Source organism: Brassica napus, chromosome C3 (assembly GCF_020379485.1).
Source record: "Brassica napus cultivar Da-Ae chromosome C3, Da-Ae, whole genome shotgun sequence".
Taxonomy (NCBI): Eukaryota; Viridiplantae; Streptophyta; class Magnoliopsida; order Brassicales; family Brassicaceae; genus Brassica; species Brassica napus.
In genome coordinates, this window is record NC_063446.1 from 8876424 (window position 1) to 9011648 (window position 135225).

Consider the following 135225-nt stretch of genomic DNA (forward strand, 5'->3'; position numbering starts at 1 on the left):
ATTCTTTGTAAGAAGTGTTTAATGTGTCCTTTCTCGTAAGGAGGAGCTCCTTATTTATAGAAAGATATGTCTAGGGTTTTCTAGCCAAATGGGCCTAGTACATTGTCTAATGGGCCTTGAAGGAGGACGTAAATCTACCCCGAACAATTGATATGGGACATTTGTTTTCGAGGAGGTGACTGTTTATTTGGGACACATTTGCTCGTCTTCTTTTTATGTACATGCGTTTGAGATTAAAGTCAATGAGATGTTGTGTTTGGCAAGTAAAACCACTTTGGTTTAAAGGACCCAAGTCACCCAACTGTTGGTTTTTCTCATGTAGAATCCACCAAAGGCTACACCAAATTTTATAGATTCATATACATGCCGGCCGCATTTATAAAATCCATTTATCTTATCATCATTTTTTCTATTTGAACTGAAAAGACTCTTGCCTTGTCGACATTCGGATGTAAAACAATATGGGTTCGGAGGTAAAACAAGATGGACTATATGAGTGAAGACTATTTTTTTTATAAAAAACAATCATTCAAACAAAAGTGTTTCTTCATACAAAAACAAACATTTCAGTGAGAGACATACACCAACCCGTTAATTGAATGAACACAACAGTTGGGGTTTGTTTTGCAATTTTAATAACTTGAGGGTTTAGTTGACATATTCCCGAACAAAAGGGACTGGAACCCGAAATATTGTTTTTCATTTTGTTCAACCCTAAAGCGAGAAAGAAAGAAAGAAAAGACCTTTGTTGCTGCACGGTGGAAGAGTTGGGAGATCTGCAGACATGGCGGACGAAGCAACCCGAACTGTAATTACCTCTCTCTAGAAAGATCTACTTAGATGAGGTCGATTTATTTGGCGATTAATAGTGTAATTTATTAACAGGCTTTTCTAGAGATTCAAGCAAGCATGATCGATCTCACCGGGAAGCTGAAGCAGGTACATATCAATCATCTTCCTTCTTTTATTTATTTATTTGATATTACAAATGTTTGTTCGTTTGAGACAAATGTACAATGCTGGATTTTAGCTAGTTCTTGAATTATGTACGAGTTTGGGAATCGCCTCTTTATATATTTCATTTCATAATTAAAAAGCTTTGTTTGTTTATAACAGCGGTTTGAATTGGATTCATATGGTAATCAAAACTGATATCTATATGTGAATGTGTATATTACGGCTCTTTTAGGTGCAGACTCAGATGCGAAACAAAGAGGGAGACAGAAAACGTGCTTACTTAACCTTGGAGGAGCTACGACCATTGCCTGAAGATACAAACACTTACAAGTCTATAGGTTAATTTGATTCACCACCCCTTCTCTCTGGTTTCATAAGGGAAAGTAGCTTTTTTTCATTTTCGTCTAACTTGTTGTGTTCTGTTTTTTGTTTTTGTTTTTTCAGGAAGAACGTGAGTGGTTTAACTTAATACTCATCCTTCCAACATAGGCTATTGGGAGAAGAAGGCTGATTTAATATAGTTTTGTTGCTTCATTACATGGTTGAACAGGTTTCTTCTAGAGCCCAAGAGTGTACTAGAGGCTGAACAAGAGCAGAAGTTCAAGGATAGCGAAGCTACAATTGCTTCTCTTCAGGTATTAAAATATAAATCTTGTATTTTTCTTGGAGGATTTAAAAGATTCTGATAAGTTGTTGTAAGAGTAAGCATTGAAATGATTGATTAATGTCAGACATCCAAGGAGAACTTGGAGAAGAAGATTGCAGAAGTGGAGAACAGCTTGAAGGAGCTGTTGCAGCAAGAACCTGGCATTGCTCGACAGATTATGTCCATGTCTATGTAACTTCTTTTTCTGTATTTTCCTCAACCCTTGAACAAATGGTACCCACAAATCTGAGTTTGGCTCTGCTTTTATCGGAGAGGATGGATCTATTTCAAGTTTTCTTTATCAGATCAGAGTATTCTAAACTCTCTCTCGTATTGATATTGCAAATGAACTGAGGTGCGTATGCCAGGATGACATAACATTGTGAAGTTAAATATAACCAATACAATTTGTTAGTATACAAATCTTATGGTGTGAGGAGTAAGATGTTAGAATTATGTTTATCACTTTCATGATTCAGCCATAACATACTTCATGTATGAATTTGCATAACCGTATAGTCCGTGTTCAAAGAGCAAATTTTAAACATGCATTCAAATGTAGAAATGGTAATAACCCGAGTAATGTTTTTTTTTTGAATAAACTTAAGCTCACAAATAACAAGCATTTGGAACAATGAAATACACATGAAACCCCAACAAATACATTCATTCATGTACACACTGATTTTAACATTATCTTTTCAAAGAAGTCATGGATCAGAACTTTCTGGGCATCTATCTAAGTACTCACCCTCGGGCTTCTCAACAAAACTTACGATTGATTGACGTAGAGAACGGGTACAAGTCCAGCCATCTTCCCGTCTCTCCCAGGCCGCTTCTTCTTTACCTGTCAGTTTATAAGTTGATCCCAGTTAGGCTTAGTTATTTTTCTTCTTTAAAAAGCTCTAATCCTAGCAAAGACTCGAGCGTTTGTCTTTCTAAACTTACGTAAAACCAGCCATCAACTTCATATTCTATCTCCAATTCCTCTTCTGCCGTCAAGTTTAGCTAAAACACAAACCCAAATGTGTTCAAAAGTTGTTTTTCAGGAACAAGATTACCATATAGACAAGAAAAAATGGATAAAATTGAACAAGGAAGAAGGAAGCTTCGTCTGAATCACATCCATATTCTTAATTTGTTTAACTGCTCCTTTTCAGAACATACTAAAGAATGAAGAAAAACGCAAAAGTTTACCTCATCGTCTCCTCCTGCGGTGAAGTCATAGAGCGCTGTTCCAAATCTTGTACCAGTAGATTTCCTTGGTTCTTCATCATCTGATTCGTAACTTCTAGAACCAGACCCTGCTGCCATTGGGTTCTCAAACGATTCACGACTTTGGGGCTCAGAATATGAGTAAGGCGGAGGAGGCTCTTCTCTAATCTGAAAAGGAGGAAAATGAAGAATAAGGAATCATCAGGTCATGTCAGCGCCACATAAATACATACAAACACAGAAAAAGAATATCAGCTTACCGGGGAACCGTAGCCTTCATATGTTGACTGGTATTTGCTTCCACCCGATTTTCCCTATTTGAGTTTGCGTTTTCATATAAGTTAAAATTAGCTGAGTGTTGGATTGCATCCCATACAGGCACAGATCATTCAAAAGTTCTTATGATGATTCATATATGTAGTTCAAGCTTCTTTTTTATGCTAAACCTATGAACATGCCTTTACCTTTTAAATATGTCCTTTTGTTATAAGTTTTCATTGTAACTCAGACTTAGGAGCTTAAAGACATAATAACTCATCTGAATGATTATATTCTAGCACTATAGCATGTATAACAGCATGAAACTCTATAGCCGATAATTTTCAAAAATAGTATACTAGGGAACAAGGAAGAGTTTGGATGTAGCCTACCGTTGTTTGTGAGGAAGAGGAAGGCTTTGAACTGAACAATGATGGGTAATTCATTCCACCAAAATGAGAGGATATAGAGCTTTCCACTGATCCAGTAGAATCTGGAGACGATGAACCTGACCTCACATCATCTTCCTGTAAATGCAAATGAAAGTATTTATTTAGCATCTCTAAAACTAAGAAATAGTTTATTTCAGTCAACTCGAAGAACGCCTTAAAGATTAATAAAGCTAGTTTATACCTCCTGGTCGTTAGTTTCTAAAAGAGTCTTAGCCCACATGTCATCATAGCCAACTGAAGGTCTAGAGAAGACATTCTCCTCATCAACGTCTGGTGCATCTGTTCCACCTCCAGCAATGAAATCATTGACCTGAAAAGTATTATACAGGTACGAGATTCATTTGGAGACGTAGAAACATAGGTACCATCTATAATGTAATCATGTATGAATGAATACTGAGATAAAGATGGCAACTGACCCTGCTCATAGCTGGGGCGTTGTTTCCGAGTAGACCATCATCACCAAGGTTTGCAGCCCAAGCATTCACCAGATCATCATCCAGACCACTGGAGTTAGACGCAGCAGGGGCAGGCTGAGTGGACTCATATATTAAGTCAGAAATACCAGTAGCAACAACAGTTGGATCGGTTGACCCAGAAGATGCTGTGATATTGTGCTTTGTGCGGTATGTGTCAATGAGCTTTGCACTTCATAGGTTAGGTGTGAAAAAAAAACAAAAGAACATATCAGTGTCTTCATATAGAACGGCAATAGAGACAGAAATGCACCTAATCACATAAACAAAACCAGGGAAAGTGGACACAAGCATTACAGGGGACACAAGCATGTAATGCATACAAGAAAGGTCCACATCAAGATCACCAAACATGAAATTTAAGAATCTGATTTTCTGTTAATTAATAGAGTATATACTTTGATATGGTTCTTGAATTTTGTCAGAATCTGTGAAAAAATGATGCTTCCTTCTTCTTTTATGTCAGGATTGAGGTTATGTTAAACTAGATATACATATGACATAAAAAGCTAACGCAAGAAGTCTATCGGAAACAATACTAAGGGTTTAGTATCCTAAGTAAGTATGATGCACTAGAATGAGTTAACCTTATTAACAAAATGGGTTCAGAACTCAGAATGTACCTTATCGGACCCAGGGGTAAATACTTGGCTCTTGGAATATAGCAAAACAAGGAAACAAAATCTAGCAGCCTCTCGTGTGTTTCGTAGAGCTTTTTCAGCTCCTCGTCCTTCCATTCTTTGTTTGCATTATCGTGATTGCGTATTTCCCTTGTCAAGAAAAATATCATATGTCAACAATAAAATCATATACAGGTTACATACATGCATGAATTACAGGGGAAAAAAGGTCAGGTTTCTTCCTTACTTGATTAATTCGTCTTGTCCTTGATACATTTCATCAAGAACTTTTAACATCGGAGTTATTAGGACCCCAAGTCCTGTACCACTAACTCCTTGGTCTTCCCCATTACTCAGGTGCATTTCAGAAAGTTGAGACTGTACACCACCCTCAGCCAAAGTGTTCAAAAACTCGTATATCTGCAGCCTGAAAGGTTCACCAGATCTAATGGCTATCGTCGTAAGAGCTTGAATTGCAACAATTCGTACCTGTTTATCCCCAGAACATAAACACTTAGGCAGGAAATCCTACAAGTAATACTCATATAGTTTAACAAAATATAGTGGTATACCTCCCAGCTACCACTGAAGGCACACCTCTGGAGGCGAGTTAATGCACCAGCTAGAGTAGGATTGCGAGAACTGGCAGCAGCAACCATTTTATCTGCATCCAACATCATAAGTGCAGTGCCTGGTGGAGTTGCCGATTCCCATGCATATTCTGAAGCGGCGTAATTTGCATTTTCTCCAAGGAACCATACCTGCCACAGTATTCGTTCTAAGTTAGTCTGTTGGAAACCTTACCAAATGCATGTAAACCCTTCTGAGGAATGCTTACAGCGGCTTGCACCAATTTCTGCAGCGCCAGAGCCGACTTTGGATCTGATGCAGAGACCCTATCAATTGATGTCAATCCTGACATGGATCCCGGCTGTGGAGGTGGCAGGTCGAGTACTATCGTCACTGCTTCCAGAGCTGTGTGTTTCCCATCAGGACCAGCTCCAACAAGACATGTCTAGAAGTTGATCAATTAGTAAATCATGTAATACACTACTTGAGATAACATAAATTGTCTAACACGCTGAAATTTTGAAACAGGAAGATCATAGTTTACAACAAACAGATTAAGTAAATTAAAATAACTTTAAGATGCCGTTAGCGAGAAGAGAATACCTTCCAGAGCAGTTGTAAGACATCAGCGTCAATTTTCCCTGGAACTTTGGTAGCAAAAATTCTGGCAATTTCGAGAAGAATAACAGCCATATCTGGAGTTGCCTGTGAAACACAAATAAATAAAGTTAACTAGAGAAAAAAACCGTTCACATTTGACTCTTCAACGAATTTGTTTAAGTTTGCTTCAGTTTCACAGATGAAATCTGTCATAAGTTCCTAGGTGTAGGAATTTTTCTGCCAATCCCTCTTGTTAAAAAACTAATAAATTCAAGATTCCCAACAAAAAACAATCTACTTAAATTATTGACAAGAAAATAAAGCTACTAAAACTTCTAAGCTGTATAGCATAATCCAATTACAGCTTGTCACACTTTTCCAAGTGAATATAGTACAGAAGGACAAAAGTGCTAACTACTAGTACATCATAAATGTTCTAATAGGATTCCAGGTCTAATCTTCAACAGAGAATAACAATTTTCCAAGTCTCCATTGCAAAAGAAGAAGATATCGTACTTACCTTAAAACGGGCATGCAAAGTAAGCAAAACATCATTAACTAGAGATGCAGGCCAGGCAGGATCGGAAAGCTCCGAGGCAATAATTGACTTCAATTCATCCAACGATTCATGCGGACTTTGCATCCATATCAATGCTTTGACAACCATTCCCCGGACATACACGCACTCACATGCTACTGTTGTTCGAACCACCTCCATTAATGAAGCCAGTAAACTTGCGATTGTCTCATTGCGACCAGGCCCTGCGGAAATAGATGATGTTCTCCGTATTCCTGCAATAGTCCAACAATTAAAATGACTAAAATAAGGGTATAACAACAGAGGATAAAAGGTAAATACAAAGTGATACAGGACATGTTACAACTCAAAAGATGATAAGAAACCCTCCATATTCATATAAGTAAATGAAAATCAAGGCGATAGGAAGAACATGTTCCTTTGTTTAGCTCTAAAAAGAAGGCTGGTAAACCACCATATCATTTTATTACAGTACTGAATACACTAACATTTCTAGTTTCGTGAAGATTCGAGGTAGAACAAAACAGTCAGATAATAATATTGATGTACCATCAGAGCTTAGATGCAATGACTTAACTTACATTTTTAGTTAGTGACTTTGAACAGTATTGAACCAATTGAATTCAACAAAATTCTAAAAATGACGAAAGCTTGCATGAACTTTGACACTCCATGTAAATTTAGAAAGATATTTGTGCATCTGTTACGCATCTAACTAAACAAGTCTACCAACTAATAGAAGCAGTGGTTTCAGACTTTAAAGGAAGGCTCTATCACTACGATCTAACTTAGGGTAACTGGGATTTACTGTGGTTACTCACAACTTTGTCTCTTTAGTCTCTAACTACATAGTGTCTGAGAGAGTTGGGGAAGGGTTTATATAGAGATATTGGTGGTTTGTAAGAGGAAGTGGGAGGAGCTCCACTATCACAATCTTCAGGGCTTTGTAGTTTCAGTTCTACCAGCTATAAAAATAGTTTTCCGTAATTCTGTTTGTGACAAAAACATGATTTTACTTCATGTGAATTTCTGTTTGTAAGAAAGATTGATAATGTACCTTCTGGGTGAGAACTGTCATTTGTTTCAGCATCATCCAGAGCGTCAGAAAATGCATTTACATGAACTGATTCATCAATGTCCTCTAGTCCCATAGCAAACGCTGCAGCCCTGCTCTTTCCCATTTCTTGCACAACCCTTGCTGCTGCATGAAGTACAGGTCTTGAGAAACTGCGAAATGAGCTCTCTAACCTGAAAGGACAGGATCAATTGGTGAAGTTCTTTGACAGAAAACAGAATCATTACAATTTAAAGCAACATTCTAGCGAAGAAAGGGAATCCATAAGATCTACAATTCTAAATAGAGTCTTCCATCGAGCTAGGCTACCTTCTCATTACAAGCTTAATAAGGGGCTGTGGGCGCTTGGCTTTATTAGATTTATCCTTGGATGTCGCTTCAGGCAGCTTCAGGATCTCCCTGGTCAAGCGGTACCACCCACTAGCACGCTCATCCATCCTAAATGATGAAGTAAATTTTGGTCATTCAAGACCAAGAAAGAATGAATCAACAGAAAGCAAAGTCATAGAACCCATGCCTTTCGGTGTTATCGTATTTTCCCAGAATGCACAAAATTGCCTCATAGCATACCCTTTCGCTTGGATCTAGGAGGAGCTGATAGAGAATTGAGTTGAACTGGGCTCTAATATCAGGCCTCTCTGTGGGAAATTGGAAAGGAAACTACCAACTTGTAAATAACAGCTAACGAGGACATGCAGTAGTGAGAGAAAGAGCTTGATAGGCTTACCATCTAACGCTCGAGCTCTGGATATACCGTGACACAACCTAGCCAGGGCAACCCTAGCAAGCACATCATGCAAATGTAGGATATCTTGCAAGGCCCCTAATTTGGTGCATCCAAGAAAGGTATATCAACTAACCCAAATTTGTAACCTTCTTGAATGATTATATAAAGAGGAGTTGGCTTGTCATTAATATCGAGATACATCTCATAAGAAAATAAATTCGTAGAATGCATTAAGAACTCGTGTTCCAGAGACTTCTTTATAATCAAACAAGCAAACATAAAATCAACCATAAACAAATGAATGTTAAGAGACTAGGCCTGTAAATCATACCTGCGGGAGACGCAAGCTTTTCTGCAGCAAAGATCAAGAGACATGTCAAATTTTGAATGACAAACATGCGTCTACACAGATATAGAATGGCAAAAAAATTAAAATTGAAGGCTGAATTAGCTGAATAAATTATATACCTAATGTCATTGCAACTGTATAGGGGTCTCTTGCTGCTAATTCAGCTAGTATTTCCAGCGAATGCCTCACCGCAACAGGATCAGCAAATGAAACACTGCAAATAGTGTGGATACCAGGCTAAGTTTTCAATCCATGCATAACTAAAAAAAACAGTTGCTTCTGTGAAGATTTGAAAAACCACCTAAACTATAATATTTCAATAGTCTTATCACTTCAATAGAAGGTAGAAGAACAGAAAAAAGTCTTACCCCTGGGCTGCACGGTGCAGAAAAACTGGATTTCCTGGATCAAGAGGAAGTCTTCTTAGTGCACTCATAGCAGCATATTGCAAGTTACTCCGAATGATCGACTAGCAAAAAAGGAGACAGAACGCTCAAGTTAATGAAAAAGAAAACTATGAAATGCAGGAAATATGACTTATTAGAACCCTTAAGCCTTTTACTGGAGGAACCTAAGAGTTGAGAAAGATACCTCCTTATCACCCCCTTTTGTCCCAAAGACGCCTTTCTTTCGTTTATGCGGAACGTCAGCAACCTGAAAGCGACATGAAATATAATCAGTGCTTCTGCATGGAACTGGGAAGTAATCCTTAAACTGAACCACTTGACAGATAAGAAAAACAATAAGAATGCAACTAAGCCAGACTCACGGAATATAAGCAAAGCATCTTGTTAAACAATAGAGAGCATTAGTAGTAGGACAAACCTTATCAAGCAAGCCAAATACGATCTCATACAATTTTGACAAAAGCTCAGAATTTTCTGACGGTGAATATGTCAGAGCTTTTAAAGCTTGCAGTCGTCGAGCATGAACTGAGAACAACAAATGCAAACGTTAGAAAATCATCTCCAGTTACATCACAGAAGGAAAGTTGCAAGGGAATGCTACAAGTGCTGTCATTATTTCTAATCGTCTCCATCAAAAGAAGATTATAAGGCTACACGGATATTCATTAAGAAGGATTAACAAGCAATACCATTATAAGATAACTCAGATTAGGAGAGTCCTCTCGGTTCTAGTAAAAACAACATTTCAACCCTAAGGCAGAATTTTATACATATACAAGAAAACACTAAGCTTGAAACCAAACCAACGGCTAAGTGAAACTCACATTCAACTTCAGAATTAGAAGCTTCCGATGTTAGCTGATTCACTATCCGAGGTACAACATCAGCTCTTGTGACTCCTCCACCAGCATCAATATCTGCTAGAGCATCCCAGTTAGGAGTGGGGATACCACCCCCTGGACTCAGGCCCGTGTCGGACAAAATTCTAGCTAAGTAATAATAGACATAGCGTAGCACATTCCGGTCTTCACATTGCTGATTAAGCTGTATCAATCACAAGAAGAAAAGAATGCTAAAACCCTGATGTTTCTATTAGATAGATAAGTTTTCAAAACCAAACCATTAAAGATTCATGTAACATTAATGTGTAAAAAGAAGTCCAACCGAATGAATCATTTTTAGATGCTCCATTACAAAGTTAAAAAACAAATGATACCAGCATCAACCGCTACATACCATAAGAAGAGATGGGGCCAGAGAAGGATCAACGGAGTTGTAGACAGCAAGCTTAGGGAACACGTGATTCACTAATTGTTTCTGGGAGCTTTTCTATTCACTCGAACGAAAAGAAGAAACATTCAGATACAATTTTCACCAGAAGAAGAGGAGTGTTTAGAAGACAGAGCAAAAGCTGAAACCTGATCCAAGGTGGCAGCTAACTCGTGAATGCTCCTTGCAAGTTGTGTATATGAAACTGGCTGTGAAAGTCATTTCCAACATACAAAACCGTGTTAAATTACATCCAAGATAGAAGTAGATCTTATTCCTCAAGCTATTCGCAGTTCTATTCCTCCTATTAACAGTGTTCAAATCTATACTCACAATCAAATATGATAACAATTCCCACAGTTTTACGCACACTGAACAATACAATCCAACAATTGGCACACAATGTTCAATGAAAAGATATCGAAACGAGAGAGAGAAAGAGAAGCAGCAGCACCTTCTTTCTCTGTCTCTGCCTTTGAGGCATGATATTGGCCTTAACAGGATTCAGCGCAGCTTTGGCAACAGAGATAGTATCGCTCTGGATCTGCATCAACGTCGCTCTCTTCGATTTCTTCTCTCCCAGCGTCGTCTTCGTCGACATTGGCTGGTGCATACTCGAAGCTGCCGATGCGGCAGCGGGAGACGGCGTGGAAGATGAGGACGAAGAAGAGGTAGATTGTGCAGGAACAGGGGTTGGATCCGCCGAGATCAGATCCATCAGCGTCTTCCCAGACGATTCCTGTAAAGAAAAAAAGAAGAAGAAATGGAATTGAGGTGATTTGGATTCGAATCTTGGAACGGTGAAGCTTAGAAGAGATACGGTTGAGATCCGGCGATGCTTACCGCCATAGCTAGTGACGGATCAGTGACGGGCGATGGAGAGAGATCGTGTGATGTGCGAACAATACTTCCCACCAGTTTCCTCCCTGCGACGATCTTCGAGCTGAGGGCGGAAGCGAAAATAATAAATAAATGTTGGGACTATTTTGTAATTTACAGTTTAAAATCGAAACGTCGTCGTTTGGTGTAACACTGGTTTGAAACTCGGTAACGTTTGTGGGCCCTAATATCTCTCGTGGACTAGATTTGGGCCTAAACCATGCTTTATTAATTCCTTTTTCTTAGCATGGCTCGAGAATACATTGGTATGTTGATCTCAACCGTTGAAGACGATATCATATCTTGACGGTCACGATCAACTGTCTACGCTAAGCGGGGATGCACTGGATTGTGCCCCGATATTTGAAATTCAAAAAGTTAGAAAAGGAAGGCCCAATTTAAGAATTAGGGGGAAGAGCTTAGTGGTCCCGGTAACGCCTAATCTCTCTTGTCATCATCATCTTCGACCTTTTACATCTTCCAACGGCTATATTCCTCTCCTCTCTCTCACTCCGATCTAGGTTTTCAAATTGTTTCTCTGTTTCGAAAATTAATACGCCAGTCGAAGAGTTTATCAAATCGATCTTCTTCCAATTGATCAGTTCTTGAAAGTATCCGATAAATCCCCGGTTTCCAGGCAAGTATTTGAGAACCCTTACTTCCCAATCTTTCATCCATTAAATTTGAATTTTTGTCAAACTCGATTCGGAATCCCAATGCTTATTTCTTCAATTAGCTTATAGAGATGTCTTTTACGATAGCGAAATTTTCTCAGTTTTATTTTTGGAAATGACATAATTAGGGTTTCCTTTTTCAATCTCTGAGCAGGAGAAGAAGAAGCATTTCGAAATGGCAAGTGTGAAAAAAGATCCGATGCTTCAAGTAGAGTCAACATGTGGATCTCTCCTTTACGAACTTCAGGTGGGTGATTTGATTAAAAAGTCTCTGTCTTTCATATCGTAACTTCTTTTTTTTTTTTGGTTATCTGAAGTTGGTATGATTTGTTTACTTCAAATCAGATTATTTGGGATGAAGTTGGAGAAACTGAGACTGATAGAGATAAGATGTTGCTTGAGCTTGAACGTGAGTGCCTGGAAGTCTACAGAAGAAAAGTTGACCAAGCTAATCGTTGTAGAGCTCAGTTAAGACAAGCTATTGCTGATGCTCAAGCACAACTAGCTGCCATCTGTTCCGCACTGGGGGAGCGTCCTGTGCATATGAGACAGGTGAGTGTGTGACTAGGATAGAAAGTTGTTGATTTTATTGAAGAAGCTTACTCCATGTTAACCTTCTTTATGTATGTCTTAAGTCTGATCAAAGCGTTGGGAGCTTGAAACAAGAGCTTGGGACGATTCTTCCTGAACTTGAAGAGATGCAGAAGAGGCAAACCGAGAGAAGAAGCCAGTTCATGGTTGTCCTTGAAGAGATAGAGAGTATCACTAATGATATCAAAGGTCAAGGAGAACATGCTCAATCGAAACCACTCGTCGATGAGACTGACTTGTCTATGAGAAAGCTTGAAGAGTTACACTGCCATCTGCAAGCACTTCAGAAGGAGAAGGTGAAATTTCAGTTGAACTTTGCCTCCTTTTTTTGGTTATCTGTTTATTTACTCTTTGTGGTGCTGTTTCCCTCAGAGTGATCGAGTTGAGACGATTCGGAAGCACCTGTGTACTCTATATTCTCACTGTTCAGTACTTGGAATGGACTTCAACGAGGTTGTTAACAAAGTTAATTCCACATTAACTGATCCAGAGGGACCAAGAAGTTTAAGTGATCATACGATTAAGAACTTGGATGCTGCAGTTCAAAAGCTGAGGAAGGTTAAGATACAGAGAATGCAGAAGGTAAATGACATAGTTACATTGCGACTTATGTTGGATTTTTTTCTTTGTTCTTGTTGCTCATAGTTGCTTATTCAATTGATTAAAGCTTCAAGATCTAGCAACAACCATGTTGGAGCTCTGGAATTTGATGGATACTCCCATAGAAGAGCAGCAAGAGTATCAGCATATCACCTGCAACATAGCTGCATCAGAGCATGAAATAACTCAAGCCAATAGTCTCTCTGAAGACTTCATTAAATACGTAAGCTGTGGTGAACTTTTCATGGTTACATTTGTTCTATGACCAAGCTAAGTTATTGTAAGCTTTTTGATGTGCATGTCTAAGCCTTAACATTACTTCCGTTGCCGTATCCAGGTTGAAGCAGAGGTTGCCCGATTGGACGAGGTAAAGGCAAGCAAAATGAAAGAACTTGTTCTGAAGAAAAGATCAGAGCTAGAAGACATATGTAGGAAAACCCACATGTTACCTGTGTCAGACAGTGCTATAGATCAGACTATTGTGGCCATAGAATCTGGTATTGTGGATGCCACATTGGTCCTTGAGCATCTTGAGCAACACATTTCTAAGATCAAAGAGGAAGCTTTAAGCAGAAAGGAGATACTTGAAAAGGTTGAGAAGTGGTTATCTGCTTGCGATGAAGAAAGTTGGCTTGAAGAATACAACAGGGTTAGAGTCCGAATCACAGAAACCTTTGTAATGTCACAAAGCTCGTTATACTTTCTGATACTTCAGTTTTTTTTTTCACTCTACAGGATGATAACCGTTACAATGCTGGACGAGGAGCTCATCTTACTCTCAAGCGGGCTGAGAAAGCTCGTAATCTTGTTAACAAACTTCCAGGTAAGTTACTCTTTGTTAACAAATATATAACAAATGCTTATGCTCTGAAAAGATTGTGAGAGTAGTATCTTTTTATGTTCATTCATTCAGGAATGGTTGAAGCACTAGCCTCGAAGACTATAGTTTGGGAACAAGAGAAGGGAATTGAATTTCTCTATGATGGTGTATGACTTCTCGATAAAATCTCTATTGGTTTTAAGGCACTTTGGTCTATTATATCATCGCTGACCATTCTTAATCCTCTTTTTCCGTGTGTAGATTCGTCTACTCTCCATGCTCGAGGAGTATAACTTACTCAGGCAGGAAAGAGAAGAAGAACACCGTCGCCAACGGGTAAGTACTTTCTCTTATTCCCATCAGAAACTTTTTGGCCAGTGTAATCTTCCTAATGTAACTCTATGTGATGTTACTGTTTTCTACATGTTAAAAGGATCATAAGAAACTCCAAGGACAGCTCATAGCAGAACAAGAGGCGCTTTACGGGTCAAAACCGAGCCCATCAAAACCTCTTGGTGGTAAAAAGGCTCCAAGAATGTCAACCGGTGGTGCAGCAACCAACCGAAGACTCTCCTTAGGAGCAGGGATGCATCAGACTCCTAAGCCTAACAAGAAAGCAGATCAGCGCCAGATTGATGGAGCTTTATCAACTGGTAACTAATATAGAATCATTGGGTTGAGTAGTTTCTCTTAATTGCATTGATGAATGAAATATTTTATTCTCCTGCAGGAAGAAGAGGGCTTGATGTTGCTGGACTTCCCTCAAGGAAACAGTCAATGAATCCATGCGAACAGCTGCAATCTCCACTAGTGCGCAAACCATTCTCACCCCTTCCTACCACGGTGGTTGCATCAAAGGCTAACATAGCAACGCCGCAGCAACTTCTTCCAACCCCGAAAAGCAACGCAGTGAATGAGATATCGGCATTTGCAACTCCCGTCAAGGACAACAACAGTGTAAGGAACTTGGAAGAAGAGAAGTTGATGATGATGCAAACACCAAAGAATGTAGCAGCGATGATTCCTATCCCATCTACACCAGCAACAATCTCTGTCCCGATGCAAACTGCAGCGACACCATTCAACAATGCAAGATTGCTTCCAGAAAAGGTTGAAGTTGTTGAGTACTCCTTTGAGGAACGAAGACTCGCTTTCATGCTACAGTCCGAGTCTTTGATCCACGTCTGATTTTCATTCTGTCTTTATTTTTTGTGTAAAACTCAAATTGATTGTTCTTTGGTTTGTTAAAAAGGTCAATTATATGATTGGCTTTTTCTTTAAGCAACCGTTTTCACATGTGTAAGGTTTCTTGGAGACTAACAAGAAAAGTTGTTTCTCAGTCCAAAGAATAGACACAAAGTGATAACTGAACAAAGCTCTGAGTCTGATGGATCTTCTTCATTTGTGGTCTAAGGCTGCTCTCTGGACACTTTACAGGAGAATAAAACTCAAAAATGTTGAGTTTTAGATGTAAAATCTAGAAGAAAACGCTCCAAAAATAGCGCAAGAAGTGATTAGCAGAGATAAGTCCTTTTATTCTATTTTATAGATGGATCAAAGAACTGTCAAGTTTGATGAGAAGCAACTCATCAAGAGATTGATTTGTCTCTATAGACCCAATTGCAAATCCAGAAGTATAGATGACATTGAGTTAGCTGATTCAAGAGGTTTTATAGCCTCGGCCAGAAGCTTGGACTATCAAGCAGAGTATGTATGAGCACCGAAAGAGACAGGGAGGTAGTGAAGAGATATATGTTCTCTTTGATTCCCAAACTATAATTAACTTGATAATACAAAGGTGAAGAGAACACTGAGTTTTCTAATATTCTAGCTATATGAAATATGTTTGATTATATTTAGATTTGCAAATCAAGTGGCAGATCTGATAACTAAACGTTTTTCTCTACACGAACTTGAATTCTTTTTGTCTCAGATTAATAAGTTTGATGAAAAAAAAAAAACTTTTCAAATTCATTTTAACCATTTGTCAAAGTATGTGCTTGATTTCTGTACCCTAAAAGCTGAAATGCATCATTATATTTTGGAACCATACCACGCAGGACAGGAGTCACATTGACTCACGTACCACACCTAATGGCAAGGACAAGAGCTGCAAGAACAGAGATATCGTAGCTGACAATTGGATTGGTTATAGTCAAAGTGGGTAGACTGGAAAAAGAAATTATCCCTCCGTTTCACAATATATATATGATGTTTTAACTCATTATATATATATTAAAAAATCTATTTAAAAAAAAAAAAATTTTACAGATATAATTTAAAAATTATTTAACCAATTAAAAAAATAACTGCAAAATCTAATTAGTTACACAATTTTCAATAAAATTAAAAATAATATAAATATATCAAAACTTTATCTATTTTGAAACAACAAACATTTTCTAAAACATCAACTATTATGAAACAGAATGAGCACATATTATAAAATGGCATATGACTCGAAACCAAGAAAAGACTCAAATCTTTTTCTTTCTCTATTTTAATACTATTCAAATCTCAAAAACCAAGTCCAACTGTATATAATTAAAAATTGCCCCCCTACTCATTATATTAAATTAATTTAGCTTTAGCTGTATCCCAAATTCCAAGACTGTTAAAGAGTGGCGTGTAACTCTTTTTGAAAATTTTCTAATTAACCCCATTATTACAATTGTTTTTGAATTTACACTTTTCTTTTCTTTTCTTTTCTTGTCTCTCTCTCTCTCTCTCATTTTTTCTCCCATTTTTAATTTATAATATCAAAATGTAATAATGTAATAAAATATCCGCTCATCTTATTTATTTATTTTTATTATTTATCTTCCCATTTTCTTTCTCAAAACCCTAATTTCTCACATCTGTAAAAGAAATTTCTCCATAAACTTAACCCACCCCATAGAAAAAAGGAGACAAAAAAAAATACCAATTTCATTTGTGCAGGTAATTAAGAATGTTTTAGAAGAAATTCAAGTGAAATTAAGGTTCTGCCATGGAAGCTCTGATCTTCCTCTTCACTTAATTTGAACTTCCATCTTTTGCTTTTGTTTTCTTTTTGCTCTTGTGAATCTTACGTTCTCTGGATCTCTTTTTCTATTGTCTGTACTTTAAAAGTCTTTTTTGTCTCAGAAGCTCGTACCTGTCGTGGTCAGCAAGATTCAAGTGTCTTACTTCTTCTCCTTTTATCTCTCCCTCCTTACAGAATCTTCAGATGGAGGAGAGAGGAGGAACCAGCAACATCATAACCAGTTTTGGTCTGAAACAACACGTAGCTCCTCCTCCTCCTAGTGGTGGTGGTGTCTACCAAATGGACCCACCACGGTCCGGAAACCCTAACCCTTTTCCGGCGGGACTACCCAACACCACCGCCGCCGCATCTGCATCCGCCGTGGCGGCTAAAGCTACTGAGAATGCTGCTCCTCCTTTCAGCTTAACAATGCCGGTGGAGAATTCTTCTGCTGAGCTGGCGAAGAAGAAGAGAGGGAGACCGAGAAAGTATAACCCCGACGGCTCACTGGCCGTGACTCTTTCTCCGATGCCACTCTCCTCCTCCGTTCCTTTGTCGACGGGGTTTGCTTCTCAGAAACGAGGAAGAGGGCGTGGGAGAGGAAGAGGACGAGGTCGAGGACGCGTGGAGCAGCCTCCCAACAACAACAACAACAGTTGGGTCAAGAATCCTCAAATGTTCGAATTCCAAAACAGTTCTCCTGGTAATATCTATATATCTCATTTCTATTCTGTTAAATGAATCTTTGTAGTACACTTTAGAATCAATACGCTGCGTTTAATGGATCTTATGCCTTCACTGTGATTAAGATGTAGTAGTAGTAGTAGAACTTAATCTAGTTGCTTAAGGGTTTTAACTGTTTGGTTAGATTTCGAATTCATACCTTAATTGTTATTCTTGATTTGTTTTGTAGTTGTAGGAACTGCAGCAGATGTTGTTACTAGTGCAAGTTTTACGCCTTATGTGCTCACAGTAAATGCCGGCGAGGTATGTATTATGATTTTTTACTGAATGTTTGTTAGGAAAAATATAAATTTTCCGACCTTAATATGAAAATATTATCACTGTGATGTTGATTCACTAAGATTTGTGAATCTTTTTTTTATTTTATTCTGGTTACAATGGGTTGATACTAGGATGTGACGATGAAGATAATGACTTTTTCTCAACAAGAAGGCTCTCGTGCTATCTGCATTCTTTCCGCAAACGGTCCCATTTCAAATGTTACACTTCGTCAATCTACCACTTCTGGTGGTACTCTCACTTATGAGGTCTGCTCTCTCTTTTTCTCTCTTTTAGATTCATTTTAAATATTTTTTCTTTTTTAAACTAAATTATAACAATTTGTGTTGGATCAGGGACATTTTGAGATTCTTTCTTTGACGGGTTCGTTTATACCAAGCGAGAGTGGAGGAACCCGAAGCAGAGCTGGAGGGATGAGTGTGTCTCTCGCTGGACCTGATGGTCGTGTCTTTGGTGGTGGTCTCGCTGGTCTCTTTATAGCCGCTGGTCCTGTTCAGGTAAACTTATAGAACATGAGGGACTCTTGATCCTTCTAATGGACTATATTTTTAAAGCATTTTCTGTTTATTTCAGGTAATGGTAGGGACTTTTGTTGCGGGGGGTCAAGAGGAATCGCAGCAACAGCAGCAGATGAAGAAACAAAGAGGAGAAAGGCTCGGGATTCCGACTACAACACAAGCTTCTAACATCTCATTCGGTGGTGGCTCGGCGGAAGATCCAAAGGCTAGATACAACGGGCTCAACAAGCCTGTTGTTATTCAGCCACCACCCGTGTCCGCACCACCTATGTCGTTTTCGCATGAGCCGAGCACTAACGCAGCCCAAGGGTACTACAGAAACAACACGGCTGACCATATAAGGGATCTCTTCTCTTCTCTCCCAGGAGAGGATGACGAAGAAGATGAGGAGAACTTAGAAGGTGAAGATGGTGAAGAGTTTGGAGTCCATACTGAATCTGACACCGAGGTTCCAAGTTGATGGTTATTGAGTGAGTGAATCCGAACAACATCGATCGTGATCTTGAGGTCTTTAGAGTCTAATGGGTTTTTATTTTTCTTGAAGATTTTAGTTGTCTTATTTAAACAGAGATATCTCTCACTAAAGAGTTAGGGTTTATTAGAGGATATGTAATATCTTTAGGGTTCTTTTGACTTGGTTACCCCAAGTGGTGGTTGTAGAATTGCGAAACTTATGTGTGCTCTCTGTCATTCAGTTCACTCTTTAATGACTTTCATTTTGACAATCAGGTGACTTTTATTAGTTTGTCTTAAAGAATCATGTCTGCATTATAACTAACTGATTTATAAACATGTATTTTTCTCATTTGAGTTTATAATTTGGGTGAACAAAATAAAGTTTATAGTTTGGTGAACGAGCAAAATTCGAGACTCAAGGCACTAAAGAACCCATTAATGTAAAGAGTGGATAGGCGATTAGTTCAGCCGAACCGAACTAATAACTGAAATGATTTTGAAATGTTGTTTGTCAGTTAGCCTTAATAACCGAACCAGAATCAAAACCAAAAATCTCTTTTGCTAAAATATGCATGTATACTCTAGACTTGTGATCTATATATCCAAAATAAGTTAAGAGGTGCACTCATATTTGTTTTGCTAAACAAGTGAATAAATATATTTTGTATGTTGCTTTACCAAAAGTTGATTAAGCTCAAATATGTATAGTTTAGACAATGATGAGTCGGATTAATTTACAGAAGTATCAATTTTCAAGTAAACAATTGTAAAGTTGGATACTGTCTTTAGTTGTCAAGCGTTTTAATATGATCTGTATAAATCAATCTGGTCTAGGAAATCATATCTTATTTTTCGGATTGATTCATCTGTTAACTTTGCTTCTTTTTTATTGACATTTGATGAAGTAGAAAGATGCTTTTTCCCTTCTCTATCTAACAAACCTTAATATAAATTGCAGTTTCCGCCAACCAAACTAAACTACATCAGTCCAAATTTATTGCGACTCATAGATAATGCTTTTTTTTTATTTTTCTAATCCATTTTTTTTGTTGTATGTATGAGCCTAAGCATAGTCTGATTTTATTTTATTGGATAACACTATGGCTGCACTTTGTTCACTCAAATCCTTTTTGAATCGGATCAGGAAATATATGATATGCTTTCTGCCTTGATTCTATGTGTTGGCATCAACGTCATTTTGCCTTTCTCCTTTAAAACTTTGTTCTATAGCAAAATATTTCTTTACACAATTTCAAATTTAAACCCGATAGTTTACCCCAAAAAAACTGATATGCTTTAATCTAGTTTCGATAGATAAAAATTTAATTAATTTGAATTTCTTACATCAAACACGTATATTATTGTTGATTTGGTTCAACTAAGCAACCTTCATGAATTTGTCAACTTGATAATAGCCCTTTTCATATCTTTTATTCGGGCTGTGAATAACTATTTGGTACTCAGCATGTATCTACTATTTGCTCCATACTCGGTTTGAAAAAGTAAGCATCTGCTATTGTTAAATCAGATAACAAATATTTACAAGTACAAATCAAACATTAACTCTCATTATTTTTGTAATTACTTAATCCGTTTACTTAGTACTTATTATGATATAAATAAATATACTTAATATTTAAATAGATGTTGCGAACATTTATGTCTTTATAAACAAAACTCTAAATGTTGACATTTGTGTTTCCATAAACAAAACTCAACAGAAATTTGTAATTAAAATTGAAATTACATTGAATTTTTATTAAAATATTAAAGTCTAATAAACTATTTTCAACCTGAAATCTATTTTATTACAAGAAAATTAGTTTTAAGCATTTTGAATTCAAATAATTAAGTATTTTCTACTTGAATAATAAAATCGGCCAAGTAGCGGAACAAGTAACTTGAAAAAAATCAAAATTTAGACAAATACTTGATATATAAATTACTCATTTTAAATGGATCAAATGTAAATAACAAGTTTAACTATTTGAACAAGCCAAATATCTAATATCCTAAAATTAGCGGGTCCTTGCCTTGTGTCCAACTCTATCATTAATATCATAATCCATAGCAAGTTTTTAGCTTTGCATGTAGTGGGGATTGTAACTTTCTTTTAATTTTGTTACATCGCAAATTTTTAATATTAACAATCATAAATTATAACTTGAAATTTCTTCAATTTAAAACCTTTTTGTGAAAAAAATATTAAAAATATATTATTGTTTTACATATTTTTATTAGTTAACAATGAGACATTATTATTTTTAAATTTAATTATTGGTTTTAAATTATTGAAACATGTTACTTACAAAAAAATACACATAAATTTTAAATTTTGAAATATCAGGAGTATGATGTGGTTTGGATACAGAATTTAGCTAGTTTGAGTTTTTTTAAAAGAAGAGAATTACAGTTATGAATTCACTTAGTCACTCTAATTTTTTGACTTGTTGCTTCCCATTCATAGGTTTTTTATAGAGCATTTGGTAATTACAAAACAAAACTCTGATTAGTATAAGAGATAATCTCTGTTGGTGTTCTCTGATTTCCATTGAGTATTAACTTTACGAATAAATTCTTCAACTCGTCTTCGAAGCACACACTCCACTTCCAAGCTCTCATTCTCTACTTCCAAGCTCTGTTTCTTCCTCATTCTCCCTCTTTTGTCCTTCTCTGAACAGTCTGAACCGGTTTTCAACCCAGAAGATATTAAATTCAAACCGGATTTGGAAGTCAACGATTGATCAGAACCGGCAGGTTTGGAGGAGAGAAGAACCGACTTAGATATCACTCCCGGTTCTTGTAAACCGGTATTTAGCGGGAGAGTAGACTCAGAGATCAGCTCGGATTTCTCAAAACCGGGTTTAGAAGAGAGAACCGATTCTGATACTAACACGGGTTTGGAAGAAAGAACTGATTCAGGTATCGACACGGGTTTCTTTAAACCGGGCTTTGAATTGAGAGTCGTCGACTCATATAACAACATGGATTTGGAAGAGAGAACCGATTCAGGTATGAACATGGGTTCCTTCGAACCGGAATTTGATTTATCTTCCGAACCGGGTTTAGAATTTCCCAAGAGGATTAAGATGATGATCAAGTTACAGAAGAGGAACATGAATAAAGAATTAGAAGTGGTTTTGTTGACGAACTCCAAGGTAGAATCTATCATCTTTGCAGTGAGAGAGAGAGAGAGTGGAGAGAGGAGAGAGAGAAAAGAAGAAGAAAAGTTGTTGTTTGTGCGAAAGAGATGGCTTTGAGAGACATTTAAATAGAAGACGATACTTCTTAGACAAGTAGAAGTTGACAACGACTGCTGAATAAAGTAGTTGAAACTTTAGTTGCATAAATGACTAATTTAAACAAGTGAACTATTACCAAAGAAGAAACTCCTTGCCAGCTAAGTTGATAACTAAGAGAATGATCTCTGGGGTTCTTAGGGTGAGATTCTTATCGGAATATAAAAATCCGTCTATTAACTTTTAACTAAAAAAGCTAAAAAACAGTTCTTAAATAAGAGTTTTAAGAGCCGGTTCTTAACTTTTTTTAGTTAAAAGTTAAGAGACAGATTCTTATATTCTGGTAAGAACCCCACTCTAAGAACCCCCAATAATCATGCTCTAAGAGCAACTCCATCTAGAGCAACTTCATCGGTTGAAATCTATTTTGAAGTTCTTAACAGTTTAATCTAAATATTTCTAATATAGCTAAATTAAACAATAAAACTTTAATAAACTTAACCAATAACTAAAAGACAAGTGGCTGTGAAGGGTTAATACCGGTTCTTAAATCATCTATTTTAGAACCTGTTTTTTCCTTCTCTCTTCTTTTTCTTAATTTTTTCATTATTTTAAAGAGTAAAGAACCCCTCTTCAATTCTGCGATGGACATGGTCTAATACTCTCTCTGTTTCATTATAAATGTCGTTTTAGGTTTCGACACACGGATTAAAGAAACAATTAATTTTGTACATTTCCTATAAAAAACACTATTATCTATACACCTAACCATATTTTAACCAACAGAAAAATAAATTTTGCATAAAATTAATAAATTTTGCATTGAAAATCGATAACAACATTTATTTTGTAATAAAACTATACGTAAAGGAGCGAGTAAGTCTTCCTAAGCCCCAAGTCTTTTAAGACACATGGGTCTTTGTTAACTCAAGTCAAATCAATACTCGTGCTACGTTTGTCAATAATGAAACTTGGACACCCAAACCTTTCGAGAAGGACAGAGGGTTTCTATATTAAAAACATGATTGTGTGGATCATATTCCTTTACGTGGAAGTCTCCTTGGTGCTTCCCATCAGTGATTAACCCAGTTTTCTGATTGACTTTGTTGTATATCTTCTTAAACTCGATCCAACTTCTCATGGATTGTTATTTAATTCAATCTTCAACAAACGTTACATCCCTCCCTTCCACTAAAGTTTGAATTTGGAAATTTGGAACAATGGGTTATTGTTCTTTCCATGGTGGTTGTTGTTATAATTGTCTCCATTATTAGCCATATGATAAAACCTGCATAAGAATGTTAGTCGTAAAAACCTCACTACTTAAATGTTTCACCCAATTGACTTCAATCATCTAATGTTCTCACACATTTTTGTCCTTTTTTCTTGTAGATCACTATAGGTATCCAAAGAAAGAAACCCTAGTCCTAAACCGAGTATAGATCTATTCTTCAAAGAACAAATTGTATTCACAGTTTATAAGCTCTCTTTATGCATCACCGTTTTTAAGAAATCAGAATATTACAATAAGAGCTCAAAGTACTTTGGGTTATTATTTATATCACTAATACAACTATCACCAATAAAACCATAAACAATAAAAGGAAGCAACATCCAAATAAACTCAACACACACCCAAGTGCTAAAATGTAATTTAAACCATAATAAAAATAGCAAAACCAGCAAACCCAACTCACAATCCCAAGTGAATCTCTCTTTAGACTCCGTCGCTGACACGAGCACTGGACGCCTCCATCAAACCGTTACGAATCTGGTCGCTGATATCCCTCACGTGTCCCGGACCGTGAGGCAGAAACACGGTTGTGTTCTTAGACGAGCTTCCAAGGTCTCTCATGGTGTCAAAGTACTGTGTGATCATGATCAAGTCCATGATATCTTTGGACGAAGTGCCTTCTACTTTGCTAGAGAAGTTCATTATGTTCTCCCTCAACCCGTCTGTGATTGCTTGCCTCTGTCTAGCAACACCCACACCGCCTAAGTACTTGGCTTCCGCCTCTGCTTCGGCTCTTTTCACTTGGAGAATCTTCTCAGCTTCTCCTTTGTAAACACTAGCGAGCTGTAGCCTTTGTGCTGCATTAAAATAATTTGGTTTTGAGACACAAATGAGAAATAGAACCATCACCATTAAAAGTGTAAAATTTAACATAAAAATATAAAACATTATATGCTTCAATTTGTAAGAATCTTATAACCATGAAGAGCATGAGACACTAATAATTCCCCAGTAATAGATCACGAAGTTTACCTGCATTGATTTCGTTCATGGCCTTACGTACAGAAGGATCAGGGATGATGTCAACCATAAGGATGTGCTCAATGCTGTATCCATAAGCCCCCATCACCTGAAGAAACAATTACAATCATGATCCATAAACATAACAGAACTTGCCATTACTAGTTCCTGAAAGCACACTAATTACATAGCCTGCGATAATATTATAAGTTCTCATTGCAATCCAAAACACATCTACACATGATAACAGTTAACAAGAATCGGTACTCTAAAGAAGACGAGAAGCATGTTATTATATATATACCTTCTCGAGTTCTTCAAGAACAGACTTAGCTACTTCTCCCTTTTGTTCAAAAAGAGCGTCCAGCGTCATCATCGGAACCAAAGCTCTAACCACTATGATATGGAAACAAACATACAAACCAAGAATCAAATAAAGATCACAAAGAGTTTAAAAACAACATCAAGAGAGAAAGCTACCATCAAAAACGTAAGCTTGGATCTGCTCTCTAGGGTTCTGAAGCTCGTAAAACGCATCATCAGCGTTAGTTTTCACCACACGATACTGAATCGAGCAAATCAGCTGCACAAACACATTATCCTGCAAAACCAAAACAGATTAACCTAATTCATTCCAAGATCTCCTTTGCGAGGATCGCAGTGGGGGAGGATATCGAAATTTCGAACCTTGGTTTTGGTCTCGATTTTGACCTCGAGAGAGTTGATCCTGGTGGAGAGGACTCCGGCGAGCCACTGACCCGCGAGAGGGTTGAAGAAGTGGCAACCAGGCTCGGCTATGTGCTCGAATCGACCCCAGCGTTCAACCACACCAACGCTCGCTTGATCTATGCAACCTCCGATGATGCAATTCGTATTCCCCATTTTGATCGATGAGAAGAAGAAGCAGCTCAGGTTTTCAACCTTTTAGACCGATTCTCGTGTGTTTATTATACGATTCGCTTTTTTTTATTTATTTATTTATTTATTATATCGTGTCCGTTCTTGCTACGGAGGATCTACGTTGTTTTGCGGCTGTTCGATCAAGCGGTTTAAGAAATAATGGACGGCTACGATCGCTGACCGGTTTATTAGCCATAATAATGTCCACGTCACCATTATTGAAGATATTTTGATGTCTGATTGATCCAATCCTAATGGGAAATCAAAAAAAGATTATTCAATCCTTTTTGATGAGTCGGCAAAAAAGACAAACTCCTTTTGACCATGAAATAGTAGTATAATTTTACTTTTCTATTGAGATGCGAGATTACGATATAAAAGCACCATTTTCCATCAATTTCTCATGTTGAGTTTCTAAGGATTATTATTTATAACAATAATAATAACTTTCTTTTTTGTAATCAACTTTTAATCTTCAGAAAATTGTTATATTAGACCTAGAAAAATTCAAGCTCCAAATCCATACCCTACGAATAACGGATTGCATTTCCCTAACCCTACGAATGAATTAAAGTTATACCTCATTTGTCTAAAATCTAAATAGTGTGGTACGGGCTCAATGCTTTAGCAAAACAAAACTAGAAAATTAAACGTTTTAACAATAACAAATTCAAAAGGATAACATATAGGAAAAAAAGTACCAAGTCTGAACCTTGTAAAACAAAAAAGAGAGAAGTCGATGGAATTCAAAGACAAGATTGTAAATTAAAGCGCATGAATCTAAGAATCAGCGATGGTGACCTCGACCTCAACACCAGGCTCAATGGTGATGGAAGTGATCTGCTTCACAACATCAGGAGAGCTGAAGAGATCGATCACACGCTTGTGTACACGGAGCTCAAACCTGTCCCACGTGTTGGTTCCTACAATTCACAAAACAAAAAAAACTTAGACAAACATGTAGGTTCTTCCTTTTACTATCTTAAGTTCTGCATTTCTAGTTGATAATAAACTCAAAGCAAAGTAGGTTCTGAATCACATAGACAATCTACCTAACATATACACAACAAGATGTGAAATTCCTCAAAAAAAAGAGAAGGGAGATTTGATTACTGACCTTCACCACAAGGAGCTTTCCTTGTGGTAATCTTGAGAACTTTAGTTGGCATCCTCACTGGTCCTTTCACTCTCAGTCTCTTGTCTTTAGCTCCACGGACCAAGTCAGTGCACACTAACCATCAAAAACACAACACATCCTTAAGTAAACGACCAGCCATTTCAGGTTTCAGTGTAATACTAAAGACTAAACCCAAGTTCCAGTACGCTATATATACATATTGCGGATAAACCCATTAAAAGATCTAAAGTAAAGAACCAAACTTGAAGGCTAAATCAAGAAAATGAATCTCACCCTTCTCAAGGTTTTTGACGTTCTTTGAGGAGAGAGTGATTCTGATCTTGTGAATCTGCTCTTGTGGCTCCTCAAATCCAGTCTTTCCTTGCTTCATTGGTGGTGGGTAAGCCATAGCTTTCTACTACCTTTCTTTTCAAGTTCCTTAAGCTAAACATCATACATCCAAAACAAAACAAGATTATTGTATATCAATTCGAAACCATAATATATATAGGAAACTAAGCTTAAGAAACCATTTCTAGAGAACAGTTCGAATTCAAAACGAGCATACAGAGATTAAGACTGTATAGATCCTTAAATGAGGTTTTACCAGAGAACAAAGAAGATAGGAGCCGCTGAGTTGATGAAGAAACTGGGCGACGAATTTTGTAGGAGACGGGTGATGTTAGCTTATAAAGTAAGAGACACGGAAGCTAAACTAGGTTTTTCTTTTGCTACATCTTAATGGGCTTTTAGATTTTACCTGAGCCCATATTTAGTCCAGTGCATATTCTCTGTGGTTTTTGTTGGACAATAATGTTTGATTTAGATACTCAGTCCCTGTCATAAATTATATTAGTATTTAATTAGATACATTTCTATAAAAAAGTAAAAATCTGTATCAATATTTGTTAAAGATTAAAACAAAATTTTTAATTTTAACTTTTAGAAGAGTTATCACGAATTTTAACTTTTAAATAATCAATTGAAATGTTAATATAATTTGTATTTATATTTTAAAATATCTGATTTAAGTTTGCATATATCATTTGTTTCAGTGTGTGAGATCAGCATGCTCTGGGTGGTAGGACAAACATTATTGCAGTCTTTAGTTTGGTCATTAAGAGGAGGGAGTCCACAAAAACACTAGAATCGAGGGAAAAAATCTCTAACTAAGAGACATTTTGATTTGGTCCCTGTACTGTTCGCGGACCCCACTGAAATGTGATGGCCCGCGATTGGTTCGTTTTTAATTTTTTTTTTTTTTAAATCGGATAAAAAAAATTTTAAGGACCAATTATTAACGACTCGCGGATAATGTTGGCCTTAGGGGCAGGTGGTTGCAAAAATGTTGAGGGGATGCGCTTCATTTTACAATAGGTTGATTTTTAGTGTATCCAAAATGGTTTAGTCAACGTAATATGATGATTAAAATGAACAACTTTTGAAAACTAAATGTTAAAATGATAAATAAAATTCAATGTTTTTAGCTTTGCTAAGTTGAGAGTTTTCTCTAAGACCGGATCTGTTTGTAAAACGACTGGGCAAGCCTCTGGGTGTTTAGCCCGTTTTCACAGTTTCTTCTGATATCAGTTAACGTAACTATACGATATTCAGGTTCTATTATCGTATCAGTTAACGTAACTATACGATGATAGATGATAAACAGGTTCTATGTTTATGGCACAAGACATTACAGAGCTCGACTCTGATTTTTGTTTAGGATAAAATGATAATAGAACCTGAATATATCTTCCAACATATTTTTATTTTTACATAACCATCTCTTGCATGCATATACAAGGACAAAGATCAGATCAATACACAAACTCTTCTGACTAGAGTATATCCACTCCACTTGCAAACACACTTACCCTAAACCATTAAACACCAACCTCTCACAATCACAGGCTACCACAAAATATCCATAGGTACAAATCACTTTTGATCCTTGAGTTTCTCATTTTGTAAGTACTTAAGAACTCCATATGCAGTTGTTCCAGCCACAAATAATCCAACCGAAGGAGTAAACACCGGATACACATACTTCACAAACAACTTATCCAACTCTTCTGGAAGGAAGCCTGCAGAAACGTGATATAAAAACAAAGAACGCCAAGAGATGTTATAAAACGATTTAAAACTTATATAAATTGAAAACAAAATACTAATCAATTATTATGATTTAGATATTTCGTAAATATTTATACTCATGTATAAGCCACTGAAGAATCACATAGTTACAACTATATTTACAGGGAAACACAACACCATCTCATAGAGTGATAAGACAAAAAACTAAGACAAACAAACATAAGCTTGTCGAATTCAGACCAAACTTCACTCTTATATGATTTTACCCCTAATGATTTGATTGTTCTTGCCTAACATTTCTATACCAATCTAACCAAAACAAGACTGATGCATTCTTCAAGAGGTACCTGAAGCAGCAAGAAGAAGCCCTTGGACGAGGATAACGCCACCAAGGCCAAGCCAAGCAAGAAGAAAAGCATTCTCGTTCCGTCTCAGCTCCTCCGCCTTGGCCGCACCTTCTTCGCTGATGAACACCGGTTTCTCCACGGGAGAGCGCCTGATCACCTCTTTCTTCCCTTTCCCTTTCTTAGCCGGAGAAGATGAAGGAGCCGGCGACCCGAATCCAACCCCGGAGGAGCTCGGTTTCCTGGGTTGTGACGGATCCTCTGTCGTCTCGGTTTCGATTTGTGAATTCTGACATTTGATTGAGAATCTAGGGTTTATGCTCGTGACGAGATGGTGAAGATGATAGGGTCTCGCGGAGAAGGAACACGAAGTGTGGATTTGTAGCGCCATTTTCTTTTGTCAGTTGATTTGTTTTGTGGTCGGATAGTTGAGGAGGAGGATATTGTTTTTCAGCCTAACTCCAACACGGCGTCGTGTTGTCATAAACCAGTTCAAAGTCACAATGCGCGCCGTTTCTTCAAGACTACATTTCGTTTTCGTTTCACGAGGAAACACTACACGTCATTTGAGGCTTTGCATAAATGTGTGATGGTGGTTCAGTTCAGTTCTTCGGATTTTACTCGATTTTGAATAGGCCTCTCCGGTCTGTTCTTTTTTTAGTTTCTACTGGATGTTGAACATGCTAGGATTTTTCTGGTGTGACTTCGTAGGCCATCTTCGAGTTTTATATATTCTGATCAGGTTTGGTTAATAATATTTCATATTTAAGTATATTTTATAACTCTATGTAAGATTCATTTTCAGTCACCTAACAATACTCCATTCATATTCTATTCATGTATTTTTTTTATGAGTTAGAACAAAATAACTATAAAAATTGAATGTTCGAAATACTTATTTAGGTTTTGAATATTTATTTCTGATGTACTAATTTGGATTTTTGGGTCTTAAGAAATTTGTTTGTTGTTTTTTAGTTTTTTGGGTATGGTTAGGTACTTAGGTTCAAGTTCCGATAATATCCAACATCCGAAATACAGACGTACATGATCGTTCAAATATTTTAGAGCTCAAATCAATATCAAGTATTAATTCATTTTTTTTTTTGTGTTTTATTTTGGTTCGATTCTCAATTTCACTTATATATGCCGAGTATTGAATTGGTAAACTCAAAAGGAAACAAATAATCAATAAAACAAAACCCAAAAGGTATAGCATTTCCAAACCAAATAAAAAATTCTCTTGGTTCAGGTTTTGTTCGTTTGGTTCGGACCGATTTAGCCGAATTGAATTTTACTAGAAACACACTCGTTATGAGCTGAAGTCAAAAAGTTCTTTTGTTTTGTTACAAAACATACTTTTCCACCTTCTATCACAGTGTCAGCTCATTTAAAAGGCATGTGGTTGCAGGGACTATGCCTTCACCATGAACACTAATGATCTCTTTCCCCGCAAGATCCTTGAGAAGCTCCCCTGGATCTTTAGCTCCTCCATGTTTGAAGAACTTCTCTCTCAGCAGCGTCCCCGTGCTCAACGAAAGCGGATCCTCTTCGCATACTGATTGCCATATGGTCGACGCAAAGCACTTGGCGTATATGTAACTATAGTACCCTGCACACATAGGACACAAACGTTACAGGAAATAGAAAAGAACACTTGGAATGATGCATTTTATTTTATGTTAGAGAGAGAGAGAGAGAGACCTGCTCCGTAGTTCAGTAAGTGACTGAATCGTATATGCCAATGTGTTCCTTCTACATGGTTCCAGCTAGTGTGTTCCCGTTTCAGTTCAGCCACGAGTTTACTCACGTCTCTTGGTGTCGCTGGTTGTTCTCCGAATAGCATTTGGTCGATCAACGCATAAAACACCTACCAGAAAAATCAAAATTGATGTTGATACTAAGCGAAACGGTTTTTCTAGAAAGATTTTACAAAAAATCAGTCTAGGAGTTAAAAAATCGGTCTATGCACCCACCTAATCAATAATCCTATATAAAGCATCTAATTACTGCCTAACGATTTCTTGAACATTGATATACATATTTGAGAGTTGAACCGAATATAATCAGACCTGGCGTTGCATTTCGGTTGCTGCAAACATGTTCCTGGCACCTTGTAATGACTTCACCAACTTCTCGGGGATAGTCTCACCGGTTGAGTGATGCCGAGCAAACCTCTTCAGGAGGCGATAGTCCCATGCGTAGTACCTGAGGTAAGACATTCATTAGAAGGTTTTTTTGACAACACAAGAGAATTATATAGTTGAGAGTTATTATACTCACTCAAATAAATTTGAAGGCATTTCTGCCAAGTCAAGAGCCACCCGAGTACCGGAAAAGTGTTGGTAATCCTGCAAAACATCCAGAACATGCAGAGAGCAAATCAGGAAAGAAAGATCGTAATTAGCTTTCTTGTACTGATGAGTTTTTGTGCAGCACCGTTCGTGAGAGCAGAGAATGCAGAGCATGTCCGAACTCGTGGAACAAAACTTCAACTTCAGAGTGATTAAGCTTCACCACTGAAGAATCACTAGCTCGAGAAAAATTGCAAACCAGAGCCAAAACCTGCAATAGAATCAGATCAGCGCGCTAGAGTGTAAGAATATGGTTTAAAAAATGAAATTTGATCAAAGCTACATACAGGAAGTTGGTATTCTGTATCAGAGATCTTGCGTCCTCCTTTGATTGCGAAGCTAGCACAGCCAGGGTACTTGCCTTTTCTTGAATACAAGTCAAGGTATAGATACCCTAGATCACCCTGAAGTAGACAACAATTGACAAGATTTGTAACAAGATGTATGTAAGGATTGTCTTAGTTGTGTAAACAACATACCTCGTCTGGGTGATGAAGAGACATTTTAATCACATCTGGGTGCCAGGATTCGCCTGGAGCCAGAGGAACGGTATGGAATGTTGCACCGAATAATGATTCAACAAGCACTTTTAGGCCTTCAATACACTGAGGCAGAGGAAAATATGATGCTACAACCTGTAAAAGAGTATTCCACACAGCATGATAAGAGACTGCAGCACACTAGAGGGAAATCAAATAGGAGAAACAACTTACAGATGTGTCCACATCATTGACAGAGGATTTCATCATTGAAGTATAATAAGTTTCATCCCATGGCTCTAGTTCTGCTGATTTATCACCACATTTCTCTCTTTTAAAGTCTCTAATGGCAATAAACTCCTACGGGGAGATTGGAACATTATTATTAGAACCTTTAGTTTCCACAACAAGAGCATTTTGTGTGAAGGTCAGGTCAGCTTACTTGGTCCGCCTTTGGTTTGACTGTCCTGCTCAGTTCTTGTAGGAACGATGTCACAACCTTTGGCGATTTTGCTAAGTTTGGCTCCACCATGAAGTCAGCGTAAGAATTACACCCCATCATCTGACATCAACCACCAAAAACATAAAGTTAACAATAAGTAAAATATAGCCACAGATAAAAATAAGCAACTAACCTGGGCAAGCTCATGGCGTGAAGCAATAAGCTTCTCAAGAACACCGTGATTCGCCTGAGGAACAGAGTTCCCTTCAACATACACCATTTTCCTAACCTGGAAAAAATAAATAAAAAAAAAGTATTAAAAATGACATTTCCCTTTTTTTACCCACTTGTATTATTAGTTAAGGTTAAAGTAGTAGAAACCTCTTCGTCTGATGTCCATTGCAAAATGGAAGAAAGGGTTCGTTGATCAGTAGGTATCCGAAATCCCTTCTGTTTCGAAGCGTGAGCTGCTCTTTTAGACCCTCTTAGACCCCCTGAACTGAATCTGTAGACAGGGGTGAGAAGATGATGCAGGTGTCGAGGGATGCGTGACACTGGAAATATATCAACGTGTCCTGGATCATCAGCAATGTTTTCGCTGAACCTGAATATATAGATCATTAAGGATGTTAGTACTACTAACAGCACAAAGAATCGATAAATGTGTAATCATGGCGGGTACTCACTCGCTGCATAGCTGAAAAATGTTGGTTGTTAAGTTATTCACTTTTTCTAGCTTCTCTGCGAAAGGAATATAATAAATTACAAAAAAGACACATCATAAAAGGGTTAAAAAAATCACGGTAATGTAGATAACACAAACCAGGGTCAAGATGAATGCCACCCCGTTCAAAGTCCATACGGAGGTGATGAGCTGTCCTACTTGCTTCTTCTGTAAGCAGATTGGAATCTTGCTCTGCTTTTCTCACCGCAGCATACAGAGTGTGATTTGTGTTAAGTTGCTGTAAAATCAAAAGAAAAAGCCACATGAAAAAAGTAAAGCTATTTTTAAGAATAAAATTGCAGAGATTTTCAGACAGCCTACATACTCATGTCTTAACAAGAACAATGGTAAAAAAAAAAAAAAAGGAAAGTTCAGTCATGTCTTAATAAGAAGAATGGTCAATGAGCAAAATCATTGGTCACCTCACATGTAGATAGTCATTCATATCAATTGCTGCTTTATGAGCTGCCTCAACAAATTCCCTATAAGATGGGAGGAAAGTAAACCGTTTTAATCAATAGAACATAACCAAACCAAGCATTGAGAAATAGAGAGAATAAAAAGACCTGTCAGGATGGGTTTGTCTACAGAGTTCAGCAGAGTCAACAACACAGCAAACCTACAGAGATTCAGAAGACATCAATCACTACAAGAAACAAAAGAGCTTATAAACAAGAAACCTACCGTGTCTGAAATCTCATCCATGGCTTTAATAATCTCTGGGGAAGAAGGCATTCCTGATATGTAGCTCACTAACTCCCCAGACCTGAGAAGAAAGAAGATTTCTTCAATAACCAAAATAACATAACAACACTGTCTCTAGTGACATAAAAATCAAACCTTTCAATGGCATCAGCGACGAAACGTTGAAATCCTTTGGCTGTTTTAAGATGGTCGAAGCCGTAGAGACCCGTGGCTTCTCCACTGCTGAAGTGCCGGATCAACCATGAGTTCGAGTTGATATGCGGCCGGAATCGTGACGTCAGCTTCCACATTCTCTTGCTACTTTGTGTGCGGCTTGTGACGGAGGAGGAGGGACTTCAAGGTTTTGCCGTAGGGGACAGAAGCTCTGTGTTATTGTGAAATACGTGTTGTTTTATAGATATGAAAACGGCAGGGTGTTTAGAGTTCATACCACAATGAGAGAGACCCCCGGTTCGAGGAAGATATTTGGCCCCAGTTTTATTTGATAATTTTATATATTAAAACAGAAGTAACAACATTGATTCATGCGTAATTTTTTTAAAAAATGGATCTTATTCGTAAAAAGTCATGTTACATTTAATATATAATCTTATCATTTAAATTTTGGGCTTACCAAAATTTTTTATTAGGTATCAATAATTAGATTTAAACAATAGATGATTCATTGGATTTATAGATAGTATAAATTAAATAGATATAATTTAATATTGTAATACTATACCTCTATATGCTAAATATTTAAATATTTGTCGATGTTAACTTTTAAAATTATAATGATTTTTTTTAAATAACAAAAATCATAATATCTAACAATGATTAATCTTTACTACCTTAAACCAAGGAAAACAATATTTCAAAAATATTTTATTTTAGAAATATTTGCTATTATATATTTGAAAAGTCTATTTTGAGTTAAAGTAATATCCACTTATCAAAAAAAAAAATTGTATTCATTTTATTATTTTTATCTGTTTTTTTATAAGCCCTATCGGCTAATCTGGTCAGCCCCATAAATAACACATTTAATGCTACAGAGTGGACTAGTCCGAAAGCGTACTATACTGCTTCACCCGATTTTGGAATACCCACCAACTAATTCCAGGAGGTGGACCGATCATCTGTTACGGTCTACAATGTAAACCACTTAGGCTGAAACCCAAGCTCAGACCGGCCAAATATCGATAATTTAGTTCCGAAGGAAAATCGAATCCATAACTGACGTGGGTACACACTAAACCCTAAAAAATTACCATTAGACTACCACCACTTGGTTTTATTTTTATATGTTGATAAAACCACATTTGTAATATTCTCTACCCTTAGTCCATTACTAAACAAAGGAAAACGTTGTTGATATGTCTAACCTACACTACTAGAGTCGTGGTAATATTTCAGACAAACATTTGTTTTTTTTTTTGACGAAAGGCTTAGACAAACATTTGTTGATATGTTTTGTATTTATTTTGTCAAATTATAAGAATAATAAGTAATAATAATTAAAAAGAATGATCCGGCATTTGTATTTCTATCAGCATCTGCATCGCGGTCTCTGCGCGTCTCTAAAGGGGGGACCCACGATTTTGGAATAAACCGTATACAAAGTGTGCACAATAAGAAATGTATGATGTGTGTTTTTTGCACTGTTCGCGAGTCCCACCCACACGTGGCGGTCCGCGATTGGTGCGTTTTTTCTTTTTTAAATCAGAAAAAAGAAAGGAAAAAAAAAAACTTTAGCGATGCAGATGCTCTCAGTATATTAAAAGGCCATCCCAAAAATTAATAGTGATAGAAACGTTCACGTAATAAGAAAACAGCCGTCGAGCTATAACAATATTGACGCAAATGTAGATCTCACTCATGAGTCATGGACCTTGCAATATAAATTTTGTTTGCTTTAATGTTAATACCACCACAATACATCTTTAGCATTTTACTCTAAATTACATTCAATTCCTTAGCTAGGATAAGATGATGCACAAAATCTCTTATCTTCTACGTTTACGATTACCATTTCTACTCTGTCTCCATCTTCTTATCACTGTATCCGGCATTGACCAGTGGTGCTACAAAACTCCTCACCCTGATCCATGCAAACGCTACTTTATAAACCGTAACGGTTTTCGACCTCCCACACAATTATCCGATTTTCGAGTAATGCTTGTTGAAGCAGCCATGCATCGGGCGATATCTGCTCGGAACGAGCTGGCTAGTTCCAGCCTTAACTGTACTGATGGCCAGAAACAAGCCGTTTTAGCCGACTGCATCGACCTCTACGGAGACACTATCATGCAGTTGAACCGGACGCTAAAGTGCATGTCCCCAAAAGCTAGTTCCGGAAAACAGTACTGCACCGACTTCGATGCTCAGACGTGGCTGAGCACCGCACTTACAAACACCGAGACCTGCCGACACGGCACAACAGATTTCAACGTCTCAGATTTCATCACACCTATCGTTTCAAAGACCGAAATATCCAATCTCATGAGCAACAGCTTAACCGTCAACGGAGCCCTCTTGACCACCGCCACGGCTGATCGGAAGGGTTTTCCGACGTGGGTTTCCGGGAAAGAGAGAAGACTTCTACAGTTGCATTCTGAGAGTGATGTCCGAGCTAACCTCGTAGTGGCTAAAGACGGATCGGGACACGTCACGACGGTGCAAGCGGCTATTGACGTGGCGGGAAGGAGAAAGGTGACGTCAGGGAGGTTCGTTATACACGTGAAGGGAGGAGTATATGAAGAAAACATAAACGTGCGTCGCAATAACGATAACATTATGTTGGTCGGAGATGGGATAGGATCTACGATTATCACCGGTGGTCGTAGTGTCAAAGATGGTTACACCACTTACAATTCCGCCACTGCCGGTAAATAATTTAATTCTCCTAAATTTTATTTTATTTTATTTTATTTATTAATGCATGGATGGATCAAACAAAATTATAGTATTTTTCAATATAACAAATTTCTATTATGTCAGTAATAAAAAATTCGAAAATTTCCGTACGTGTTGGATTTTCAAGGTAAATCATACATTGGGATAGGTATCAATGATTAGCACTAGCTAAAAAAAAATTAGAAATAAAAACGTAACGGTTATCTTTTATTTCCCGCAAAAGAAGTAAGCGTTACCATTTGAAAATTTATTTCATTTTTTCCCTCGCTATGTAACAACTGGCTCCATTGCATGTGATCCAGGTATCGAGGGACTTCACTTCATAGCCAAAGGCCTAACATTCCGGAACACGGCGGGTCCAGCCAAGGGCCAGGCAGTGGCACTCCGGTCATCCTCGGACCTCTCAATCTTCTACCAATGCTCAATTGAAGGATACCAAGACACATTGTTGGTCCATTCCCAACGCCAGTTTTACCGCGACTGCTACATTTACGGAACCGTAGATTTCATATTTGGAAACGCGGCCGCAGTCTTCCAAAACTGTCTCATCCTCCCACGCCGCCCGCTCAAGGGTCAAGCCAATGTAATAACCGCGCAAGCTCGTGCACATCCGTTTCAGAACACTGGAATTTCCATCCATAACTCAACTATCCTACCGGCTCCTGATCTAATACCGGTGATGAGTATCGTTAAGACGTACATGGGGAGGCCGTGGATGAAGTACTCGCGCACCGTGGTTCTCCAGACGTATTTGGATAGTGTTGTGAGTCCGTTAGGTTGGTCGCCGTGGCTTAAAGGTTCGGATTTCGGTTTAGACACATTGTTCTACGCTGAGTATAATAATACCGGACCAGCTTCGTCCACGAGCGGGCGTGTTCGTTGGAAAGGGTTTCATGTGTTGAATAGAGCTTCCGATGCATCTGCTTTCACTGTTGGAAGCTTCATCGCCGGTACCGCATGGCTCCCAGGCACCGGCATACCCTTCAATTCTGGACTCTAAGGCTACCTATGGTTTGTTTTCTTTGTTATCGTGCTTAAAGCTACAATGATATAAAAATTCTACGACTCTTGAATATTGAAATAAAGTTATAACTATGGATAATGTAGAAGACCCATAAAAATATTTAGTTACAATGCTTGAGACATAAACCAACCCCCACGAACTAAAGTTGTTTTGAACCATGAGAAGCAAAAGATCTGAGAACAGAACCAATTAATGAAATCAAAGAAGAAGAAATAAGAGAGTCCTACAGTTCGTGTTATACGACCTAACCAGTGGGAGATCAGAAAGAGACTCAGCAAGGTGAGGCGAGCAGAACCATAATGAAGCTGAAAATTAGAATCAAATTTCCAATTAGCATTGATGATGCAGAGCTATGGACTTGTTGCCTGCACAAAGTCACAAAAGAAAAATGTCTCAAAATTTTCACACATCATCATCTAAAGGAGATATGAGAGGAAGTAGAGATCAGTGAAGTATCTAATGCTCACTTCTGCAAGCTCCTGAGAGCACCACAGTAAAGAACGTTTTTGGGTTGACCCATTTCTGTTTTACCGTTCTCCTCAGGGTTTATGATTCGGATGTATGTTTCTTGACCAAGATACCATCTGTCAAGATTCTCAACTCGGATATTCCAAACTCCAGCATTATCGAGTGACATCAGTACAGCAGTCCATGCTCCTGGGTAAACCTGAAGCAAACATCAAAACAAAAACAAAGTAAACAACAAAATGGTGTGTACAAAAGAGGCAGATTGTGATTGTAAATGTGAATCAACCTCTATCGTGCTTCGTGATATTGCATCCCAGTTGTTATAAGAACCTTTTCTGTCTTCAGTCCAGTTACCAAAATCCATTCTACAACACATGTCAGAGAAATTAAAAAAAACTGATAGAACAATGTGCAAATTATAAGAAAGGCATGATGATTATCTTACGCAACGACGTAGAAAGAGTATCCATCAATATGGAAGCTCTGGACTTTGGTGTCATTGTTCTGGAATATAATTTGAACAAAGCTCCTGTACGTTGCGTTGATGATAGAGCTTCCCAAACGAGGAGGTCTTCTGTCAACAGGTCTAGATGGGAAATCCATCTTATAAACTCCTTTGACACTATGCTTATCCGCAAGCCTCATGGGCGTACTTGGATTCAGAAACGAAACTCCATTAAGCGTAGCACGAAGCGACCCATTGATTATGGTCGGAGCCATGGTTCTAAAAATGTACGTGCCTGTGATATTTATCTGCCCGTAGTGATATGATCCCTGAGGATTCGGACGAGCTCCACTCGAAGATGTGTTTTGCCTGCACACATGACAAAAAAAAAAGAATCAGGATTTACACTTATACACACTCGCTTGAGAGAGTTTTGATAGACATTACTTTATGGCCCTCTGTTGGTTCATTACAGTCCAAGGGTGAGAAACATCAGTTGAAGGAACCGGAAGAGGACCAGAAGCAGGACCTTTGGAGTTCGAATAACGGAGAATGCCAACACCTGTGACTCTTTGCCACACCGTTTCGTCCACGAATCTAGCACTCGCTACAATGTAGTAGTCGCTCGAGGCGTTTTGGTCCATGGTGACCAAGAAAGAGTAAGACTGTCCCACATGGATATCAAAATCAGTGAAGTTTGTTTGTGAGGTGTAGCGACCCTCGGTTTCGACTAAGAGCAGCTTGTGGCTCTGAATCCTCAAGTTCAAGCTTGTGGAGATGCCAACATTGTGAACACGGATCCTGTACGTTTTCCCTGGATCAACATTGACAGTTTCGTATCGAATCCCATCAGGTACACTGCTGTTGTACTTGTAAGGACCTTTCCCATTGATGAGGACTCCATCAGGCATCTCTAGCTCTTTACCAGAGTCAAGTACACTCCTTAACACCTAATAAAGCAACAAACTTTTCACCGTTACAACTTATATAACACCAATTATAGACAGGAACCAAGCAAGTAGTACACTTACGGTGTGGTTCTGAGTATACCAATCACCAATCATGAAGGTGATCTCGCCATCAGGCTTAGCGAACGGGAGAGGAATACGATCCTGGTTATCGATTACGATGGGACCAAAACCACCTGAAGCTTTTTGGAAGTTGAGGGAAGGGAAGTAGAAGAAACTACCGATCTGATCTTTGACTTGGAAGCTGTAAGTGAAGTTCCATTGCGGAGGGATGGGACAGTTCGTGCCGAGAACACCGTCTTGCCACGAGTTACGCCGCATCTCAATCCCATTCCTTTATTCAAACAAATCACACAAAATGTCAGTAAAAATCACAAACAGAGAACAAATAAAAAAAGAAAAAAAAAAAAAGATGAGTCACCAAGTGAGTAGAAGAGGCTCATCTAAACGATTGAACACGTTAACTTCGACGTTATAGTTTGTTGTGGCAGTTACAACGGGGCCAGGGAATATTCCGTTGACTGCTATAACCTGCAACAAAACAGAATCGATCAAAACACTAAGATCCCTACGGAGCAAGTAACGATACACGAGCTTGTGAATCACTACGTGTTTAAAAAAGAGGATCGGATTAGATCGAGACGAAAAACCTGCTGAGGAACGCCGAGAGGAGAGGCAGTGAGGTAAGAGAGTTCGTAAACGTAGGAGATGGCAGGATCCTCGGCGAGAGAGAGTCCGAAGAGAAGAGCCAAAGCGAAGATGGAAAACCGCGGCGGCGACATTGTATATACTGCTTCTCCTTCCTAAGGACGAGTCAAGGATCGAAGAGGAAGGAAGGAAGGAGAGTGTAAAGCGTGAGTGAGTGTGTGGAGGTTTTCGAAACTTCTTCTCTGACAAAGAGGTGGAGAAAATGGAAGGTTTTTTATCTGTATTTATTTATTTGTTTGTTTGTTTAATTTACTGGTTTACCGAGTTAACCGGTTCTTTTTTAAAAAAAATTGTAGTTACTCGGATGCTGATTTATCGTTTTTCAAATTTTAAATTGATCCGTGACTATTATTTATGTAAGTGCTTGTGAATTGGAGTACTTTTACCTACCATGTTTTGTAAATTGCTGTCATTTGAGTAAGCTTCCATTTCTATAACCATTAATTCGTTTTTTTTTTGGTATATTACGTGTTCGAATGAATATTTGATGATGAATGTTTGTATATAGCACTATTTCTTTACTACATATCTGGATATTTTATAAATCTTGGTTTTGGAATTGTAAGAGGATCCTACTTATTAAAACTCACAACGCACATATAGCATTTCCCCGTTTGATGTAATTCATTTTTCAAAAACTCTGTTTTTGTTGTTAAAGCTAACAATTTACAACCAAAACATAACAAATAAAGCATTTTAGTTGACATTTGAAAATGTAATAGCTACTTCCTCGATTTGAATGTTTTTAGATGATATGATATACAATTTAAAAATCTATTTTTAAAATACTTTTGTATTTTAATCTATTTTATTAGATAATAATGAGAAATTGTAAATGTCAAAAAAAAGTTTATAAAATTACAATTAGTTTAAAGGTACTAAAAATAGTTGGCTATGATAAAAAAAAATATTCATAAATTCTGTAATTTTAAAGAATAAAGAAAAATTGATCTTTCTTTTTGTCAATGCCTAAATCTTTTTAAAATATCCATGAAACCTTCACTACTAGCAGCAACCAGTATTATTATTAAAATTTAAACTAATAATATTTTCTTCAACTACACGAGTACTGTGTTAGAGCAATTCCAACGGATACAATGAGAAAAAAATAGAGATAATTCATGCTGGAAAGTAATAGCACCCTTAACCCTAGCACCCCATTAACCCTAGCACCCTTAATTTTGTTTTTTTGATTTTTTGTCTGATTAAAAAAAATTAAAATTAAAAACAAATCAATCACGGGCCGTCACGTGTCAGTGAGGCCCGCAAAACAGTGGAAAACTCGACGCTTAATCTGACGTTTTTTGCACCTCTTCTTTTTCTCTTATGGTGGGACCCACCACTTAGCACTCCATTAAGGGTCTCCGTTAAAGATGCTTCTTACTGTTCCTATCGAGGACATGCTCATTGGGGCGGGGGAGGGGGGAACAAGCGGTCCCCGGAGCCAAGTCCGCATCCCCATATAATAATAATTAAGAGATCCATTTTTTTTATAAATCATAAAAAAATATAAATATAATAATAAATAAAATTGAATGGGTCTAAAATTATTTGATATGTATATAGTTTTATTTCTATTTCAAAATACACAAAATATTATTGATTAAATTTTAATAATATTTTAAACATATCTGTATATAAATTTTAGACAGTAAATTTATTTTTTGCCCTAGGATCCAGCAATGTTGAGCCGGTCCTGTTCCTATCCCATTTTAGGCCACCATTGTCGCGGATGGTTAGTGGGTTTCTAATGGCGTGGGCCCCACAAAAAAGTAAGAATCGGTTACAGAAGTAATGAAATAAAGACCGATTTTAGAGTGTTTCTTGCACTGTTTGCAGATCCCACTAACACGTGGCGGTTCGCGAATGATTCAATTTGATTTGATTTTTTTTAGACAAAAAAAAATTTTAAAAAATTTCCTAAGAAACCGTGTCACGAAACTCAGCGATAGTTATACTCTTACTAGACAAGTAAGATATTTTTCTCTCTTTATGGCTAATTAATTTGTCGATCACTTGATCTCGAGTTCCATTATTTAATTTTATCATATACTCCTATGACGTAACTTTTTGCCTTGTTCCACGTCAAGTGAAGTGGGAATTATGTGGGTCGGTGGGTGAATAATATATGGTTTAGCAAATGTAACGTAAACAGAAAACGTCTACGTATGCCGATCTTAGCATTGCCGCATGTGAAGATGTAAGATGTCTGCTCTGAAGTAGTCGCTGACGTAGTTACTGAAGCAGACGTCGGGTTAAGTGGTGAAGACCATGTGGAGTCAAGATGCTGAGCTGGAGTCGTGTAGACTTGGAGATCAAAGAAGTATCTTGGAGATATGGAAAGAGTAATAAACTTGAGGAGCAAGTTTATGACTTAAAGAAAGAGGAATAAGTGCATTCCAAGAAAAAGAAAGTTGCACTTATTGTTATGGAAGATGTCCATGCATGTTGCATTGGAGACTAGGGTTTCGGGAACATGGAGAATAACTATAAGATAGCTATGGGGTCGTCTGTATAGAGACAGAGACACGAAGGCTGATCTTATAGAGGGAGAGAGAAGCTCTTGGAGGTGTTCTTGGGTCGTGTTGAAGCAGTGGCTGAAGTACTTGACGGAGAAGAGACATAAGCGGGTAGCTTAGGAATCTTTCAGTAGCGTGTGTTAGGGTGTTAACACTAGATGTGTAAAAGCTGAATAAGCAAGTCTTGTAAAGATTGTTTAAAGGAGATTCTAATAAAAGCATTGGTGTTTGCTTGTGTATTTGTCTCTTGATTTATCTTCTGCACTACCTTATTGTGTTTGCATCTTGCACTTACAAGTGGTATCAGAGCAGGGCACCTAAGTTACCGGTGTTATCCTGAAGGTGAAGATGGACACGATTATTTATGTGCAGAAGGCGGTCGTGTTGAATGCGGACCAGTATGGTCATTGGAAGGCTCGCATGAAGCAGATGATTCGAGGAATCAATGAAGATGTGTGGACAGCTGTGGAGATTAGTTGGGAGGAGCCTACCATAGTCACAGAAGGTGAGAAGAAGCCTAAACCAAAAGAGGATTGGTCAGAGGCAGAAAGCAATGCATCAAAATTTAATGCAAAGGCGTTGTCGGTGATTTTTGGAGCTGTTGAAGCAGAGCAGTTTCAGCTTATTCATGGGAGTACTATGGCTAAAAAGGCGTGGGAGATCCTGCTGAATTCGTTTGAAGGAGATGAGAGTGTCAAGAGGACACGTCTAGATCATCTTGGGTCGCAGTTTGAGAATCTCAGGTGGTCTGATAATGATTCTGTGACGAGCTTTAGTGCCAAACTCAGTGGAATGGCGCATGAAGCATTTGTACTTGGGAAGAAGTACAAGGAGAAGAAGCTGGTAAAGAAGTTACTACGTTTTCTTCCAACAAAATTTGAAGCTCACAAGGTGGTCTTGCAGATGACTACAAACACGGATGAGCTCAAGCTTGACAAACTTGTGGGTACACTAAAGGCACAAGAGATGGAGAAAGACAGTAGTTCAGTCTCTACGTCAGGTGGTGCATCAAGGAGTATAGCTCTTGCTGCTGACAAAGATGGAGATAAATCTCCGAATGTTGAAGATGCCATGGGGATGTTGGCTAGGAATCTGAGTAAGATGATGAATTCCTCTGGTGGGTGGAATCAGTATGGTCGCTAGGGAGGTGATCGTGGCAATAACAGAAGAAGAGAACGTCTTAGATGCTATGAGTGTGAAGGTGTTGGTTATATAAGGGCTGACTGTCCTGTAGCACAACAGAGAGAACTTAAGTGTTCTGAGTGCAGAGGTGTTGGACACACACGGCGTGAATGTCCAAACTCAAAGAAGGAGAAAGGAGTTCCATTGCAGTCGTCTGATGATTCAGAGTCTGAAGAAGATGGAAAGGTGATAAAGAACCTTGTTGCATTTGGTGCACGCAAGGAGGGATCTATTAAGTCCTCTGATTCAGATCTCAGCACAGATGATGAGGAGTATCATGTGCTGCTTAACAAGTGGTTGAGGGTTAAGGATCAGAATCTGATGTTGGAGGATATGGCTCAGAAGCAGAACGAGTTGCTTGAAGAACTTCGTGAAGAACTTGCGGCTGTGAATGAGAAGAATGAGTCTCTTGAGCAGGAAAATAGCAAGCTGAGGAAAGTTGCTATTGGTGAACAAGAGAGAGCAAGGATGCTGGAACATGATTTGGCTTACAATCACAAACAGATCAGGATGCTCAACAGTAGATCCAAGGAGTTGGATAAGATACTCTCGATGGGTCAACCAGCCAAGGCGAATTGGGGACTGGGATATCGAGGAGCTGAGAGTACTAAGGAAGTACAACAGAAGGGGCTATCACATTTCGTGCATGGGAGCACATCAAAAAGTGGAGCCAAAGGAGCTTGTCAGGAAGTACGTCGAGACGTACGACAGGGAGTAAGGCATGAAGTTCTACAGCGCGCAGCTGTGAGTAACAAGCCGAATGTAGTACATTAGTGCAACAACATGAAGGTCAGACAGGAGGTTCTGAAGCATGGTTGTGCAACTGGTACAAGGAAGGAGACTGATCGGTGCATCAGCAACTGTGTCAGGCCAAGAAAAAATCAACATCGGATGTGCTGTTGGTTCTGTGGGAAGGTTGAACACAAGAAGGTGGAGTGTTTTGCTCGTGAAAAGAGCAGCAACATGGCCAAGAAGGTGAACAAGACGTTCACTAAGCCCAGGAGGGTTGAAGAGGTGTCCTTAGCCAAGAGTGGCTTACTTGATGAGATCAAGGATAAGACATCAGAAGATGGATGCAGCTCTGGTAGGAGTGATCTTGAGGTTGATCAAGAAGCATCAAGTTTAGAGCCAGGACACGAGGTTGTTTATGGCACAAAGGGGAAGGAGATCGAAGTGCGTCAAGAAGTGGTGCGAGATGATCTTCAGGGGTGTGATTGTGAAATCACTCCAAGACAATAGCAACGAGTGCAGAGGGCACTCGGTGCGGATGGGGAAGGGCTCATGGTCAAGGAGACGACACATGAAGGTAGCCAGGTCCTCAACATAAGTGGGTCGAGAGGTAGCTCGATAGGTGCGTCAGATCGTGATGCAGTACTTGTTATTCCGTTGCAGCAGGAGCTGTGTCATGATTATACATGAAGAAACAGACGGTAGGTCTGTAAAGCTTGACATCTAAGCATCTGTTTTAGCTTAGTATGCAATCAAGCAGGGGGAAAATGGTGATATTCTGGTACAGAGGATGCATATCTCATGGGGGAGAAAAGCATGGTGTGGTGCACATTTCGTGGGGGAGAAAAGCACATTTGGTATGAAAGTTTCTAGGTGAGGAACGTGGTTGCTGAACCAGAAGAGTGTTGTGCTTGATCGGCACACAAAGCTAAAAGGGGGAGATTGAAGATGTAAGATGTCTGCCCTGAAGTAGTCGCTGACGTAGTTGCTGAAGCAGACGTCGGGTTAAGTGGTGAAGACCATGTGGAGTCAAGATGCTGAGCTGGAGTCGTGTAGACTTGGAGAGCAAGGGAGTATCTTGGAGATATGGAAAGAGGAATAAACTTGAGGAGCAAGTTTATGACTTAAAGAAAGAGGAATAAATGCATTCCAAGAAAAGGAAAGTTGCATTTATTGTTATGGAAGATGTCCATATATGTTGCCTTGGAGACTAGGGTTTCAGGAACATGGAGAATAACTATAAGATAGCTATGGGGTCGTCTGTATAGAGACGAAGACACGGAGGCTGATCTTTTAGAGAGAGAGAGAAGCTCTTGGAGGTGTTCTTGGGTCGTGCTGAAGCAGTGGCTGAAGTACTTGACGGAGAAGAGACATAAGCGGGTAGCTTAGGAATCTTTCAGTAGCGTGTGTTAGGGTGTTAACACTAGACATGTAAAAGCTGAATAAGCAAGTCTTGTAAAGATTGTTTAAAGGAGATTTTAATAAAAGCATTGGTGTTTGCTTGTGTATTTGTCTCTTGATTTATCTTCTGCATTACCTTATTGTGTTTGCATCTTGCACTTACAGTATGGTTCAGGCTGATTATGTAGTCTGAACGTTCATGTTTTCTTGTAGTGCTAGTTTATGGTATTGTATATTTTTTGGTACAAATGTTAAAAGCATGCCCTGGATTATGTTGTTTTGCTTTTCTTAAGTTGTATCTTAATTATGTTTAAGAACTAAGACATCTGTGTAACTGTGTTGTGGATGGAGCAAATCATCAAGTTCCAATGCACTCCAATTATACTTCGCAACGAATGCATGCTAACATTAGGCTTTGTGACTCTTCAATCTTCATCATATAATAACATTGTTTTCTAATTATGGGTGGTATGGCGGGTTTGGAAAAGGTTCTAATTAAGCATGCCGGATCCAAACCTATCAGATTTATATTTACTTGTTTGTATTATAAGTCGACGTGGGTATATAATTCCCACTACAAACAATTGGGTATGTCTGGTACCGGTTGACTGGGAGTAGTCAGTTGGATTTTGGTTTGCTGGATCCTATATTATCAAGAAAAAAAATTACGAATGAAACAAACTCACAGTTACAACTCTTTTTTTTTGAACGGCACTCGTAGTTATTTACAAGTTAGAACATGATTATTGGGGGTTCTTAGGGTGTTTTTAGCGGAATATAATATATTTAAGAATCGGTTCTTAGTTTTTTTAGTTAAAAGTTAAGAGACGGATTCTTATATTCCGCTAAGAACCACACCCTAAAAACCCCCAATAATCACGCTCTTACAACTCTAAATATCACATTTTGTTATATTTAAATGAAATATGAATTACATAACATAAAAAGTGATTTATTTTCAGAATTCAAGTCTCTTTATTTATTTTCCAATCGCAAACGTCAAGTTTATATTCAATAAAGATATAAACTACATATATACATGTAAATATATATATATATATATATATATATACATACACATGTGTTTGTAGATATGAAAGTTAATAAAACAGGTGTATTATGTATGTATACAGATCATGTACTACTTAAACATGATATTTTAAGAAATTAATTTTGTATGTATATTTTATTTACTAAAAATATTATTGTAAAATAAAGTAAAAAGTATTTATCATTTTCCATAGATGAAACAAATAAATTTATATGTATTAATCATTAATCATTCCTAACTATTGTATTTCATTTCCCATCATATTTTATATAAAAACTGGCTATTAAATAATTTATATAATCATAAAGTCTATATTTATATTTGCATAATGTTATTAGCTAATTTAAAATTTTAAAACAGATATAAATAATTTAAAACTAAAAAGCGTAAAATACGATTCATTTGGCATTTAAATATTAATATATTTAGCTGTTTAGAATAACAATTTTTGTTTATTGTGAATATTTAAAACATGACATTATGTGTGACTTTGTGAATCAGCTTGACTTTATGTATCAGTTTATCTTCTTTTTTTGTGAACTTATGTTTATGATCACAAGGTTTTTAAAAAAAACTTATGTGATCACACATACTAGCTTTAATTTGAAGTACTTAAATTTCTGTATAATTTTTTTTTTTTTAAATCTGTTGATTGCAAATAATTAAATATGTTTTTATACCTGACCTTAGCATAAAATTGTGATTATGTTTTAATTGATAGTAACTTTTCGTTAATTGTTTAGCAATTGACATTTTTCAATCAGAATTTTTCACAGTCGACTATAAGTAAAGACTATTTTCCGAGCGAAAATTTACCAAATAGAGATGCTTGGAGAATCAAACCTATTTTCCCGCTGTACGATGGTAAACAATGAAACTCTTCAAATGTATAATGTTTTTCTTATGTGCGATGCAGGTAGAATATAAATTTTAAAGTTTTTGGGCAAAATTGTTTTGTCGGTATAGTACTGTATCTAATGCCATAGTTAGTTTTCTCCTTAGTTAATTAATGGGAAAACAAAAAGGTGGCCCAATGTAATTGGAAATGTGATGGGGATAGTTCTGATGTTTGCTGCTGGATACGCGTGTCCGTCTGCTACGCACTCTATTTAATTGGACGGTATTCAAATTTAATTCGCACAGTACGAACCGCTAATAGTTGATAAATTATTGATTTATTGTGAGAAACCAAAATAAATATAGAAAAATCCGTTCTGATAGTAGTTTTTAAGTTTTTGTCACAAAAATAGTTTTCAATTAAAAAAATAACAAAAATAAATTTTATTAAAAGGTAAAAATGTATTTTTACTTAAAAGTAGTTCTCAATTAAAAAAAAGACCAAATTATTGAAGTATTTTTACCGTATGATTAACTAATCTAAACTTATGATTTACAGTTAAGGGGGGCGAAGTTTTGGGTAGTTTCTGACGTACTAACGTATATATGCGTATAAATTTTTTGATAATGAAACAAATTCTTCTCGTTAGTCGACAAAACTAGAAGGAATGAAATGCATTAAATGCAAATCCAACTAATAACAGTAACATATTCTAGTTAGTAGTTAGTCATCCTATTTTCCCATCTAAATTCCCTATATAAACCCATCATCATTTTCTCACATCCAACATCATAACACAAGCTTAGAATCATAAAACCAACTAAGTCTCCTTATTTTCTTATCACAAGACAAAAGAGAAAAGCAAAAGACAATGGCTTCGGCTCTGAGTTTTTTCACATGCCTTGTTTTGACTGTGTGCATAGTTGCATCAGTAGATGCAGCAATCTCATGTGGCACAGTGACTAGTAACTTGGCTCCATGTGCCGTCTATCTAATGAAAGGCGGGCCGGTGCCAGCTCCATGCTGCGCCGGAGTTTCAAAATTGAACAGTATGGCTAAAACCACACCGGACCGCCAACAAGCATGTAAATGCCTAAAGACCGCTGCAAAGAACGTCAATCCAAGTCTAGCCTCTAGCCTTCCTGGAAAGTGCGGTGTTAGCATTCCCTATCCCATCTCCATGAGCACTAACTGCGACACGTAAGCTTCTTTTTTTGGTTAAGTGAAATTTCACATACCTTTTTGTGGTTAATTACGCGATCTAGATAAAAGACCATGATTTACTTCTTTTAATGATCTAAATTTACTGTCTTGGTCGTTTGTATTGTTGCAGCGTCAAGTGAAATGGGAACTCATATATCATCGTGAGGATGAACAGTATGGTCTAGCATAAATAAAAGAGTGTCTATCTACACTGACCTCAGCATGTCCTAGTTTGTCTTGTTTTTATTTTGCAGTCGAAAGTTTGTCATATTACTTTGTAATCTTTTGCTTTATATTGTGTCTTAATGATGTTTAAGATATGATAATATTATCCTATTAATCATCGTCTCTTTATATATTTTCTCCGATATTAATCATATATATATAGTGAATGGGAGAGTACTATAACCACCGATTATAGAGCCATATAAATATATTTATTAAGAGCTTAGATTTTGGTATCTTTAAAAAATTTAGATTGGTACCAAATTTAAAACCAAATTAGAAATACCAAGAAGAAATACTATATATGGTTTCTCCCATCCAATTATAAACTTTTAGATGACAAGGGTTAAATATAGTTTTTGTTATACTAAGTAGTCCAATATTACTAACAATCGAGATTGAATTATGTATCAAAAGAAATTTTCATACACGACGATTTCAAGTTTCAACTACACATTTTTCGTACAACTAGGATGCTACTTCCTTATCTTAATCTGAAACAGCTTTTGAGTCTTCTTATTGCAACGATATCTCCGCAATGATGTGTGTCCAACATAGAAACAAAATAAACAAGATTCTGAAGTCACGGTTTACATATAAGTCGATCCATCTTGTGCTTCATCTGGTACCGATTGCTTGCTCGAATCTCTCTTTTGTAACTATCTGATTCTAGCGGATTGCTATTGGTCTAGACGTAGGATCCTGCAACTCCAGATAAAATCACATGCCACATTGACCATGAACAACAAAAATGCAGTCTATTTGTTAAGATGTCAATTACTCAACCATTTGATATGAACGTTGATAACTCAATAACTCGAGATCAGCCACTTAAGTGTGAAAAATTACATTCATTTGTAGTTAATTATTATGTTCTTAGTATTTCTGTCTACTAGAAAACTAGATTGTACTCTCAAGTATGTAAGTCCTAAGAAGAAGACATTCAGAAACTTTCGGAAAACTTTTTCGAATCTTATTTATTTAATTACTAGTATCTCTTTGATCTCAACTTGTTACTTCAGATGTTTTTCCTCTGTTAAGATGGTCTGTTATGGTAGAAACTCTGGCTGTGCAGCCTGTGCTATAAAGACTCATCTGCTCCTCACTGAGTTTTAGCACTTTTGTTACATCTCAGGTGCCTTGTATTTGATTTTTTTCACTAGTTGGATAGCGGCAAGCTGGTTTCTAGAACATAATTACCTCTGCATAAAGGGTTAAAACATATTTTCCAGTTATTGGAGCATTTCCGATATAAAACTACATTTTTTCTTTCAAAATGGAGTAAAAAGAATATGGAGTAAAAATGCTTCAATTTTATTCTATTTCTTACTTCATAATGGAGTAATAAACAGACAAAAAATAGATTACTCTATTTATGAAGTAAATTTCATTATGGAATGAAGTATGAAGTTGAGTTTGGAGCATCTTTTACGCTATATTCTATTTTTACTTTATTTTAGGATAAAAACTAGAGTTGGATTGCACATGCCCTTAAGCGGTAAAATATGTAACCTCTCATGATTTTATTTTAGATAACAAAAGTATCATTCAGCTCTTCACTAAGAGCTACTCTTCTGTGGTATTTATTTTCACTGGAACTGATATAATTTATCACATAACATATGTTTCACACACATTCTGTAAATTTGACTATTCTCTAACACATTTTTCTATCATTTCCTACACCAAAAGTTTCCCAAAATCACTTTTCTATCTTCTTCATTCCGTTTTATTTATATGATCGTGGGTCCTAACTTTTATGATTTTCTGGATTTTGTTTTTTGTCGTCTTAACATTCAGGGTCACCCTTAATCTTTCCAATATTTTCTTTAAACATTTACTAAATTTTCTCCATGCTCAAAAATTTTATTTAGCAAAAAGGAGGGTTGCAAGGACATTAATCCTTGAAGTGGCATTAGAGAAAATATAACACAGCCACACTAGTAACATATTGATGCATAAAACTCTTCAAGGTTATATAATTTTTTGGGGAAAATCGCGTTAAAAACCCTTAAGCTGGCAACCACTTACACTTTAAACCCTAAGAACATTTCACAAGCACTTTAAACCTCTAAAGTGACACTTTTATAAAAAAAAACCTTCAATTTGGCTTACTTATACATCAAGTCAAAACGGTAAGCGATTCTGTTCAAAATCGATGATGTGTCGGGTCTATTTTTTTTGAATTTTTTTAAATTTATTTTATCAGTAAAATAAATATAAAAAATAAAATATAAAATTCATAAAAAATCAAAACAAATCATAAAATCACTAAAAATAAAAAAAATCAATAAAATTCATAAAAATCAAAAATTTCACAAAATGTATTTTAAAATATTTTATTAATAAAATAAATATAAAAATACATAAAATATAAAAATTTCAAAAAATTCAAAACAAATCATTCACGAGAATTATTTGAAGATAATGAATTTTCTAATCTGAATTAGAGTAATCATAACGAGAGACCGACTGCAATTTGGATATTTTTTAATCTGTTATGTTATGTGTGTGTTGGTTGGATTTGGGAAACTTCATGATTGTTAAAGGGAAGAATGGATACTAATGATAGCTTCAGGGTAGCCAGTTTATAACACTCAATGCACATTATTCCTTAGTCGCTTTTATAAAACTTTATTCTTGATTTTTGTGAATTTTTATGATTTTTTTTTATATTTTCTGTATTTTATACTTATTTTATTAATTTAAAGTATTTTTTTGGGAATATTTAGATTTTTTGTGAATTTTATTGATTTTATGATTTGTTGTGAATTTTTTTTGTATTTTTTATGAATTTTATATTTTATGTATTTTTATATTTATTTTATTAATAAAATAATTTAAATTTTTTTGGTGAATATTTTGATTTGTAAATTTTTAGTGACTTTTATGATTTGTTTTGATTTTTTATGATTTTTTATAATTTTTTATTTTTTAATTTATTTTACTTATAAAATATTAAAAAAAAAATCGACGCATTATCGATTTTGAACAATACCGGCTAACATTTTGATTTGATGTACAAGTAAACTAGATTGAAAATTTCTTTCGATAAAAGTGTTACTTTCAAGATTTAAAGTATTTATGAATTATTCTAAAGATTTAAAATGTAAGTGGGTGTCACTTTGAAGATTTTTTTAAGCGATTTTCTCTATTTTTTGTGCGTGATGCAGTAAGTTTTATTATTTGAAGTTTCATAGTTGGGCAAAACTTTTTTGTCGGTATAGTACTGTATCTAATGACCATAGTTAGGTTTTTCCTTAGATAATTAATGGGAAAACAAAAAGGTGGTCCAACGAAATTGAAGAATGTGATGGGGCTAGTTGGGAGAGTTCTGATGTTTGCTGTTGGATACGCGTGTCCTTCTGCTACACACTCCATTTAATTGGACGGTATTAAAATTTAATTGGCACTGTACCTCTAATAGTTGATAAACTATTGATTATGCGCGAAACCAAAATAAATATTTTTTTTGACTAATGTAATGGGCGAACCAAAATAAATATTCTTTAAGCGATATCATTACCGCTATACAGAGGGAAAATAAAAACATACGATTACCAAGTACGATTACCAAGTCGTGTAATGTCTTCTTTTTTGCAACTGGCTTTCAATTCTTGAATATCGCTCAAACCTAATATCTAAAACAACCAAAAGTGTAGTAAACTAATAAATTCACAAAAGTATAATATTAGATATTTGCGTAGTCTCTGACAGACTAACGTATATGTACATAAAAATTGTGACAGTGAAACAAATTCTTCTCGTTAGTAGACAAAACTAGAAGGAATGAAATGCATTAAATGCAAATCCAACTAATAACAGTCTAACATATTCTAAGTTAGTAGTTAGTCATCCTATTTTCCCATCTAAATTCCCTATATAAACCCATCATCATTTTCTCACATCCAACATCATAACACAAGCTTATAATCACAAAAGCAACTAAGTCTCCTTATTTTCTTATCATCACAAAGAAAAAGAGAAAAGCAAAAGACAATGGCTTCGGCTCTGAGTTTTTTCACATGCCTTGTTTTGACTGTGTGCATAGTTGCATCAGTAGATGCAGCAATCTCATGTGGCACAGTGACAAGTAACTTGGCTCCATGTGCCAGCTATCTAACGAAAGGCGGGCCGGTGCCAGCTCCATGCTGCGCCGGAGTTTCAAAATTGAACAGTATGGCTAAAACCACACCGGACCGCCAACAAGCATGTAAATGCCTAAAGACCGCTGCAAAGAACGTCAATCCAAGTCTAGCCTCTAGCCTTCCTGGAAAGTGCGGTGTTAGCATTCCCTATCCCATCTCCATGAGCACTAACTGCGACACGTAAGCTTCTTTTTTTTGGTTAAGTGAAATTTCACATACCTTTTTGTGGTTAATTACGCGATCTAGATAAAGACCATGATTTACTTCTTTTAATGATCTAAAATTTACTGTCTTGGTCATTTGTATTGTTGCAGCGTCAAGTGAAGTGGGAACTCATATATCATCGTGAGGATGAACAGTATGGTCTAGCATAAATAAAAGAGGGTCTATCTACACTGACCTCAGCATGTCCTAGTTTGTCTTGTTTTTATTTTGTAGTCGAAAGTTTGTCATGTTACTTTGTAATCATTTGCTTTATATATATTGTATCTTAATTATGTTTAAGATATGATAATATTATCTTATTAATCATCTTCTCTTCATATATTTTCTTCAATATTCATCATATGTAGTGAATGAGAGTACTATATATATATATATATATATTAATTAATTAAGATCTTAGATTTTGGTGTCTTTATAAAATTTAGATTGGTACCAAATTTAAAACCAAACAATGTTTAGAAATACCAAGAAAAAATGCTGAATGGTTTCTCCCATCCAATTATAAACTTTAAGATGACAAGGGCTTAGATATCACCGTCATAATCATATAACGACAACTTACAACATTGTTTTCGTTGAATCTAAGTACAATATTACTAACAATCGAGATTGAATTATGAATCAAAAGATTCTGAAGTCACGGTTTACATATAAGTCGATCCATCTTGTGCTTCATCTGGTACCTATTGCTTACTCGAATCTCTCTTTTTGTGACTATCTGATTCTAGCGGATTGCTATTGGTCTATACACAGGATCCTGCAACTCCAGGTAAAATCATATGCCAAATTGATCATGAACAATAAAAATGCAGTCTATTTGTTAATATATTTACTCAACCATTTGATATCATCGTTAATATAACTCAATAACTCGAGATCACTTAAGTGTGAAGATTTACATTCATTTGTAGTTAACTATTTATGTTCTTAGTATTTCAGTCTACTAGAAAACTAGATTGTACTCTCAAGTATGTAAGAGTGTAAGTCCTAAGAAGAACATTCAGAAACTTTCAGAAATTTTGTTCTGATCGTATTTATTTATTTTCTAGTATCTCTTTGATCTCAACTTGTTACTTCAGATGTTTTTCCTCTGTTAAGATGGCTCTGTTATGGTGGAAACTCTGGCTGTGCTATAAAGACTGTTCCTAACTGAGTTTTAAGCTGTAAAGCATGTCGCCTCTTATGATTTCAGATAACAAAGTATCATTCAGCTCTTCACTAAGAGCTTACTCGTCTATGGTATTTACATTCGCTTGAATTGATATAATTTATCACATTACATATGTTTCACACACATTCTGTAAATTTAACTAATCTCTAAATTCACACACATTTTTCTCTCCTCCTACACCAAAAGTTCCCCAAAATCACTTTTCTATCTTCTTCATTTCTTTTTATTTGTATGATCGTGGGTCCCAACTTATATGATTTTCTGGATTTTGTTTTTTTTTTAACATTCAAGGCCTCCCTTAATTTTTCCAGTATGTTCTTTAAGCATTTACTCGATTTTCTCCAGGCTCAAAAAGTTTATATCGCAAAAAGGTGGGCTGCAAGGACATTAATCCTTGAAGTGACATTAGAGAAAATATAAGAGCACTTGCGATGGTCATCCCCACATTGGGATCCTTGGTAATTGTTTAATATATTTTTTTTTGTTTTTTTTTTGTTTGAACAGTGAAGGATTCGAGTCCAAAAAGCTCGTCCAATGGTGATCCCGAAGACGGAGTCCTTAACAATAAAATATTATTTTTTTTTTAAAAAAAATTGAAATTGAAAATTTATTAATTGCATAATTAAAATAAAAGGTACAAGGATTCAATTTAAAGATACAAGGATTAAAAGATACAAGGATTAAAAGATACAAGGTTTAAATATAAAGATACTAATTATTAATCTTCATCGCCAAATTTATTCCAAATGTTTTCAATCAAATCATTCTTCAATCGTTCATGAGTTTACCTATCACGAAGATCATTTCGGTTGGGAAATATATTATTGAGAATTGTCGGGATTTCGTTTAGTGTAGGGTTTGCGTTTAGGACCTCTGAAGTTCTGGAAGATTCTCCTTCTTCAAATTCTGAAATATCGTACCGCATTGAATAACCATCTCGTTCATCTTCAACTATCATATTGTGTAGTATGATACATGCTCTCATTATCTTCCTTATCTTCTCTTTGGCCATTGTACGAACCGGGTTTTTCACAATCGTAAACCGAGCTTGCAATACTCCAAAAGCCCGCTCGACATCTTTTCGGACTGATTCTTGAACTTAAGCAAATAACTGTTGTTTAGGACTTTGAGGGAGTGTGATAGTTTGGATAAATGTTGACCATTTTGGATATATACCATCTGTGAGGTAATATGCCAACTTATACATGTGGTTGTTGACCATGTACCTCACCCTGGGAGCTCGACCTTCTAAAAGGTCATCAAACAGAGGAGATCGATCGAGGACATTAAGATCATTTAAGGTACCTGGAAGAACAAAAAATGCGTGCCAAATCCAAAGATCTTGTGAAGCTATGGCCTCTAGGACAATAGTCGGTTTTCCGTGGCCACGGGCGTACTGTCATTTCCAAGCGGTTGGACAATTTTTCCACTCCCAGTGCATACAGTCAATGCTCCCGACCATCCCAGGAAACCCTCGTTTCTCTCCCATATCGAGTAGTCGTTGAAGATCCTCTGCTGTGGGTCGTCGCAGATACTCATCTCCGAATAACTGTATTATCCCATCAGTGAAATGATGTAAACAAGAAAGTGCAGTGCTCTCACCAAGTCGGAGATATTCGTCAACTGTGTCAGCCGAATTTCCATAAGCAAGTAGACGAATTGCTGCCGTACATTTTTGTAGTGCAGTAAGACCCCACCTCCCCGTTGCATCTTTTCTTTGCTGAAAGAATGAAGAGAATTGTTCAAGGCCATCAAAAATACGCATGAATAATCCCTTATTAATGCGGAATCGGCGTCTGAAAGTTTGTATCGAATATATCGAATGGTCGTCGTTGAAGTAGTCATTGCTTAGCTGGTGCTGTCCTCCTTCGCGGTGTCGTTCAGTATAACTACGGGTCCTTTGCGGTATGGGTTCGGCCTCCACTATATCGTCATAAATTTCGTCAATGAAATCTTCGATAATATCACCCAATCTCTCCTCGATTTCATCATTTTCATCAGATGAAGATGACGACATTGCTTATCCTGCTGGATAAATAATAATTTGCTTAGAAGGTTTCTTATATTTTTCAATCTCTTCTATTTTTTTTCTTATAAGTTAAAAATATTTAGATTTCTTCTACTTTTAAATCTTTTCTATTTTTTTTTCTTCTACTTTTAAATATTTAGATTTGTTCTACTTTTAAATCTCTTCTATTTTTTTTTCCTTATAAGTTAAAAATATAATAATTTCTTCTAAGTTTGAAAAATCTCTTCTATTTAGTGAATATGATATTTTTTTTTTATCTATTCAATTGGAGTTTGTTATAACTTTTAAAAAACCAGCGTTTACTAGCAACTTTTAAAACTAAACTTTACTAAATGGTTATGATGAAACAAAAACAAAATGAGCAAGCGAAACCTGATTATGGTTATGGTACAGAGAAGCAAGTTGATGAGATGGATACAAAGGATTGAGAGAAGCAAGTAGCAGACAAATATTACAATGGTTTTCGTTCCAAGGTTTTGATGATAAGGTTTTTGATGTTGAGGAGAAAGAGATACATATCCGAGTACTTATACTACAAGAAGGGAAAACCCATGACTTATGAGCAGGAGCTACATGCCAAAATGCTCTCAGTACTCTAAATCCACCCGTGACAACTCCGCATTAGCTAAGGAACTCCTATCCTCCCGTGACTACCTGCAACAACACGTTTAAAAAATGGTTAGTTTAGCTGTAACAACTAAGCAAGTACACACATCAAAGAACACACAGTACACATCATAACATTTCAGACATAAGCTTCATTTTTAGTGTTGTTTCGATCTCAGACAATGGCTCTTTCTTGGCCAGCAAGCGATCAAGGAGTTTATTTCTAGACAGTTTTTCCTTAAGTTCCAAAACGCCTTGTAGCTTAGACAACTCCTCATCTCGACCACTCTTCTTCTTCTTACTGGCACCTTTCGCAGCCTTTACCCCGACTGGTCTATCCTCATCTTCTCCAACAACATTTTCTTCTGGTCCATCAAGATCCACCACTGGCCTCCGCTTTTCCTTTCCACCATCCTTAGCCATATAAGTGGAGGCCCATTTCTGCTCATGCCTGAGATCTCTCCAGCAGTGATCGAGTGTGAACTTGGTATCGTACTTGGTGAAGAATATGACGTAAGCAGCTTTGATCACATCATCATCATTTTGGCCGCTTCTCTGCTCCCTCAGCGCCTGGTTGTAGCAACCAGTGAATCTGGATACTTCATGATTGATCCTAGACCACCTCTGCTTACAAGAAGTAACCTCTCGCGGTACTTCCCCAACGAGCTGAGGGCTGGCGTTGTAGTAGTCTACAATACGCTTCCAGAAAGCAACAACTCTCTGCTCGTTGCCTACGAGAGGGTCCTTACTGGTGTTAAGCCAAACACCAATAAGGATCCTATCCTCTTTGGGTGAATATTTCCTTCTATCTGCAAAGGTCTTAACAGACTCCTCAGGGACTTGCCTACGAGACTGACTAGGGACTTGCCTACGAGACTGACCAGGGACTTGACTAGGACACTCAGGAGGGATTTGGCTAGGACACTCAGGAGGGATTTCGCTAGGAGAATCATCAGGAGCTTGAGATCCGAGCCAAAAAGGCTCGGGTGATTCAAGATCTACTGGCATTTGACTGTACAGAAGGTGTCTATAACCCGACATGGCTGTAAAAATGCTCTGTGTTACTCAAGTAGTTACACAGGGCCTTAAGTAATACATGTTCCAATTTATTATACAATAAAAGCCTATCAAATCTGAGCAGTTAGGAAGATAGGAAGCAAACTAAAAGCAATAAACAAAAATTAGTAGCATTTATTAATACAGTCCTAGTTTTTTATCTACCTACAAAAACCATTCAATTAATCTACAATACTATTTGAATTTTTTTTTTACGGAATATACATTGTCAAGTGATAGAAAAGAAAAGCAGAGTACCTTTACTTTTTTGGCCATTGGACAGGTGATAGAACACTCCCCATTGAAGCCTTTGAAGCTACTCCTTCAAACAAGTAACATTAGGCAGTCAAATGTTTTAATACAAACGCATAAACTGAAAATGAAATCCAAATAAGTCGAGAACTTAACATGTAGAACCAAGATTACCAAACCTATGACCACTAGCAGGCACACTATTAGCTTAACTTGTGCGGTATCCTTTCCTGCGTCGTACACAGTCTTCTCTAGCAGCAGCAGCTTCTGCTCTCTCTCTGCAACTGCTTCCTTAAGCCGTCTCATCTCCGTCTGAAAGTCCCTCATCTCCTCCATGACCGCGTCATCCCACCACGTCTGGAAAAAATGCACAATTTTCAAATCCCTAAATCGATCGAGACCCAAAAGGGTTTTCAAATCCCTAAATCGACCGAGACCCAAAAGGGTTTTCAAACTCTATTGAATATAAAAAATCCCCAAATCGCAGATTTTTTTCGAACCCTAATTTTGATACGAAACGATCCCAACTCTATTGAATATAAATGGAAACAATCTAGTTCGATTAATATAGAAGAAAACGCTTCTACTTACCTTGAGTATCAGACGGAGTTGAATCGCGAAGGTGGGATCCGACAATCGCCCTAGAGAGTTGAGAGGTTTTTTTTTCTTTGCTTTCATCGAAATGAAGAATTTTTTCTCGCCAATACCAAACACAATCGCGCCTCCGTCCAACCTCTTTCCGCCACGTCGCCCATGGACCAGGTCCGTCAAGATGCTATTTACGGATCAATCCGTCAAATGGGCTGGATTTATATTAATTAAAAAATCCAAAAAGTACAACGGACCGGGCTTACGGATTCGTTGTCATCCCCCGTTGCAAGTGCTCTAACACAGCCACACTAGTAAGTAGTAACAAACCAAATTGCACAAGTAAAAATACACTTTAAAATAAAGATAGAAAATCTTGAGTTTTTGTCACCTCTTATTTGCGAAATTTTGCCAATGCATACAAAATATAAATATTAAGATGAAAACTTCAAAGAAAGGGACTTATCGGTAAAGAATCGAGCATGAACCTTTCCTTCTAAGATTGCTATGGCCTCGGTAGATTTGATGCAAATGGGTGTCTTGTATTGAGTTGAAGAAGCACGTTGACTGATGAAAAACTCCATGAGAGAATCAAAAGTTCCTTGTTGCACCACTCTTATCACTACAAGAAAAATGAGTTTTAATAACAGACCGAAATAGCGTTTTTTACGATTGTGCTATAGTTGACATGCCCGTTAGTTTTAGATAGCGTTTGTATATTTGGAAACGCTATGATAGAGTGGTATATTTGGAAACGCTATGATAACATATGGTTTTATATGTATCACTTGGGTTTTGATAGCAAAACATAATTAAAAACGCTATGTTTGGTTTTTAAATCTTTAAACCCTAAAACAAGTTTTTAAACCCTAAACTCTAAATACAAATTTTAAACTCTATTTTAACATCAAATCTTAAATTTAACTTCAAATGTTAGATATAAACTCAAAAATTAATCATTTCCAAAAGTTTATCTCAAATCTTAAAATCAATATCCCAAACCTTTAATTTTTAAACCATATACTCATACATTTATTCTAAACTCAAAATTTTAGATATAAAGTAATTAAAAAAAATATCAACACTAAATAAAAATTCAAAAATTATTTCTTTTTCAAAAATTAATATTAAATCAATACTCTAAACCTTTAATCCTCAAACCCTATACTCAAACCTTTATTCCAAACTCAAACTTTAAATCTAAAATCTAAAGACAAACTTTTCAAACCCTATACTCAAACATTTAAACCTTTAAACTAATTTCATTTACTTTTACTCTTTCACTTTAAACCTTTTACTTTAAACCTTTAAACTAATTTCATATTACAGTTTAAAATTTTTGGACTTGGACTAATGGTTATATACGAACCACACGATCTTCTTTTGGATCTAAAGTTAGGGATCCACTAACCGTTTTCTGATTGGTCAGTGTGGGGTGACAAAGATTGCTACTTTCAGCCTTTGATAAATGTTGATCCAACGGCCACAGTTAATTAATCAATTTTTCTAATTTATTTCTGCCTCAGATTTTTTTTCTTTTCTTTCTATTTTGTTCTTCTTCCCTACGCCATCAACATATCTCTTCTTCTTTTCTGTATCTCTGCACACATTTCTTTCTTATTCTCTAAACCACCACCACCACCGTCTCTTCTTATTCCTCTTGTTCGAATGGCGGTGGACTCCGAAGAAGGAAGGATGAGAAGACAACATGGTCGAGATCTGGAAATCCAAGTGTAGGAGAGCTTGCTCAAGAAGTGTCGTGAAGGTCTTCAATCCACACAGAAACTTCAATACGTTGCTTTTCCATTGCTTCTGCTTCATCGATCCAGAAACAGGTAGAAATCAATATAGATCTGAAATCGATTTCTAGGGTTTAGAACTGATTAAATCGTTTTATTTTTTCTTTATTAGTTGGAGAGCTTGCTGTCTATAGTTGGTGGAGTATGGTCAGTGAATAGAAAATCTTGAAGCTTGAGACAAAGGTGCGCGGAGAGGATAGATAAGCCGGAGACAAACTTGACGGTGGTGTATGGGACGAGCTTGGCAGTGCTGAGCCGAAGACGAGCTCGACGACAGTGAGTGGGAAGAGCCATGGTGATTCCGTCGTCATCTCCAACGTCGAAGGAAAGAAGAGAGAGACGCGAGGGCTTGGTTGTCACAGCAAATGGTGGTTGACGGCGGCGGAGCTAAGAAGCTTGAAAGCGGCGTGGTTTTGTTATTATGTTTAGTTAGCAAATATGTTTAGGTCTAAGCTTGGTTTAGGTCTAAGCTTGGTTTAGTTTTGGTTTATTTTTTTATATGTAAACCGTTTTTAGTTTATGAATAATTCAATTTAAAATATTTAAAATATTTTTTTCTGTTTTTTTTTTAATTTTTCAATAATGTAATAATAACAATAAAAACACGCTATTAAAGAATATTTAATTGCATACAAAAAAGCGCTATCGTATCGGAAGAAAAGATAGTAGAGCATAAAACCGCTATGTAATGTCCTTTACCTATTATGACGGGCGATGATACAGCGCTTCAAAAACCGCTATAGTATCGTTATATAGCGTTATTCGTCCGCTATTAAAACTCATTTTTCTTGTAGTGTATCTCTAGAGCTCCAATTGATCCGTTTTTCCTATATTCTTTGTAAAAATTACCCAGTGATTCCTAGAGGTAGACATCCTAGAGGTGCCTGGTCTGTTACAAGAGGTAGACATCCCATCTTACTCCTGCTGCGCGCATGTCTATCCGAGATGCCTGCTGATCTGAACTCTTCTCTACCAGACATTTACTTATGGCGTAATATCCCTAACACGCCTTCTACTGTCTTCTTATCATCTATGACTTGGAATACCCTCCATCCAACTACTCCGGCTGTTGATTGGTATTCATCGGTTTGGTTCCAAAGTAACATTCCAAAACATTCTTTTATCACTTGGGTAGCTGCTCGTGATAGAATGCCAACCCGTGATAAGCTGAGAAGGTGGGGAATTCAGGTCTCTTCTGTTTGCCCCCTGTGTGATTCTGCTGATGAAAGTCGGGAGCATCTATTTTTCACGTGCATGTTTTCACTGAATTTCTGGAACAGTGTTTGCTACAGCCCCGCACTCACCTCCCAGTACATTTGAATACTGCCTTATATGGTTCAGGTCTGTTTCTGGCGATGCAAAGCTCAAAATTATTTTTAAGATAATTTTTCAGGCAGTGGTATACCTCCTTTGGAAAGAGAGAAACTCAAGAATCCATAATTCTGTCTCTAGGTCTGTTAATTCTTTACTGAAAGAGCTGCATTTAATCCTAAGAGCAAAACTTCTTGGTATGGACAGAAAAAATTATCTTCTTCGGCCTACCACTCAATCCATCTCTACAGACAGCGTTACATATCTTCAACATTGGTTCCGATATTTCCAACCGTAGGTCGTTCAACTCCTTTTGATGCTGCGAATGGGTTTCATTTAGCTTCTTTACCAGCTATGTGCTGCTGTCTTTGTTTAAGTTTTTCATCTTTTACTTGTACCAACTTTTTGAAACAATGTCTCCTTTGGGGAGATGGGAGAAGAGAGAAAGATGAATAAAAGTATTAAAAAAAAAAAAAATTATCCAGTGATTCCTCCACGACGTAACAACATTATACTAAAACCTTATCATCAATTTCAGCTATGTCATTGCTATATTTGCCTTTGAGTTCCCAGTAAAGAACATAGTGTCCTGGAGTGGTAGAAATATCAGCATAGCCTGTGAAGTCCATCAACATCAAATCTGATGATTCAAGAACCATCTTTCCATGTGTCACCGCATTTAAAAGAACTTGATCCGTAGTTATCTCCATATGAACACTTAGAACCAAATTTCCTCTACGGGAAAATCTAAACTGGGGTGCACTGTTGTAAAATCCAGTCACTTGTACAATATCACCCATCTTATATCAGGTGTAGGCCTAGCAAAAAAATACCAATCCATTAGCTGAAAATAAAATGTAAAATTATTTGTCAAGTAAACGTGTAACTCACTAGAGTGATTTGTGATGGCACCCAAGCTTGACATCCACAAGATCAACAATTTTGACTTCATCACCAACATCAACAAGCAAGAACTCAAAATATGAAAAGTGGGGCATAAACGTGTATGACACATCTTGCGGTTTGCATAGAGGATTCATATTAATCCCAAACATTGTTTCCGAAGAAACATAACTCGACGAAATCAAAGGCAGCTTGTTAGAGTAAAACTCCAACGTTGGGATGTGTTGAGCCATTTGACCAGTCATGAATTTGGTTTTAGGCCAAAGTCTTTGAATTATACCTTCCCATGACTTTTGGTCGCATTCATTTTCTATGAGATCAGCCAATTCAGGATTAGGTTCTAATCAAAACACACCGAATTCCGACGGATCTTCCGACGGACACCAAGGTCGTCGGACATTTGCGACGGAATACTGACAAATTTCCGACCAAATCCCAAAAAATTAAGTCGTCGGAATTCCGTCGGCCATTTCCGACGGAATTCCGACGACATACGGTTCGTCGGAATTTTCCGACGACTTTTCGACGACATTCCGATAAAAAATGTAACCGTTGTAGTCGTCGGAAGTTCGTCGGTATATTCCGACGAAATTCCGACGACATTCCGATTAATAGCAAAGTCGTCGGAATTCCATCGGTATATTCCGACGGAATTCCGACGAACCATGTGACCGTTGCCGACAAATACATATGACCGTTGTATAGCCGTTTGGGATTGGACAATTCCGACGGAATTCCGACAGACTTCTTTACATCCGTCGGAATTCCGTCGGAAAGTCGTCGGAGGTCCGTAAGCAATTTCCTATAAATACAACCCCTCCTCATTCAACTCATTCACACTTCATTCTCTCTTCATTCTCTTTAGTCATAACAATTCCGTGAAAATCATGTCTTCAGAAGTTTATTATCGTTCGTGGATGGATAAACCTCATTTGGATCCGAACACCAATTTGCTTACGGAAGAATACGTTCAAGGGATTGGAGAATTCATGAGGCTTGTTCAACAGCAACCGGATGCAAAAAGTGGTATGTTAAGATGTCCCTGCTCTTCTTGCAATAATAATAAGGTTATAAAAGAATTTGATGTTTGGACTCATTTGTATATGAAAGGGTTTTCACGTAATTATAAAGTTTGGTACCTTCATGGGGAAACTGGTTATGAATATGGTAGTACTAGCGAACCTCAGCCTGTTAGTGAACCTCAGCCTGATATTAGGTTAGAAGAATCTAGAACGGATATAGATTATGGTGTAGGTACTGAGCAGATGGTACATGATCATTATAGAGGGGAAGAACCAAACCCCGAGTCTAGGAGATTTTTTGACATGTTGGATGCAGGAAAACAACCTTTGTATCAAAATTGTAGAGATGGTCATTCAGTCTTATCATCTGCAACTAGATTAATGGGTATTAAGACAGACTATAATTTGGCTGAAGAATGTATGGATGCGATTACTGATTTTGTCAAAGGTATTCTACCTGAGGATAACCTTGCACCGGGTTCATACTACGAGGTTCAGAAACTTGTTGCAGGTCTTCAACTACCGTATGAAGTGATAGATGTATGTATTGACAACTGCATGATCTACTGGAGAGCGGATGAGACACGGAATGTATGCAAATTTTGTGGGAAACCTCGTTATCAGGAGACGAGGGGAAGAGTTCCGATCCCATTCAAAAGAATGTGGTATTTGCCTTTGACGGAAAGATTGAAGAGGTTGTATCAGTGTGAGCGCACAGCAAAAGCAATGAGATGGCATGCAGAGCATTCCACAAATGGTGAGATTAGACATCCTTCAGATGCAAAGGCTTGGAAACATTTCCAGTCAACATATCCAGAATTTGCGGAAGAGAGAAGAAATGTTTATCTTGGATTATCTACTGATGGTTTCAGCCCATTTGGAAAGCATGGAAGGCAGTATTCTCTATGGCCAGTTATTGTGACACCGTACAACTTACGGCCGAGCTTGTGCATGCGACGAGAGTTTTTGTTTCTCTCAATTCTAGTCCCCGGGCCAGATCATCCTAAAAGATCACTAGATGTGTTTCTTCAACCACTAATATATGAGTTGCAACAACTATGGGCGCATGGTTTTGAGACATACGATGTTTCGCGCAAAGAAAACTTTCAGATGCGGGCAGTACTTATGTGGACAATAAGTGACTTTCCAGCATATGGTATGTTATCTGGATGGACAACACATGGGAAGCTATCATGTCCATATTGTCAAGATGACACAGATGCTTTCCAACTAAAGAACGGAAGGAAAACGTGTTGGTTTGACTGTCACAGACGATTTCTACCACCTGATCATCCATACCGCAGGAGTAAGACTTCGTTTACGAAGAACAAGCAGGTGTTTGATGGTCCACCTGAGGAAGTTAGTGGGAAAGATTTGTTGAAGCAGTTTAGGTATTTTGATGCAGAAAGGACGCCAGATGTAGGTGGACATGAAAACATTCGAGTCAATGCGGTTGGAGAGCTACATAACTGGCACAAAAAGAGTATTTTCTGGGATCTACCATATTGGGAGAGTCATCTATTGCGGCATAATTTAGATGTCATGCATATTGAGAAGAACTTCTTCGATAATCTGATGAACACAGTCCTTAACATCCAAGGTAAAACGAAGGATAATTTGAAGTCAAGGTTGGATTTAGTCGATATTTGTGATCGTTCTGAACTTCACGTTGATGAGAACGGTACGGCCCCTTTTCCCATTTATCGGCTAGATGGTGCTAGAAAAGAAGAGTTCTTTGATTGGATTACAGAGAAAGTGAAATTTCCTGACGGATATGCATCAAATTTGGGGAACTGCGTTGATAGAAGCGAAGGAAAGTTTACTGGCTTGAAGAGTCATGATTGTCATGTAATTATGCAGCGCCTCCTTCCGTTTGCCTTTTCAGCATTATTGCCACGTAATGTTCATGAAGCAATTGCAGGGATTAGTGTTTTTTCCGTGACTTATGCAGCAGAGTATTGACTGAAGAGGGTATTAATAATTTGAAGACAAACGCACCAGTCAGCATGTGCAACCTTGAGAAGATATTTCCTCCATCATTCTTTGATGTAATGGAACATCTTGCTATTCATCTCGCAAGAGAATTGGAACTTGGTGGTCCTGTGCAGTACAGATGGATGTATATTTTTGAGCGTTATATGCATCATCTGAAGAAGATGGTCAAAAATCAAAGCAGGGTGGAAGGATCTATAGTGGCACAGGTGATCAATGAAGAAACTGCAATCTTTGCTGAAAATTATTTTCCACCAGAAGTGCAAACAAAACACCGAAGACCTGCTCGGCATGATGATAGAGGGGAGAGAGCAACATATCATGTTACTGTCCCAAGCATGTTCAAGGAAATAGGACGACTTAGTGGAAAATTCACGAAGCGGAGACTTACGGACACTGAGAACGCTCATTTGCAAACATATTTGCTCACCAACTGTGAAGATGTTCTACAATATGAGAGGTAAAAATATTTATTCATTTATTGTTAGATTAATATTCAATAAATTTATTTCATATTGATAATATTTTTGTATATAGTGTATATATGGCGGAGTTGCGTATGACTCACAGGCATGCAACAGAAGATGAGCTTCGACAACTTAGAGATAACGGATTTGCTGCGTGGCTTCGTAGTTATGTGAGTCATATATCCTATTACCCTATGCAAATGATTAGTTTAAATTTAATATATATAAACTAATTAATTTTGCAATCATATATGTTTTTTTTTATAGGTGAATGATGGTTTGGCCAGAGGTCTTGTGTTCGATGATTGGGTACGCGAATTTGTGCAGGGACCAAACTATGTGGTCAAATCATATCCTAAATTTTGTACGCGAGGATATGCATTCACAAGGAAAGGTCATTCTAAGACAACATATGATGCTGGTGTTTCATCTTCTTCTGGTGACGATGTCTACTACGGCAACATAAAAGAAATATTGGAAATCCAATTTCCTGGAATGGTTGGATTGCGTTGTGTAGTATTCTATTGTGATTGGTATGACACCACCCCAGATAGAGGAGTGAAGATTGATGCGTTTGGTGTTACATCAGTTCATTCGCGGCGGAAACTTCAATATTATGATCCCTTCATTCTTGGTTCGCAAGCTGATCAGGTATGTCAATATATTCATAATTTTTTACCAATATAATTAATTAATGTTATATATTGAACTAATACTTTGTATAATTGATATGTATAGGTGTGCTACATCAGTTACCCTCGGGTGACGTACAGAGACGATCCATGGGTTACTGTAACGCAAATCAACCCAAGAGGACGAGTGGATGGAACTTCTGATGATGATGAACCATTGCAACCAGAGTCTACCAGCAACGCCCAGGCAGTTGAAGATTTGGAAAATGTTCAACTCGTTGAGAATTTGACTGTGTTTGGACATGATGCTGTCGTACATTCAGAGCCGGAAGCCGAGGTTGGGGAGTTTGATGAAGATTCAGAAGATTCTGATTAGTTTTTTTTTTTTTTTTTTTTTTAATGGTCCGTCGGAAATCCCTCGCAATATACCGACGACATAGCGACGACAACGGGTTTCATTGAAAATTGGAAAGGTCGTCGGTATTTTGTCGGAAAATACCGACGACATTCCGACGAACTCGACAAGTTCGTCGGAATGTCGTCGGTATTTTCCGACGAAATACCGACGACATGTTTTTCTATAAAGTTTCAATCATAAAAATCTATAAATTTAGATGCCAAAACTATGAAAATAACACATAATAAGTGTTTAGTATAGTATTAGATCGCAACCGTTCAAATATAACAACTCATTAAAATATTTATGTATGCATATCATTGTTTTCATAACATCTCATCTTAACATTATGTACTTATACAATCATATTTATATAAGCTTACACTACAAAAAATATTGTTGTGTAAAATCGTGTTATAAAACATTTTTATTGTTAAATCTTTATGCAAATACTATATATATTATCAAAGGTTTGGATTTTGCATTTAGAAACTTGAAAAGAACACCCTAAACACTAAGTCGTCGGAATTCCGTCGGAAAATACCGACGGAATGTGTCCGTCGGAAAATACTGACGGACACGTTCCGTCGGAATTTCAATTAGCCCGGGAGAACCAAACCGCTTGAAAATTTTCGCGAATCGGCATTTGGTATATTTTAAATATACCGACGGAATACCGACGAACCCGTGTCCGTCGGAATCCGCGGAAATAAAAACCCTTCTCCTTTCTTCTTCGTTATCTCCGCGGCCTCTCCCTCTCTCAAAATCCTCTCCGGCGATTTCGGCGATTCCGGCGACTCTCCGGCGATTCCGGCCTCTCTTCACCGGCGAATCCTCTCCTCACCCTCCTATCTCTTCCCCAAACCCCAAATCATGTAAGAATCATCCCAAACCTTTTTTTTTTCAATTGTTTAGGGTTTTGGAAGTTGATCTCGGATTTTAGGTTGTTTGATTGAACATTTTAGGATTGAATGGATAGTTTAGGATATATAAGTTAGGATTGTTGTTTTAGTTTTTTTTGGAACATTTTTTGATTTTTAAAAACGTTTTTTGATTTTTTAAAACGTTTTTTTTTTTTTAAAAACGTTTTTTGATTTTTAAAAACGTTTTTTGATTTTTAAAAACGTTTTTTTTTTTAAAAACGTTTTTTGATTTTTAAAAACGTTTTTTGATTTTTAAAAACGTTTTTTGATTTTTAAAAACGTTTTTTTTGAAAAAAATATAAATATTTTTTTTTTTTTTTTTATAAATTTTAACATTTTTTTTATATTTATAAATTTTTTATAATTTATACATATATATATATGTAAATCATGTATAGTAAATTTTAAAATTTTTAATATTTTTTTTTAAGTTTCCACTAATAAATATTTAACAACATTTTTTTTAAAAATATAAATATTTAACAACATTTTCTTCATTTATAAATTTTTAACAACATTTTTCTATATTTATAAATTTTTTATAATTTTGAATACATATATATATATATATATAAAAAGGTTTAATAGTTTTTTTTAAAACGTTTATAAAACCTTTTGTAAATATATAAATGAAAATATGTTTGATGGGTTAATTTTTTTTTTTAGGGCCGAGGATGAAGCCCGCCCCGCAGCCCGTCTTCGACGTAGTTCGGTGAGCGGTTCCCGTGCATCGGTATCGTCTCATGACTCGGTTCCCGCATATATTCCCGCTCCAGCTCCCTCTGCCCCTCACGCTGCCCCTCACGCTGCTGCTCAACAGGATCCGGGGGTCATGCCGGTTCATCTATTGGTTCAACAACCAGGTCGAGAGCATCTCCCGTTTCTCCAACCCAACCCACGACGAGGCCATAGCACTTGGTTAGTATTTTTTTTTATTTGTACCGTTATATTTTTTGCTTTAATTAACTTGCTAACTTGTATTTTTTTTTAAAGGTTCACCAAGTCGAAAAATGGCATTAGCCGGAGCATCAACCAGATGATGTACTCCATGCTCCGTTTTGGATATCCAAAGTGGAGTGTGATCCCTTCCGACGAACGAGAGTTGTGGTTTCGTCAGTTTGCGGTATAGTAACCCTTCATTTTTTTTAAGTTTTTACATTTTTTTACATATATTTACTTATTAAATTGTGTTTGTTTTGTAGCAAGAGTTCAACTGGCACTCCGATCTTACGGAAACAGTCCGTAAGAAATTCAACGAAAAGGCCATGGACTCTTACACAAAGCAGATAAACGCGTGGAAGACAGTTTGGCAGAAGAACAAGAAGCCACGGTTCATCAACGGGGGGGTGTGGGAGCAGTTGATAGCTCATTGGGAGAGGGAAGACACTGCAGAGACGTCTTCTAGGAACTCCAGGAACCGGAAGAGCGATCGTGGCGGGAAAGGTATGTATGTGCACAACCTCGGCGCTTGCTCCATGTCTACTAAGGAGGATGAACTTGTAAGTTTTTTATTATTATTTATCTTTATATTTTTTAAATAAATATTTTATATATTTTTTGGCTAATAATGGCGGTTTTTTTAGATCGAAGCAAATGACGGTAATCCCGTTGATCGTCTCCAACTCATTAAGGTGGCTCACACTAACAAGACGACGGGTCAAATTCAGGACCCCGTGATCAGAGGTGTAGTTGATTTGGTGGAAGCTGAGATAGTTTCTCAATCTCAGCCTCTCTCTGATGACGGCGACTCCACGGGAGCTTCAACCAACCTGTCTCTATTGCAAATAAATGAGATGGTTGAAAAGGTAATTTTTTTTATTAATATTTTTTTTTTATAATGTCGATTACTTACTTGTCCATATTTACTTACTTTAAATATTTTTGTAGGCGGTTCCTAAAAGGAAAGGAGGCCGTTTAGTTGGGTTGGCCCGTCGTGCTTCTTCGTATCCGGCATCTTCTTCGCAAGCTCCGTATGCCGATCCCATGATTCTCGAGGAGCTACATGACAAAGATGAACGGATTGGGGCATTGGAGGAGCAGAACACCACTATCCTTTCGGAGAATGCCACTATCCGTTCGGAGAATGCCACTATCCTTGCTGAGTTGGCATCCCAGAAGAAGTTCAACACCGAGATTATGCAGAAGCTAGATCGTTTGATGTCTTCGAGTTCTTCTTAGTTTATTTCGGCTTTATAAAACTTTCGGAATGTTTTTTTTTCTATTTCGGTTTGTATGAATTTTAAACTTTATGAATGTTTTTTTCCTATTTCGGTTTTTATGAATTTAAATTTTATAATATTATTAGTTTTAAATTTCCAATTTTTTAAATTTATTAATATCAAAAAATATATAAAAATGCAAAATTAATTTGTAAAAAAAAAAGGGTATATACCGACGGACAACGGTCGTCGGAATATACCGACGGACATATATCCGTCGGAATTTACCGACAAACCATTTCCGTCGGAATATACCGACGAACGTGGTTCGTCGGAATATACCGACGAACGTGGTTCGTCGGTATATTCCGACGACCGTTGTCCGTCGGTAAATTCCGACGCCTACAGTTCGTCGGAATAAACCGAGGAACCACGTTCGTCGGAATTGTAGTTTTCCGATGAACTCCGGTCTCTGTAGCCGCATCGTAATATCGTCGGAAGTTCGTCGGAATGACGTTTCTTGGTATTCGTCAGAAAGTCGTCGGAATTTCTGACGAAATTCCGACGAACGTTTTTATTCCGACGAAACGATACCGACGGACGGGTTCGTCGGAATTTCGTCGGAATAGACCGATTCCGACGAATTACCGACGATTTCGGCCATCAGAATCCCCCTGTTTTCTTGTAGTGAATGTAGCGCAAGCTAACGCAAGAAACCAATTGATTCTGAGAATGCCTAGGATTCGAGCCTTCTTGAGATCGTTGAGAGTCGAAGCTCTATCCGAGAACAAGGTCAGAGTTTATAAAAGCTCTTAAAATTAATTCAATGTAAAAGTCGTACCTTACAAAGCCAAGGTATCAACATATATATAGCAAAGCTAAACACTAAAACTATGACGGTTTAAGGAATAACACCAATCCTTATCGTCAAAATAAAAGGAAATAAAAAGCCTTAACACTTATCTAAACTTAAAAGAAAACCAAAGCCAACGTAGTATAGGAAGTGTGCTACATCAGGTCCCCCGGGGTAAGAAAAGATTCGTCCCTGAATCTGCAGTATCATCACTCGAAACAAAGGGAACCAGATGCTTGACGTTGAAGACATCTGAGCACCGAATATGCGCTGGTAACAGAATTTGATATGCATTTGCGTTGATCTTCTCCACGACCTCTAAAGGGCCAATTTTGCGAGCCTTGAGCTTGTTATACTCGTGAACGGGAAAGCGTTCCTTTGTTAAAACCGCCCACACCTTATCACCGACTTTAAATTGAACATCCCGCCGATGCCTATCGGCCATTTCTTTATATTTTGCTGAAGCAAGGCGTAAGTAATCATGTACCTGTTGATGGATATGGGAAACATTTGCCACAAACTCTACGGCTTCGCCATGATCCCTTGTTGCATCCGGAAGAACCCCTAAGTCCAAAGGACCGCGAGGCACAATGCCATACACAATGCGAAAAGGACTGAATGCCGTGCTACGATTGACTGCATGGTTATGGGCAAACTCGGCCTGACATAAGATACTCTCCCATGACCAAATGTTACTGCCCACCAAGCACCGCAACATGTCACCCAATGATCTGTTAGTGACCACCGTCTGACCATCCGACTGAGGATGATAAGCTGAACTCATATCTAAACTTGTTCGCAACAACTTCCACAGCGTTCGCCAGAAGTGACTCAAAAATCTTGAGTCCCTATCGGACACAATAGACAGTGGTAGCCCATGGAGGCGGTAGATCTCGCGAAAGAACAGCTAAGCCACCGTGACTGCATCTGTTGTCTTTTTACAAGGAACAAAGTGTGCCATTTTTGAAAAACGGTCCACTACAACAAAAATTGAATCGAATCCTCGCTGTGTCCGTGGAAGACCAAGGACAAAGTCCATACTAATGTCTGTCCAGGGCTGTGTTGGAACCGGTAATGGCATGTATAAACCACCATTAGTAGCATGACCTTTCGAAGTTTGACACACCACACATCTTTCCACAAACCTAGCAACGTCGCGCCGCATAGAAGGCCAAAAATATGAATCCATAACTAGCTTGATCGTGCGATCACGACCCACATGGCCCTCGTTATGAAGCTCGCGAATAATATGCAATCGCCAACTGCCGTCTGGAACACACAACTTACTGTCACGAAAAAGAAAACTATCTTGAAGACAGTAATCTGTACGCGCATGAGATTGCACCTCCGACCAGATACGACCAAAGAAAGAATCCGTCATATACGCATCAGCAAAAGAAGCTACGCCAGGAACCGAAACGTGAAAGGTAGCGAGGAGAGTATTCCTGCGGCTAAGAGCGTCAGCGACTTTATTTGTCTTACCGGATTGATGACGTATAACGAACGTGAATTGTTGAAGATAAGCAATCCAAGAAGCATGACGTGCCGAAATCTTTGACTGGTTATCCAAATGCTTCAACTCGTCGTGGTCAGTAAAGAGAATAAACTCTTGGTGAAAGAGGTAATGGCGCCAATGACGAATGGCTTGAACAATAGCATAGAACTCGACATCATAAGTACTGTATCGAGCTCGAGCACCCGCAATTTTCTCACTGTAAAAGGCCACCGGCCGACCTTGTTGACTGAGAACTGCCCCAATACCGGTTTTGCACGCGTCACAGTAGAGTTTGAACACGGTGGAAAAGTCAGGAAGGGCCAAGATCGGGGCTGTTATCAACTTGTCTTTTATCGTGCGGAAAGCTACGTCTGCGTCCTCTGTCCAATTGAATCGTGTACCCCTCATACAATCAGTTAACGGAGCTGTTAAGGCGCTGAAATTGCGCACAAAGCGGCGGTAGAAGGATGCCAACCCGTGGAAACTGCGCACATCAGTGATTGTTTTCGGAACCGGCCACGTTTTAATGGCTTCAATTTTGCTCGGATCGACTTTCAATCCTTGCGATGAAATAATATAGCCTAAGAAGAGTACTTGCGCTGTGCCGAAAACACACTTCTTCCGTGCACCGAACAACTGTTGTTGGCGGAGGACTGTAAGCATGGTGTGAAGGTCTCGAAGATGAGAGTCTAAGTCGGCACTAAATATTAAGATGTCGTCAAAGTAGACAACAACACACTTGCCAATGAATGGTCTGAGAGCTTGATTCATAATGCGCATAAACGTGCTCGGAACATTTGAAAGACCGAACGGCATGACTAGCCACTCAAATAATCCTTCTCGCGTTTTGAAAGCTGTTTTCCATTCATCACCAGGTCGAATGCGTATTTGATGATAACCGCTTTTGAGATCCAATTTAGAGAAAATTTATGCTTTACCGATTTGGTCTAGGAGATTGTCTAACCGTGGAATCGGAAAACGGTATCTGACCGTGATTTTGTTGATCGCTCTGCTGTCTACGCACATACGCCAAGATCCATCCTTCTTAGGAATCAATAGAGCTGGAACTGCTGCTGGACTAAGGCTTTCACGAATGTGTCCCTTCGCCAAAAGGTCCTCGACTTGTCTACGCAACTCATCATGTTCTTGAGGATTCATACGGTAATGTGGTCTATTGGGAAGAGTTGCATTCGGCATAAGGTCTATATGGTGTTGTATGTCTCGTAAAGGAGGTAACTCGGTTGGGAGGTCTGCTAGAAAGACATCTGCAAACGTTTCTAGTAATGGTAAGAATTCTTAAGGTGTGTCCGAATGAGAAGGTGTTGTGATTGGTGAAGCAACCAGCGCCCAAACCTCTGTTGATTCTCGAACCTGAGCTTCAAACTCGGCTTTTGGAAGCATGAGTAATGTTGCTCCCGGTTTTGTAGTTGATGTGGTCGCCGTTGATGATGAGGATTCGTCAGAAGTTTGATGTTCCGGAGAGGGTAGCAAAGTGACTGTGCGACCTTTGAACTCAAAGCTGTACGTGTTTGATTTACCACGATGCGTTGAGTCCTTGTCGAATTGCCAAGAACGTCCGAGAAGAAGATGACAAGCGTCCATAGGAACCACATCACAGCACACTGTGTCGAGATAGGACCCGATGGAAAAAGATACCTCAGCTTGGCGAGACACTGTGATCTCGATCCCTTTATTATGCCAAGCGAGCTTGTAGGGAGAAGGGTGAGCAATGGTTTTGAGGTCGAGTTTCTTTACTGCCAATGCCGAAAGTACATTTGTGCAGCTCCCGGAATCAATAATGAGTTTGCATATTTTTCCATTAATGGTGCATGTAGAACGGAATAACGTTGATCGCAACCATGACTCTTGTGTTGAGCGTGGTAAGAGGCAGTTACGCCGCAGGACCAACGTATGAGCGCCTGTGTCACCGGCTATGAGTTCGATTTCTGGTTCTTGTTGCGAGTCGGAATCATACTCATCATATTTTGGTTCATCCTCAAGATTAATATCTTGATTCAAGAGACCACGACGATTCTGATTGGGACATGCTGTTTGTCTATGACCGGTTTCTCCACATGTGAAACAACGGAGAGCCCCTGTTCGAGCAGGTCGAGATTGAGCAATTGTCTCTGTATTTGTTGCTGGTGCTCCCGCTGATCGAGATGAAGATGATCGTGGTTGGGTGGCATCAGTTGCTGTCGTTGAGTCACTGGATTGAGACCCGTTACGCGCTCTGTTAGTTCCTGAATTCCAGGAGGAGCGGAATTGTAGCTCCATGGCCAAGGCACGCTGGTGAGCTTCTGAGACTGTGGTGGGGTTGAATTGTTGCAACGCGGTTTGAATCTGAAAGCGTAGACCACCTATGAAACGGGAGACCAGCTGTTCCTCCGTTTCCGCGAGTGTTGTTCGAGCTACCATAAGAAAAAATCTGTTGCATATTCGTCTACTGAACGAGATCCTTGACGGAGAGTTTGAAGTTTATTATAGAGGGTGCGCTCGTAGTTGTACGGTAAGAATGCCCGGCGCATATGTTTCTTGAGTCGCTCCCATGTATCTATGCGTGGTTTACCCGCACGATGTCTTGATTCTTTAATCTGTTGCCACCATGCCATGGCTCTATTTTTAAAGCGTGAGGCGATTAAAGGGACACATTGATCTCCCGGAACGCGTTTATATTCTAAGATTTCTTCAATAGAACTTAACCATTCCAAGAATTCTTCGGTGTTAAGATTGCCATTTAATTCAGGAATCTCCACGCGAAATCCCATATCCCAACGTCTTTCTTCCGGCTGATGTTCTCGTCGGTTGAGTTGATGCTCAGCTGGAGCGACATTACAAACTTGGTTTCAGATATTGCGTGGTTCTTCATTGGCGAACAGATTTTTGGCTAAATCTTCGTCTGTGTCGTTTTCTTCGCGAGGTTGGTTAGCTGCATTGTCTTGTGGTTGTTGTTGACGTTGAATAACCGTTGTAAGGGCTGTTTCAACAGCATGGAGAAGAGTCTCACGTAGAGTGGTTGTGAAATTTTCGAGAGTCGCACGGAGCTCCTCCTGCTGTTCTTCTGGTGTTTGTTTTCGTGGTGGCATGATGATAATGAAGAGGTATGATGAGTGTGCGGAAGTAGAAAAGATCGAAGGTTTCGATTTAAGAAATCAAAAACCGAAAGTCTCTGATACCAACTAATGTAGCGCATGCTACAGATAACGCAAGAAACCAATTGATTCTGAGAATGCCTAGGATTCGAGCCTTCTTGAGATCGTTGAGAGTCGAAGCTCTATCCGAGAACAAGGTCAGAGTTTATAAAAGCTCTTAAAATTAATTCAATGTAAAAGTCGTACCTTACAAAGCCAAGGTATCAACATATATATAGCAAAGCTAAACACTAAAACTATGACGGTTTAAGGAATAACACCAATCCTTATCGTCAAAATAAAAGGAAATAAAAAGCCTTAACACTTATCTAAACTTAAAAGAAAACCAAAGCCAACGTAGTATAGGAAGTGTGCTACATAAGGTTCTCCAAGGATCCTGGAAACAGAACCCCTACAGCTATCAGTGATCCACTCGCTAAGATGGCCATAACGAATATTAGTGCAAATTTCTTTCCAATGTTTTTCATGAAAAGTAATAACACGGACCAATGTAGAAACAAAGTCTGTACCAACCTTCACAACCTCGTCTCTTTGAACTATACCACACAGAAGATGACAGTACAAACTCTATTTGCTGTCTGAACACAATATGACTTCATCAGGACTTGTGAATGACCAATGCCAATACTGTGGTCGGTTCTTGAAGTAATCACTCTTGAAGAAGAGCGTCGTCGCAGCTGAAACTGGCAGCCCAGAGGGAGTTGTAGTGTGCTCTGGAACACAAACGTTAAACACCATTCCCTTTCCATGCTCAAGACCATCAACATGCCTATGAAACCAATAGAGACTTTGATACACAATTGTATTAGTAAAACAAAATATACACTTTTTAAATCATTACTTGCTTATAACGAGTGAGCGGTAACAATAGATAAAGTTCAAGTTTTCCAAGTATTTCTTGTTACATGGAAACATCTTCCGTTTTCCTCCAGAAGTAACTACAATAACAAACATTTTAGAGCATTAATTTCGATCAAATAGTAATCAATAAGGGAAAAAGAAACTAAGAAGAGACTTAAAGTGTATACCTTAGTGAGAATCCGGTAATAGGTTTGCCAGAAATTACATCAAAGGGCTCTCCATTTGCGACAAGATCGATGAAAAGCTTCACATCGTCGTAGGTCGTCACCGGAACATTCTTTTTAAAAAGCTCTTTATCAGAACTCTTATGGAGAAAAGGCCTAAGATACTGAGTGTTAGCACTAAGTGTGAGTATCTCCTTTAATACATCGTCTTGTATTTGTTTCACATTGGACGTCAAGTCTTCCAAAACCTTCTCGTCTAATTTGTCGCTGAGATCAGCCCACATACTCATATTTAATTCTCTTAGTTCTCCTGAAATCAAAGAACTCATTATACAGCAAATTGGCAATAGATATAAAATTATTTTGTACGTACAAGACTACAAGTTGATAGTTAGTTAAACCCTCAGCATAATAGGGTCATTCCATGAATATGTCATATTGCTATATTGTCTGTCAGTAAAAAAACAAAAACAAACCTTAGCGTTTTCCGCAATTGGAAACTCGATAACTCTAATCTTATTCACGTCAATGGCATCATGCAAACATGGCATGTCCTTCTTATATATTGACTATTAACTTATTTAAAAATATTTCTTTGTTTTAAATATTGAATTTTTCAAAACTTAATTTACACATACCTTCCCTGGTTTTCACGTCAGAGAAGATAAAAGCTATGTATATTCAAATGTTAATATTACAAACCCCATATAAATGTATGTAAAACACAACTCACAAGCGGATAGTTTGTGAGCATGTTCAATGTTTAATACTCCCTCCGTTTTTTTTAATATAAGTCGTTTTATAATCGTGCGTATAGATTAAGAAATCATTAATTTTTTATATTTTCTAAAGAAAAACATCATTAATTATTTATCTAACCACAAATTAACCAATAAAAAATAGAAGATATATTAATTATCATTGGTCATATAACAGTAAGTGTTAATAAATTTTACATAGAAAATCGAAAACGTCGTATAATTTAGAACATAAAAATTTCTCTAAAACGACTTATATTAAAAAATAGAGGGAGTAAAATATTTCATGTTGTACATTAAAAAAGTCTCCAGCGGGAATAACGATTTTCTTTGTTTGACGAGATTATAAAGAAATTAATGAGATTTTAGGAAAACGTGTGAAACGATTCGGAAAATGTGGTGAGCTAACACAAGATGCTATATGTTTGTACGCGGATAAAACGATGATGTGTGAGAGAGTGAGATAAATAATCGTACGAATCTTAGTTAAATTTTCTTACTATTTTAGCTAATTAATCAAGTCCCCATGCAGCTGCTACCTATGAGCAATGACCTTTCTTCACGTAAGGCGCAAGTCTGAACAAATGCACGCTTCTCCCTTCAACTCACACTCCACACATGTAGAAAATTTCGTTAACCCTTGAAAATCGGATCTACACCTCGTTAATCCGGATTATTACACTTAAACAATTTAGTTATATACTTTCTAATGTTATCACCTAGCTAGATTTAACTAAATGGTAGTCAAATTCTCAGAATTATATACAGTCTAATGAACTATTTATTGCACAAGTTGCAATTTTATAATTGCTCTTCATACCAAAGAATGTCTAGTAAAAGTTGCAAGTGACTTTTATATATGCATATATGAATACATATACATATTTGTTTTTTGTTTGGTTTTTGATGAAAATATTATATTGTAATGCACGAACAAATAAAATAAAAATTGAAAGTGCGACTTTTTGAATCATACAGTATCATTTGGAAGATTATAGTAGATTAAACTTACACTGTAGCTAAGTCTGAAGTAACAAATAAGCCAAATAGAGTAAAAAGTGAGAAAAGCTAACTCATTATACCCATATTTTTTTTTTCACTATACCCATATAATTTTCCCACACTACATCACAATTCCTCGACTTCATTTAACAGTCATGTAGTCTACATGATGTAGACTAATAGACAATGGCCCCGTTTTTTTTGCAAACGCTGGCGACCAGCGGCAACTGAAAATTACACCTTTATCATCGGAAATGCAGCGCCTGTGGAACAACACAAATTTACTTTTTTTCAGTCGCAGCGGCAAGAAGCAATAACCAAACCCGACGCTGGAAATATCAGCGATAACAGCGTCTCCTTTTTCAGTCACTGCCGCAAGCTAAGATAATTAAATTTACTTTTGAAATCGTTCAACTTGTCAAAGTGTTATTTTTTGCCACTACCGCTAGTGGCAGCGGCTGTGAAAAGAACAGGACCAATATATCTAAATTTAACTACCCAGCGATATCTATATATTTTAAAATTGTACAATCAAACAAATTGAATTTTGACCATAACAGTTATAATTTACTGGTTGGATACTATTGTTGTTGCATCACCAGTCAAATTCAAATTTGAACATGCATAATGCAGATTTATATACAGATCAGATCTTGTAAAACATATCAAATCGAGAACTTGTCACTCACTAATTAATTATTCTATATTTCAACAGAGACGGCTACTTTTCCAAACTGGTTAAACTCACACACTTAATTATTCTGATATTTCAAGAGAGCCTGGTAGCCTGCTACTTTTCCAACGACAGTTGCTTCTTATCGTCACCTACCATCCGGGACTATCACGTTAATCAAGAATTAGAAATTTGACCAAAAAGATTATGAATTATATTTGTCAATCTCTTTGATTTTTTAATGGTTTTTTGACGTTTTAATAAGTACCAATTGAGGAAAACCATAATTACCAAAAAAAATTTGGGAGAAAATGATGTGAGGTTCTATGGTTTGAAAGACGTATCGCCAGTTCATATCCCGACTTCAGTATGTTTTTGGGAACATCAATTTCAGAGTCTCAAGTGAAGCATCTCAATTTCTATCACTCGTATTGTTGTAGTAGTCTTCGTTTATCGTCTAGCCGTCCGGTTGTAACCGTTTTAACTTTTTTGGGCTTTTAAGTTTAATATAAGAGTTTTGTGACAAAACAAAGCTTTACATGATAGTTTTGTGAAGAAGAATGAGAGTATTATAAGATTGGGTGTAAAATGTCCAGAAGAACGTTTTTTTTGTCCATAAGAAGTTGGCCGGAAGGGGGCCATGTCCTATTTATGGATGATATTTCTTCCTTGGTTGGATATCGGGTCATGAGGGCATTATTTGTATCTACTATCGGTTATCTGAGTTGATCTATTACAAAGCACTCGAATGTTTTCCACCTATACCACTTTTGGCATTTGAAATATGTCTTTGTGCTCAGACTGTTGTGAGTCCGCGGTGGCAATGGGTTTAATGCCCAAATATTTTTGAAAAGTTCTCCAACTCCTTCTTGACAAACTATAGCTTTCCTGGCTAAAATATTTGATTGTTTCCTATGTGCAGAAATGGTAGAGATTAACATAGATTTCCAGCCTCTAGTAGTGTATATGAAATTTTGAAGCTTGAGGTTATCAATGTTGGCATTGAAGATGGTTGATATTGGCATTGTCTCTTTCAAAGACCAGATTAGTATACCCTAGTGACCAGCACGCCTAATAACCCACAACCAAACCGAGAGTTCCGCCTTTTTGGTCGTGTGTCGTCCATCAAATTTACACATTCCACCATCTAGAAATGTAGCATTACTGGTTGGCTCGATCCACCTCATTCTTGAGTATCTACCACTTTGATGTGTGATGCATCATAACTATATTTAAGTTACCTTCATTAGGCTAGATCCATTTATCAAGATCCAAGCAATATAATAATTTTGTTGTGTCAATCTTGTTTGTTATTCCAATTTTTTTTGTTGGATTTGGATTGTTTTGTTTCTTGACATGATATATAATAAAATGTTAGATCGTAATTGTTGGACTTAGTTAAACTATTCTTGCGTTTGGCTATTTATGACTTTTTAGGATTGTGTTATTTCATATTCGATATCTTTTAAAAAAGAAAACAAAATATTGTCAAATTATATTATCTTTTTAAAATTAAAAGGTAAAAAGAAATAAATAAAAAAATAGTAGTAATTACAAAAAAAATATTTTTAACGTCGTCAACAAAACATTAAACCTTAAATCCTAATCCCTAAACCCCAAATCCTAAACCCTAAACCCTTGGGTAAACCTTAAACGCTTGGATAAATCCTAAACTCTAAATAAAAACAAACCCTAAAACTCTAAACCCTAAACCCTAAACTCTACCCAAGGGTTTAGGATTTATCCAAGGATTTAGGTTTACCCAAGGATTTAGGGTTTAGGGATTAGGATTTAGGGTTTAGTGTTTTTGCTGACGATGTTAAAAAGATTTTTTTTAATTCTTTTTTCTGTAACTGCTATTTGTTTTTTTACTTTTTTATTTTAAAAACATAATATAACTTGAAAATATTTTGTTTCCTTTTTTAAAAGATATCGATTTGAAATAATGAAATTCTATTGGCTGGTGAACCTAGAGGTTCACCCTAGGGGGTGAACCCAAGAATAACTCTATATTATTGGCCATATATTCATGTAATGTTATATTTCCTAATGTGAATAAAGGGAATATACATGTAGTTAATAATTCTTTCTTCGACAAGAGATAGCTAGGTTTGGCGGTCTTGTATATATACACTTTGTATTGGAAAGATGAACAATAAGAAAGATCGTTATCTAAACGTACATGGTATCAGAGCGGACCCAATACCCTGATCCATTAATCCGGCCCGGACAGTGGCCCAGTCATCCCATTAGCTGATGGCCCATAGAAGGCTCACTTCCGCCGAGATCACTAGAAAATAAAGCATGATTTCGGAGAGAGTATGATGGATTCTGCGAGATTAATTGTTATACACACCATTATCTCGAGGGAGGGTATTGGAGAGAAAATTCCACATCGGAAATATGAAAGGAACTTGAGTAATATATAAGGGACTTGAGCCAATCCACTAATTACCAATTGGTTTTAAGTTGGAAGCCTAGAAAACTTATCATGGTGTAAAACTAGGTCTCAATGATTTAGAGAAGCCTTTCTTGTTTTCAATAAACGTGCTTTACAATGTATATATATAAACTCGACAACAAGAGAATAGGAAATATACTAAACCGACTTGGAATATATCCTAACTAGATATGGTATATCGTATATTCGCATATATTCCTAATACTCTCCCTCAAGTTGGAGTGTGAAGTCTCTTAACACCCAACTTGGACAGTAACACTTCAAATTGTGGTTTACCAAGAGGTTTAGTCAAGATGTCAGCGAGCTGATCCTTAGTACGAACATGCTTAGTGGCGATCAAACCAGCAAGGACCGCATCTCGAACACTATGACAGTCTCGTTCTATGTGTTTTGTTCTTTCATGAAACACTGGATTGGCTGCAATATATATAGCCGCTTGATTGTCACAAAAGAACGAGCCAGGTTTGGGTACTGGAATACCGAGGTCCTTAACTAAAGGAACGATCCATTTCATCTCACGAGTAGCTTTTGCCATTGCCTTGTATTCGGCTTCAGCTGACGAGTGAGCAACGGTATCTTGTTTCTTGGTCTTCCACGTAACTGGAGAATCACCAAGAAGGACTACAAATGAGCTCAAGGATCGACGACTAACAAGGCAGGAACTCCAGTCCGCGTCGCAGTATATGGAAAGATCAAGATTTTCATCGGAGCTCATGAATATTCCTTGATCGAGAGAGCCTTTGAGATATCGAACAACGCAATGCAGCCTCCAAATGTCCTTCACGAGGTGACTTCATAAACTGAGATAGAAGATGAATAGGGTAACAGAGTTCAGGGCGAGTCATGGAAAGATAGACAAGACGACCCACAAGGCGACGATAAAGCTCTGATACCATGATAAGTTTTCTAGGCTTCCAACTTAAAACCAATTGGCAATTAGTGGATTGGCTCAAGTCCCTTATATATTACTCATGTTCCTTTCACATTTCCGATGTGGGATATTCTCTCCAATATATATCATCCATGTTGTGGACAATCATGATAAATATAATCTGAATACTGGAAACAAAACTGATAAAGAAATTGTAAATGGACCAATATTGGTTGGACATTGAATGGACCAGATCGTCAAATTTGTGACGTAGCTAAATAGATGAGTCTCTTTTGGGAAACTTACTGAAAATAGATAGATTTTTGTCAGCTTTGAAAACATGAACCTATACTTCAAAGAACATATTCCACATTGGAAACATATTAAGAAAATTGTTAAGAACCGAACCTATTTACTATCTCACATACAAAAAAAATTATAAAGTTGAAAAAACAAAAGAGAGAGGTTTCAGTTATGGCGTGGAGGCCGAGTGGACGGCTTCGGGTAATCTGCAAATAAGAGCGGCGGCCGGTGATGGCGGTTCTTCTTTACGCCAGGCACAAACCGAGATACTCTAACCGGTTCTTTAGATGTCAAACCGGGGACAACATTTTGATCCTAAACCACAGGAATACATAAAGAAGCCGTTTAGAGAAGGTGAAAGACACATTCCGCTAATTCGAAGAAAGTAATATTTAAAGCTGATGTAAATCACGAACCTTGTCAAGTGAAAACCGAGAACCTGTGATGTGAACGTTGTCGAGGTGACGAGAATCAGAGAGATGCAAGAGCAGAAACAAGAGAAGGACTGAAACAGCATGAACTGAGCTCATTGTGTCACAAAAAAAAAACGGTCAAAACACTCACAAGGCTTAACGATTATTCAACGCATAAGGACTCTTAGTAAGTAGTACTCACTATATAATATGTGAAAAGTTCACACATAAATATTTGAAAATTCCAAACCAAGAAAAAACACAGAATAAAGAAAGGGTTTTTTTTTTAGTTTATCAATCCAGATGAACGTGCTGGAAAAGCTCATGGGAAAATCCAAAGGTGAGTCAAAGAGGAGAGAATAAAAACAAAAGGAAAAGGACATTTAAACCTCGGTGTAAAACGAGTGATTTACTGCTTCTTGTCTCTCCACCCATCTCATCTTGACCAATCTCCAAAACTTACCGACCACCACGGTTAAGCTAGTCTCTAATTGTATTATTATATAGGTCCTATTATATAATACTATGTGAATGACTTAAAGTACTTTGTGAATGCATTACTTTAATTACCTAAATGGTTTTTGTCTGCTTCGAGAATGGTTTGGAGGTTGACGATGATTACTGTCTGCCTCTTTAACGGATTTAAGTACTACCACTTTATTTGACACAATCCACAAGACATTTTGTCTTCAAAAAGTCCTCTTGAATTGCCCAAATCATGCATGTTTCTAAACAAATAATACATGTTAGTTACAAAGTTTAAGAGCTTCAAGAACCAAGAATCCAACATCTGGACCAAGAATGTTCCCTGACAATGTCTTTCCTCTGCTCCAAGAAGCCATGAAACCTGCAAACTCAAGCTAATCAAACTGGAACAGAGTAGACAGAGAGGACCCATCTTTAAGGAAACAAACAGCTGAGTATTTGGTTACACCACAGAAGATTTATTCGGAACAAAGACAATACATTCTGTAGTAAATTTATTTTTTATTTATAATAAAATTACACGGTCTTTGACAAGTGGAGGTAGCATCAGTCCAAAAGTGCATTCACATAACTGGTTACTACCTCTAGAGCATATCATCAGACTGCAACATGATATTTTACAAAAAATAGGATATCATATATGTGTTAACAAGTAAATAACAAATGAGAAATTTCATGTTTACCACTTTCATTGCACCATTATTCATCTTTACCATCACTAAAGGTTCACACAAAATCCATCGGTTCTTGATGAAAACTCTGCTTCACAGATATATGCAAATGATTTCTTTTCCCTTAGATGCAGAAAACTAACTAAATAACTTACCAATTTAACCAGAAATGACGCATGTTCATCAAAGTAAACAGATATACTGACTCCATCAAATATTTAGCTGGAAAATTAATTCATCAGGTACATGTAGAGGGACTTCCCTGACCGTCTCGGCCATGGATTATATACTTGCCATGTTTTTTGGTGAGAGACGGTTCTCAAAAGTAGTCTCACCTGTTCTTCCACCACCACTAGAAGGAACATTTGTAGACGAATTTGATGATTTCTAAGGCGGCCAAAGACCCCAATTAAGAAGCACCATCATCATCTGAATCCACCACAGTCCAACGGATCTGGAGCCTGCAACATCAGCAACCTTATCTGACCATGTTTGCCAGTTGCAACCAGCTTGGATCCGGTCCTGAAGTCCTAAATGGCATGAGAAAAGGTGAACTCCATGATTAAGCATGGTTGCAAATATGGGCAACAGTAACAATTAGTCTTAAATCACGTACCTTCAAGGTCTCAACAGCTACGCTGCATGACTCAAAAGGTAACAAGTACAAAGAGGTACCAGTTTTATTGTACATCATTAGGGAAAATTTTATCTTTTAGACCATCTCCAACGAAACTCTATTTTTTCCTCTATAATTTACACCAAATAGAGTAACTTTATAATAGTGTAACTTTTGCTCCAATGGTGTTATTCTATAATAGAGTTACTCTATTATAGAGTGAAATATAGAGGAGTGTCACTTTTTTCACTTCAAATATAGAGTAAAATATGACATTCCTCTATATAGAGTAACATCATTGGAGAATTAGTCTATTCTAGTATAAATTATAGAGGAAAAAATAGAGTCTCATTGGAAATGCCCTTAAAATTGCTAATGATTTTATTACTCCAAACATCCAGAGACGAACAAGAAGATCAGTGTTCAATCACTACAACAGAACATGTGACTCCAGAGGTCTAGATCAAAGATATTCATATGTTTTCCCTTAATTGAACTGCAGTCTAATGAAGAAGACCAGTCTTCAATTACTACAACAGAACATGTGACTCCAGAGGTCTAGATCAAAGATATTCATATGTTTTTTCTTAATTGAACTGCAGTCTAATAAAACATACGAGAACTCTTGACACAAAATCTTCACTGCTTAATATAATATAATAAGGGAGTGAGAAACAAGTTGAGTCAGTTGAGATCAAGGAGAGTGAAAGGGATGGAGGATACATTACAAGTATGGTTTGACACAAGAAGGTGATAGTATTAAGGAGTATCTTCGGTATATAAACTAGAGTAAAGGATACACTTTTGATGTATAAAGATCTTTTTCTATGAATGAAAATTTAACATTCATTCAAAAAAAATATATATAATAGTGCTAACATATGCGCTCTCTTAACATACTAAAGCTCATGCTTTGTACTAGAACATAAATTTACACAGCTTTCACTCTCAAGTCTTCTTTTTTTGTTGCCTCCTTTGATATACAAAGGTGCGTCATGGTGAATGGTTGATAAATTGATATCCTGGGAATGAAGTTTCAGCAGCGAACTTGATACAGTAATTTGAATGCACAACATAGTATCCATGAAGAAGACGAGATTTTAAGTAACGTATATGGTTGCTGTAAAAACGATTTTAAACATGAATACGAATTTCACACATTATAAAAAAAAAAGGAGAGGCAACAAGTCGTTTTACTGAAAAAAAACACGTTCACAAACTCTTAATCAACTTGGATGTGGCGAACATTGTAACGCTCATCCTCTTTCAACTTGGGAACAACCACTTTCAACACGCCGTTCTTCATCTCCGCCTTTATCTCATCCGTCTTGTATACTTTCTCAGGTAATCCTATCCTGCTCGAAAACTTCCGTCCATCGTCTTCATCCCCTTCCTCTGTTTTCCCTTCGCCTTTGATCACAAGTGTGTTTTGTTCAAGAGCCAGCTTCACATCCTCTCTAGTCTCTGCTCAGCCCCGGCATATCGATCCTCAGGTGCAACCCGTCGTCTTTCTCTTTCACGTCCCATCCACGTCTCGCTCCTGATGATGCCAGCAGAGGGCTTTCGCCGATCTGATCCATGAAATTAAGCACCTGGCTCAAGCTCCTCGTTGGTGTAAACATGTCTGCCACATGAATCAAAACCATAATCAGATCGATCGATTCAACAGCTTCTCCACGAACGAATCGTGGATGAGAGAGGAGCTACCTGAGAAGAAATCGCCACCGCGGGGAGAAACTGTCCGGTTAGGGCGATGGTTCCTATTATCTCCCTCTTCGTAGCTCCTAGCTGCGTTGGTATTGAAGAGGCGCAAAGAAGCCGCCGGACGAACGGAGCGAGGGACGACGGAGGAAGAGATAAGCCTCCTGAGTGCTAGAGACGTTGATGACGCCATTTGTGTAAAAGATCAAAGAGAGAGAGAGAGAGCCACGAAACTCGATCAGATATTTTCGTTTGAGCGAAGAGAAAAGCTGTTGAAGAGACGATTAATATAGATAGCAAGGAGAAGAAGCTACTGCCTACTGGAGATGATGGTTGTTAACTACTGCTTAAGGATATGGTTCTAGAAGTACGTGGTTGCCAAGTAAAAAAAAAAAGAAAAAAACGCGACGATATTTTCTGCACGGCCCATAAGATATGGGCCCAGATCTGGGTATTAAGGGTTTCCTCCGATTCGGTCTTGTGCAGATTGAAGATTTGGACCGATCGTAAACCGATATTCAAGTCGGTTTAGATTGATTTGGTTCACTTTCTGCCCATAACAACGGCAGACGACGCCCCCCCCCCCCCTTTAGCCAAGCTCCTCGTGGCGAACGAAACCCTAATCATCACTCCTTGTGCACTTTTCCTCCTCTCTCGAATTCGATTCGGAAGCTCCTTGATTCGCTCTCTGGATTCGATTCGATTCGATTCGTAATCCGCCATGGATGCTCAACGAGCTCTGTTGGACGAACTTATGGGCGCAGGTGAGTTGTTTTTTTCGAATAGCAATCAATCTAGTAGATTTTGTGTTTGAATCAGCCAATTAAGAATACGAATTTTGCAGCTCGTAATCTGACGGACGAAGAGAGAAGAGGATTCAAGGAGATTAAGTGGGATGACAGAGAGGTCTGCGCTTTCTACATGGTTCGATTTTGTCCTCATGACCTCTTCGTCAACACCAAAAGCGATCTTGGTGCGTGCTCGAGGATTCATGATCCCAAGCTCAAAGAGAGGTGAGACTCGATTCAGAATCTCCACTGTGTTGATTTGATTTCATGACTTTTCCGAATCTGAATCGTTTCTTGTTAGATTGGAATCTCAATAAGGCTTAAGATTTTTTGTTTTTTTTGGCTTTGGTTATCTCAGCTTTGAGAACTCTCCAAGGCATGATTCCTATGTTCCTAAGTTCGAGGCTGAGCTTGTTCAGTTTTGCGAGAAGCTGGTGCGTAATGCTTGCCACTCTCTTAGTACTTTTATTGATTATTATTGGTTTCTTCTATACTCTATTAAAGATTTGGAATTTGGTTACAGGTGAATGATCTTGACAGGAAGGTAAGGCGTGGACAAGAACGCCTTGCCCAAGAGCTTGAACCTCCTCCTCCACCTTCTCTATCTGGAGAGAAAGCTGAGCAGCTCGCTGTTTTGGAGGAGAAGATTAAGAACCTTCTCGAACAAGTGGAAGCACTTGGTGAAGAAGGCAAAGTCGATGAAGCTGAAGCCCTGATGAGGAAGGTACTAATTCTTTATAGAAGCTTAAAATATGAGTTTCCAAGTTTGTGACTATCATAATGAAAAACTTGTAAGATGGTGTGAGCTACTCCACCTGACTGTTCTGAAACCTTTACTATGTTCATGAAATCTTTTGAGTTGAGGGCTCTTATCTTTTGGCAACTCTTGTAGGTGGAAGGGCTTAATACTGAGAAGGCAATGTTGATACAGCGACCAAATGACAAGGTACTAGCGATGGTACAAGAGAAGAAGATGGCACTGTGTGATGTTTGTGGTTCATTCCTTGTCTCTAATGATGCTGTAGAAAGGACTCAGTCTCATGTCACTGGGAAGCAGCATGTTGGCTATGGCATGGTCCGGGATTTTCTTGCTGAACAGAAGGTAAGCCTCTGAATGAATATTTGAATCTTTCGCTTCATGTAAATTTGCTAATGCTTTTTTTTTTTAAATGCAGGCTGCTAAAGATAAAGGAAGGGAAGAAGACAGGCTAGTCAGAGGGAAAGAAACAGATGATAAGAGGAAACCCAGGGAGAGGGAAAGCGAGAGTAGGAGGAGTGGTTCTAGGGAAAGAGAAAGACACCGTGATCATCGGGATAGAGACAGAGATGTGGACAGACACAGAGACCGTGGTAGAGATCATAGAAAGCCTTATGACAGGAGATCCAGGAGTGGGAGAGACGGTCGTGACCGAAGCAGGTCACGCTCTCCCCGTGGAAGGTCTGGTCACAGAAGGGTGTCGAGAAGTCCGGTTCGCCAGTACTAGTTTGAGAGACAACGTGTTGTCTCTTATGTCTTGGGGCCTGGAACTTTGCAAACTCATGAGGTAGAACTTGCGACTTTCTACTAAGTTTCATTGGCATGTGTGTTTTCTTTTTTAGAACTTGTTAAAATTTGAAGGATGAAAATTGTCTTTCTACCCGTTCAGACAGCTATTGTAAGAGTTTAAGACCTTTACCCAACCTCCATCAGTTATTTGTTAAGAGGTCAAAAGCGTTGAGGTAGGTAAAACTGTTTTAGCCTTTTACTTTTTTTCATTGTATTTCTCGACATTAGAGATCCTATAGATTCCTTTTATTCTGCCTTGTTGTTGATTCTAATTCAAAGACTACAGAATCTAGTGGGCTCGAATGACAGATGCTATATTGAGGTAACATTTATACAAAACAGAAGTCATATTTATTAGAGGTTGGGTTCAGTAATTCTGTTTATTCTTCGAGTTCTCTGTCTACACATTTTGTGCTAGAGCAATGTCATAAAACGAGGAAGATCTGCATATGTGTGAAGCATTGTTTGATGATACCCTCATGGAGCATATTGATGGTCGTGGCTATACCACATTCTCCGCTATTATATCAACCTTTTAGTCATTTTTCATCAAATTATTTCATTGGTCAGGATGGTAGACTCGTCGTGACTTTTATGGTCGCTTGGAAGGTCACAAGGATAACAACTTTTAACATTTGCAGAGTCATCGATGAGAGGTTCAAAACATTTGGACAACCAGATGTTTGTGGACATTATTCGTCATGCAACTATGTTCGGGGTTAGTTAGACTTCCTGGATTTTCAAAGCAAGACACAAGTCAAATTCATAGATGGCGAAAAAATAGATCTAATTAGCTGTTGTTTTGGTTCTCCTTTCTGGAATCAGTCCACTATTATATGTTTTAGTTTGAAGTGTATCTCGTTTCTTCTTTGTTTAAAGAGGTAAAATAAATAGACCTTCAATACCTTTATCGGGTCCGCTGGACAACTATAACAGTTATAATGGGATGATGACCCAAATAAAACCCCTATATGCCCATAATAATATACCAATATCTTTATCCATCAAACTACTTGGCATATCTTGGACGCACATGCCAACCCGCAGGGTAACTTGACCTTTACTACTATTTGCTCGGTTTAAAGCTCGCTACATCGAAATGCAAAATATTTTTTGTTCTGTTTTTGGAACATAAAAAGGGTTTGATCAAAAAGGGGGAACAGAAAAAGGGTACGGTTCTGCATTTCGATGTAGCGAGCTTCTTACCGAATTCAGATGAAATAGTTAAAACTTAAAAGCCTTGCTGATAAGACCGACCATATGCATATTTTTGTGGTTCTTTTGTTAGAATGTCTCCAATTTCTCATAAGAGCTTTCTCTACAAATCGGAACTAACAACCATAACATACATCTTGTAGACTCTATCTTTTTTATTTCCCAAATTAAAATGAAAAGTCAAAAATAATCTTTGAAATTTGATACTATGAACGAGAATAGTTTTATTATTATACATAACAACAGAACGTTGCAATACACAAGTGTTTTGAACATTGACTACACATATTTGTTACCGCAGGTAGATTTTACAACAGGGTAATAACGCACCACGAAGAAGATAACTAAAGAGTTTTGTCTGCAAGAATTTTCAGGGCAATAAGATACATCACCTCTTCTTGAAGAATTTGCCGCCTCTCTTTCCAATTCCAGCAGCTTCGAGCTTGGACGAGAGATGAGACCTTGTGTCTGGTCTCCACGTCAGTTCTATGAGAAGTGAGAACAAAGACGAAAGTGCCGGTGAAATCTCGCAGTCTTTTATATTCTTACATGACACCACTCTCATGCTCTCGAGCTCTTCCCAGTGCAAAATGACCGACTCTAAACCGCCTGTTGTTAGGACTGAACATCCTTCCAACGACAAAAACCTCACCTTCCTGCAAGCAAAAAAAAAAAAAGAATGATCAAAGGCCAAAGTAAAACTAGCAGAAAAGTTCATATCATTGCAAGTGAGATATGATACCTGAAAGCTTTAGCCAAGCTGAAAGAATCATCATCCAACCCCCAGCAATCCTGAATATAAACCCTTTTCACTCCATCACACACCTTAAACAAGGCTCTCAACCCTTCTTTATCATTCAAACAAGACCTCACGAGCTCCAAACTCTCCAACGCCGGACAAGACCTAAGCATCTTCTCCGGCCCAGGACTAGAATCAATCTTTCTACAAGACAACACTCTCAGCCTCTTCAAACTCTCGAAATACGAAAGCGCAGCTATCCACCCACCATCATCCATCCTATGATCACAAATCGTAAGCTCTTCAAGCACTTCACAGCACTGCCCTATCGCTTTAATCCCATCAAAGCTACCTTCACAGCCACTAAGCTCAAGCTTCACAAGCCCCTTACACCCTTGTGCTAATATCGTCAAACCAATATCGGAAACAGAAGAAGTATACAGTCCCTCCACGCTTCCCACCAGTCTCAACACTCTTAGACTCTCGCAAGCAGCGATGCCACGTAAGATATTATCGTTACACTTGCGGAGCTCGAGCTCTTGAAGATCGGAACAGTGCTCGGCTAAACCGAGTAAACCTAGCTCAGTAGCGTTAGTCACCACGAGCTTAAGCAAATCGCAGCTTCCTCTTCCTAACACCATAAGTCCTCTGTCGATTACTTCGCTCGGTAACAGATTCTCCTCCCAATTCGACGAGTCTGATGACACGTGGAACGAAGTCGATTTGTGGCAGAGGAGGATGCGCGGCGGATTCGGATTCGGATTCATACACGCGTTTGATACATCGATGCTCGTGAGCTTCGGGAACCTGGAGGTGAGCTTCTCGGATAAGAGGAAGTCGTAATCGAGGAGCTTGAGAGTGCGGAGACGGCGTCCCTGGAGACTCAGCCACCGTTTGCAGACGAGAGAGACGTCGTCGTTGTTGTTCTGGGAATCGGGAAGCTTCTGGAGGATTCTGAGGAGGAGGGAATCGGGTAAGGAGAGCGTTCGATCGACTTTGGAGAAATCGAAATCGAAATCGGAGGTTTGGGGTTTAGACGTGGATCTCGGCGATTGAGACTGAATCACGGCGGAGACGACTTCCTTGAACGACGTCGTCGGGTGGTTGAGCCATGACCCGGTCCAGCTCGAGCGTCTCCTTCGTAGAGGCGATTTGGGACTCGTCGGCATCTTCTCCCGAAACGACATCGTTTTCCGAAACTTCGATTCGATTCGATTCTTTCTTCTTTCTTCTTTCTTCTTTCTTCTCTCTTCTTTCTTCGTCTATGCTTCTTCTGAGTGGCGATTTTTGTCTCTGAGATAACGCGAACTGTTGCAACGGATACTTTGAAAGAGCTGTTTTGGGAGAGAGAAGAGGTTTCGAATTTTTTTTTTTTTTTTTTGGGTAAAATGAAGGAGCAAGCAATTAATGGCTCTCACGCTGGGATTAGAGTTGACTGTGAGAGAGAATAAGACAATAGATTAGTCCTCTGCACATCTCCCCACTATTTAATGGGTCCACTGCACTTGAATTAACTATCCTTAAACATCCTTAAACATTAAGGCTGTAATTACTCATTTTAGAATTGTACGGAATAAATGAAAATGAAATCAATGGAATAAAAGAGAAAGAAATATTGATAATTTGAAGAATTTAAAGATTTTCTAGAGTTTTCATGTTTATTAAAAATATAATAAATATTTACAATTTAATTTATAATTTATTTTTCAATACACTTTTCATTAGCTATTCACTAATAAAAATTTAATCAATTCAAATATTTACAATTAATGTTTTTTTAAAGTATACAAAATATCTTAAAAATATAGAAAATCTATTTATGTGGAACAATAGTAAATTCTAAAAAATCTTACTTTCGGAAACGGAGAGAGTATGTATTTGTCTTTTAATTATATGTAAATTATCTTATTTCATTCATTCCTCTCCTTTTTTTTTTTGTTATGACTCATTTTTTTATAATTTGATTCTATTTATTTCACAAGAATGCATGGGATCAAAATTTTGTTTTTCCAATTAAGTGATAATATTCTTTTGAAATACTTATGAATAACTAATTCGACATGATTCCATTCGTTAAAAAAACATTTCTTGCCATTCCTACAATTACCATATTGCCAATAAGAATTAATATATATTTCTAAAAATATCAGAAATATAATTAAGATAAACTAAATATAACACAAATAATTATTAAAATTCATATAAGTTTAATAAAATTAAATTAAATTTGAACGTATCAAAATATTTTACAAGTTAAAATATCAAACAAAATTAAAAACAAAAAAATTTATGAATTACAGAGCATATTGCAATATGCACTTAAATAACAAACACAATACTAAAAGAAGTGATGAAATACATAACTGAATAAAATTAGAATTTAATGGGAACACAACACAGTAAGCATTAAATTAGTTTAATCCAGTAAGACATACATGTTGCTGTCGGTAACATATACCTTACTTTCAGGTTTCCCACTTGTACACACACCCGTAAACAACGGCAGTTTAGCTGCCTGTTAATGTGGTTTCCATATTCTACGATTTAGCTCCTAAACAATACTACCTACATATTGGAATACGAACACCCACTAAGTTAGAATAAGGTCCTACAACACATTCCTTTTGTAAGTTATATTCGTCGCTTTCCACATCCTTTTCCGGTGACTTAAACTACAAGCCTCGACGAGGACTGACCCGGTGGTAAATGGACCTTCTATACCCACAGACTCTGGAATTTTCAGACTCGCGCTTGCCCTTAAGTTGCTACCGATTCTTCTTGTGCATCCTCCACCTGCGTGTGTTAGACATCCTCCACCTGATGTCTACGATCTACTATATTTAAAATATATAAGACAAAAAATACAGCTCTTCAAAATTTACATTTTGTATCATAGACGAAAGGCATCCATCAGGTTGTGAACGAAATCTTCCATGCAGCTACCATTGTACAATAATCGAATCGAATATTATATTCATGGATCCGATTGAAAATATTGGAAATATTCATTGGATATAAAGTTTTTAAGCTAAGCTTAACCAGTTCTGTTTCACTCATCTACACAACTTAAACGTTTAAAATTCACCGTACCCAAGCTCCAAGTACATGAGTTTCAAATTTTGATAGAGATAATATAGTTCTAAAATATAATATAGGATTGTTTTTAAACCAGTGATCATTTCAAACCAATTATTTTTATGATACTAATCATACAAATGTTTATTAGTTATAAAATTTCTTATTTTTCTTAGTTTCACATTTACAGAATTAATCTTAAATTAATTCTAGTAAATTGCCAATGTTAAATATGATCTAACTCTAATCAATTTAATGACTTTTATCTTCGAATTAAATTAATTAAGTAAATAACAGTATTATATTATTATTACAAAACATAGTCATGTATGAAACACAGGTATAGTATGCTTTTGATTTCAATTACAAAATTCATGAGCAGTTGGCATAAATGAATAGAGAAGTATTAAAACATCATACAATCAAACCAACAATTATCTAAACCAATTTAGATCAAACCAAACAATTATACCAACACATTTGATACAAAATCAATCACTTTGACACATTTGATACAAAAATTGACCACAAAAAAAACCCAACACATTTGATACACTAAGATATAAAACCAATCACTTTAAACTAACATATAAGAGCTAATACGAGAGTTACATTTTATTGATTGTTCTATTCCGGTTTGGTTATCCAAACCACCTCAAGCTTGAATAATAAAATGACCTTTTGACATCAAAAAATAAAATAAAAAATAAGAGCCAACAAGAAGAGACCTTAAAGACGAAAACTGGCTAGATTCAGAGCATGAACAGCACCGAACTTGCAATTCTCGATTTCCAATGTTTTTTTTATTATTATTTTTTTTCGTTTGACTTAAAAAAAAAATATAAACGAACCTATCGCGGGCCGCCACGACACGTGGCGGCCGCAAAACAGTAATGAGACGGTATCACTCCAGCGAACCTGCACGAGCCGGGTTCATTAAAATTTGATTATTTTAATATTTTTTCGACTCGAAAATGGTGTGAATTTTACTTCAATGCGGATGGTCTCAACACTTCTGTTTTCAGTAAAACTTCGTAAACGTTAACTTGATCAAATATAGTGTCGTTAAATAACAATTTGGGCTTTGAATGGGCCTAGGTCTGACACCAGCCCAACAGACCTAAGCCGCCTCTTAAAAAAATTCCGAGTCTCGTTCTACTTTTGTCGTCTATCTCAAATTGCAACTTAAAACCGAAACTGCCCTCCTCCATCTCTGTGCTTTCCTCCTAAATCTGAAACCCTAGCTCTCGAGCTCGCTATGGATTCCGTCGAATTGAACAATTCGAATCCTTCTCCTCATCCACTCGATCAACCTCCTCCTCCTCCTCCTTCCTCTGAAACCGTAGCTTCCTCCAAGGATGGCAACTCCGCTTCCCTCGCTCCGGATCAGATTCCGGCTCCCGAAGCTACCAACGGCTCATCTAACGGCGACAAGAATCAATCCGAGGATACCACGACCCGGAGGAAGCGTCGGAGCAGGTGGGATCCTCCGCCTTCCGAGTCGGCTAACAATACTACCGCCGAAGGTGGTGGCGGCGATTCCGGTACCGGGACTAGGAAGCGTAAGTCGAGATGGGCGGACGATGAGCCGAAGCCGACGATTCAGCTTCCTGATTTCGTTAAGGAATTCGGTGGAGGTATCGAGTTCGATCCCGAGATTCAGGTTTTGAATAGTAGGTTGCTTGATATCAGTAGGCTGCTTCAGTCCGGTATGGCTTTGGATGATAGACCTGAAGGGCAGAGGTCTCCTTCGCCAGAGCCTGTGTATGATAATATGGGGATTAGGATTAATACTAGGGAGTACAGAGCGAGGGAGAGGTTGAATAGAGAGAGGCAAGAGATTATATCTCAGATCATCAAAAAGAATCCTGCTTTCAAACCTCCGGCGGATTACAGGCCTCCCAAGCTCCAGAAGAAGCTGTTCATTCCGATGAAGGATTATCCCGGTTATAATTTCATTGGTCTTATTATTGGTCCCAGGGGGAATACTCAGAAGAGAATGGAGAGGGAGACTGGTGCTAAGATTGTGATTAGGGGTAAAGGGTCTATGAAAGAAGGTAGGCTGCAGAAGAAGGATATGAAATACGACCCTGCAGAGAATGAGGATTTGCATGTTTTAGTCGAGGCTGAGACTCAGGAAGCTCTTGATGCTGCTGCTGGTATGGTTGAGAAGCTCCTGCAGCCTGTTGATGAGGTGCTGAATGAACACAAGAGGCAGCAGCTTAGGGAGCTTGCTACCTTGAATGGGACTATAAGGGATGAAGAATTCTGTAGGCTGTGTGGTGAGCCAGGACATAGGCAGTTCGCTTGCCCATCTCGTTTGAATACCTTTAAAAGTGATGTGCTTTGCAAGATTTGTGGTGATGGTGGACACCCTACTATTGATTGCCCCGTGAAGGATACCACTGGGAAGAAAATGGATGATGAGTATCAGAACTTTTTGGCAGAGTTAGGAGGAACTCTCCCTGAATCTTCTCTTAAACAGAGTAGTACTACCTTGGCTCTGGGAGCGGGAAGTTCCGGAAGTAATCCTCCATGGGCTAACAATGGGGGCAGTGGGGCAAGTGCGCATCCTGGCTTAGGGTCAAATCCAGCCAAACCCTCCAAAGAATATGATGAAAAAAATCTGTACATTGGGTTCTTGCCTACGATGCTTGAGGACGATGGTTTGATTAATCTTTTTTCACCCTTTGGTGAAATTGTGATGGCAAAGGTAATCAAGGACCATGTTTCTGGTCTGAGCAGAGGCTATGGTTTTGTGAAGTACGCAGATGTCCAGATGGCCAATTCGGCAATACAGGCGATGAATGGTTATCGGTTAGAAGGTAAAACACTTGCTGTCAGGATTGCTGGTAAACCGGCACCGCCTCCTGGGCCACCGGCACCTCCGCCACCTACTCAATCTTATCCTCCTCCACCATCACAACAATATGGCGCTGGTGGGCAACTGCCAAATCCTTCATATTCACCGGCTCCAGTTCCTTGGGGTCCTCCTGTTCCTTCCTATTCTCCATACGCTCCTCCGCCTCCTCCTCCTGGTTCTTACCATACTGTCCCTGGTCAACATATGCCTCCTTATGGAATGCACTACCCACCACCACCACCACCTCCTCATGTGACACAAGCTCCTCCGCCTGGCACTTCTGCTAGTGAAAGCCAGCAAAGCTTCCCGCCAGGAGTAGTACAAGCAGACAGTGGTACTCCTCCTTCATCTGTGCCACCAAATGTCTATGGTAGTTCGCTTGGACAGCCTCCATATATGAGTTATCCATCTTATTACACTGCTGTTCCACCTCCACCACCTCCTCCAGTGCCGACGTCGTCTGCTGATCATTCCCAAAGCATGAGTAACATGCCATGGGCCAGCAATCCTCCTGTGTCGTCATCTGATCACTCGCAAGGTCTAGGTAATGCACCTTGGGCACCTAACCCTCCTATGCCACCTTCTGTTGGATACTCGCAGAGCATGGGCAACGCTCCCTGGGCTCCCAAGCCTCCAGCACAGCCACCTGCAGAGAATCCATCTGCTGTTGGAGATTCTGAGTATGAGAAGTTCATGGCTGAGATGAAGTAGCATGTGGTGTTCTAAGGGGAAAGAGGTAAGATGTCCTCATTTGATACTTTTTTTTGGCATGTCACCCTACAAGTTTTATATTTAGAATTTGAAACTGGTCATTTGGCTTTAGCATTTGATAAAAGTTTTCATCCTCAAAATTTCTACGTTTTAGAAATATTTTGTTTCGGAATATCATTTTTAGACTTGAAGTTGCAGGATGAACCAAGTCGAGCATGTTGTGTGATACTTACCTTTTTCGAAAGTTTTTCTCCTTGTTTATAATTTTGTAAGATGTTAACTAATTGATGTAGCTCATTTAATCTGGTTGAGCAGTCCCACAGCTAAAGGAGCATATGTCCTGGTATTCGATTCTAATTCATAGAATTTGGTAGTGGATGATCAAAATATTAATCAATCTAACCCTGTGATTTTTTTCAATCTCTACTCTTTGTTGTCTTGTATGTTTATTCAGTAACTCCTAATGTGTTTTCTGTCCCATATGTGTGGCATTTGTTTTCAGTTTTTCCATGTGACAAGATCTAAGGTGCCACTAGCATAGGTTCCAAAATTTTGTCTCTCTGATTCTTTTCAGCTTATTGACATGAACCTTTTGTTTTCTTCTATTGTTTTAACTTTTTTACAGGTGTGATGTTTGTTGGAGCTCTTGTACCGTGTGATTTTCTTACATCTTTCTTGTTGGAAGTTTGGGACTCACATCTTAACCCCTTGATGTGCTGTTGTGAAATATGCAGAGATTCAAGCTGGAAGCTCTCAGTTAGTTCATAATGTTGCGTTTCAGAAAGGCCATAATATATTTTTATCCATGTTTACTGATAATAATTTATTTCTGTACCTTTTCAGTTTGGGATTTGAAACTTGTGGTGGTATTGGTGTCGACATAGCATATCATATCTAGTTCCTGAAACATGTTTGGATTATTTAAACTTTTTTTTTGATAGAAAGCTTCTTAATAAGTTAGGTGCAGACTGATGATAGAAATTATTGTTTGAACTTTGAAGTGTGTGCTTACGTTAACAATTTTGGCAAGTGGTGAAACTAGGGATATGGGCATGGAGGAAGTTGCACATGTGCTTTGTTCATTTTGTTGCCTTGGCAAATTGGAAATCTCTGTCTGAGCTAACGGCGTTACCGTATGGAGGCATTGTTTCCGAAGAATACATATATACATATCTCTTCAGAGAAAACAAGAAATGTTCTGATATCTTAGCTATTGTTATTTTAAACAGTGCTCTCCACATAAAAGGTTAATAAAAAAATTAGATCGGCTTTTAGATGCAATGTTTTCCACATATAAATATTAGTAAGTACACTAGTTAGAGGTGCAATAAAATGACAGTTGAATATTAAACGTGTAACAAGATAATTAACTTTAAATACGATCTTAAAAAAAAAAAGGACAAACTTAAATGAAGGAGGCCCAACAATGCAGTTAGCCCAAAATGGCCCATTCAGAACTAGAAAGCCTCTGATGCTCTCTCAATGTATTCCATCTTCGTACAAGTCGGAAAAAAAAAAGAAAAATAATATTAAATTAATTGACGACGACGAATTGGGAAGTTTTAATCTTGAAAGCCGAAGCAACATCTCGATTTAATCTCCAGCTCGAGTACAATGGACGGCAGCAATTGTGAATTGTCGGTAATGAGCGGGTGTTTTTACTTGGATCATGTGGGAGATGTTTTGCTTACACGGAATCAACATGGTTTGTCCTGGAAATGTTTGGATTCCTCAGATTGTGTAAGATCCGCCAATTGATTTTAATCAGACGAGTATCTGTTCTGTTCGTTGACTTTTTTTTAATCTTTGTGCTCTCTTTCCAAATTTGAGAACGTTTGTAAATGTAGTCCCTATTTTTTTTTTTGTGTCAAGGAGGGAACGACTTGTTTGGGAATTGGAAGTTGGGAGAATACAGAAACAGAGATCAAGTTCTCTGATATTTATGCCGTGGAGTTTGATAGCTATGGCTTGGTGCATAGTCCAAAGTCAGGCCTTGGACATGCCAAAGAATGTTTCCGCAAACGCTTGTTAACTACTCAACAGGTTTTCTTTCTTTCTTTCTAACCTTCTTTGTCCCTTTTGTTGTTGTTTCTTTTGGTGTAATGAGTTTTGCTTTGATATTAGATGTATCGGTTCACTGTCCACGGATTTCAAACTTCGCCAAAGGAGCCTTGTCTTTGGAAACTTGCCGCTTTCACTTTTGGGCATATGGATTTGCAGACGTGCCAGAGCTGGATGGATCAGTTGAATTACACTTTTATCAAGGAAGTTGAAAGACCAAGAAATCTTTTGGTAAAATATCTTTCTTTTTTTTTTTGTTGCTCCTATCTCTTATGAATGATTGCTTGCGACCTCTTTAGGTATTCGTCCATCCAAAAAGTGGCAAAGCAAGTGGCCTTAAGATATGGGAAACGGTCTCCAAGATCTTCATTCGCGCTAAAGTTAATACTAAGGTCTGCTCTTTCCATCACATTACTAGCAGAATGATCATCTAGTAATTTCCTTTGTGAGAGTTGTTATAGGTTAATCTTTGATGGAAAACGGCATAGCGATATTGCTTGTTCGAGTATTTATTATTGTGTGCTATGGTAGAGCATTAGGGGAAAATGTTATTACCATTTATTGTATTTGCTTCTTTGGGGTTTGTCCAGATCAATAGTTATTTGTTGTTTATTCTGTAGTCATTTGAAGCAAAGTGAGTAGTTATGCGTTTTAGTAGATATCCACAGTTTTTGCTATCTGAGATGTTGTGTTGGCCAAATGAGATTTTCTTTGTCTCTACAACATTGCATAGTTTCTTTAGATAATATAACTCTCATACAGAAAGACATACGTGTTTTTCTCGCTGTGCATACTATAACTGTCCTTAGTTTGATATTCTTGATTTACCATTGAAATCAGGTGATTGTAACAGAACGAGCAGGTCATGCATTTGATGTAATGGCATCCATCCAAAACAAAGAACTCCATTCATACGATGGCATCATAGCTGTTGTAAGTTGTATACCCCTTTCAAGCTAAGCGCATCTGTGAAATATTTGTGATGTGACACAACATAACCTTCAATTCAATACATTTATGATGAAGCTTCTCCGCTCCTGTTTTCACATTTTCTTCCTCGTGGATCATATATCTATTTTTTTTTTTTGTTAAACGATTGTCACTATATTGATATCTTGGAAAATTCGACCTATGTAAAGGGCGGAGACGGTTTCTTCAACGAAGTCCTTAATGGATATCTTTTGTCAAGGCTCAAAGTCCCTCTTCCACCAAGTCCTTCAGATTCCTTTACCACTGTTCAAAGTAGAGGTAGCTCCTCAGTTCCAGAATCAGGAGATGCAGTTCATGAGAGTGACCAAAAGGAACACTTCCCTCTTCTTCATGATTCAGTTCAAGAGGTCATGAATTTCAGTATGTATTTGAACCAACTTTAATCTCATCTTTGTTCAGATTGGTTTAAGACTCTCAACTAGTTAGTTGTAATCTTTGGGTGTTACTGTTTTCCTTACAGGGACAGTCAATGGCTCATGTCAAGGTCAGTGAGTTTTGTTCCGTACAAGACATTCCTTTAGTCAAGTATCACCCCCCGTTTCTTATTTTTCTGTTTGTCTTGTTCCATTTTCTTAACAATTTGCAGGAACTGAAGATCCTGATCATCCCTTCAGTGGTGAAAGGCCTAGATTTGGCCTCATCCCTGCAGGCTCAACTGATGCAATAGTTATATGGTATGGTTATAATCCTTCTACTAGCAAAGATGATCTTGTGCCTTATATAAGAAGATCATGCATCAGTTGTGTTAGCTTAAAGTTTTAAACTACTGTTTATTCGCTGTCTTGTTACAGCACCACAGGAGCTCGTGATCCTGTAACATCTGCGCTGCATATCATTCTAGGTCGAAAGATTTTCCTTGATGCAATGCAGGTTGTGCGGTGGAAAACGACACCAACATCAGCGATTGAACCTTTTATTCGTTATGCAGCCTCATTTGCTGGGTAATGACTAAACCCTTTTCTTTAATTGATTGTTCTGATCTCTAACAGAGTTTCTGTACAATTGATTAGTTCAGATACGGGTTTTACGGTGATGTCGTTTCAGAGAGTGAAAAGTATCGGTGGATGGGTCCTAAACGCTATGATTATGTTGGAACTAAAGTATTCTTGAAGCACAGGTATTTCCCTTTAACATATTTACCAATTTACTCTTGCCGAGATGTGCTGAACACTGTTGGGAACTATGTTAATGCAAGATCATATGAGGCAGAGGTGATGTTTGAAGAAGCAGAGAACGCTAAAGCTTCACCGCTCACGCGGAGCAAGACATGGCCATTTCGAAGTACAACAAGATCAGAGAAGATACTGTGTCGTGCAAAATGCAGCGTTTGTAGCAGTAAGGCGGAGGATGGGAATAATATACGCGCATCGTGTCCAGAAAAAACAAGATGGTGTAGAACGAGAGGGCGGTTTCTGAGTATAGGTGCTGCGGTGATGTCAAACCGAAATGAGAGAGCACCTGATGGTCTTGTCGTGGATGCACACCTCTCTGACGGTTTCCTTCATCTCATACTCATCAAAGATTGTTCACGTCCCAAGTACTTATGGTAATAATGCCTTCTCTATCTTCTTTGCTTCGTCCAATACATAGTCTAGTTCACCTTTGAACCATGTTCTTTATGGTTGCAGGCACCTCACTGAGCTTGCGAAGAAAGGCGGGGAGCCTTTGAACTTTGAGTTTGTGGAATATCACAAGGTTTGTTTAGTTTTGAAGACATTTATTTGTTTCTGATCATCTCTAACTCAAATGTATTGCGGGTATGCACTGCAGACACGAGCGTTCACGTTTACTTCGATTGGGGAAGCTGAGAGTGTGTGGAACTTGGATGGAGAGATCTTTGAGGCTCACCATTTATCAGCTCAAGTCTTGCGTGGTCTTATACCTCTCTTTGCCTCTGGTCCCGAGGTATAACAACATTGCATGTGAATATTTTTCTTTGTATGGGACCTAAGTGAAAGCTATATGAGATTGAAACTAGATAAGTATATGATGATGGACATGGCAATAATATCATTTTATATATCCAAAGGAATTCAATGTATGTAAACGTTGCCAATTCAATATATGAATTCAATTCAAGATCGGATTATAACTAATATTTGAAATCGTCTAAAAATCTAAAACGAAAATTAAAAAATGGTCAAAAACTATTTAAAATATATAAATTATTCGAAAATTCAAAATTCAAAAATCGAATTAAATGCTAATGAAACTACCTAAACTAGCTAGGAAATATTAAAAATAACAAATAAAAGAACTACAAAATCTTCAAAATATCTAAATTACCTTAATATATATTAACTAATTTCGGATAGATTTCGGATCTAAATAACATATATAATTAAAATCTTCAAAAGATCAACATATTAAGCTAATTTCGGAAATTTTCGGATCTTAATTCGAATTTTGATTCGATTTGGTTTTGTACCCAAACCTATCTCTTAAGTCCCACTCGGATAATCGAATTTCGGTATTTTCCTTTTGGGTTAAATCGAGACTTCGGTTTGGGGTAAAATGCCTAGGTCTAGTTTCTAGAGAGAATGGATCCTTTATCATACAATCCTTCTTTCCTTCCCTTTTTTTGATCTTGTAAACTTGCACATATATGCCTCCTTGTTACTTTCATTTCCAAGATTATCCGTTGCTTATCATCATCAATTTCAAACATTGTTCATAGTTTCCACAAAAGCCTGTACCTCTGGATCAAGCCTCATATCCTCCTTAGTGAAGACCTTGAGAAGCTCCAATGACATAGCTTCTGGATCGAGCTTCAAGCAACCTTTAGGAAAAGTCTTAACTTCTTGAGAATATTGACTTTTAGCAAATGAGAAGCTCCAAGCAACCTGCAGAAGCGGTCTTACCTTTCAAGACATAGTTTGATTAGACTCGGTGGCCTTTTTAACAAGCGCACTTTGAAGCATAATTGGAGAAACCGCGAGTAATAGATCTGATCGCTGCAACCGATTCTTCTGAAATTTTGGAGAAAAGTTAACTATAATCTCAAAACTATTCCTGAATTAATCTCTCTCTGTAAATTAGTTTCCCTTGATGGCTCCAAACTCTACTGGAGTAGGGCTGTACAGGCACATACCACATGAAAAAATCAACAGGAAAATGGGATACAAAGAAGTGTAAACCTGTTATTTCCAATCATCCACCAGAGGAGCTAGGTGTCTCAAGATCTTGGTTATTTTTTTCAAGTGTTTTCATATTGGAACAATATGATGATTGATACCTTTATGCAAGGCATTAAACCTACAAGGTTTATATCTTTATGTCTACCTTTTAGTAAAGATGATTAGGTTGCGGTGAATCTTCTTGATTCAGTCTCGGTGGAATTACATTCATATAAAGTGAATTACATTCATATAAAGTGTCATGGTCAGTTGACTACTACCCTATTCATCGTATATCAATAGAAAAACAATTCAACGTGTCACGAATATATTTGGTCTCGTCAGAGAAGTAAACATGTCCAAAGAAGATAAATTAAACAGATTAAAATATGAAAATATTCTATTTGCATTGTATATTGACTTTTAGCCAAAAGGTTGGGGGGGGGGGGGGGGGGGGTGGGTGTAAACAGTGATTAAAGTGGCAAGAAAGCCAGAGAAAAAGCTTGCAGAGATTTTAAAACGAGCCTAGATAACAAGGAGTGTTGGGTAGTCTCCCCTACGAGGAAGAAAAGGACTCCGGAATCCTTGCAGGGTAGTCGCCGTCAGAGAAGATGTCAGGTCTAAAAGGAGCCATTTTGGTGTCGCCTAAAACAGGTGTTACATTACATGGCTTAACACATTAACTTACTATATTAAAAACTATATAAATTAATAATGTTGGGACTATGATATTTTATTAATTTATAAAGTTATTAATTTACAATTTTTTTATTTATAGATTTTCTATTTTTGAATATTTTTTATTTATAAAATAAAAAATATTTGATTTTAGCGTATATACATCAATTAAATTTTAGAAATTCGACTTTCATCGTGTTAATTTTATTATATTATTTGGTGTATATTTTAATGCTTCATATAATTTAAATGTGGTTTTTGTTATAATTTTACTAAATATTATCAAAACATATTAAAATGTTAAAAGAGAAATAGATGTATTTTCATTGTGAATATAAAACCAACGATATAATATTTAGTTTATAATTATATAAAATGTATATATAGGCATATTATTAATTTATGATTTTAATGGAGATTTGTAGAGATACTCTCCATTGCGGATGCCCTAATACCGGGAATCCAAATAAGAGAAAAGACCTCAAACTATCTGAAACAATACCATATAATTCAACAAAGCTTCCCCAGACTGCTTGATAGACTGAATAAGTTGGGATGAATCAGACTGAAACTGCACTCGATGGAATCCCATCTCTATGCACTTCACGACCGCGCTTCTTAGGGCCAGTCCCTCTGCTATCAAGGGTGATCTTATAGACCGTGAGCTTTCCTTATACGAGACTACAAACGTCTCCATTTGTAAGAAACATAATCTAAGGAACGACTTTATGACCAATGGAAAATAAGTAAAAAAGAATGGATGGGGTAAAAGTAAAACCTCAAACTAAGCCAAAGAAGAAGGAAAAAAGTAGTAATTAAATAAAATCCTACAATCAATTCAAGCATGAACCCTAGAATGAATTCTTCAGAATGCTGATGGACAATTATTTAGTCCCGTTTCATTAATTACCTACCATTTATCGGGTAAAATATATTTCAGACAAATGTAATATACAAACTTTTCTGTAAAGCAAATTAATAACTCCAAAATAAAAATAAGTAATTTAATAACACTCAAACGGGAAATTAAGGGATAATGTAAAATAATAACATCCAAAACGAAAAAGGATAAAAGGGGTCCAAAAGTAGTTAAAACCTACTCTCATTTCCTTTTTCTATTATTTAGAGTTTTTTTTAAAACTTAAATAAAGGCTTCTGGGTCTTCAATTTGCAAGCTGTTCGAAAAGCACCATACAGTTGTTCAAGGTTTGGGCGTCAAGGCGGCCATAAATCTTCAGTGTCCAGATATACTTTTTCCAGCACCTACACAAGTACTCACATTTATCAATAAAACCCACTTTCTTCTCTGAAACACCTTAAGAGTTAAATTACCAGAGCAAGTCCAGATTTCGGACCAAGAAGGGTCCGTGTAGTTTTGAGAACGCCTCACATCCACATGCGATGCAACCACCTGTGATAACTCTGCAAAGGGTCAACAACCAGTGTCAAGCTAATGCTTTATCCTATCATTATCTTTTTTAATGTAAAAAGTTGTGCAGGAATATCCACAAACTATATATAAACACATGTGACGCCAAATTTGTTTGCATTAAGACTCGAAATCACATGTACTGAAAACAGAGAAGGCATATACATACCGGTGCTTCTTCATAAAAGAGTTCCACATGTTCATCATTTGCAAGTCTGCAGGACCCATTCCTGGAGGAACTGTTTGACTAGACGACTCAGCACCCCCAGGTGGTATTTGGCTCTTCTCACTTTTAACAGAGTCAGCAGCATCTGAAGATTAAAAAAAGTTAAGAATTTGTCAAATGATCCAACGTTGTCCAATGCACATAAGAAAGTAAATTAGTCATAAATATTAAACTAAACAGGTTCCCAAAACTATAAATCCAGATAAGATTCATTACAATCAAGCACATACCGTCAGTCTTAATTGGCCTCGGCCTTGGGTTCCTTGCCGGAGTCTTCTGCTTCCTACGGCTGGATTTCATTGAACTGTTATTGTAATTTTTTTTCATGGTTTAAGTAAGATTATCACCTAAATGGGAGTAAGATAAGTAAAGTAAACATAATAGGCCAAGACAACTTACGAGAAAGGGTATGGTTCCAGCCTTGCGTTAGGGTCGCCCTTATTAGTCTGAATTTTGAAAAAATACAAAAGACAGATAATATATTATAGCACAATTTCTACTACTAGAAGGTTTGACACTGTTGTGCCATCGAAGACAATAGAAGATATCATAGTGTTGCAAATAAGGAAATATTCCAGTTCTCCTATTTAAACACTCAAAAGTCAACAGCGCATTGGGAATATTATTTTGGAAATAAGATGTACTAACCTCGGTGAACGTTACCTCACTCTTGAGAGACACATTTACAGCCGGATATTTTTCATTTACCTAAAACACAAGTGGAGCCGATTAGTGGGAACAATTAAAAATACTGAGCAATAGCTAAATGAGCTTTGAAGTTACAAACCCAAAATTCGAAATTGAAGAGATCATGGGTTGATGGCATGTGACACTCCAGGCCCTAAAACATGATTGAGAACAAAAAAAAAGATTACATCACTACATAGAATATATATAGTCCACTAGTATATTTTACTCAGAGGTATGAATGAGAGTAGAAATGAAAGTTCACCTTAAAACTGGCACATTTTACTAAGCAGAATGGACAAGTAAAGTCTCCAGTTACTGGAAGAAAATAAAATCCAAAATGTAATTTATGATACACATTATATTTTACACACATGGGTATGAAACAGGTTAATGATTACACAAATATACCTTCAGTTTTCTGTAATTTGTTGTTATAGTAACTGTAATTGAAAGCTACTTGTCCTTTTCTCAACCTATGCAATGGATATAGAAGAGTGATTTAGAGTCGACATGAAGAGGTAGACATTATAACTCATCAAGTTGTAGGTAACACTTCCCATTAGTAGAGAGGGGAATAAGCCAAAATTCAAGATTTTTTTTTTTTTGAAACTGAAATTCAAGAAAAATTGATAACTATAAAATTAAGGGAAAGGAAATGTAGATTGAACTGAAGTTACCTGTGAATTGGCAACACTACTGAAGAGGCAGGGAAGTCATTAAATGAAAATGAAGAACGATAAGGAGGATTTTCCGTTGCTCCAACCTCTTGTGCAGATATGGTGACTTGGACTTGCTGCGGTGAGCTCTTCAAACAAACAAACAAAAGTAAAAGAATTATGAGATACTTTAACACAATTAATATTAGAGTAAATGATGGAAGTGTTCCAAAAAGTGAAAAGTTACCGAGGTGAGGGGATTGCTGGGAACCTGAATCTCGACAAACTTCTCACTCATAGACATTAGCTGCAGAAATAGACAAGTTATACCAGTAATGTTTCCATAATAATGGTGAATATAGTAAACTAACAAAATTCACATTAGCAAGTGTTTCCAATTTACATTTTCAAGTTACATATGAAAGAAGTTAAATCCAGAGAGTCCACATTTCATTATAGGGAACAAATATGAAAAAGGAAACAGTAAAACCTAAGTTTAAGAAAACGATTAAGGCAAGATTACCTGTAAAAAGCAAGGCTGCATTTCAACAAGAGAGACTGAAGTTGCTTTCTCTCCCAAGTCCATATTTGGATATTCCTTCCACGAAGAATAGAGAGATTCCAAGGGTATTTTGCTCCATAGGCAATGTCCACCTATGTTTCCTGCCAGAACAAAGTAAATATAAACTCTCATGATGATTTATTTACAGAAGAAAGACACATTCAAAAACTTTTATAAATTAAAATACCTGAATGGATCTTGCTTGAATCAATGCCAGATTGAGAATTTTGCGCACCAGCTACAAGAAAGAAAATAAAATTGATCAGTTTATCTTGTATACTGTACATATACATAAATCATCAGTACACAACAATCACTCTATTACTCACCAAAGCTGATAAATAAGATAACGAGTGATCCTGATTTTGCATCCAACGCGAGTCTATCCATTCGAGGGAGAAGAAAATTGGCTTGAGGTTGACTAACTCCATCATCCCCAGTTAGGATACATGTTCGACTGAACTTATATATTGCAGAAGACTATAATTTTGAGAGTTCCAAAAAAAACGAAAAAAATGTTAAGCGATGAAATGACATTAGGCAAAGATTAATCCAATTATGTCTGGGTTGAAACGCCTACCTTGGCGGTAGTCTTAGAAGAAACGAGTCTTGCCAGCATAATAAAAAGAGGAAAGAGTTCTTGAGTTTCTACACCAGCAGCATCTTTACTGCCCGGAAGGAACAAAGTCATTTGTATTCTGCACATCAGTAAAATATTGATTACTATTCACCAGGGGTAAAGTCTTTGAAACTTCTTCCCAAACAAACACTTAGCATTAAGGTTCCAGATTAATGATTGAGTTATATTCTAATCATAATTACACAAAACTAATGGAGATTCTGAACAGAATTTGTTTTTTCTTTTTACCTCCTTTGATGTTTGGCTTCAATCTTATAATTCAAACTTCGCTGAAGAAACAAGGGCTACACGGAAAAGATAAGAGAAAACTGTTAAGAGTCAACTACATAGCAAGATCACAAACGCTTACTTATAACCAAATGAAGTCAGCACAAACTACACAGCTATGGGAATTTTCTATGTCAAAAGCAAACCCAATGTTTGTGTCGCTCATTATTACACACATTCCTCTCTGTGAAAAGGTAACAGCTAGAGAAACACATACATTCTTAATAGCACGACGCTGGAAAAAGATGTAGAACTCTACAGGCGGGCAATACGTTGCTTTGAGGCTCTCTTCAGCAGCAATCTTCTCCTCGTCAGACATATGCGCACGGAAGTGTTCCATGTCCATCTGATCTATCATTCTGGAACAATTGCAGTTCATACGTCATCAAAATATGTAAAAACAAAAAATACAAAAAAGGAATTTCAATAAACATTCTTCAACTATTACACCAACGAATCCATAAGCATACTAATGTACTTAAAAGTTGTCTAAATTTCACTTAAAGATGTAAAGCCTTATTCAGCTTTTAATCGAATGGAGGCGAAATGAATAATAAGCGGATGATGAACATACGAAGAGGTTTTACGAATGATGAGAGGATTGACTGGCATTCTCGCTACAAACTTTTATATAGAAGAGCGAAAGGACACAATAACACAAACTTCAGAACACTGTATTTGTAGCAATAGAGAAATGTGTTAATATATTCAAAGTATATTTTTCTTTATAGAAAGTATCTTTTTTTCTTTTGGTCAAATATAGGAAAGTATCATATATAATCTAAAATGCTAAGAAATATCTTGAAAACTTCTTTTTATTATTTTTACTGCTGAAATAATATATTTTACTTAGTTTGTTTTATAATACCCAAACTGCATTTTTGTAATTGATTTTAATTTATTTATCAACCAAATAATATTTATTAAAATTGATATACTTTTTAACAATTATATACTTTAGAACAATTTATTCTGTTAAAATAAAAAATAGAAAAAACGATCCTTATAAATATTTATTAGTATACACATTATTAATTCAAAAACCAACATAATAAATTCTAATAAGTTATTGTTCAGCAAATAGATATATTTTGTCTTTTTTTTTAACGGTGATTTATTATGACATTATGACATTACATTTATGAGAAAAGTTTACATACACAATCGACAACCGACAATACTACCTGCTTTATGAAGATCTACGCCTAACTGCATCATCTGAGCCGTCATATGAAGATTCATTTCTGACCAGATTTACTTGCACCATGTTGAAGCTTTCTTTTTGTAGTCTGCATTAATAAATCGCTCTTCTCTGGGATTTGAAACCTGGATTTCATGTAATCTACAAGAAATTGCATTGGGGTTCGAACCCTGGACCTGGGTGTAAAAACCTTTAAACCTTAACCACTACGGTGCTTCCACGTATATATTTTGTCTAAAATCTGGAAAATACGCACATAGTGTAAATGTTCTGAAAACCCTCTTTGTACAATATGTTTAATGTGCTTTTTTGCTTCTATTTTTTCATTAGTTATTAGAATCTTTAATTTTATCCTTTGTTTTGGCAAAAATAATACAAAATAAGATCATTGATCCTCAACTATAAATTATGGTTTGTAATCCATAGATCCTAGTGATGTTTAGATATTGTTGATTGTAGACCATATCATTTTTTTTTCTTTTGTCAGAAACATAAACAGATTCCGCTACAATTCAGCAAACCAAAATGGTAACTCCGCGTTCATATGAACAACAAAAGACGATTGATTCCGAGCACTGCGCGCAAGCATATCCGCCCTTGTATTCTCTGTTCTAGGAACATGTATCAACTCTGAGTGATTGAAGCTCTCTTTTGGTTTCTTGATGTCTTGGAGAAATGTTGCAAACCGACCATTCTTCTGGTTCCAAAATCATCTTCACCAACTGTGAATAATCGTTTGCAAACGTCACATGAAACTTTTTTTTACTTTCCATTTCCCAAATCAAAGCTTCAATTTCCGAGTAAATGAGTGAGAGACTGGTTTTCGTATTTCTTGCGCCCATCAAACCATCAAAACCTTATAACATACTATACCATATTTGCCTCGATAAATTTTCCTTCTCTTTCCATGATTCATCTGTAAAACACCACCATCCAGGAATTTGAGGCAAACTTTTCATCTTCCTCTCTCAAGTTTGACTCGCTTGTTATATTAGTGATTCATGTGCCTCTTCCCCAATAGTAGCCTAGGTTACTGCCAAAAGTATGTCGAGGATCAATATCTATGTTACTAAAAACCATATTATTCCGTCTTTTCCATATAAATGTATCAATAATATCTGAATTAAGATAAAAACGCTTGTCACCTTATCAAATATTAAAAGAAAGCAAAAATGAATGAACGAAAATCATAACAAATAAGAAAAAAGTGAATTAAACCTTAAACTAACTTTCTTGGGGCTTGGTGAGTATCCACATCAGTAGTGTGTTCGATTCCCCCTGGAAACTAAATTATCACTACTTGGTCAGTCTGGGCTTGGGCTTCGGCCCAAGTGATTTACATGGTTGACCATAACAGATGATTGGTCCACCCACTGGCATAAGTCGGAAGGTATTCCAAACTCGGGTTAAGTAGTGTGGTATGCTTTCGGGCTAGTCCACTATATAGCACTAAGTGCATTCCTCCCGGGACCGATCAGATCAGCCGATAGGCTTATAAAATAAAACCTTAAACTAAGAAATTACCTGTTGTTTGGGATAACATATATATTCATTTATTTTATCAGTATCTTGATTATATACACTTTTTTTTACCTCAAATAATGATATATATTATGCAGACTTAATATAGCACTTTCTTGAAAGAATATGAAATTACACATTTTTCATGAAAATTATACACATGTTTAACAATTTCTCACATGGAATCATCACATTGAGTTGTCAATAAATCTTCAAAAAAATCAAATCTCTACCTCACATGTATTAGGCTCATTAATTTTTTTTGCTAAACTGTAAATATCATTAAAAATGAAACTTTTGTCTTTTACAAAAATAAAAGGCTTTTACATACATCTTTCTTGGCAAAAATTAGATAAAAAGCAAGAAAGGTAGTAGATTTTTGGTTATTGGATGACCGGGTCATCTGATCCAAAGTGCCATGATGTTGGTGAATTTGCGCCTCTTGCGCCTTGCAGTTATTGTGTTTCTCACATCTCTGTCTATTAATCTGAAAGTTTCAGCCTGAAGTAGATGTGTATTGTTGTGGAGAACACTGTTCCTTTGTCTCCAAACGTGGTAGATGAGCACTTGGGCAACCAGTTTCTTGAGAGTAGGCGTAGCTGATGGGCTGCGAAGTCTGCACCATGAGAGGAGTTCAGCCCATGTGATGAATGGTGCTTGTCGTGGAGACAGCCGGGAGAACACTTCAGCCCACATATGGAGTGAAAACCTGCAACTCAAGAAAAGGTGATCTCTTGTTTCGACTGAAGAATTGCATAGATCACAGGATGGGTTAATATTCAAACCCCAAGAAACCAACCGGCCCTTTGTTGGGAGCCTGTTTAAAGTGGCTAGCCACATGTTGAAAGCTTGTTTTGGGACAGCTCCCTTGTACCAAACTGTTGAGGCCCAAGCTTTAGGTGGTTCTCTAGGTCGAACCGCATCCCACGTCTTCGAAGAGGAGAATCCATTGCAGACAGTTCCATTAATCTTCCATGAGCAGGAGTCTTCCACATCAGTGATTCTCGGTGGAGAGACAGAAGTGAGGGCAATGTGTAGTTGCAAAGCGTTATCTGATCTCGGGGATGAGAGGGTCCAAGCGGTGCCGTTGGAGACATCAGAAAGCGTTGCAGTCAAGGGAATCCCGAGTTCTCTAGGTCCATGTTCACCAAAAAGATCAATAAGGCAACCACCTTGCAGCCAGGAGTCAAACCAGAAGCTGAGCAGAAGGCCATTACCGACGTTTCCATGAATGAATTGTGAAGCAAGCGGGCGCAGGCTGAGAAGCGTTTTCCAAGTCCATGAGTCCGCATTGGATTGACTTACAGACCAAAAGCTCTTATCATTAAGATGTTGTCGCTTATGCCAAGCTGCCCATAATGATTCAGAATCAGAGAATAATAACCATATAAATCGAAGACATAGCACTTTGTTCCAAAGAGTATACTTTCGCAGTCCAAGCCCACCCTCCTCCTTAGGTAAGCAGACTGTGTGCCAATTAACCTTAGCCCCTCTGACTACTTCAATTTGCCCAGACCAGAGGAAACGCGAGCACAAGCTTTCAATCTTCTTCACACAGCCCTTAGGGAGCATAAACGTGGAGCACCAAAAGTTTACTGAGCCAGAGATTACGGTTGAAATGAGAAGAAGTCTCCCAGCGTAAGATAGAGTTTTGACTGCCCATCCCCTGAATTTCCTGATGATACTATCCAGCAATGGCTCGTATTCAGAAATTCTCAACTTACGGTGCATCAGCGGCAGGCCGAGGTATCTAATGGGAAGTGCACCTAACGTTAATTTTCTCATTCTCATTGCCTATATCCAATATTCAATTCGTAAACATCGAAAGTTCACTAATATCACCACCAATCAGGCGAATATACATTGTGAGTTCTCTATAATACAGTTTCAACTATATTTTCTCCAACTATTACTTAGTAGAACCTCTATAAATTAATAATGTTGGGGCTTTGAAATTTTATTATTTATACATATATTAATTTACAAAAGTTTCCTTATTTAGATTTCTTATTTTAAGATATATTTATTCTAAGATAAGAAAAATATTTGATTTTAGTGTATAGTCATTTAATTGTTATTTTTTTAAATTTGACATTTATATTAATTATATTATATTATTTGGTGTATATAATATATATTGCATAGAACTTAAATGTGGTTTTAGAGATAATATTACTAAATCTCTTCAAAAATATATTAAGTGTTAAAAAAAATAAAGATAATTCCATGGTGAATATAAAACAAACAATATAATAATAGGTTCTTACTTATATAAAATATGTATACATATAAATTATTAATTTATAATTTTAATGGGACCATATATTTACATAGAATTTTCTTAAAAAAATATTACATTATTATTTTATTGATTTTTATCAAATTTTGAACCGGCTCAAGTTGGAATCGGCGAAATTTATTAATTTATAGAGATTATTAATTTATCGAGTATTAATTTATAGAGGTTCTACTGTACGTAGAAAATATGAACCAAGGAAGGACGAACCTTACCACCAAAAACTTTATCACATTTAAGTATATCTCTCATATCTTATCCAATGTTTCAGAATAATATTAACTTTATCACATTTAAGTATAAACTCCAAGTTCTTACGGGTTGAGTTTATTTCTTTCTTCCATGACATGTGAGTAAGTTTCTCTGTCTTTTAATCAATTTTAAGCGCTGTCAAAAAAAAAAAAATAATCAATTTTAAGTTCTTGAGTTTGTTTTTTTCATTTTATTTGCACGTCTGAGGACATCAACATCTTTCCCATGGTTTGATGCTTCAAGAATCATTTAATTCGGCTATACTTCCAGCGGCTGGATGACCTCATCAAATCAATATCTTTGATGGCTAAGGACTTTGCCCCAATCTTTCACGAACTCATGGACAAGTAAATCTTGATAGAAAAGATGTTCACCATGTCACCATTCCGTTTTTTCAGTATTTTGGTTCCGTCCATCTCTTTGTTAAGACAACAGTTATGATTTTCATTCTGTTAGTTCATTTGGTTCTCTATAAACTATAGTGCAGGCAGCCAGCTTCACCTACAACTTTAGGGAAGGAAAAGTGCAATTTTTGATGTGAGGTTAAGCGAAGAAAGGACGTATCTTTCAGAAACAAAATAAAGAAGAAATTTTTTGGTGTTATTGGGAACTACATCGCTCATATTTCAGCATTTTCTAATATCGACTGGCCTCATATTTTCAGAGGAGTTTACTAGTCTCAGATTAACCTTTATCTCATACGTGACTCATGTATACTATATAGTTTATTTTCATTAAACTTTCCTTGTGGAACGATCTTCCCGTATGTAATTGAGTGATTGATCTCATAGTTTTGGCTGACTGAGCCTCCTGAATATATGGCTAGTCTTTATAATAAGATTAGACAATTCAACAATATCTTAACTAATTTGAACAAAGACAATGGAGGTACACATCTCTTGGGTACTTTAAAGCGGGTGAAATATCATCAACAATGTCTCATAAAGTGATTCTTGTTGACTTTGAGAATAGTGAAAAGAATTTAGGTAAAGCCAACGCAGACCTTACTTTTCTCAGCATGAAGCTCCCAGATTCATGAATGCAAATGCATGGATGAATGATCATTTCACCATATATTATATCTCCGCAGAGCGATGAAAATAAGAGAAGCCTCAATAAAAATTTACAATGGATGTGATTGGTTGGACTGTAACTGTAGAAATTTTACTGTAGAATTTAGGTTGTAGAATTTTTTGATTTAGCTGTAAGTGATGTAGCTTTAAAATTGATTGTTACAACAATAAATTTTCTACAGCAAAAAAGATGGGATTTTAGAAAATAAAGGTTTTACAGCTTTTTTTTTTTTTTTCTGGTTGTAACTTTAAAAAACAAGATAAAGCATGATTGATGATTTAAATGTTGTAGATTAATATTAAAGCTAAAATCAGCTCCTACAGGCAATCACCCCTAATGTGCAGTGTGAATTAATTGTTTCAACTATCTTGAGAAACATGGGTGAAGCTGTCTAATTTGTTGGAATTTGTTGAGTCCATGTCTAACTTTTTATTGTCCAATTAGTACGATATTGTCTACGTGGGGTCTAAGATGCTAATCTGTATAAATTTACTTTTGGGCTCATTCCAAAAAAGTCTTCTATTATTAGAGTTAGACATCATTTTTTATATTAGAACTGTTTGTCTAAATTTTCAATATAAGATTTTGTTTGATATCTCACATAATTAACTAAAATTCGGACCCGTACTCGCACCACAAATAGTAAACTCAACAACTATTCGCATCCACAGCTCAAATATTTCAAATCAATGGACTCGCATCCGCCCTGACGCGGGTCAAACGGAGTTGGTCATGCGGGTAATGATTAAAATTCCCAGTTTTACTTGCAATGATTGTGAAGATGAAACCTAGGGCTAATACATAACCTAGGTTAACCTGCACTTTATTTATATAGGTTAGGGTTACTTGCAATAATAACATATTCGGTGTCAGAATCTTTATAGGTTAGGGTTAGATTGATATTATAACCGAATAATCATTTTTGTATTATTCAGAATTATGTTTTATTTCATTAAATATACATTTTGCTTTCTCTTTCTTAAATTTAAAATTTAATGATGGAAAATATTTTTGTATAATAACACAATACATACTATAGTTTAGGTCATAATTTTCTAGGAAATGATAATTGTTGAAATCGCTGAATATTGCCTTTTAGTTTTTTTTTTTTTTTCAGAATTCAATTTCTTATATATATATACATATGTATCTTTATGTTTCTTAATTTCTAACTTAATTATTTCATAAGTTTTTAGAGCTAAAGTTTAATACATTTGATAATCTAATCTATTAAAACAGAGCACTATTTTGTATCTACTTAAAAAGATTGTCATTTAAATTTGGACCTCTTCACTTCTTAAATATAATATTCCTTATAATTTGGTTATACAATTTACATTTCTTTTAAACATTACATCTTATATATTAAAACAGAAGTCACAACCTTGATTCATGTGTGATTTTTTTTAAAAATGGACCTAATGGACTTGTTCCTAAAAAGTCATATTACATTTAATCTCTAATCTTATCATTTGAATTTTGGATCTGCCACAAATTTTTATTGGGCTATCAATAATTGGATTTAAACAATAGATGATCTATTGAATTTATAGATAGTATAAATTAATGTTGTAATATTATACTTCCATATGTTAGTTATTTAAATATTTGTCGATGTTAAATTTTAAAATTATAAAGAGTTTTTTTAAAATAACAAAAATCATATTATCTAATAATGATTAATCTTTACTACCTTAAACCAATGAAAACAAATTTTAAACTATAAGGTTTATTTTAAAAATTAAACAAAAACTAAATATTTAATTATTTAATCGATAATAGAAATATGTGAAGCGAAAAGTTTAATTTTTTAAAAAAATTTCTAAATTTGTGAAATGTTACAGTATTTCTGAATATGACAATAGAATAATATTTTACTAATATTTATATATATAGTTACAATTTTAATAATGAAATAATAATCCAAATATATATATATATAGAAGAAGATACAAATACATGTGAAAATTTGAAATAATCTATTCAATAAAAAAAATATATCGTAAACTTATTATGTTTTAAAAATTGATAGACACATATATATTCTAATATATATCAATTTAGAATTGAAAACAAAAATTCGTGCGGTTACGCGGATCGAGATCTAGCATTTTATTAAAATACAATTACAATTTATGACATTGATACTTCAACAAAAAATAATATTTATTAAGAGTGTTTTTACGATCTAAAATATAAACCTAAACGTGTGACATTAATTAAACTCTCCACATTTGCACGTAGTGGAAATTGTAGGTATTTGGATTGTTTTTTCATTCTCTTTTCTTTGACAATAAATTTATCAAGCATTAATGTAAGGTGATTATCCAAAAATTTAGATTAGACGTGACATAAATTAATTACTAACAAATTTACTTCTTATATATAAGTTAATCGAACATTAGTGTTTATGCAAATTTGATCCACATTTATTTGATATGATATTAAACAATTTTAGAACTGTTTAGATTATGTAAGATACTCAGAGATCTTTGGTGCAAGATTATATATGCATTACTTGGTAGTTCGTTATTGGATAATTTCAATTTAATTATCTCTCAAATAATTTTGTTATTTTATATTAAATTAAATAAGCATTGATTCATTAATATCAATTTAAAGGAATATTCCAACAATAATTTTCCTATAACGTTTAATATAACTTAAAAAAAAAAATTCAAACTCTAGATGTTATACACATATTCATTTTACTTTAATAAAATACACTAAATATTAGATTAATTAATAAAAATCGAATTTAATATGTTTATATTCCAATTAAAAAACTTTATACATTAACAAATTTCATATAAAAGAAAAAAAAACATAGCATATCTTTTTGCTAAACATGTGTACTTTTTTAAATAGATATATTAACTTTTAAAATTGTCTTAATAGTATGCTTTATAAGTAAACTAGATTTGGGCCCGTGCGTTGCAATAGACTTTATTTTATATTTTAGTTTAAAAAAAATATGAAAAACTCATTTTATTGTTTTTAAAGAATTGTTTTTGCATATGTTATATGAAATTTATTTTATAGTTAAGAACTCGTTTTCACACATAAGTTTCAGTTAATATTTGTTAGAGGTAGAAAAAACATCCAAACGTAAAAATTTAAATCGGATCCAATCCAAAATAATAATTATAATGAAATAAAAAGGAATTTAGATACTTGTCATCAAATTCTTTTTTTAAATACTATTAATTAGGTATGTTTACTTTTGTTAGGATATTTTTTAAAAGGAAAAAAATATATTTTATCAATCTCGTTTTTATTTTAAATTAAAAAAAGAAAAACTATCAAATACTTTTTTATATTTTTGTTTAGGATTATAGAAAAGGAAAAGTATTATCATATAAACTTTTACAATTATCTTCTGTTTAGAATTTCAGAAAAATCTTATTGCTATCGAATAATTATTTCTAGTTACTATTAAATAATTTCAAATTATGATTTTTACGGTTCATATCAATACTTTTTTTACACTTCCTTTTAATTAAATAATTTTAAGTATCATGTTCATCATCAAATTTTATATACTATCAAATAACTTCTTACAATTCTTTTATGGTTAGGAATTAAAAAATATGATACAAATCTCTTTTATATAGGATTTTCTTTTTAAAGGAAAAGAACTATCAAATATCTTTTTTTACAGTTTTAGGGTGTTAGAAAAGAAAATTAAAATTAAATAATTTTTTATAATTTTTTTTTTAGGATTTAGAAAATAAAAATACTATTAAATAATTATTTCCAGCAAATATTAACTATTTTTAAAAGTTTTTATTTTCAAAATTCGTTTTCTCAATATCACTAATATTTTTAATTTAAATATTTTCAGTATCATATTATTTTTAAAATTCGTTTTCTCAATATCACTAATATTTTTAATTAAATATTTTCAGTATCATATTTATCATTAAATTTTAAAAGTAAAAAATTACTTTTACAATTCTATTTGGTCACGACTTAAAAGGAAAAAAAAATCTTATTTGGTTAAGATTAAAAGAGGAAAAACTTATTTTTCAAATTTCTTTTATTTAGGATTTTAGGGAAAATTTTTATTTTCACATAATGATAGAATTTTATTAATACATACACAATGTTTTTTTGTAAAAATGTCACAATCATATCGGGTAAAATATTTGAAGTTATTTTTGATTTATAATTTTTTAACACAAAATTATCTATTAAAAAGAAAAGTTAGTTATTTATAAGAAATAAGTTACTTTTAATTTTTTAAAAAAGGAAAATTCCAACTATAATGTGTTCTTGTTTTTCAAGATTTTTATACAACTAATATATTTTCAATAAAAAATTATGTTTAGTTAATTATATATTGTGTCTTATACATACAAACATATATTCCTCATATTTACACATACTTATGTACGATAAAAACATCATAATTAAAAAAACTTGTGGTAGCATCATAAGATGTAATAAGGATGATACAAAAAATTGAGTTGTATAAAGAAATTAAAAGAAAATACTCAGATAATATTTATATTGTCAATACTATTTTTTGAGAAAATAATATGAGGAACCTTAAACCTAAATATAGATGTGAAAATATTATTTATTTTGGTTTATATTTTTGTAGCATACATTTATCGGTTAAAAAGGAAAGTTAGTTATTTATATGAAAATAATAAGAGTACTTTTACATTTTTTTACTTAGATTTTAAAAAAGAAATATCACTTATTTTATATTTAGTTTTTCTATTTGATTTTTTAGTAAATAATTTCTTATACTTGTAGGATTTTATAATTCGTTTTTACTTAAACTTTTTTTAAAAAAATAAACTTTTAAAAAAAAAATAATATTTTCTCTTATAATATCTTTCTTTAGCATCTTTAAAGATGAAAAATATACAAAATATTTTGAAAAGAAAAAAAAATACTTTCAAATAGCTTTTTATAATTATTCTTTTGTTTATAGAATTTTCAAAAATTAAATTTACTATCAAATATTTTTAAAATATTATAAAAAGAGCCATACAAATATAATTGTAAAACGTTATGTAATAGTAATTTTCCTTTTCTTAACTCCTAAAAAGAATAATAAACTATATTTTTGTAATAATTTTTCTTTTCTAGTGTCCAAAAAAATGTAAAAATAATTTTATTTTTCTAGATCTTTTTAAATTCTAATAAAAGAGAATTGTAACATATTTTTGACACATGTCATAATCTTAATAAATTAATTGACACATGTCGCGATCATGTTAATTAGCAACTTTGAAAAACCAAGCTTTATTCCAATAAGCTCCATCCATGTTCACGTTCTTCTCCATTTTCATCTTACATTTTCATGTAAATTTTTTTCTTCCAATAACACTTTTATTTTTGTTGACACGAAACTTTTTTTATTTATTTTAGTTATCAATGTATTAAATCTATTAACAAATCCAACTACATTTTCTCAAAAAAAAAATCCAACTAAATCAAGGCTCATTGAAAGAGAAGATACTATTTTGATGTATAAGCACTGAAGAAACAATCGTTGAAACATAACTAAATTTGTGAACCGAGTTTTTAAAGTTACCGGTTCTAACGGCTTTCGGCCGTTTTTCGGGTCACACAAATCCGGTTTTAGAAACAAACCCAACTCGGCTTAATGAAGGAGTTACGGTTGAACCGGTCCAACCGACCGGTCCAGTTTTTCAAACAATGCATATCATTTTGTTTGATTATCTAAAACAGTATATTAACCCAATACAAACACAAATAAAAACCATGATCAAACTTAATGTGATCCTTCAAAGTAATAAAAATACATGCACGGGTCAAAAATTAAGTAAATACACTATAGAAGAACCACAAGAAACTGTTGATATACCTTGAACCGTTAGCGCTAGGGGTTTTAGAATCATAAGGGTCTAATATATTTGTGTTCTTCTAGTTCTAATATAAAATAATTAGTTTATAATTAGTAAAATGTGTCTTTTTGAACTAAGTGGTCTTGGCCTAGTGGTAAAGAGGTTCCAGCTAGAGCTTATGCCCTTGGATCGATTCTCCTTGGCCACCCATAGACGCTTTAAGTGGCAAAAAAAACCCAGATTTTTATGGGCCCCTTGGTGATATAGCCGCCAAAACAAACAAAATCCAAATTTAGATTCAGTTTAAAACAATTTAACAAAAATATGTATACTATTGGTTATTGCATCCACCCCTTTTCAAAAGTATTATTAACCTTTGCCCATAAAAGTAGATAAAGTGCCAAATTTTTCTATCAATTTTTTTTGTAAAAACCATTTTTATATGCTTATCGTAATCGGATATGAAAAACCCTCGAAAGAGATAGCGCAACCAATTATTTTCTAAATAATAATTTTATATAGTCCAATTGCCACACTCCAAAACAACATTTGAACTAAACAAGACAATAAGAGCCCTCAAGAGAGAAAGAGAGAGATTTTTTTTAGTTTCAACAAAATTTATTTACTTTCTAAAATTCTAATTAATAATTTAATAAAATTTAGTAAGTAAAAATACTGTAAAACTTATATAAAATATAATATTCATATAACTTATATATATATATATATTTCTTTAAATATTTATATATATATATATATATGCATATAACGGATCTGAACAGATATCAATTCCTAAAAATATTATTATTTGTGATTTGCTTTATTTTTTATGTATATTGCATATTAGTATTTGATTTGCTTCGTAGAGTCACGGATATCCGGATTTATTTGTTCGAAATCGAAACGGATAACCAATCAAATCAAAATCAAATCAATATTTAAGGATATTTGTTCATCCCCATCAAACCAAGTGGGCCTTGGATCAACAACAGAGTTTAGATCCCTAAACTTTTCGTTGACCAACTAATTTGACATGATTTATTACTTTCTCAGTTTTATATTAATTGTCGTTTTAGAATTTAATTATTTTATTTTAAATATTGTTTTATGTTTTCAGTATATTTATTTAATAGTTTTCTAATTTTATTGTTATTCTCTTAGTTTATTAATTAAGATAATCAAATAAAACAATGTGGTTTTACAAAATTATTTACCGTATTTTTATTTTGAATATTATGCCTCAAAGTTTATTAGTTTTTATAGCTTATAGTCATTTTGACCTACTTAACTTTCTAGAGTTATATCAAACACTTAATGATTTATATTTCTTTGGTATTTTGTTAGAATGTGCTAGTGATTTTTTTGTAGTGTTTACTTTTGACTTGATCGTCTAAGAAATTTTTTGAACATTTATGGCTTTCGTTGAAAAACTTAATACAGTATATATGTAACTGAAAAATGTAAAAACAATTACAAACATTTAGTGACGATAAAATAATAATTGGTGTGCTTTCATATACGAGGGACTGCAATGGTTAAATAGAAATAAAAAACGAGAATGTATTTCCGGTGGAGCTTTGAAAAATATCCAGACAAGGATATATAGTGTGAGGTACGAGTACAATTATATAATAACTAAATAAGGTGTGTAATCTTTGGCACAGAAGGTGGAGAAAATCATTTCTTGATGGTCATATCCTAATTCAACATGTGAATACACTTGTTTGTTTGTTTACTATTATGGATTGACTGGTTTTGTGTTAAATGTGTTTCATGTTTTAATACATTCACTAGATTTTGATCCGTGCTTTTAAAGCGATGGATTAATTTTTTGATGATTTTAAAAATATAAATATTATATAAAAAATTATTTATTTTATATATTTTATATTAATTTTAATTTTAGTCTTATTAATTTAAAATCAAAATGAAATAAATCATTTTCTTAACCCGTTTCACTTTACATAAAATATGTTTTTATATTTTTGTAATAGAGTGGGCTAATATGTTTCTTTTGTTTTGTACTTTATAAATATTGCAATTTTTGATAAAATGACCCAAACAAAACTTCATCCTTGAACTTCAATTGCATTGATACAGATATTCTTATATATCTTACTAGGTGTTTTCTTGCACCATGTGCAGTGATAAAATTTTACATTATATTTTTTTAAAAAAATTGTTAATATTTTAGATTTTATTATTTTAAACTAATATCTTAATAAAAATACTAAATACTAATTTAGTTAAACATATAATTAAGATAAAATAAACAATTTGATTTATTTAAAATTAATTTCAAGTTATATTTAAAATTATAATTTACATAGATTTTCATTTATTTATTTTGGTTAAGATAAATTAAATTAACTTGTATACAGTAAAATTGATATAATTTTTTTATATAATTATCAAAAAATAAATTAAAAATAATTCCTAAAATTTTTAGATATCAAAAATAAACAAATGATATCACGATTAAAAATTAAATTTTTTTAAAAAGATTGTATAACATTTTGAAAATATTTTTTTAATGATAATTTTTTTATGATTATAAAAATATATTTAAATACTATTTCGAAATTTTAAAATCTTTTATATTTCTCTTGTCATATTATTTAATGACATATTTGAATAGATTTCTTTTAATGATGATTTATGAATTATTACCATATTATTAAAACTTACCAAAAATTTAAATTAACATTAAATGTTGTTGTTCATGTCATTTTTAACCATAAGCCATGTCATCAATTTTAATATGTCATGTCACATTTTTTAGTGAGAGTGATTGTGGAGATGACATGTGTGAAATCACTTCACATCTACGAGATACGTAGATTTGAATGTAGCAAATTTGTGGTTTTTGATTTTTTGACATGTTTTTTTTAATTAAAAATACATAAATAGAATATGTACACGTGAAAATAACAACTATCAATACACTTGTTTAGCTTCTTGCTTCAGTCAGATCATTGTATATAAAATGCACTTATTATCATTATTAAAAATACACTTATTGATTGGTTGTCCACATTAGCTCAACTTATCAACATGATTACGGGTTATTTTAATATTGGGTTGGTAGTTTAAACTTTAAACTAACGATTTGGTAGAGGTGGATTATTTCTGAATAACATTTGTATAGTTAATGTATTCATTAAACGTTTATTGTTGGAGTCTAAATCTTCCTTTTTTGTATTTCAGAATATTCTCTAATGACATAAACAGTAACATTAGGTAATATTAATTAATTATGTAAAACTAAAATTAAGGAATGGCATAGCTTTGTAATTTTTTCCAAAAGCAAGGATGCTTTGATAGTATAGATTAATCAACATTTCTTATCTATGTACACATAAGAGAGAAAAAAAACTCAATATATATATATATATATATATATATAAATATATAAGGTAAATATAACTTGGATATTATTAGCTCACATTTATATTTATTTTGAACTATGAATAATACAATTCAGAGACTTATTTGTCAGGCATGACCCATTTTCTTGCCAGATCTATCCCAAAAACTCTCGATTACTTTGATCTCATGACCCAGTTATTAGAAAAGAAATTATGGTCATAGAGATCTTGAAAAATTTAGCAATCATGTTGACATGCACATTTACGACTGGGAGGTATACCAGGGATGGTAGGTCGATCAGAACAGTCACAACGTATTCCAATATTATTTGGAAAGCCAAGTTTTTTTTTAAAATCGTTTACACATGCACTCTTTCCATTATTTCCGCATGTTCCTTGAAAACTGTCGTCGACGTTGCATCCAAATTTTTTTTTCGCTTCCACCTCGACTGCATTATATCAACCTCAAAAGATTATTAAATTGAAGAATTGTTTAGATCATCAATGGATAACTCAAAAAATACCTTTAACATTATTTAGAACGAGAAATGTGAGAACACAAGAAACCATAAACATAACATTATATCTCATGGCTGAAAATGATGAACAATTCTTAAAAACAAAAAAAAAATTGTTTGTCTTACACTAATTGGAAAACAACATTTTTCGTTGCCAAATAAATACACTCGACAAAGGATAAAAATAGATATTAAAATTAATTCAGAAAAAGTATAAATAAAAGTAATGGTGGAGATAAAAAATAGTCAACGAAATTGAAGGAATTGATCTTTTTTTTCAAAAAATCTTCCAAGCAGAAATAAGTTTTTAAGTTTCTGCTGTACGATCCGCGATGTAGCCGACTATTCTGGACCATTCAATTTGTTCAGACTCAAAAGGTGTTGACGTCTGTTCATAGTTCATACTACACCCAAAAATACCTTAGCAATTTCGTTAGAAAATTATTAGGAAATTTGCAATGAATAACCATAGATAGAAATTTAATTAGGTAAACGGACATGCCACTGTAGATTTTTCAATAATACCAACTTTAACCCTAATCAATCTGACATAGAAGCTAGACCTATGAGTGACACAACTTCTTCCTTATCCATGCCAACAGGGTTCGGTATTAATAATGAAGTTTTGAAACTGTAAGAAACTCTTTGTTGCAAAAGAAAAACAAAATAGAAACTAAACTTATCACTACTTTCAGTTTCCATTTCTCTTTCTTCAGCCTCTCTTCCATCAGGAAGCAACTATGTTCTAAAAGGTGATATGGTGTCTTCCTTCGTCGACTTACCTAAAGATCCAATAGGTAAATCAGAAATTGCTTTGCCCTATATGATGTTCACTGGCGGAAAAAATCTTTTTTTTTGTTATTACTGATCTTGCTCTTGCTCGCTGTAGTATTTTTATTTTTTGAATGGTATGAATCCCACTCTTCTCCTTCATTTTTTTTTATCTTTGTGTTGGTTTAATTTCGTCTAATTGTTTTCATGGATCTTGGTTTTAAACTTTTCAATCTCAAACCTCAGAATATATATGTAGGATTTAATTTCGTATAGTTTGTCAAATGTAAGAGGAAACGGTTGATGATATTTTGGATGTATAGATTCTGTATTGGACTTAGATTTTTTTGCGGGAATTAAATTATAACAATCTTATGATCAAGTGGTAGATTAAATTAATTGCTTAATCATAGCAGTCGTCAGTAGACATTATCCAAAATCCAAATCAATCAGTGGTGGAAAAACAATATTTATATTGGAAGGAGATGACTCAGTGGTGGCTAGTGATATTAGGTTCGATTCTGCCAGCAAGTTACTTCAGCTGAACTCAGAAGAGGGAGCATTATATCCTCATCGTCATCTCCAATCCCAAATTCATTAGAGATAAATCGATATTTCAAAATCAAAGCCAGTAAAATCAATCAGTTAAACAAAAAAAAAAAAAACGAAATCCAAAAAATCGGATCGAATCATAAGAGAAAGAGAGGAAGGCTCAGTTCAGCGGGATTATCGACACAGAAACGAGTCTCGAAAGAAACGCCTAATTCCGGTCTGTTGAGCTTGAATATTTCCGAGTCGTCACTGCCTTCTCTATCTATTTTTCTTAATGGAAAAAAAGATTATCGACAAAAAAAAAATAAAACGAATCAATCAAAAGAAACCGAATAGTAGATGCAGTGGTGATGATGAATGAGGCTTAGGCGATTGCTCTGTAAATTATATAGTGATGAGTAGTAGTTAGGGTTTTAGCTAGGTCTTTCTTGGAGGCCCATTTTCGGGCCCGTTAGCTCTCGCGGGGATGCTTTGGTTTAAGCTCGGTACGATTTAGTTTTGGTTCTCTTGGAATGGTTTTTGGTTTGTAACTGAAATATTTGGTTCAGATAAGTAAGCTAATTGATGCTGTTACTAATTAATTAGGTTTACAAGCTTCACAAACTGCCTGAGTTCTACAAGGTCCATTTGCTTTTTCTATTTACTACTTTACAACTACTAAGCTTTGGATATGCTATTGATTCTTTCACCAACACTTCACCCCATTGGTTCTACTTCAATTCTTTCCTTTAGGAACCGCGGCCACATATATATCTTTGGCATGGGGCTTTTGAGACCATTTTAATATATTTTGTTATTTTCATCTTTAGAATAGAAGAATTTTATAACAGAAGTGAAATATGTTCTAATATTTTTTTTTATAATAACAATCTCTAAATATATAATAAAAAATAGAAAAAAAAATTGTTATTTCTTTCTCTATAAACAGAAGAAAAAATAGATGTGTATTAGAGCAATTTCACCACTAAATGCTATTATAGTAGTGAAAATAATAATGTGATGGAGATGCTCTAAAGGGAACTGTTGACGGGTAATTGAGGAAGCTTAGAGCTGCTGGTTGCGTCCAGAATCGTATCTTCACCTCTAAGTTTTGTGGGATCGAGTCTAAGATAGGAAACAAAACACACACAATATGTAAACTCCTAGACGAATAATCAATCTGACCTATCAGGTATTGCATTTGTAACGACATACAAGCATATGAGTTTATCCATTTTTAGGGGTAGTCCACATTGTGTCTTCATTACTCATAACATTATCTGTAATATAATAATAACAGGCATCTGAAGATAGATAACGAACTTGGCTTTTATGTTACACCACCTCTACATGAAATATCCTCTACTGACAACAGATTTTCTGTAACATGGAGTCCCATAATTGACAGAGCATGGCAATAGGCTTCTCAAGCAACCTCATCAAAGCTGGAGTGGCAGCAGCAAGGATAGACGTGATGAGAATGCAGTAAAGCTTCACATGATCAGGCGCCACGCTGGTCATGGCCGTGTTGTGGGAGAAGTACATAGCCATCATACAGATCTGAAGCTGGAACCGCAACGGGAACCCGAGGGTGAGAATATTCAGCATAGAAAGCGAAACCGAAAACCCAATCGTGTTAAAGAAGACAAACAAAGTGAAAGCGATTCCGTTGAATGTCCCCATGATAGACTGCCCTGCTATATAAGGTTGTTGGCTTGGTGTTTTCACGCTCGTTGTGTTCTGGGAAGAGGCAGGCGTGTAGCTGTCTTGCCAGGTTCCACCTGGTGGAGTCAGGCTGGCCTGGAAGGTGGCTGTCGCGACGAGCGAAGCCACCACCAGTAAAGCGCTACGTGCCTCTGATGGCGAGTCTCTGTGCTTTTTGAATGTGAAGTATTTTACGAGATCTTTATGGCTTTGTGACTCCATTGCTCTCTCTTGGCATGCGGAAGTAGAAGAAGTGGTTCGTTGGATATTGGTGGTGGTACCAATATCGCTCCCTCTTTGAGCTCCAGCTTGGATAAGTTTCTCATAGATTTCTCTATCGCCAGCTTCGCTCGGAAACATAACCAGCAAATCCAGTGCAGAGAGACCCATCTTGTTCATTGCATTCACCTCAAAAGTCTTAGACTCTTCTGGTATTGCCTCAACCAACACTTCAATCACCTGTAAGGTAAGAAAAAAAGCAAGATTTTGATTTGTACTTCTTAAGAAAACTATGTACATAATTGTTCTTACCTGGCGATTTTTTCTCCAGGTCGCTAGATGAAGAGGAGTGTTACCCTGTTCATCTTTCTTGTACAACACTTCAATTCGATTCATCACTGTGATCAACTCAACAATAGCTACCACCGCTCCAATCTCTTGGTGCATAACAGCGATATGCAAAGCAGTTTGACCTTGAACCGTCTCGTCTTCTACGCAATCAACACAGCTGGACACAATCTCTCTGATCACGTCGGTTTTGCCTCTCATCGCTGCCACATGAAGTGGAGTCTTTCCATCTCTACCTTTAAGCCGGCAAAGTTTCTTGTCGATTCCCAAAATTGCCCTCACGGTCTCTACTTGACCGGTTCCTGCAGCCGCATGCAGAGGGCTAAAACCTTCTTTGTCCAAATCAAAGACTGATGACCTCTGCCGAGGAATCTTCCCGGCCACGACACACTCTTCACTCCTGAGATTAGAGGAGTTATACAGAGGATCAGTTATCTCTCTCGGTTGATGAGTCTCAAAAGCATCCATTTTGGTTATGATGCAAAGGAGAAGAGAGAGAGAGATGATATTGGTTTGAATATTACTATGATGGTCATCACGACAACACTTGACATTTATTATATTACAGAAAATCCCTTTGACATTTGACTTCGTAGCTAATTAAAAGTTCCTTAAATGAAAGAAATGGTTACAAGTGTCATTTGACTTTTGTAGCATTTGACTTCTAGTTATCTAAGTCCAGACTTTCTGCCTGAGATCATGAACGTTCAATTAAGAAGAGAGTTTCTGTTATTATGGGAAGGAAGAGAAACAAAGACACTTAAAACAAGACTCCTAAACCTATAATTCAATCTCTGTGGAATGAACCCTTTCTTCTAGGGGAATGTAACATTAACCTTTCATCAAAATCATGATGCTGTTGGAACTATCAGGCATCTTTAAAGACCAGGAATAGCCTCCAGGTTATACTTTTCTTCAGCTTTTTGAGCTTCGCCTTCCCCACTCTCTGGAGGCGGTTTCGGCTTCTCCAACGCATCTAGACTCTGGCGATACACATAGGAAGAGCTTTGCCGGTTTTTACTGCTAGAATTGCTTATTTGACTAGCAAGAAACCTTCGGATGAGCCCCCTCAGAAACGGAGCCAACGTATCTGGTTCATGTTCTAGGTAATACATTATTCCTCCCATACATGCACAGAACATAGCCACCTGTTTTCATTGATTGTATAAATAAAAAGATCAGTTCTATTGTTAAAGAGGAAGAACGGTTGGTCCCTTGAATTGTAGTACCTCGGCGTTTTTAATATCAGGAAGAACGTGGCGGTTGACAAGTATCTCCCACAGTGAATCTCCTGCTCGGGGAAGAACGTATAGAGCAAGCTCAGAGCGTCTCGGTTTTTTCTCCAGCATAACCGAGAGAGCTGCTACACCACCCGCGAACCAGTAAACGATCTTGTGGTCCTTGGATGCAACTTTTCTATGGGCACATATGAAAGCCTATTTGCAAATGGGACATAAAGTATTTAGGAATGGTTTTAGGAAACTAGCTGTGTGAAATGAAGTGAAAAGCTACCTGAAAAATCCCAACAAAAGCAGACAAGAAGGAAGTTGATCTAACTGAATCTCTGATTGAATGCCAAGATGTCCGGTAAGGAGAAGCCATGAACTGAAAGTGTACGATAAGATACATCTTATTATCTCTGACTAAAGCATAAACCAAATGGATTCTGAAAGCCTTACCCTTTGTAGGTTTAGAACAACATATGGGACGAATGTGAGGGAGAAGTATAAAGGGAATGTTTTCTTGAATGTAGCTGACATAGCATTAGCATTTTGAGCCAGACACGAGTTAGTGTGTGGATGAATAGCCGAACAAGGGATGATGGAAGCAAACTCTTCCACCTCCACGTCACTGGCTTCGTTTTTACTAGAGATATAGGCTGATAAGGAAGCTACATCGATTGGACCACCTCTGCAGCATTCTCTCACAGCCTGGTAGACAGGCCTTGCAACTGGTCCTGTCTTCTGAATAAATTCTCTATATGATTTTGGCAAGGTTTCAGGACGCATTATAAAAGCATACATAACCTGCACCACGCATCAATCAGAATTGAAAAAGTATAAAATATGATCAACAGAGCATTATAACATCTATGCACTTACATGAACTTGTCCACTAGATTTATTAAACTATTTAGAAGACAACTAGGAGAAGAAAAAAGAAGGAAGAATCTTCAATTACCTGGGCACAAGCGAGAGAAAAGAGTAAAGAATCTCCATGTCTCCAATGGCTTCCCCAAAGATGGAACTTGTTCTTTGACTTTGCGGAATTGTAAGCCGCCTGTTCACAAAGATGAAAAATCAAACTCCCAAAGATACATCTCTTTACTCAGCATGACACCATTAGAGATGTACCTGGCCTAATCTAGCCAAGAGGTACAGAGCAAGTGTGCGGCGCTGGGTGGAATCATCTAAAGCTAGGATAGACAAACCAGCAATCGAACCTGCTAAGACTCTGTTCCACCCTTAATCAAAGTCATAATAAGGAAACAAAACTTTTAAAGCACAAGGCACCAGCAGAAGCAGAAGCATATAAGAAACGGAGGACACAAAAAACATAAAACTTACGAATTCAAGGGCGTCTCTTTCTTCCTCCACTTCCTCAAACAGCATCTAAGCAAGTGATAGGAGCCGGTAAAGCCACCGAAAAGGAGACCAATACGACACGCTTCTTCCCTAACAATCAAATCCGTCTCCGAGACGAGTTGCTGCAACCAGTGTCCATGTATTAGTGAATAAAAGATCACATAATAACTAAAGACACATCCTATACAAGTAAAAGCAATATAGGCAGACCTAAACATTGAACAAAGAGGATAGAACACCTAATTTCAAAACAATGTTCGATCAAATTGAAACTGAAGAAGACTCTAATAAGCAAATTTTCACGAAAGTCTATCCCTTTCGTCGTTTCATTGCTCACCTTGAGATCGAGAAGAGAGGAATAAGACTGCCCTCGAGCGAGCTTGAAAGCGCGGAGAAGGATCCCGATCCCGACCCTGACGCCGTAGGAGAGGAGGAAGCTCTGGCAGAGATTGCCGATCGCATTGGCGACGCAGGAGACGTCGGCGTGATCGCAGAGATCGGCGTGGGAGCCACGCGCCGCGGAGCGCTGTCTGCGCTGGAGCTCGGCCATGGCGTCGCGCAGCCGCTCCTCCGCCTCGCGGAGACGGAGGTCGGCCTCGGAGGAGGCGCGGGAGAGAGGAGAATTGTTGGGAGAAGAGGGAGAAGTCGGCTTGGAGAAGGTCGAAGGCATCTTTGAATTGAAAAGCTTTTTCAAGCTCGGATGATGCAATTCAGAGGAGATGAAGAAGAACAATCATATAGTGAGGATCTCATGTGGGGTACATGCCTTGACACGTCATCTTTTTGTTTTCTTTATATGAGAAAAAAAAATCCAAAAATGAACATACGTTTATTGGACACAAGTTACTCGATTTGGTTTCGCAGTGTCTTTTGAACGGAAATTTGGTTGTAGATTAGAAACGACGTTTTAACCAACATTGGCAAATACTATTTGGTTTTGGACGATCAATACACGACAAGCTTCTTAATCCACGATATTTTATCATACAACCGATTGTCATTGATTATGTTACTCAATCTAATACACAAGTAAAGTTCAAAATGCCCAGGAAAAAAGGGGGCACCTCACTAACAGGCTACCTAATTAGAGGTTACAAGCAGAACCTTAAAATATTAATTTGCCAAAAAGACTAAAGAGCGGTGCCTAAGAGAGAGAGGGATCATGTGGTGCACTATCAGATACAGAGAGCAATTGTATATGCGCCAGAGAGCGTAATAGCGTATCAAGCAGTAGTTACTGAATCGTGTTCTTGACCTCTTGGATGAACGTCTAAGATCGCTGTGAAACATTTGTGTGAACTGTAGTGTTCTTTCCGGTTAGAGTGTAAGGATTCTAGATATCTCTCACTGTTTAATTGATCAGAGCAATATTTCTGTTTAGTGATTTGTCTTGCTTGCAAGTTGCAACCATCTTAACCATATGTGTTTGTTCAAGTTAATTCTCATTCTTCAAAATCCTTGAATGAGGGCTAATTATCCGAATTCGACCAGAAGGCTAATTAAATGGGCACCGGAGCCGTTAGTTACACAAGGTAAAGAAAAACCTAAATATGAAACATAATAACCAATTTTTGGGTTTGGTGTAGCTTAAAAAAAAGGTCGGTTTACTTAAACCCAAACTAATACATTGACAACGACCACCCTTCAGTTTTTTGTTTTTGTTTTGTATAATCTAAAAAAAAGGAAAAACATGAAAAGAAAGCTGGAAGATGTCGACGCCGTAGAGAAGCCCTCTTCTTCTTCTTCTTCTTCTTCTTCTTCTATCATCGCCACTAGCATGAATACTACTGACATAGTGTTACAGACATCATCTCCGAAACTCTCACAGAAGCAAGACTACATCTTCCATGGGGGTGTTTCCTTCTAACCAAACCCCCCCCAAAATCTCTCTACTTTTCTAAGGTTCCCTTTTTCTAATTTTAATTGATTTGGTTTGTGAAGGGAGACGCCATGTGAGGCCGTACTACTTCGAGTTCATCTCTCATGTAAGTCTCCTCTTTCTTCTTTTCCCTAAACTCGTCGTTCACAGTGAGATTGAAATTGCTAGGCCATTTTGTTAGGTGAATAAACGCTGGACTGGGAAAACAATCGTGGACTTGTTCGCCGATGAATTCAAAGGCAGACCTCGTGACTACTATGTATGTTCTCCCCTGTCCAATGCTTTTGACTCTCGAAAAGTTTGTGTTCTAAGATTTTGATTTTGATTTTGATTTTGATTTTGATTCAAACGGTTACAGGTTGGTGCAGTCAAGTGTGGAAGAATCAAAGTTGATGGAGAGACTGTACCACTTTCTTATATTGTCAAATCATCTCAAAAGATCACTCATTTCGTGCACAGGTTGCTCTTAAAGCTAGTTTTTTTTTTTTTTTAATTCACGTGGTTGCATCTTGTAACTGGTTTTGTAATTGCATTGAATGTGTGTGTCTAAGTTTAGAATGTGTGGAAGGTTTCAGGCATGAACCACCGGTGATGACTGATGATGTAGAGATCCTTGTCAAAGAAGATGATGTTGTTACTGTCTGCAAGCCAGCTTCTGTTCCTGTGAGTATTCGGTTTGCTATTATTTTTTCACTTCATGTGGTCTCGGGGCTCATTTTCTGGAGTCTGGAGCATTTGGAACATGTTTTGTTCAGAAATCAGGATGATTGAATTAGATTCTAAGCCAAAAAAATAGTTTTGTTTACTTCCGTTTATACTAAATCTGAAGCGTTAATATGTATCAAACATTGTCACCTTGTATACATATATATAGCTGTTTTATCATATGCCTTTGTGGTGTAAGATTGATATTTTGGTAACAGGACCGATCTTGTTCATCTTGTATAGGTGCATCCATGTGGTCAATACCGTAAGAATACAGTTGTTGGAATCCTTGATGCTGAGCATGACCTCGGCCCTCTCTTTCGTATCCATACATAGTCTAAGTTTTACCGTTTTTTTTAAAATGATACAACAACACTAGCTATCCTTGCATCATTTTTCTCACAGCTATTCACCGATTAGACCGTTTGGTTTCTGGATTGCTCATCATAGCAAGAACTGCTGCCAAAGCTGATTTTTTCAGGAAACAGGTACTCATTTTAGTCGGTCTAATTTTTTCTTGGCTGTAACCATAATTCCCAAGAAGCATGCTATTGGCTCTGGTAAATCAAAATGTCGTAACTTAGTACTTGTCTTGATTGTTTCAGATTGAGGGTGGAATGGTGAAGAAACGTTATATCGCAAAAGTTATTGGCGTGTTCCCAGAAGATGAGGTTTGAAGCTCTTTTGACTCTATTAACGATGTGTGGATTGTTTCTAGTTACCATCCTCATATACTAATTAACATTACAACTGATTTGAGGCCTGTCATAATATCCAAAACTCAAAAAGTTATCTTCATGTTTGGTTTGAAAGTTAATTTGAAGTAGCTGCATGACTTTGACGTTTCAGAAAGTAGTCGATGCCAACATAAATTACAATGGTAGTGAAGGAAGAAGCACAGCAGAGGTAAATCCACTTTATGCATCCAAATACAAAACATAAAAGTCTTCCATGTACACTTGCTAGTAAAATTTCAGAATGTCTATATGC

General features: G+C 36.5%; 25 protein-coding genes, 1 long non-coding RNA gene, 1 other non-coding gene and 3 pseudogenes across 36 annotated transcripts in view; 11 read left to right on the plus strand and 19 right to left on the minus strand.

Moving 5' to 3' along the window:
* Window positions 1–602: 602 nt before the first annotated feature.
* LOC106387940 (probable prefoldin subunit 1) lies at window positions 603–1926 on the plus strand. Its single transcript, XM_013827882.3, has 6 exons — window positions 603–808; window positions 886–939; window positions 1190–1295; window positions 1402–1408; window positions 1508–1592; window positions 1689–1926. The coding sequence occupies exons 1-6, from the start codon at window positions 785–787 to the stop codon at window positions 1797–1799; spliced, it is 387 nt and encodes a 128-aa protein (XP_013683336.1). The 5' UTR covers window positions 603–784; the 3' UTR covers window positions 1800–1926.
* A 248-nt stretch (window positions 1927–2174) lies between these two features.
* On the minus strand, window positions 2175–11156 carry LOC106387939. Its single transcript, XM_013827881.3, has 27 exons — window positions 11003–11156; window positions 10614–10898; window positions 10309–10368; window positions 10127–10219; window positions 9715–9934; window positions 9309–9415; window positions 9075–9137; window positions 8852–8952; window positions 8603–8697; window positions 8466–8486; window positions 8135–8230; window positions 7925–8045; window positions 7717–7845; window positions 7390–7580; window positions 6315–6586; window positions 5798–5899; window positions 5463–5639; window positions 5197–5385; window positions 4872–5113; window positions 4628–4774; window positions 3948–4176; window positions 3710–3838; window positions 3469–3603; window positions 3079–3132; window positions 2801–2986; window positions 2552–2611; window positions 2175–2450 (listed from the first exon to the last, which is right to left on the minus strand). The coding sequence occupies exons 1-27, from the start codon at window positions 11006–11008 to the stop codon at window positions 2376–2378; spliced, it is 3585 nt and encodes a 1194-aa protein (XP_013683335.1). The 5' UTR covers window positions 11009–11156; the 3' UTR covers window positions 2175–2375.
* Window positions 11157–11434: 278 nt separating this feature from the next.
* LOC106387938 (65-kDa microtubule-associated protein 3) lies at window positions 11435–15004 on the plus strand. The gene is made up of 12 exons (XM_013827880.3): window positions 11435–11675; window positions 11867–11959; window positions 12058–12264; window positions 12348–12599; window positions 12676–12885; window positions 12971–13126; window positions 13241–13552; window positions 13639–13726; window positions 13817–13890; window positions 13985–14059; window positions 14157–14376; window positions 14454–15004. The coding sequence occupies exons 2-12, from the start codon at window positions 11888–11890 to the stop codon at window positions 14909–14911; spliced, it is 2124 nt and encodes a 707-aa protein (XP_013683334.1). The 5' UTR covers window positions 11435–11675; window positions 11867–11887; the 3' UTR covers window positions 14912–15004.
* Window positions 15005–16503: 1499 nt separating this feature from the next.
* LOC106387937 (AT-hook motif nuclear-localized protein 4) lies at window positions 16504–18993 on the plus strand. Of its 5 annotated transcripts, none has more exons than XM_013827877.3 (6): window positions 16504–16704; window positions 16923–17430; window positions 17641–17714; window positions 17864–17998; window positions 18086–18247; window positions 18324–18993. In XM_013827877.3, exons 2-6 carry the CDS (start codon window positions 16932–16934, stop codon window positions 18726–18728), a joined length of 1275 nt encoding a protein of 424 aa, XP_013683331.1. In that variant the 5' UTR covers window positions 16504–16704; window positions 16923–16931; the 3' UTR covers window positions 18729–18993. The 5 variants fall into 5 exon arrangements, with proteins under 5 accessions (XP_013683331.1, XP_013683333.1, XP_013683332.1 ...); XM_013827879.3 differs by having other exon boundaries at window positions 16511–16663; XM_013827878.3 differs by having other exon boundaries at window positions 16533–16663; window positions 16850–17430.
* A 2036-nt stretch (window positions 18994–21029) lies between these two features.
* On the minus strand, window positions 21030–22117 carry LOC111203925. The gene has a single exon (XM_022698074.2). The coding sequence runs from the start codon at window positions 21894–21896 to the stop codon at window positions 21234–21236; it is 663 nt and encodes a 220-aa protein (XP_022553795.1). The 5' UTR covers window positions 21897–22117; the 3' UTR covers window positions 21030–21233.
* Window positions 22118–23431: 1314 nt separating this feature from the next.
* LOC106387935 (hypersensitive-induced response protein 4) lies at window positions 23432–25270 on the minus strand. Its single transcript, XM_013827875.3, has 5 exons — window positions 24905–25270; window positions 24698–24818; window positions 24522–24613; window positions 24230–24326; window positions 23432–24054 (listed from the first exon to the last, which is right to left on the minus strand). The coding sequence occupies exons 1-5, from the start codon at window positions 25097–25099 to the stop codon at window positions 23681–23683; spliced, it is 879 nt and encodes a 292-aa protein (XP_013683329.1). The 5' UTR covers window positions 25100–25270; the 3' UTR covers window positions 23432–23680.
* A 467-nt stretch (window positions 25271–25737) lies between these two features.
* Window positions 25738–26954, minus strand: LOC106387934 (40S ribosomal protein S20-1). Its single transcript, XM_013827874.3, has 4 exons — window positions 26842–26954; window positions 26529–26678; window positions 26235–26348; window positions 25738–26040 (listed from the first exon to the last, which is right to left on the minus strand). Exons 2-4 carry the CDS (start codon window positions 26641–26643, stop codon window positions 25898–25900), a joined length of 372 nt encoding a protein of 123 aa, XP_013683328.1. The 5' UTR covers window positions 26644–26678; window positions 26842–26954; the 3' UTR covers window positions 25738–25897.
* Window positions 26955–27961: 1007 nt separating this feature from the next.
* Window positions 27962–29118, minus strand: LOC106387933 (protein LPA2). Its single transcript, XM_048752384.1, has 3 exons — window positions 28673–29118; window positions 28170–28315; window positions 27962–28125 (listed from the first exon to the last, which is right to left on the minus strand). The coding sequence occupies exons 1-2, from the start codon at window positions 29058–29060 to the stop codon at window positions 28170–28172; spliced, it is 534 nt and encodes a 177-aa protein (XP_048608341.1). The 5' UTR covers window positions 29061–29118; the 3' UTR covers window positions 27962–28125.
* Window positions 29119–29858: 740 nt separating this feature from the next.
* LOC106387932 (mitochondrial intermediate peptidase, mitochondrial) lies at window positions 29859–33776 on the minus strand. The gene is made up of 17 exons (XM_013827872.3): window positions 33506–33776; window positions 33350–33431; window positions 33232–33284; window positions 33093–33147; window positions 32765–32903; window positions 32628–32682; window positions 32323–32545; window positions 32135–32230; window positions 31942–32061; window positions 31734–31859; window positions 31500–31655; window positions 31308–31424; window positions 31106–31231; window positions 30950–31017; window positions 30739–30874; window positions 30371–30536; window positions 29859–30278 (listed from the first exon to the last, which is right to left on the minus strand). Exons 1-17 carry the CDS (start codon window positions 33658–33660, stop codon window positions 30040–30042), a joined length of 2112 nt encoding a protein of 703 aa, XP_013683326.1. The 5' UTR covers window positions 33661–33776; the 3' UTR covers window positions 29859–30039.
* Window positions 33777–35249: 1473 nt separating this feature from the next.
* Window positions 35250–37367, plus strand: LOC106385703 (probable pectinesterase/pectinesterase inhibitor 59). Its single transcript, XM_013825602.3, has 2 exons — window positions 35250–36236; window positions 36568–37367. Exons 1-2 carry the CDS (start codon window positions 35339–35341, stop codon window positions 37263–37265), a joined length of 1596 nt encoding a protein of 531 aa, XP_013681056.1. The 5' UTR covers window positions 35250–35338; the 3' UTR covers window positions 37266–37367.
* Window positions 37339–40394, minus strand: LOC106385867 (monocopper oxidase-like protein SKS2). The gene is made up of 8 exons (XM_013825765.3): window positions 39821–40394; window positions 39592–39701; window positions 39234–39504; window positions 38650–39152; window positions 38203–38571; window positions 38044–38122; window positions 37757–37956; window positions 37339–37654 (listed from the first exon to the last, which is right to left on the minus strand). The coding sequence occupies exons 1-8, from the start codon at window positions 39950–39952 to the stop codon at window positions 37561–37563; spliced, it is 1758 nt and encodes a 585-aa protein (XP_013681219.1). The 5' UTR covers window positions 39953–40394; the 3' UTR covers window positions 37339–37560.
* A 7964-nt stretch (window positions 40395–48358) lies between these two features.
* On the plus strand, window positions 48359–49141 carry LOC106387931 (non-specific lipid-transfer protein 3). The gene is made up of 2 exons (XM_013827871.3): window positions 48359–48798; window positions 48932–49141. Exons 1-2 carry the CDS (start codon window positions 48470–48472, stop codon window positions 48939–48941), a joined length of 339 nt encoding a protein of 112 aa, XP_013683325.1. The 5' UTR covers window positions 48359–48469; the 3' UTR covers window positions 48942–49141.
* Window positions 49142–52917: 3776 nt separating this feature from the next.
* On the plus strand, window positions 52918–53705 carry LOC106385360 (non-specific lipid-transfer protein 4-like). Its single transcript, XM_013825291.3, has 2 exons — window positions 52918–53354; window positions 53489–53705. The coding sequence occupies exons 1-2, from the start codon at window positions 53026–53028 to the stop codon at window positions 53496–53498; spliced, it is 339 nt and encodes a 112-aa protein (XP_013680745.2). The 5' UTR covers window positions 52918–53025; the 3' UTR covers window positions 53499–53705.
* LOC106385359 lies at window positions 53488–78573 on the minus strand (annotated as a pseudogene).
* LOC106383846 lies at window positions 55970–56587 on the minus strand. Its single transcript, XM_022697451.2, has one exon. It carries the CDS (start codon window positions 56585–56587, stop codon window positions 55970–55972), a length of 618 nt encoding a protein of 205 aa, XP_022553172.2.
* LOC125582909 (glutathione S-transferase T3-like) lies at window positions 57335–58246 on the minus strand. The gene has a single exon (XM_048749361.1). It carries the CDS (start codon window positions 58244–58246, stop codon window positions 57335–57337), a length of 912 nt encoding a protein of 303 aa, XP_048605318.1.
* On the plus strand, window positions 60508–61448 carry LOC125584236. Its single transcript, XR_007321213.1, has 2 exons — window positions 60508–60936; window positions 61013–61448. It is a non-coding gene; the product is annotated as an uncharacterized LOC125584236 (long non-coding RNA).
* Window positions 78574–83257: 4684 nt separating the features above from the next.
* LOC106387923 (protein GOLVEN 10) lies at window positions 83258–86318 on the minus strand. The gene is made up of 2 exons (XM_013827864.2): window positions 83716–86318; window positions 83258–83614 (listed from the first exon to the last, which is right to left on the minus strand). Exons 1-2 carry the CDS (start codon window positions 83827–83829, stop codon window positions 83465–83467), a joined length of 264 nt encoding a protein of 87 aa, XP_013683318.1. The 5' UTR covers window positions 83830–86318; the 3' UTR covers window positions 83258–83464.
* A 245-nt stretch (window positions 86319–86563) lies between these two features.
* LOC106387929 lies at window positions 86564–87546 on the minus strand (annotated as a pseudogene).
* Window positions 87547–87706: 160 nt separating this feature from the next.
* On the plus strand, window positions 87707–90426 carry LOC106387928 (luc7-like protein 3). 6 transcript variants are annotated; one of them, XR_007321215.1, is made up of 9 exons: window positions 87707–87950; window positions 88031–88199; window positions 88333–88408; window positions 88498–88698; window positions 88867–89076; window positions 89150–89518; window positions 89621–89693; window positions 89800–90015; window positions 90091–90426. XR_007321215.1 is itself a non-coding variant. In XM_048752385.1 (6 exons), exons 1-6 carry the CDS (start codon window positions 87908–87910, stop codon window positions 89456–89458), a joined length of 1008 nt encoding a protein of 335 aa, XP_048608342.1. In that variant the 5' UTR covers window positions 87707–87907; the 3' UTR covers window positions 89459–89777. The 6 variants fall into 6 exon arrangements, 1 of the variants encoding a protein (XP_048608342.1); XR_007321217.1 differs by having other exon boundaries at window positions 89150–89693; window positions 89800–90085; window positions 90162–90426; XR_007321218.1 differs by lacking the exons at window positions 89621–89693; window positions 89800–90015.
* Window positions 90427–90944: 518 nt separating this feature from the next.
* Window positions 90945–92915, minus strand: LOC106387927 (F-box protein At5g51380-like). The gene is made up of 2 exons (XM_013827867.3): window positions 91478–92915; window positions 90945–91391 (listed from the first exon to the last, which is right to left on the minus strand). The coding sequence occupies exons 1-2, from the start codon at window positions 92659–92661 to the stop codon at window positions 91124–91126; spliced, it is 1452 nt and encodes a 483-aa protein (XP_013683321.2). The 5' UTR covers window positions 92662–92915; the 3' UTR covers window positions 90945–91123.
* Window positions 92916–95717: 2802 nt separating this feature from the next.
* Window positions 95718–99079, plus strand: LOC106387925 (splicing factor-like protein 1). Its single transcript, XM_013827866.3, has 2 exons — window positions 95718–98148; window positions 98749–99079. The coding sequence occupies exon 1, from the start codon at window positions 95808–95810 to the stop codon at window positions 98121–98123; it is 2316 nt and encodes a 771-aa protein (XP_013683320.1). The 5' UTR covers window positions 95718–95807; the 3' UTR covers window positions 98124–98148; window positions 98749–99079.
* A 529-nt stretch (window positions 99080–99608) lies between these two features.
* Window positions 99609–103253, plus strand: LOC106387924 (ceramide kinase). Its single transcript, XM_048752386.1, has 13 exons — window positions 99609–99863; window positions 99996–100166; window positions 100248–100415; window positions 100484–100576; window positions 101025–101117; window positions 101324–101534; window positions 101635–101658; window positions 101761–101848; window positions 101966–102115; window positions 102190–102291; window positions 102370–102720; window positions 102803–102869; window positions 102945–103253. Exons 1-13 carry the CDS (start codon window positions 99738–99740, stop codon window positions 103083–103085), a joined length of 1785 nt encoding a protein of 594 aa, XP_048608343.1. The 5' UTR covers window positions 99609–99737; the 3' UTR covers window positions 103086–103253.
* A 1495-nt stretch (window positions 103254–104748) lies between these two features.
* On the minus strand, window positions 104749–112426 carry LOC106383845 (polycomb group protein EMBRYONIC FLOWER 2-like). The gene is made up of 17 exons (XM_048752387.1): window positions 109656–112426; window positions 109400–109455; window positions 109112–109229; window positions 108861–109011; window positions 108719–108769; window positions 108493–108632; window positions 108217–108276; window positions 107991–108118; window positions 107722–107786; window positions 107576–107628; window positions 107411–107464; window positions 107272–107331; window positions 107023–107069; window positions 106854–106927; window positions 106567–106708; window positions 106301–106390; window positions 104749–106231 (listed from the first exon to the last, which is right to left on the minus strand). The coding sequence occupies exons 1-17, from the start codon at window positions 109815–109817 to the stop codon at window positions 106132–106134; spliced, it is 1551 nt and encodes a 516-aa protein (XP_048608344.1). The 5' UTR covers window positions 109818–112426; the 3' UTR covers window positions 104749–106131.
* Window positions 112427–125019: 12593 nt separating this feature from the next.
* Window positions 125020–125636, minus strand: LOC106385358 (putative defensin-like protein 225). Its single transcript, XM_048752388.1, has 2 exons — window positions 125500–125636; window positions 125020–125424 (listed from the first exon to the last, which is right to left on the minus strand). The coding sequence occupies exons 1-2, from the start codon at window positions 125564–125566 to the stop codon at window positions 125213–125215; spliced, it is 279 nt and encodes a 92-aa protein (XP_048608345.1). The 5' UTR covers window positions 125567–125636; the 3' UTR covers window positions 125020–125212.
* A 1114-nt stretch (window positions 125637–126750) lies between these two features.
* LOC125584986 lies at window positions 126751–126848 on the minus strand. Its single transcript, XR_007321878.1, has one exon. It is a non-coding gene; the product is annotated as a small nucleolar RNA R30/Z108 (small nucleolar RNA).
* Window positions 126849–126970: 122 nt separating this feature from the next.
* Window positions 126971–127073, minus strand: LOC125584924 (annotated as a pseudogene).
* A 956-nt stretch (window positions 127074–128029) lies between these two features.
* LOC106387922 (ankyrin repeat-containing protein At5g02620) lies at window positions 128030–129534 on the minus strand. The gene is made up of 2 exons (XM_013827863.3): window positions 129031–129534; window positions 128030–128958 (listed from the first exon to the last, which is right to left on the minus strand). Exons 1-2 carry the CDS (start codon window positions 129532–129534, stop codon window positions 128158–128160), a joined length of 1305 nt encoding a protein of 434 aa, XP_013683317.1. The 3' UTR covers window positions 128030–128157.
* Window positions 129535–129655: 121 nt separating this feature from the next.
* On the minus strand, window positions 129656–132401 carry BNAC03G16050D. The gene is made up of 8 exons (XM_013827862.3): window positions 131989–132401; window positions 131634–131773; window positions 131421–131520; window positions 131248–131346; window positions 130746–131093; window positions 130579–130671; window positions 130296–130502; window positions 129656–130214 (listed from the first exon to the last, which is right to left on the minus strand). The coding sequence occupies exons 1-8, from the start codon at window positions 132319–132321 to the stop codon at window positions 129945–129947; spliced, it is 1590 nt and encodes a 529-aa protein (XP_013683316.1). The 5' UTR covers window positions 132322–132401; the 3' UTR covers window positions 129656–129944.
* An 883-nt stretch (window positions 132402–133284) lies between these two features.
* LOC106387919 (RNA pseudouridine synthase 7) overlaps window positions 133285–135225 on the plus strand; it is a 2714-nt gene continuing 773 nt past the window's right edge. The window contains exons 1-9 of the mRNA XM_013827860.3: window positions 133285–133504; window positions 133593–133636; window positions 133712–133789; window positions 133889–133989; window positions 134106–134193; window positions 134479–134557; window positions 134641–134723; window positions 134841–134906; window positions 135085–135141. Of these exons, the coding sequence (XP_013683314.1) occupies window positions 133342–133504; window positions 133593–133636; window positions 133712–133789; window positions 133889–133989; window positions 134106–134193; window positions 134479–134557; window positions 134641–134723; window positions 134841–134906; window positions 135085–135141 (759 nt within the window). The 5' untranslated portion in view covers window positions 133285–133341. The remainder of the gene's footprint in view (window positions 133505–133592; window positions 133637–133711; window positions 133790–133888; window positions 133990–134105; window positions 134194–134478; window positions 134558–134640; window positions 134724–134840; window positions 134907–135084; window positions 135142–135225) is intronic.

Coding starts and splice junctions, on each gene's coding strand:
- LOC106385358 (XM_048752388.1), bottom strand. CDS start 125,566: ATGAGATATAATGTTATGTTTATGGTTTCTTGTGTTCTCACATTTCTC. Junction 125,425..125,499: donor CGTTCTAAATAATGTTAAAG/GTATTTTTTGAG, acceptor GATATAATGCAG/TCGAGGTGGAAGCGAAAAAA.
- LOC106387938 (XM_013827880.3), top strand. CDS start 11,888: ATGGCAAGTGTGAAAAAAGATCCGATGCTTCAAGTAGAGTCAACATGT. Junction 12,886..12,970: donor AGATACAGAGAATGCAGAAG/GTAAATGACATA, acceptor AATTGATTAAAG/CTTCAAGATCTAGCAACAAC. Junction 13,891..13,984: donor TTGAATTTCTCTATGATGGT/GTATGACTTCTC, acceptor TTCCGTGTGTAG/ATTCGTCTACTCTCCATGCT.
- LOC106387928 (XM_048752385.1), top strand. CDS start 87,908: ATGGATGCTCAACGAGCTCTGTTGGACGAACTTATGGGCGCAG. Junction 87,951..88,030: donor GGACGAACTTATGGGCGCAG/GTGAGTTGTTTT, acceptor CGAATTTTGCAG/CTCGTAATCTGACGGACGAA. Junction 89,077..89,149: donor ATTTTCTTGCTGAACAGAAG/GTAAGCCTCTGA, acceptor TTTTAAATGCAG/GCTGCTAAAGATAAAGGAAG.
- LOC106387932 (XM_013827872.3), bottom strand. CDS start 33,660: ATGTGGAAGCTGACGTCACGATTCCGGCCGCATATCAACTCGAACTCA. Junction 32,231..32,322: donor AATGGACATCAGACGAAGAG/GTTTCTACTACT, acceptor TATTTTTTCCAG/GTTAGGAAAATGGTGTATGT. Junction 30,875..30,949: donor ATGCCTTCAAATTTATTTGA/GTGAGTATAATA, acceptor GTCTTACCTCAG/GTACTACGCATGGGACTATC.
- BNAC03G16050D (XM_013827862.3), bottom strand. CDS start 132,321: ATGCCTTCGACCTTCTCCAAGCCGACTTCTCCCTCTTCTCCCAACAAT. Junction 131,521..131,633: donor AAAGAGACGCCCTTGAATTC/GTAAGTTTTATG, acceptor AGGGTGGAACAG/AGTCTTAGCAGGTTCGATTG. Junction 131,094..131,247: donor TTTCTCTCGCTTGTGCCCAG/GTAATTGAAGAT, acceptor TGCGTGGTGCAG/GTTATGTATGCTTTTATAAT.
- LOC106387922 (XM_013827863.3), bottom strand. CDS start 129,534: ATGGATGCTTTTGAGACTCATCAACCGAGAGAGATAACTGATCCTCTG. Junction 128,959..129,030: donor CCTGGAGAAAAAATCGCCAG/GTAAGAACAATT, acceptor CTTACCTTACAG/GTGATTGAAGTGTTGGTTGA.
- LOC106385703 (XM_013825602.3), top strand. CDS start 35,339: ATGATGCACAAAATCTCTTATCTTCTACGTTTACGATTACCATTTCTA. Junction 36,237..36,567: donor TTACAATTCCGCCACTGCCG/GTAAATAATTTA, acceptor CATGTGATCCAG/GTATCGAGGGACTTCACTTC.
- LOC106387940 (XM_013827882.3), top strand. CDS start 785: ATGGCGGACGAAGCAACCCGAACT. Junction 809..885: donor CGGACGAAGCAACCCGAACT/GTAATTACCTCT, acceptor ATTTATTAACAG/GCTTTTCTAGAGATTCAAGC. Junction 940..1,189: donor TCACCGGGAAGCTGAAGCAG/GTACATATCAAT, acceptor CGGCTCTTTTAG/GTGCAGACTCAGATGCGAAA.
- LOC106383846 (XM_022697451.2), bottom strand. CDS start 56,587: ATGTCGTCATCTTCATCTGATGAAAATGATGAAATCGAGGAGAGATTG.
- LOC106387933 (XM_048752384.1), bottom strand. CDS start 29,060: ATGGCGCTACAAATCCACACTTCGTGTTCCTTCTCCGCGAGACCCTAT. Junction 28,316..28,672: donor GCTTCTTCTTGCTGCTTCAG/GTACCTCTTGAA, acceptor ACGTTTCTGCAG/GCTTCCTTCCAGAAGAGTTG.
- LOC106387937 (XM_013827877.3), top strand. CDS start 16,932: ATGGAGGAGAGAGGAGGAACCAGCAACATCATAACCAGTTTTGGTCTG. Junction 17,715..17,863: donor TCACAGTAAATGCCGGCGAG/GTATGTATTATG, acceptor GGTTGATACTAG/GATGTGACGATGAAGATAAT. Junction 17,999..18,085: donor GTGGTACTCTCACTTATGAG/GTCTGCTCTCTC, acceptor GTGTTGGATCAG/GGACATTTTGAGATTCTTTC.
- LOC106387931 (XM_013827871.3), top strand. CDS start 48,470: ATGGCTTCGGCTCTGAGTTTTTTCACATGCCTTGTTTTGACTGTGTGC.
- LOC106387925 (XM_013827866.3), top strand. CDS start 95,808: ATGGATTCCGTCGAATTGAACAATTCGAATCCTTCTCCTCATCCACTC.
- LOC106387935 (XM_013827875.3), bottom strand. CDS start 25,099: ATGGGGAATACGAATTGCATCATCGGAGGTTGCATAGATCAAGCGAGC. Junction 24,819..24,904: donor AAATCGAGACCAAAACCAAG/GTTCGAAATTTC, acceptor TTGGTTTTGCAG/GATAATGTGTTTGTGCAGCT. Junction 24,055..24,229: donor CATGAACGAAATCAATGCAG/GTAAACTTCGTG, acceptor ATTTTAATGCAG/CACAAAGGCTACAGCTCGCT.
- LOC125582909 (XM_048749361.1), bottom strand. CDS start 58,246: ATGTCGGGTTATAGACACCTTCTGTACAGTCAAATGCCAGTAGATCTT.
- LOC106387927 (XM_013827867.3), bottom strand. CDS start 92,661: ATGTCGTTTCGGGAGAAGATGCCGACGAGTCCCAAATCGCCTCTACGA. Junction 91,392..91,477: donor AGCTTGGCTAAAGCTTTCAG/GTATCATATCTC, acceptor TTTTGCTTGCAG/GAAGGTGAGGTTTTTGTCGT.
- LOC106387923 (XM_013827864.2), bottom strand. CDS start 83,829: ATGAGCTCAGTTCATGCTGTTTCAGTCCTTCTCTTGTTTCTGCTCTTG. Junction 83,615..83,715: donor CTCGGTTTTCACTTGACAAG/GTTCGTGATTTA, acceptor CCTGTGGTTTAG/GATCAAAATGTTGTCCCCGG.
- LOC106385867 (XM_013825765.3), bottom strand. CDS start 39,952: ATGTCGCCGCCGCGGTTTTCCATCTTCGCTTTGGCTCTTCTCTTCGGA. Junction 39,505..39,591: donor GAGCCTCTTCTACTCACTTG/GTGACTCATCTT, acceptor GTTTGAATAAAG/GAATGGGATTGAGATGCGGC. Junction 37,957..38,043: donor TATCACGAAGCACGATAGAG/GTTGATTCACAT, acceptor TGTTTGCTTCAG/GTTTACCCAGGAGCATGGAC.
- LOC106385360 (XM_013825291.3), top strand. CDS start 53,026: ATGGCTTCGGCTCTGAGTTTTTTCACATGCCTTGTTTTGACTGTGTGC.
- LOC106383845 (XM_048752387.1), bottom strand. CDS start 109,817: ATGAACTGCAATTGTTCCAGAATGATAGATCAGATGGACATGGAACAC. Junction 108,770..108,860: donor TATCTTATTTATCAGCTTTG/GTGAGTAATAGA, acceptor TCTTTCTTGTAG/CTGGTGCGCAAAATTCTCAA. Junction 106,928..107,022: donor CTGGAACCATACCCTTTCTC/GTAAGTTGTCTT, acceptor TTACAATAACAG/TTCAATGAAATCCAGCCGTA.
- LOC106387934 (XM_013827874.3), bottom strand. CDS start 26,643: ATGGCTTACCCACCACCAATGAAGCAAGGAAAGACTGGATTTGAGGAG. Junction 26,349..26,528: donor CGTCAAAAACCTTGAGAAGG/GTGAGATTCATT, acceptor TTTGATGGTTAG/TGTGCACTGACTTGGTCCGT. Junction 26,041..26,234: donor GAAAGCTCCTTGTGGTGAAG/GTCAGTAATCAA, acceptor TGTGAATTGTAG/GAACCAACACGTGGGACAGG.
- LOC111203925 (XM_022698074.2), bottom strand. CDS start 21,896: ATGATAGATTCTACCTTGGAGTTCGTCAACAAAACCACTTCTAATTCT.
- LOC106387939 (XM_013827881.3), bottom strand. Junction 8,698..8,851: donor CTGCACCGTGCAGCCCAGGG/GTAAGACTTTTT, acceptor CACTATTTGCAG/TGTTTCATTTGCTGATCCTG. Junction 2,451..2,551: donor AAGTTGATGGCTGGTTTTAC/GTAAGTTTAGAA, acceptor ATAAACTGACAG/GTAAAGAAGAAGCGGCCTGG.
- LOC106387924 (XM_048752386.1), top strand. CDS start 99,738: ATGGACGGCAGCAATTGTGAATTGTCGGTAATGAGCGGGTGTTTTTAC. Junction 101,659..101,760: donor AGTCAATGGCTCATGTCAAG/GTCAGTGAGTTT, acceptor AACAATTTGCAG/GAACTGAAGATCCTGATCAT. Junction 102,721..102,802: donor TCACGTCCCAAGTACTTATG/GTAATAATGCCT, acceptor TTATGGTTGCAG/GCACCTCACTGAGCTTGCGA.